Source organism: Cricetulus griseus, chromosome 9 (genome assembly GCF_003668045.3).
Source record: "Cricetulus griseus strain 17A/GY chromosome 9, alternate assembly CriGri-PICRH-1.0, whole genome shotgun sequence".
Taxonomy (NCBI): domain Eukaryota; kingdom Metazoa; phylum Chordata; class Mammalia; order Rodentia; family Cricetidae; genus Cricetulus; species Cricetulus griseus.
The window spans coordinates 28,046,556-28,183,623 of record NC_048602.1 but is presented as its reverse complement, the minus strand read 5'-3'; the positions used below and the strand labels follow the sequence as shown (position 1 = coordinate 28,183,623).

Genomic DNA, 137,068 nt, shown 5'->3' with positions numbered 1-137,068 from the left:
TCAAACAGGAAGGCCTGGAGGGGTGGCGCCAGTCCTGGGAGCCCGACCAGAATTGGGAAACGGAACTAGAACTTAAGAAGCCCTGGATGGTCTACCATGGTTCCGCGGAGGAAGCGAGGGAGGAGCCAGGCTCTTGGGTGTGGCTGCTAAGATAAAAGAAAGTTCCCCTTGATTCTCAGGGTGGAGTCAGAGCTTCTGTAGGGAGTATAGAAAATCAGAGATGGAGGCGTGCGTCAGTGCAGTTAGCAGGGAGGGTCGGAACCTAGAGTTGGGGACAGAAGAGTGGGGGCCTGTCATTTCAGGAACCCCACTCGGGTACAAGACCCTTGGCGTGGGTGGGAGTGGCTTAAGGTTAGGCGGGGCTGTACGTGGGCGTGGTCCAACCTTACAGCGATCACTTGGAGAATGTTGGGAGCGGGTCCTGTGAAACTGGATAGAGTCAGAGTGTCTGATGGGACCCAAGAAAGGGGGCGGGACAGCCGTGGGTTATTTAATGGAGAGGGAAGCCTGGACCGGCCTCGGCCTAAGCCTGTAAATTACAGCAGAAGCTGAGGCAAGGGGATTGCCCGAGCGTTCCAGTCCAGCCTGGGTTTCCAGTGAGACCCTGTCTCGAATTTATAAACAAACAAATAAGTAAATAAATAAGCAAACTGCATGACTCAGATCCCAGGACTTGGCAAGTGGAGACGGGAGGGTTGGGGTTCAGAGTTCATTCTCGGCTACTTTCCAAATTTAAGGCCAGCCTGGGCTACTTGAGACCCTGTCTTAAGAGACAGAGACGACACAGACACGGACAAGGAGATAGAGCCAATCCGGGGCTAAAGTTAGAAAGAGGGGGTGGGGCGCCGGGCGTTGGTGGCATTGCACACCTTTAATCCCAGCACTCGGGAGGCAGAGGCAGGAGGATGTCTGTGAGTTTGAGGCCAGCCTGGTCTCCAGAGCGAGTGCTAGGATAGGCTCCAAAGCTACACAGAGAAACCCTGTCTCGAAAAACCGAAAAGAAAGAAAGAAAGAAAGAAAGAAAGAAAGAAAGAAAGAAAGAAAGAAAGAGGGGGTGGGTGTGAACAGCGGTGGGCTTGGTCAGGTCAGGCTGGGGGAGGAGTCAAGGTGTTGAGGGTGCTTCAAGCAGCAGAGGCCAGGACTTGAGCAGGCAGTGTGGCAAGTCAGAGGTCAAACCCCAGCAGGTTTCAAGTCTCCTGAGATGATAACAAACGCGATCTGGGTCAGAACTTGCCTGCGTTAGCCGCTATCAACCTGGCAGGCACCCCGGGAAGAGTGGCCATTCCATTGCCGTTTTTGAAACTAGTGACAAAAGCACTAGCTGGGCAGCTTGCTCACACCTCTAGAACGGGGTGCAGTGACAAAAGCATTAGCTGGGCAGCTTGCTCACACCTCTAGAAAGGGGTGCAGAGCGGGGGAGGTCTGAGCTCAGGCAAGCACGCTCGCCTCCCTCCGAGTCTGTGTCGTCCACCTCCACCCACCCCACACCGTGTATCCCGAGAGCCCGGTGTCTGGAACCCGAGGACCGGCCGGGCTACGGGACCCGGTGGCACCTGGCGCCTGCAGGGGTCCGCTGCGGGGGGCGTGGCAGGGGCGTGGCAGGGGCGGTGGCGCCAGCGCCTCCCAGGGCCGGAAGCGGCGGGGCCGGTCTCGGCTCCACCCCCGACCCGAAGCTCGGCCGGCCGCCGCCATGAGTAGTTTTGGAGCTGGGTGAGCCCCTCTGGCAGCCCCCCCTTCCTCTTGTCCCCTCTGTCCTCTGGCAGAGGAGAAGGTGGAGACACGCCCCTTCCTCCTTGCCTTCCCGACTGCTTGAACTTTGGGGTGCTGGGGAGGATTTTGCTGCCGAGGAGGGAGGGTCGGTCCCTAGTGACTCCCGTTTTCCAGGATCGCGTGCCTGCCACTCCGTGCTGTGTGACCCTTTGGCGATCTCTGCCTCTCTGGGCCTGTGTCTTAGGCTCTTCAGGCTCTAACGAGCAAAGCACAGGGCCTGCAGAGAGGTAGCGCTCCGCTCCTGACTCGCCTGACTTATTCGTTGAAGACCCGCAGAGCCGGGGGTGGGTGGGTGGGGTGGACTTCCTCTCCTATCTTATCTGCCTGCTAAAACACTCATCCTCCTCCCCCCTTTTTTTCTTCCCTTGCATCTTTTCCTGACAGGAAAACCAAAGAAGTTATCTTCAGCATGGGTGAGTGTGGAGGGTGGGCGCGATTTCACTGAATGTAGCCTGCAGAAGACCTGGGGTTCAAGCTACTGGGCCTTGGCCTATCTGGCTTCATTTTTATCTACCACTTAAGGAGAGAGAGAGAGAGAGAGAGAGAGAGAGAGAGAGAGAGAGAGAGAGAGAGAGAGAGAGAGGTTGGAAGATGGGTCAGAGGGAGAGAGGGAGGTGTTGTCTAAGCCAGTAACCCAGCATTTGGGAGACTGAAGGCTTCTTGGAAGTTGGAGGAAGGCTAGCCTGGGCTACCTAAAGAGATCCTGTCTGTATATAATGAGCTGGCTGTGGCGGCTCACACTTGTCATCCCAGCACTTGGGAGTCAGAAGCAGAAGGATCACCTTGAGTTCCAGGCCAGCCTGGGCTACACAGAGAATTCCAGGCCAGCCTGAGCTGCAGAGACGCTGTCTCAAATACTAATGATCTTAGTAACAGCACTTACTAGTCAGAGGAATGGGAACGGACCTAGGGGCTGATATGGAACCTGACCTCTGAGGGTGTCTCCGCAGAGGAGGGGTCTGTGAAGATGTTTCTGAGAGGACGCCCTGTGCCCATGCTGATCCCGGACGAGCTGGCACCCACCTATAGCCTGGACACCCGCTCTGAGCTGCCCTCCAGCCGGCTAAGGCTAGACTGGGTGTATCCTTTGATTACGCTCCCTCTCTGCCCTCTTGGAAGAGAAGTCCCCGTGAGGGACTTTCTGGAGGCAGGGCCCTGGGGGGAGGCTACAGCTGGGATATCTCAGGCCACTGTTGAGGAAGCGGTGGTGGTCCGCGCAAGTGGGGGTCGGCGCAGCGAGTCCAGAGGGACGCAGAGTAGCCGGAATGACCTGTGAGTTACTCATTCAGGGAGTATTTGGCTGGAGATTTTGAGGCAGATTGTTGAACTTCCTATTAGTCAGTCAAGGGTGATCTTGAGCGCCGGGTTTTCCCTGCCTTCACATTCCAAGGACTGGGATTGCAGGGTAAAAGTGCATCGCCATGCCTGGCTTTCGTGAATATCAATCAGATAGATGTAAGCCGCCGAGGTCTTGTTTACCTGTGGGTGGTCTTCACGGAGCTCAGCTTAAGAGTGGAGAGTTGGGGGGTGAGGCCCTGGCTGTCCTGGAACTTGCTCTTTAGAGACCAGGCTGGCTTCAAACTCACAGCAAATAAGCAAAGACTCTGCCCCCTGCCTCTGCCTCTCCAGTGCTGGGATGAAAGGTGTGCGCCACCACCAACCAGTTACAAAAAATATTTCTATTAGAAATATTTTCAGTGGTGTGTGTGTGTGTGTGGTGGGGGTATCACATCGGGGAGCCACAGTTCCTCCAACGGAGAGTGGGTGTGATGACTCTGTGGCCCCAGTGGGTTTGAACTACTTGGGAAACCGAAAACAGTCGTAGAGGGTGAATTGGAGGCACGAGTTTTAAATCCTGCTTCTGTGACTGTGACCGTGGAGAGGTCACCTTCCTCCCTGTGCCTCAGTTGGTTTTTCCTCTGAAAAATGTATTTCCTGACTGTAGGCTCCCAGGACTGTGGAATGATGGGTAAAGGGGTAAAGGTGTAGGGCTTGGGACTGCATTTTAGATGGCTTCTTGGATAAGGTGCTTGCCCTGTGTGCAAGCATGGAGACTGGAATTTCGATCCTCAGCACGCACGTAAATGTTGGGTGGGCGTGGTGGTAGCCCACCACGTGACCAGGAGGCAGAGACAGTATTCCAGGGGCATGCTTACTAGCTAGACTACTTGGAATTGACTCCCGGTTCAGTGAGAAACCCTGCCGGAATGAAGCCGAGAGCGACAGGGACATGCAGTACACGAAGTCAAGTCAAGTAGTCACACATGGTCACACACACACACATTCATGCACACCTGCACACACTCATCCAAGTACAACACATACATACAGGCAAGAACATTATTTTAAAAACACTGGCTCTATAGTTCAAGTCCCAGGCATAGAGATGGATAGAACACAGGACATTGTGCTAGGTAAGTGCTATACAAGCCACTGAGCCACGCCCCCAGCCCCTCACTGGGGGATTCTAGGCAGGGGCTCTACCACTGAGCCACGCCCCCAGCCCCTCACTGGGGGATTCTAGGCAGGGGCTCTACCACTGAGCCACATCCCCAGCCCCTCACTGGGGGATTCTAGGCAGGGGCTCTACCCCTGAGCCACACCTCCTAGTCTCTCCATTATGGAGTCTAGATAAAGTAGTCTATCTCTAGGTAAGTTGCCTCAGCCTTCCAAATGCTTTAGAATTACAGGTGTGCACCTTACAACCACACTCTCTTGTCTATAAGACACTTGGCATTAGGTTTAGGGTCTATGCATATCGTGTAGGCTGACTTTCATCCTGAGATCCTAATTACACTGTAAAAATCCATATTCCATCCAAGCTCACTGGTGACTTTGGGCTGACATTGCAGCAGTGAGGATTGCTACCAGATGAAGGTCAACCTGGGCTGCGTTGTAGTATAATGTTTACAAACAAACAGGGCTGCGGCAATAGCTCAGTTAGCAAAGTGGTTGGTGTGCAAGCAACAAAGACCCGAGCTCCATCCTCGGTACCCACAGGAAAATGAGCCAAGCTTGTGGCTACAGGCCCAGCACTGGGTGGGGTAGAGACAGGAAGATTCCCTGGGGCTTGCTGACCAGCCAGTCTAGCTGAATCTGTGAGTTCCAGGTCCAATAAGAGACACTTGTGTCAAAACGAAGGTGGGAAAAAAAAAAAAAAAAAAACAAGGTGGGAGAAACTGGGGAACACACCCCATGTTTACCTCTGGCTGCTACAGTTTTGTACATATGTGAGTGCATGCACAATGCTCATACACACAAACCTGAACCTATGTTTTGGTGGCAACATGGTTCAAACCTCCTGCAGAGGCAGGGTGGAGACAGGAAACATTCCAGTGACTGACTCCCTTTCAGTCGAGAGGTACTGAACAGGCTCCTTAACCCACCCCTGGGCGTCTCCAGCTATGGCTATCGAGGCAGGGACTGCCGAGCCAACCTTTACCTCCTACCCACCGGGGAGGTGGTGTACTTTGTGGCCTCCGTGGCCGTACTGTACAGTGTGGAAGAGCAGAGACAACGGCATTACCTGGGGCACAACGATGACATCAAATGGTGAGTCAGAGCAGTTTTGGGGACGAGAGAACCCAGGCTTGGGCACTGATCCAATGGGTACCTTCTGGGCCTCTTTCCACATGACTGCCGAGATGGAGTGTGGACCAGTGCCAAACCTCTGTACAATGAGAGTGCTGGCTACCCCAGGTGGAAGCTGTGAGAAAATAAGCATGTATAGTGTTTATCTACTTTTAAAATGTACATAACGTGCATTGGTGTTTTGCCTGCATGCATGTCTGTGTGAGGGTGTCAGATCCTCTGGAACTGGAGTTCCAGACAGTCGTGAGCTGCCATGTGGGTGCTCCATGAAGGAATTGAACCTTCATCCTCAGGAAGAGTAACCAGTGCTCTTAGCCACTGAGCCTTCTCTCCAGCCCCTATAGTGTTTATCGTTTTTTGGTTTCTTTTTTTCAAGACAGAGTTTCTCTGTGGCTTTGGAGGCTGTCCTGGAACTAGCTCTTGTAGACCAGGCTGGTCTTGAACTCACAGAGATCCGCCTGCCTCTGCCTCTCTATTGCTGGGATTAAAGGCATGTGCCACCAACGCCCAGCTTATCGTTTTTTGTTTCTTAAATATGTGTGCATGTGCACCACCTGTGTGCAATGTCTCCAGATTTATCTGTAGTTACAGCAGGTTATGAGCCACCCAGTAGGGTGCTGGGAACCAAATCTAGGTGCTCTGGAAAAGCAGCAAGTGCTCTTCCACTGAGCCGTCTCTCCAGCACCCTAGCTTTTATTATTTTCCTATTGTGGCAGGGTCTCTACGTAGCCCAGGCTGGCCTGGAACTTCATGTGTAGCCCAGACTGGCCTTGAACTCATGACTCTCCTGCCTCAGCCTACTGAGTCCTGGGATTATAGATTTATACCACTGCATCTGACAATCATCAGTATCACTATGGTGATGCCCTCACCCAGTGTCCCTAGTTTTTGCTTCTTTTCAAGAAAGTGACCTGGCATTTCCGGGTATTTCCATGTTGGGATTTAAAGTTTCCACAGCCACTGTTTTTAGGGCATGCCTGAGCCGGGTGGAGTCGGGAGGTGGGGTCAGGAAAGTCAGAAGTTCAACATAATTCTCAGCCAGGCAGCCTATGAAAGCCTGGGCTTCATCAGACATTGTTTCAATAAACAAATGAAAGAAAGAAATTTTTTCCCTTTTTCCTTTTTTGTTTTTATGTTTTTCGAGACAGAGTTTCTTCATGTAACAGCCCTAGCTGTCCTGGAACTCACTCTGTAGACCAGGCTGGCTTCAAACTCACAGAGATCCACCTGCCTTTGCTTTCTGGGTGCTGGGATTAAAGGTGTGTGCCACCACCACCTGGCTTTTTGTTTTGTTTTGTTTTTCAGACAGGGTTTCTCTGTGTAACCCTGGCTGTCCTTGAACTCACAGAGATCCACCTGCTTTTTGCCTCCCTAGTGCTGGGATCAAAGACCTCTGCCACCATGCCTGGTGTCATGGATATTTTACAATTCATGTTTATTGAGTGAGCAGCTGTGCTCACTAACCTTCTGACGAAGGGTCACCGTCCCTCCCCAAGCTGAATTCTCTTCCTCTGTTCCTTGACCCGCAGTCTGGCTGTCCACCCGGATATGGTCACCATCGCCACGGGACAGGTGGCAGGCACCACAAAGGAAGGCAAGGTATCCGTGGGGAGTGGGCACTACACAGAGGACTGGGACTGGAAACTGGGACTCCCCTCCCCCCCAAAGTAACTGCTTTTCTCTTTTCCACAGCCTCTGCCACCCCATGTCCGTGTCTGGGACTCAGTTTCCCTGTCTACCTTACATGTCCTGGGGCTGGGGGTGTTTGACAGAGCTGTGTGCTGCGTGGCCTTCTCCAAATCCGTAAGTCTTTGGTCCAATCCCTTTCAAAAGCTCCTTCCTATGGGTGAAAAGGCTGTGCCTCGTTATGGCGTCCTGAGGAAGCCATGAACCCTTCCAAATCCTAGGCCCTAAGGTCTCACAGGCTGTGACCCAGAGCCCAGCACATGGCTCAGTACATCTGAAATTGCAACACACGGGACCGCCATACCCTTCCTTCTCCATCGCTTGACTCCCATTGGGTTATTTTTGCCTGAGCAGTCTAGAAGGTTCCTTATCTCTCAAGGCGTTTCAACCCCAGCACTGAGGGCCTTGTGCCATCCAATCCCCCGTCAAAACAGAAGTTAAAATAATCTTACTGGAATTTGTGGAGCAACTTGGTGTTCATAGAATTGTCCTCCCCACCCCCTTGATGGATAGTTCTTTTAATGATAATTTTGTTTGAAAGTGTTGGTCTGCAGTGGATTGAGAAAAAAAAAAAAGTTCTACTCCTCAAAAATAGTTCAAGAAACACTGGCTTGTGTGAGGGCACAGGCCTGTGATCCCCACAGCATAGAAGCCAACGCAGGAGAAGCCGGGGCTATATGAGATTTTATTTCATAACTCAATTGGGTGGAGTGGCGCATGCCTTTAAATATTGGCATTCGTAGGAGGCAGAGGCAGAAGGATCGCTGTGAGTTCAGGGCCAACCTTGATCTATGTATCCAGTTCAGGCTAGCCAGGCTACACGTGAAAGCCTGTCTCAAAACACAACAAAAAACATCAGGCCAACTTTATTTCTTTGTATTATTATTATCATCCTTGTTATTACTATTTTTTTGAATTTTTTTCAAGACAAGATTTCTCTGTGTAACACCCCTTTCTGTCCTGGAACTTACCTGTCTCTGCCTCCTGAGTACTGAGATTAAAGGCATGCACCACCTAGCCCTCATAATAATAATAATAATAATAATAATAATAATAATAATTTATAATTATTATTATTATTTTGAGACAACGTCTTACTATTATAGTCCCAGGTGTCCTAAAACTCATTATGTAGACCAGGCTGGCCTCAAAGTCACAGAGATCTCCCTGCCTCTGCCACTAACTCACAGAGACCCACCTGCCTTTGCTTTCTGAGTGCTGGGATTAAAAGGAGTGCACCACCAATGCCTGGCTCTTTTTATTTTATTTTTTTATATTTATTTATTTATTTATTTTTGGTTTTTTGAGACAGGGTTTCTCTGTATTGCTTTGGAGCCTATCCTGGCACTCTCTCTGGAGACCAGGCTGGCCTCGAACTCATAGAGATCCACCTGCCTCTGCCTCCCGAGTGCTGGGATTAAAGGCGTGCACCATCAACGCCCGGCATTATTTTTTAAAGGATTTATTTTTAGGTGCTATCACTAATGTACCTGCATCCATACCTAGGAAACAGCACTAGATGCCCTGGAGCAGGAGTTTCAGGCAGCTGTGAGCCACCTAACATGGGTACTGGGGACTGAACCCGGGACCTCTGGAAGAGCAGTCAGTGCTCTTAACCTCTGAGGCATCTCTCCAGCCCCTATTTTTTTTTTTATTAAATTTTAAAGTTAGCATATAAAATAATGAGCCTGGTTTTGTATTGTCATTATGAATGTCACTGCACTTAGCTCTGATCGGTTCTTGCCCCGTCCTCCCCCTGTCCCCCAGTTAACTTTATCTTTCTTTAAGCATTTACTTATTTATTGTGAGTGTACATGCACACAAGTACCCCAGCATTCCCGTGGAGGTCAAGGAAAACTGCTGAGAGTTACTGCTTTCTTCCTGCCTAGTGGGTCAGCCCAGGGGTGGGACTCTGGTCAGGCTTGGCGTCGAGCACCCTTACCCACTGAGCCATCTCGCCAGCCCCGCCCCCCCAAGTCCGACGGCCAACTTTGATAATGACTGGATTTCATGTACATAAAAAGCCATTCCAGAGATGGGGGTGTGGTTCCGTGGCAGGGCACTTGCCAAGCCTGCACACTGCCCGGAATTCCATCCCCAGCACCAAATGGGGAAGAAAAAAAAAAAAAAAACCAACAACGAAAAAGAAACAAATGATCACTAAGGAGGCAGAGGCGCTGGCTGGGCTACATAGCAAGTTGGAGAAAGGACCCCGTTTCAGCATCCCTCACTCCATATGATAGTACAGAGTAGATGATGTCAGCAAGAGCCGCCACGTGTGGCAGCTGGAGAGATGGCTCAGAGGTTAAGAGCACTGGCTGCTCTTCCAGAGGTCCTGAGTTCAATTCCCAGCACCCACATGGTGGTTCACAAAGGTCTATAACTCCAGTTCCAGGGAATCCGATGCTCTCTTCTAGCTTCTATGGGCGCTACACACATGGAGTGTACCGACATTCATGCAGGCAAAATGCCCGCACATGTGCTCTTAACTGAAGTAATAAAATAAAATAAAATTAGGGGAAATAAAAGAATTCCCCAACTGTACAGGCTACAAAGTTTCTTAGGGACGAGTCATTGTAAAACCCTTTAAGGGGTATAATGGTAGTATACACCACATTTCCTGGATACTAAGGACGCTAAAGCCAAGATAAGTTCAAGGCCAGCCTGGGCAGTTTAACTAATTTTAAAAAAAATTAATTTATTTACTCATTTTGTGTTTGGTGTGCAAGCATGTGAAAAACGTGTGTAAAAGTCAGAAAACAACTCAAGGAAGTCAATTCTCTCCTTCCACCATATGTGTCCTGGGGATTGAACTCAGATCATTGGGTTTGGTAGCAAACACCCTTACTTACTGAGCCATCTGGCTGGCTCATATGGTGGTCAATCAAGTGAGGTCCTTTCTCAAGCAAAGACAAGGATGGGACTGGGAGCATGACTTAGTGGGGTAGAGCCCCTGCCTAGAATCCCCCAGTGAGGGGCTGGGGGTGTGGCTCAGGGGTAGTGTCCTTGCCTAGTATATGACAGGTTCTATCCCCATTATCACACACAGACACACACACACAAAAGATTTAATTTTTGTTTTGTTTTTTCGAGACATGGTTTATCTGTGAAACAGACCTGGCTGTCCTGGAACTTGCTCTGTAGACCAGGCTGGCCTTGAACTCACAGAGATCCATCTGCCTCTGCTTCCTTGAGTGCCCAGCTAAAAAATGATTTTTTAGGTAGGATAAAACTTTTTTTTTAACCACTGTTGGCTTCCTTTTTATTTCTGGATTCTGTGATTAAAAAAAAAAAAAAAACCTGGGAAATGCAACTTAAAAAAACAAAGGGTAATCAAGGCACTAGGAACTCAAAGCCATGAGCTGAAACGTCACTCAGCTTACTTCTACTTTTCCACAGTTCAGATTCCCCTGCCTAGGGAATGCCACTGCCCACAGTGGGCGGTTCTCCCCATCTCCGGATAATCCAAGTAATCCCCCACAAATATGCCTGGAGGCCATCCTGATCCAGACGGCCCCTCACTGAGACGGCCTTCCCAGGTGACTCTAGCTTGTGTCAAGTTGTCAATCAACCCTGACCGATGCCCCGTGTGCCATGCTTGTGAAGGTCTTTGAACAGGCAGCCGTAGCGAGCCGACCGGAGTGGGCTGTGGGAAAACATATCCGCACCCACCTCTCTGTCTTCCACAGAACGGGGGCAACCTGCTGTGTGCAGTGGATGAATCCAACGATCATGTCCTCTCCGTGTGGGACTGGGCCAAGGAGACCAAGGTGGTGGATAGCAAGGTGAGTGGCCTTGCTGCTCATTGCCCTTCCCTGTGGGTGTCCTCTCACGACGTGCTGGGCCATGCGGTCAGGAGTCTGTAGCCACACTCATTTTAAACAGGGCCCTTGGCATCGTCTTTTGGGAGACTGTGCACAGGGCTTCTCCTCTGTGAGTGCCAGTGGCCTCCTGTGAAAAATCAGGTCAACAGGAGGTGGAAAGACTGGGTATCAGGTCCATGGACCGGGCTCAGCACAAAGTTAGGTGTGGTGTGGCACACCTTGAATCCCAGAATATAGGAGGAAGCTGAGCCGAGAGATCTTGAGTTTGAATCTGGTCTGGGCTGCTTAACAAGACCCTGTTCCAAGAAAAAGAGAAATAGCCAGGCATAGTGGCGCACACCTCTAACCCCAGCACTCAGGCTGGTGAGCTCTGGGTCGCCCAGGGCTGCGTGGTGAGACTCTGGCTCCAGGGGAGGGTTTGGGGTGGGGAGGCGTGATCAGGAGATAAGATATTTGCCCAGGATCACATGCCTGGGCTGAGAGCAGGAAACCTGATTCTAGATCAGGGGCCCCTCTTTAGGAAGGATGAGGGGTAAAGAGAGAAGGCGGCGTCCCGGAAATAGACTTTGCGAACTGGACTCTAGACATGGCTGTGACATATCTGTGTAGCCTTAGGCACTGTTTATGTCCTCCCACCCTCGTCTGTGATGGAAAGCACTAATGGGCCTCATCTCCCAGGGGGCGATGAGGATAAAGTGTGTTTTGTAAGTGCTCACTACAGCGTGTAACTCAGAATAGGGGCTCCCAGAGGGCCCGCTAGTGTACTCACTCTTCCCTAAAGCAGGCTGTATAGTGCAGTCCTGCGGTGTGGGTGTGGCATGGTAGTCCTGGCAACTTTGAGATCCTCATTCAGAATCTGTCCTGACCCCCCCCCCCCAGTGCTCCAACGAGGCCGTGCTGGTGGCCACCTTCCACCCCACTGATCCCAGCCTGCTGATCACCTGTGGGAAATCCCACATCTACTTTTGGAGCCTGGAGGGAGGCAGCCTGAGCAAGCGGCAGGGCCTGTTTGAGGTGAGCGCCAGGGATCTGTGGGTGGCCCGGGGCCAGCCAGGGACACCCAGTGGGGTGGACGGTCTGGAGGGCTCCAGGGGGTGGCAGGATAGAGCTACTGAGCTGTTGCCTGACCGGCCTGAGTTTCCTCGTCCCTATGATGAGGGAAAGTCCTGCTGGAGTCTGATGTGTGAGGGTCCAGAGGGTGAGAGAACACAGGAGCTCCATGAAGGGTGCATGAGGACTGGAGTTCCAGTCCCCAGCCTGAGTGGAGCACGGTGGTGGCACACCTGCAACCCTGGGGAGGGGAGAGAGAGAGCGCCCAGGGCAAGTTCGCCAGCTAGGGTAGCTGGATCTATAAACCGCAGGTTCGGTGAGAGCTCCTGCCTCGGTGCAAATATGTAGAGAGCCATCAAGGAAGACATAAGACATCAACTCCACATGTGTACACACGCTCACACATGTGAACACACTCACACAGCACAGCCACATACATGTGAATGCAATAGCACACACATCCACACATATGAACATCCATCGCATATACACACATGAACACAATAATAGCACACCTACCCACACATGTGAACATACATAGCACACACACACACATGTGAACACATAATGCACTCACACAGCAACATACATGTGAACACAATAGCACGCCTACCCACACATGTTAACACACATAGCACTTCACACAGCACCACAGACACACACACACACACACACACACACACACACACACACACACACTACAAGCCAGGGAAGGTGGCATGTTTTTATAATCCCAGCGCTGGGGAGATGGAGACTGGCAGTTCCTTGGCCCATTGGTCTGCCAACCTAACCTATTTTGCAAACCCCAGATCCCAGTGAGAGACCTTGTCTCAAAAACAAGGTGAGGGACCCCGAGTTAGTGGTGTACACCTTTAATCCCAGCACTCGGGAGGCAGAGGCAGGCAGATCTCTGTGAGTTCGAGGCCAGCCTGGTCTCCAGAGCGAGTGCCAGGATAGGCTCCAAAGCCACACAGAGAAACCCTGTCTCGAAAAACAAACAAACAAACCAAAAAACCAAGGTGAGGGGGGCCAGACATGATCGCTGGGTAGTTAAGGGTGCAAAATGCTCTTGAAGAGGACAAAAGTTAAGTTCCCAGCACCCATATCAGGCAGGCAGCCCCCAGGGATCCAACACCCACTTCTGTCTGGCTTCTGCAGGCACCTGTACTCACAGGCACACCTCCCCACATAACTTCTAAATAATTAAGATTTAAAAACAAACAAACAAACAAACAAACAAAAAACAAAGTTACATGGGCAAAACGGCTCAACATTTGAAAGTGCTAGCCACCAAGCCTGACCACCCAAGTTCAATCCCTGGAACATACATAATGAAAGGAGAGAACTAACTCCCACAGTTGACCTCTGACCTCTACATGGACACCATGACACGTACGTGCCCACACACACATATATACCACAGAATCTTACAGAATAAACAAGAAGTGTAACGAAATAGTTTTTAAAAACCAGATCAACACGCCGGGTATGTTGGCGCACACCTTTAATCCCAGCACTCGGGAGGCAGAGGCAGGCGGGTCTCTGTGAGTTCGAGGCCAGCCTGGTCCACACAGAGAAACCCTGTCTCAAAATACCAAAAGAAAAAGAAAAGAAACAAGCTGAAAGCAAGGTGGATGGCTTCTGAGGGATGACACCGTGGTTGTCCTCTGGTCTCCATGTGAAGGCACATGTGTACACACCCAGACATATGTATACACGAAGGATCAGAACAAGAGAGAAAGGGTCCACGAGGGCAGGCGCTGGGGGCTATGAGGAGGGATCCCCACTCTGCTCAGAGGGAGGCGTGGAGGACGTGAGGCCCAGAGACAGATGCAGGAGAGACACTGGAGCAGGCACCAGAAGGTGGGGGGGGGGCAGAGAGACTGTCAGAGGTTTGTCCCAGGGTGGGCGAGCGTCATCCACGTGACACTTCAGGAGAGGGGAAAGTCAGGTATTCTCTATGGGGCCTCCCACCCCAGACCGCAGGGGTTTCTCGATAACCAAAGCCCTGGATGCCTGTGACCTGCACAAGGCCACCCTGCTTTGTTTGGTGACACTCTGACGCCTTCTCTCCTCGCTCCTTCTGCATCGCAGAAACACGAGAAACCAAAGTATGTGCTGTGTGTGACCTTCTTGGAAGGTGGCGACGTGGTCACTGGAGACTCTGGAGGGAACATCTACATCTGGGGCAAAGGTCAGTGTCAGCACACTGGTTTGGACTCTGACCTCCATCTTTTCAAACACCCTCGGCTGAGTCTCCCTCTCTTTAACCACGCTTGTGTGGGATGAATGTCACTATAGGAGAAAATTTCTCCTCCTTTAACGTGTGTGTGTGTGTGTGTGTGTGTGTGTGTGTGTGTGTGTGTGTGTGCAAATGTGTGTGGAGCCTGGAAGTGATGGTCAAGAGTCACCCTCAGTCACCCCGCTTGCTACGTTATTCATGGAGACAGGTCTCCCAATCAAACCCAGAGCTCATCAATAGTCCCACTAGGAAGCTTGCCCTACAATCTTGTGTCTTGATCCTCCAAGACTGGACATAGATGAGGGTTCTGGGGATCTGGGCTCTGGCTATAATACTTGCCTGGCCAGCACTGTAACCATGGAGCTATTATTCCAGCCCCAATCTAGGGTAAATTCTGTTTTTCTTTATTCTTTCTTAAAATTAATTATTTGGGGGTTAGATGGCTCAGTGATTAGAGCACATACTGGAGAAGGGAGGTGGTGGAACAAGCCTTTCATCCCAGCACTTAGGAGGCTGAGGCAGGTTTATCTCTGTGAGTCCCAGGCCAGCCTGGTCTCCAGAGTGAGTTCTAGGACAGCGAGAGCTGTTACACGGAGAGACCCTGTTTCAGAAAACCGGGAGAGAGGGAGAGCTCACATACTGCTCTTTAACAGGACCTAAGTTACCCAGCAACCATGTCAGTGACTGGCTCCTATTCTGGGGCATCCAAGTTTTCTGGCTTCTGCAGCCACCTGCACTCATGTGCACATACCTAAACACACACACACACACACACACACACACACACACAGAGTTAAAAAAATAAAAATAAATCTAAAAATATTTAATTCTATGTATATGAGTGTTGTGCCTCTGTGTGTGTGTGTGTGTGTGTGTGTGTGTGTGTGTGTGTGTGCATGCAATGCTCACTGAGGCCAGAAGAGGGCATCAGATCCCCTGAAACTGGAGTTATGGGTAGTTGGTGAGCACCATGTTGGTGCTAGGAACAGAACCCAAGTTCTCTGCAAAATCTACAAATGCTCTTAATTACTGAGCCCTTAAGGTAAATTCTTATTTTCCAGTTCCAGAATCTTTGCCGAGGCTCAGCTCAGGTGTCCCCAACTCCGTAAAGTCATTATCAGTTCTATGTTTTCACACAGCCTCGTCGTCCTCTGCTAGTTTCATATTAGCAGCAAAGGCCCAAATACACATGTGTGAGATGGCTCAGCTGTAGCCAGTGTGTGGTGTGAATAACTGGATAGAAGGCTGGGTGGACTGATGTATGTGTGAATGGAAGAGTGGGTAAGAGGATGGATAAGTAGGTGGGTAGACTTGTGAATGAGCGGGTGGGTGGATTGATGGATTGGGGGGTCAGTGGGTATGTGGATGGATGGATGGATGGATGGATGGATGGATGGATGGAAGAGTGACTATATGGATAGATGGACCAATAGATGGGTGGATGATGGATGTATTGGTGGTTGGGATGATGATGGATGGATGGATGATGGATGGATGGATGAGCGATTAGATGGACTGATGAGCCAGTAGATGGATGTATTGGTGGGTGGGTGGATGATGATGGATGGATGGATGATGGATGGATGGATGAGCGATTAGATGGACTGATGAGCCAGTAGATGGATGTACAGAAGAGCAGATGAATGAACGGGAGGTGGGGGAGGGGGGAAGGATTGGCCACTGGACCGTTAAATAGATAAATGTGGGTGAATGTGTGGGAGGCGGATAGAATAGAAGGATGGACTGGTGGGTGGATGGGCGAATGTGTGGACAGATGAGCAGATGAAACTGGCAGGAGAACTGCCGCGTGGTGAATGGGTGGGTGGGTGGACCGTCAGCTAGGGGAGTGGAGGAAGCCATGGAAGGTGTGCGAGTGGAGAAATCAAGGGATGGGTGGGTGGAAGGACCAAAAGGAAGATGGTGGATGTGGGCCTCAAAGCTTTAGGCATGCACAGTGTTCAGTAAAGCAACAGCCTCCCCACGCCGACTCCCACGCCCGATCCCCCCACAGGTGGAAACCGCATCACCCAGGAAGTACTGGGGGCCCACGACGGCGGCGTGTTTGGGCTCTGCGCCCTGCGGGACGGGACGCTGGTGTCAGGAGGGGGCCGCGATCGTCGGGTGGTCCTCTGGGGTTCGGACTACAGCAAAGTGCAGGAGGTGGAGGTGAGCATGTGGGGGCTGAGGGATGGCTTCATAGGACTGTGGCAAGGCCCCTAGCCCACCAGGCTTCCCAGCCGCGAGCTTTCCCTGACCACACACGCCACCCCACCGCACCTCACGTGTGTCCCACGCGCGTCTACCCACTCAGGTCCCCGAGGACTTTGGCCCTGTACGCACTGTAGCAGAGGGCCGGGGAGACACTCTGTACGTGGGGACCACCCGTAACTCCATCCTGCTCGGCTCGGTGCACACGGGCTTCTCGCTGCTTGTCCAGGTGAGTGAGTAGCTCCCCAGTTCTGTTCCGACCCCTAAATGCACCGCCTTCATCCTCACCGCCACCCCGTCATCACCATCGCCCCGTCCGTGTCTCCATTTCTTTTCCTTCCTCTTCATATCCCTGCTCCATCCCTTTCTCCTTGGCCTGGGAAACTCCACACCCCTTCCATTGTCTCACTTCCAGCTGGGACCCCCAACGCTGCCCTGACCCAGAACCCCCCAAAAAGGTTACGTGTTTTCTAAAGTGGGTCCCTAGCACCCCTGCTGACCTGATTGGGGATAGCATCCCCCACTTGGTTGGTAATTGCCCTTGCAAATCGTCATATTATCGTGCTATTCGAGACAGGGTTTCTCTCTGTGTAGCTTTGGAGGCTGTCCTGGCACTCGCTCTGGAAACCAGGCTGGCCTCGAACTCACAGAGATCCGCCTGCCTCTGCCTCCCCAGTGCTGGGATTAAAGGCGTGAGCCACCAACGCCCGGCTTGGTTTTATTTTTAATCTTTGAAATTTGGATTTCATGTAGCCCAGGATGCCCCCCCCCAACTCACAACAGAGCCAAGGCTGCCCTTGAACTCCTTCATTTTCCTACTGCCACTTCCCGAGCTCTTGGATTACAGGTGTACACCACCATAGTGGGCTCTGATTTCTTCTTGTAACTCCTCCCTCACCAGTGAGCCATGCTCACTCAGTTCAAAATCCACCTAGTAGGAGGCAGTGTAGCATAGCAGTTTGGAACTTGGAGTCCGGGACTTACTTGGCTACCTGTATGGAAATCACAACCCTGTCGCTCGCTCGCTCGTCAGCTGTGTGATAGTGGCAAGTGAGTCAGCTTGTGTCTCTGAAACAGGGAGAGTGACCTGGTGAGGTTTCGCCAGGTTCCTTAGTCACCGTCATTGCACACTACTGAGGCTGGTGTCTGAGGCAGAGGAGTTGCACACAGTATCTTGGTCCTAATGGCTTCTTGCTCAGTGGTCCCCTTCCCTTACCCAAACCTTGCCTTTTCACTCTGCAAGCTTAGCTAAAATCTGTGGGGCTGCGTTTAGACACTTGGTTAGTCTCGGGAGGTGGCTCAGCCTGTAAGGCACTTGCATGGCGAGCGTGAAGACCTGACCTTCATCCGTAGAATCCATACTGATAGGTAGATGTGGTGATGCACAATCGTAATCCCAGCATGGAGGAGTGGACAAATTCCCAAGGATTACTACACCCTGCAAAAGATAGCTGGAAAGCAAGGCCAGCAGGATTGCTTTTTATCATTCTTGTTATTATGAATGTGTGTGGGTATTTGCCTGCATGTGTGTTTGTGCACCACGTATGTGCAGTGCCTTCATCAGCCAGAAGAGGGCATCAGATCCCTTGGAGCTGGAGATAGATAGATAGATAGATAGATAGATTATATATATATATATATATATATATATATATATATATATATATTATATGGTTTTGAGCCACCATGTGGGAATTAAACCAGGGTCCTCTGAAAGAGCAGCCAGCGTTTTTTTGTTTTTGTTTTTTGTTTTTTTGTTTTTTGAGACAGGGTTTCTCTGTGTAGTTTTGGAGCCTATCCTGGCACTCACTCTGGAGACCAGGCTGGCCTCAAACTCACAGAGATCCTCCTGCCTCTGCCTCCCGAGTGCTGGGATTAAAGGCGTGCGCCACCATTCTTAACCACTGAGCCCTCCCTCCAGCCCCAGGATTTTTCGGTCATTGATTTGTGGGTTTTGTTTCTTTGAGACAGGGTCTCACATGTATCTGTGGCTAGCCCTGTACTTGCTTTATAGAAAGCGTAGCTTTGAACATATGACATTCTTCCTGCTGGACTTACAGATGTGTGCCACCACATCTGGCTTGAATAGCAGGACTTTGCCTGAGGCAAGAAAGGGCCCTTAATAACCTCTATGAATATTTATTTATATATGTTTGTTGTTTCTGAAACAGGATATTCCTTTCTTTTTTGGGGGGTGGGGGAGTTCAAAACAGGGTTTCACTATGTGGCTCTGACTGTCCTGGCACTCGCTCTGTAGACCAGGCTGGCCTTGAAATCACAGAGATCCTCCTGCCTCTGATACCCGAGTGCTGGGATTAAAGGCACGTGCTGCCAACACTACCTGGCTTTAGACAGGATCTTTCTATATAGCCCAGGCTGACTTCAAACTCACAATCCTACCTCAAGCCTCCTAGTTGCTCAGGTGTACAGGTGTCATTTATTATATGAGTAATATGTGTTAATGTCACATAAATATACTATGGATATCAATCACAGTATCAATTATTGTCTATAGCTATAGTTATGTGATTAACAACATCCTGCCATTTTCAGGGTTAATTATTACTAGTGGCTTTTATTTTCTGAGGAACTTCTTTAAGCTAGCCTGAGCTTTCCACTTTCATTTGTTTCTTGTAGTGCTGGGAATAGAACCCAGGGCCTCAGACATGCTAGGCAAGTGCTTTTCCACTGAGCCACACTCCCAGCCCTTTTTGGTTCTTTTGGGTTTTATTATTATTATTATTATTATTATTATTATTATTTGGCTATTGAGACAAGATCTTGTGTAGCCCAGGCTGGCCCTGAACTAGCTATCTACCTGAAGATAACTTTGAAGTCCTGATCTTCCCTGCCTCCACATCCTGAGTGCCAGGTTTGTGTCACCATGCCTGGCTTGTGTTTAGTCCTTTCTATTCATGTTCTCAGGGAGCACACGATGCTTTGAGGGACATGGGATAACTGGCCCCATTTTACAGAGTATGAAACTGAGGCTCCAAGCTGGGCATGGTGGCATATATCTGTAATTTCAGTAGTCAGGAGACTATGGCGGGAGGATTTCTATGAGTTCCAGCCTAGCCTTGACAAGAAGGGGAAGCCCTGTCTCAAAACCAAATAAGGAGCCGGGCGTTGGTGGCATATGCCTTTAATCCCAGCACTCGGGAGTCAGAGACAGGTGCATCTCTGTGAGTTTGAGACCAGCCTGGTCTAGAAGAGCTAGTTCCAGGACAGACTCCAAAGAGACACAAAGAAACCCTGTCTGGAAAAAACAAAAACAAAATGAATCCCCTCAAAGCCAAATAGGGCTAGATAGATGGCTTGGTTGGTAAAGTTCTTGCTCTATAAACATGAGGACCTGAGTTTGACTTCCCCAGAGCCCATATATAAAGGATAGGCATGGGAACACGCCTGAAATCCGAGAACTAAAGAGGCCGAGACAGACGGATCCTTGGGGCTTGCTAGCATGCCTGTCTCTCCAAGTTGGCATGTTCTAGGTTTAGGGAAAGCCCCTGTATCGAAAATAATAGAGCATAGCCGGGCCGTGGTGGCTCACGCCTTTGATCCCGGCACTCAGGAGGCAGAGGCAGGCGGGTCTCTGTGAGTTCGAGACCAGCCTGGTCTACAAGAGTGAGTGCCAGGACAGCCTCCAAAGCCACAGTGAAACCCTGTCTCGAAAAAAAAAAAAAAAAGAAAAAAAAAGAAAGAAAAAAAAAATGAATCCCCTTCAAAACCAAATAGGTCTAGGTAGATGGCTTGGTTGGTACAACAGATGTTCCAGTGAGGTTAGCTGACCAGGTGGCTGGTTCCCACCATCAATAAGAGAGTTGAGGGGCTTCCATGTGACCTCAGAGGTCTCAGTTCTGTGACTCAAGACAAAGCCCACTAGGCTCTTCCCAGATCCTTAAGGCTGAAGTCTGGGAGGTGTCTAGCCAGGATGGATGGAACCTGCGTGGCCTCTGAGATCAGATTCAGAGCCACCCTTCCCTTCCTTCCAGCAGAGGTTTGGGGGGAAGGGACAGGGTAGCCAGATTTAGCCCATCTTGGGAGAACCGTCCTGTGCAGAAGGGGCTTTCCGGGGCATGGGGGACTGGTCTAGACTTTCTTTCTGGCATCAGGGCCAGGTAAGGAAAACACCAGCTTCGCTTCTCCTTCCCATCATCCTTTTTCTCTCCCTCCTGCAGGGACACGTGGAAGAGTTGTGGGGCCTGGCCACGCATCCTAGCCGGGCACAGTTTGTGACCTGTGGGCAGGATAAACTGGTGCATCTGTGGAATTCAGAGACCCACCAGCCCCTGTGGAGCAGGACCATCGAGGTAATGGGATGGGAATGCAGACATTGGGGACTGAAGAAATTGCTGCTTTTCGCATCTCAGGGCTCAGCGTGTCAGGTGGAAGATACACGTGGTCTCTTTAAGAAGGGTATCTTGCTGGGCAGTGGTGGTGCACGCCTTTAATCCCAGCGCTCAGGAGGCAGAGACAGGTGGATCTCTGAGTTCGAGGCCAGCCTGGTCTACAAAGTGAGTTCCAGGACAGCCAGGGATGCACAGAGAAACTCTGTCTGGAAATAAACAAAACAAAAAAAGGGGCATCTTGTTGGGCAGTATTTGGGAGGCAAAGACAAATGGATCTCTTCGAGTTCAAGGCCAACCCGGTTTACACAGTGAGTCCCTGTCTCAAAAGAAAAAACAGAATAGGTAGAGGGGAGATAGTTTCTCTCTGACTTTTTTTTTTGTTTTTTGTTTTGTTTTTTGTTTTTTGTTTTGTTTTTTGAGACAGGGTTTCTCTGTGGCTTTGGAGGCTGTCCTGGAACTGGCTCTTGTAGACCAAGCTGGTCTCGAACTCACAAAGATCCGACTGCCTCTGCCTTCCGAGTGTTGAGATCAAAGGCGTGCGCCACCGACACCTGGCGAGATTGTTTCTCTTATGTTAGCATGCTCAATGGCTCCTGAAGGTTTCTGGAAGGCATGGGAGAAAGTCCTCAGTCTGTGTTAGGAGCTGGTTCTGAGACTGGGGGGTACCTAGATGGACTTTTTTCTCTTTCTAGGACCCTGCCCGTTCTGCTGGCTTCCACCCCAGTGGCTCTGTCTTGGCAGTAGGCACAGTGACCGGCAGGTACTGCTGAACAGACCAAGTCCTTACCAGGTCCTTTTCCTATTGCTCCAAAGCCCTTTAGTTAGAGCCCCTCACCTTCTAAACCCGCTGCCCCAATCCTAAGGGCCTGCTTCTTGAAGTCAGTGCTCTCTCTGCCCACCTATTTGAAATGGCCTGGGCTTCTAAACTTGAGGAGGAGAGAGATGTGGAGGGAGGTGTTGTACATCTCCGCCCATCCCCACCTGACGCCCCCCCCCAACTCCTCACCGTCTGGCTCCACCACCCATGGTAGCCCGGCCCCGTCCCCTCCATCCTGCATTTGGGGGTCGCTTACCTCTCCTTCAGGCCCTCCCTACACACTGCCCTACCTCGTCTGCAACCCCTCATCCCCCACGGCCCCCCATCATGCCTTCTCCCTCAAGGTGGCTGCTGCTGGATACAGACACCCATGACCTGGTGGCGATCCACACAGATGGCAATGAGCAGATTTCCGTGGTCAGCTTTTCCCCAGGTAGGCTTGGGATCCTGGGGAGGCAGGGTCTTGGGGACCAAGGTTCAGAAGCACAGACTGGGGGTGGGGTGGGGTTTGAGGGGCTCGTCTTGGAGGGAGGCGGAGCCTGGGACTGTGGAGGAGGAGGGGCTGAGAGTCTGGGAGAGAAGGGGGCGGGGTCTGGGTGCCTCCTCATAGCCCCTCCCCTCCCCAGACGGGGCGTACCTGGCTGTGGGCTCCCACGACAACTTGGTGTACGTGTACACGGTGGACCAGGGTGGCCGCAAGGTCAGCCGCCTGGGCAAGTGCTCGGTGAGTGGGCAAGTGGTCCCCAGCCCGCGCCACCACCCCGCCCAGTGGGGTGCAGAATTAACCATTTTTCTACCACAAGGGAGCCACAGCTTCAGAACGCGGCTGATTTTTTTCTCTCTCGCCTTGATTATGTCGAGGCTCCTCAGTTGGCCCGCTCCCCCCCCACGCCCCATCCTCATCCCTTATTGTGTTCTAAGCCGCCCCCCTTCTTCGTGTAGCCCCCACCCTCTCCTCCCAAGCCCCGCCCTCATTTGTAGCCCCGCCCCTGCGTCCTAAACCTACCCCTCCATCCCAAGAGCACCTCTGTGTAGCCCTGCCCCTCCCATTCAAACCCCCGAACCCCTGTGTGGAGCTCTGCCCGCTCGTCCGAAACTGCCCTTGTCTGCTGAGCGCTTTTGTCAGCCCCACCCATCACGGTCTGGCCCCGCCCATGGCAGTCTGGCCCCGCCCCTGCTCTCACAAGGCCTTTGTATCCTCCCCGGTAGCCCAATGTGTTCTCACTCTGTGTATTTTGCCTTCTAATCCTATTTAATCCATACCCTCTCCCTGGCTGGGGCCTCTCCTCTGCTCTGAGTGACCCTTGCGTCCCCCGCAGGGCCATTCCAGTTTTATCACCCACCTGGATTGGGCCCAGGACAGCAGCTGCTTTGTTACCAACTCCGGAGACTACGAGATTCTGTACTGTGAGTCCGCTGACACTGGCCAGGACACTGGCCAGATTTCTTTCTTCTATTGCCTCATTTGCAAATGGTGTGCATAGGGTTCCTGGCTCTGTGCTGAGCTAGTCCGACCTGATCCGATTTGGAAATCAGCAATCTCTAGCTTGTGATTTCTTTCCTGGTGCGCCCTATTTCCCTTCCGCTTTGACAATAGACACCAGGTTTTTATGCAAAAGTACCCAGCTCGGGTTTTGGCGTGTCAGCGTCCAAACTCCGGCCATCAGCTGGTCCATCCAGAGAGACAAAAATAAGTGCAGAGACCTTTGGCCCCTCTGTCTTGGACCTCAGTGCTGGATTGTCTGGGAAATATATTGGCCAATGATAGTTCTTCGGGCCCTAAACATCCCTTCTGATTGTCTACCTCAGGGGACGCCGCCACCTGTAAGCAGATTACCAGTGCAGATACCGTGAGGAATGTGGAATGGGCTACCGCTACTTGTGTGTTGGGGTTTGGGGTGTTCGGTAAGTTCTGGAACGGGGAAGGCCCCACCGAGTACCTGGGAAGCAATCTTTATAACAGCTGCCTGCAGGCTGGGGGAACAGAACCTTCACTGTTTGTATGGAAGGGCAGAGTGCAAAGACCACTAAAGCCCCTCAGAGCTGTAATGAAATGAGGCTCAGGGGCACCGGCTCCCAGGGCTCCACGCTGAAGCTCCTCCAGCCACCTGCTCCGTCAGGTGCCCAAGCCATTATCACTAGTGGCAGGAGCACCGTTGACCTGGCAGGGCTGGGGATAGAGCAGTGACAGCGGTGCTCCCAGCTCTGCTCTTCCGGAGCTCACAGTGCAGTGAGCAAGGCAGCCTCACTTGAGACGGTGTGACCCGGGACTATCGGGAACATTTAGGTGTCACTGGGAAAGGAGCATTGGGGCCAAGTCTTTGAAGAAGGTAGGGAGGGTCTCCTGGAGGGAGAGCCATTTGAGCTGAGACCTGGAGGGTCAAGGCACACCCCAGCCCCTCACTGGGGGATTCTAGGCAGGGGCTCTACCACTGAGCCACACCCCCAGCCCCTCACTGGGGGATTCTAGGCAGGGGCTCTACCACTGAGTCACGCCCCAGCCCCTCACTGGGGGATTCTAGGCAGGGCCTCTACCACTGAGCCACACCCCCAGCCCCTCACGGGGGGATTCTAGGCAGGGGCTCTACCACTGAGCCACACCCCCAGTCCCTCACTGGGGGATTTTAAGCAGGGCCTCCACCACTGAGCCACGCCCCCAGCCCCTCACTGGGGGGTTCTAGGCAGGGGTTCTACCCCTGAGCCACGCCCCTAACCCCTCACTGGGGGATTCTAGGCAGGGGCTCCACCACTGAGCCACGCCCCCAGCCCCTCACTGGGGGTTTCTATAGGCAGGGGCTCTACCACTGAGCCACACCCCAGCCTCTCACTGGGGGATTCTAAGCAAGTGTTCTACCACTGAGTCATGCCCCCAGCTTTCTTCTTTTTTTAACTTTTTGAGACAAGCTTCAATAAGTTATCCAGGGAGATCTTGAACTTTTTCCTTTTGTTTCCAATAGCTGGCTTGACAGGCCTGTGTCATCGTGCCCAGCAGTCAGGCAGATTTCATCACTTCTCTTGTCATGTCTACAGGGATCTGGCCCGAGGGGGCAGACGGCACAGACATCAATGCTGTGGCCCGCTCTCATGATGGGAAGCTGCTGGCTTCTGCAGACGACTTTGGCAAAGTGCATCTGTTCGGCTATCCCTGCTGTCAGCCAAGAGTGAGTGCTCCGGGGCCTCAGGGATTGGAGGCAGTATTCACTCCTTTGTGAGAATGTCTATTTTGTTTTGGGAAGAGGGTCTCAAATAGCTCAGGCTTGAGCTGGGCGTTGGTGGCGCACGCCTTTAATCCCAGCACTCGGGAGGCAGAGGCAGGCTGATCTCTGTGAGTGCAAGGCCAAGCTGGGTGCAAGAATATAGTGCTTGGGTTTGGGTTCCCAGCATCCATGATTCCCCTACAGGCCTAGAACAAGGACCAACAGCTACAGAACCAAATTACTGGTGAGAGCACTTGCCTGCGACTGGAAGAGGCTCCTCCTTACCGGAGCCAACTTTTTTAATGAAGTGGAGTTAAAATTTAATGAAGATATTTTAATGTAATTTAAGCATGAGGGTAAAGAGAGAGACACTCAGAAGAAAGAAAGATACACTGAAGAACATGGGTGTGGCCTTACAGGCTTTTCTTCTTCCTTTCTGCTTATTTATTCACTTGTTCATTTACTTATTTATTTGGTCTTTTGAGACAGGGTTTCTCTGTGTAGCTCTGGCTGTCCTGGAACTCCCTTTGTAGACCAGGCTGGCCTCGAACTCACAGAGATCCGCCTGCCTCTGCCTCACAAGTGCTGGGATCAAAGGCGTGCACCACCAACGCCCGGCCAAACATCATAAACTATATAGTAAAAACTTGTAGCACACACACACACACACACACACACACACACACACACACACAAATGTAATATCTATGAAGAAGAAAATAACCATGCCTTCCAGGTGGCATTTTCCATCTGACCTTTTTCTTTCGTTTCTTCCCTTCTCACAGGCCCTAAGCCACAAATACGGTGGACACAGCAGCCATGTCACAAATGTGGCCTTCTTGTGGGATGACAGCATGGCCCTGACCACTGGAGGCAAAGACACTAGTGTCCTGCAGTGGCGTGTAGTCTGAGACAAGGGTCTGGGGCCGGGGGGAGTCCCGTGGCAGGATTGAGTTCTATTTTTGGGAGATGTCTATTGCGGAGTAGAGTAATATATACCCAGAGTATGTCTATAGAGAGGGGCCTATGGGGGTGGGGGGGGAGGGGTGAGTGGACAGACAGAAGTGTTTATTTATCTGGGTGGGAAGAGTGGGCCACCATGCCTTGGGGAAGCATTGGTATTTCCTTTGGGGTATTTTTTGTTTTTGTTTTTTAAGTTTATTCTTTTATATTATCCAGAAATACAGACTTATCACTGAATTGTCTGGAGTCTGGTCTATGTATTTGGTGTGTGTGTGTGTGTGTGTGTGTGTGTGTGTGTGTGTGTGTGTGTGTTGTGGAGGCCAGAGGTCAAAACCAGGTGTCATCTTCAATTTCTTTCCACTGTATTGTTTTGTTTGATTTGTTTTCCAAGTCAGGGTTTCTCTGTGTAGCCCTGGATGTCCTGAAACTCACTCTAGATTAGGCTAGCCTGGAACTCACAGAGATCCACTGCCTCTAACTTATGAGTGCTGGGAATAAAGGCGTGGGTCACCACTGTCTGGCATGTTTGTTCATTTTTGAAACAGGGTCTCATTGTGGAACTCACTGTGTAGACAAGACTGGTCTTGAACTCACTGAGATCCTTGGTGGGAGGAGAGAACCGACTCCTGAAAGCTGTTCTCCTGGCCTTCACACACACACTCTGACACACATTCATGAGTGTGTTCCACTTTTATACACACCCAAGAAACGAATGAGTAAATTGACATAAGTTAGAATAAGCTATTTAAAAATAAAAGGGCTAGGTATGGTGGTACCTGGCAGTAATCTCGGGCAGAGGCAGGCAGATCTCTGAGTTCAAAGTCAGCCTGGTCTATAGAGTGAGCTCCAGGCCAGCAAGGGCTACACAGTGAGATCCTAACCTCAAAAACGAAAGAAGAGGTTGGAGAGATGGCTCAGAGGTTAAGAGCACTGGCTGCTCTTCCAGAGGTCCTGAGTTCAATTCCCAGCAACCACATGGTGGCCCACAGCCATCTGTAATGACATCTGGTGCCCTCTCTGGCCTGCAAGTGTACATGTAGGCAGAACACTGTATACATAATAAATAAATAAATCTTTAGATAAAAAAAAACGAAAGAAGGAGGAGTCAGAGGAAGGAAGGAAAAGAAGGAACACACAGCCTGTTATAACTTTAACCAGTCTGTATCTCTTTCCACGAGTCAACAGCTGGGTGGTCTCTTGGGAGGGAGGGATGGACACTGGTCTCTTCTTTTACATTTCTTTTCTTCTCTTTCAAGACAGGGTCTCCCTGTGTAGCCTGGCTGGCTTGGAACTTCCTATGTTAACCAGGCTAGCCTCCAAATCACAGACATCTGCCTCTGATTCCCAACTGGTGGGGTTAAAGGTGTGCATGGCTATGTCTGGCAGATAAGCTGAGAGGGTCTGTGGGGTGGCTCAGTAGGTAAAGATGCTTTCAGTACAAGCCTGGTGGCCTGAGTGTGACCCCCAGAACCCACAAAAAGCTAGAAGGATTGAACAAGTCCACCATGTGTCAACCTCCCTGCATATCACACACACACACACACACACACACATACACACACACACACACAGGAGCAGTAGGGAAAGACATCCAGCTAGTCTGAGAGCATCACCCAAAGGCTGGCCGAGAATAAAATGTCCCTTACACTAATCCAGTCAGTAAATGAATTCCACAAGGAGCATTTGTATGGTGTGTGTGTGTGTGTGTGTGTGTGTGTGTGTGTGTGTGTGCATGTTTTGGGGCACAGTGGTAACTAAGACAATCTCAGTGCTACCTCGTGAGAAGGAACACTTGAGTGGGGAGGCATACTTGCCTCAGAAGGCGCTGACTCAGCATGACTAGAGCAAGATGGAGGTGACATCATGGAAGACTCCCTGGAAGGGGCAACAGACAGACCTTAACACAGAAAGACGAAGAAGGAACCGTCCCAGTGGCAGTCTGGACATGTGTTGTCTTCTCCCAATAAACTCAAATAAAGGCTTCTTGGGGCTCCGTCCACCTCCTGGCCCCTGTCATGGGCCTTGATGACTCTGGGGACAGATCTGTGTCCCTTTCACTGACTCTGAACCCTGGATGGGAAGGGCCAGGATTGCTGGCCACTTAAACTGTCTCCTAGCCCAGTGCAGATAAAGAAGCAGGAACTTGGGCACTGGTCATTGGCGATTAGCCTATGTTTGAATAGCGGAGCGTTGTCTATTGAGTGCAAACTCCTCAAAGGGCCTGGGGCAATGTCTCAGTCTTACCATGGTCCCTGGGGGTCATGATGATCATCTGAGCCAAGCAACTGCTGTCTTGGGGAGCTCACTTGTGTCCCCTTGCAAAAGGCCACACTTGCTGGGTTTTTTGGACGGTTTATTCCCTTCATTCAGGGATGGGGGGTCAGATGACCTCCCCTGAGTACCCAGCCACTCCCTATTCGCTGTTAGACGCAACTCTGCCCTAACTGCAGAGGAACTAGAGAGGGAGGGGCTCCATCTATGAATCTCCTGAAGATCCCTGCAGGGTGAAGACTTTCTGGGGTAGCCCATGGAACACCCACACCCCTGTTGTGACCTCTGACCTGTGCTCTGTTGGGATGCCCAAAAAACTCACTGGTTACCCATGTGAACTTTGATGGAACGTGACTCCGTTTGTCTTGGGGCCTTGGGAGGAGGGGTAGGCTTTGCTTAAGTCTTCTCCGGGAAGGAATTTTAGTAACACCATGAAAACATGAGGTCCCAAAGTTCAGATCCCCAACACGGGTGTGAAGGACCGGATGGTAAAGGCCGCAACCCTAGGGTAGCTAGGGTCGAACCTGAACTTTAGTTTTACTATTTGTTTCCTTTTTTTTGTCTTTTTTGGTTTTTCAAGACAGGCTTTCTCTGTTGTAGCCCTGGCTATCCTGGAACTCAGACCACCTGGCCTGTAACTCAGAGATCCACCTGTCTCTGCTTCATGAGTGCCAGGGATTAAACATATGAACCACCACTGCTCGGTAGGTAAGCTTCTAATCTTTTAAAGCCCTGTTTTCTGGGCCGGGCATGGTGGCACACGCCTTTAATCCCAGCACTCAGGAAGCAGAGGCGGGCGGATCTCTGTGAGTTCGAGGCCAGCCTGGTCTACAGAGGTCCAGGACAGCCGAAGATACACAGAGAAATTCTGTCTCAAAAAAAAAAAGAAAGAAACCTATTTTCTGACATTCTTGGGTAAAACCCTTCTTTCCTGTTGTCAGTGTCCCTACCTGTCCCTTGTCCCCCTTCCCCCCCACCTCCCATTGACCCCCACACCCCTAGGTCTCCTAGTGCTAACAGCCACTTTTCCATGAGCGCTCTTGACGCTTCGTTGCCCCCTTGTGGTCATCTTTGGGTCTGCATGGAAAGACATGCCTGGAAAATTGCTGGTGATTCTCCAGGCATCCATCCCTTCAGGGTCCCTCTTGGCGTTTGTCCCCCTGAGCTGGGTCGTGAGAAACTACTTTGTGCATAGCCTCTGCCCAACGACTGTCCCTTGTCCTCTGTCATGCCCCCCAACCCAAGAATAAGGGAAGAGAAAATTTCCATTCTGAGGGCTGCGTTTGCACCCCAAAGGCTTGCATGGTGATGGTATCCTACCCATGTCCACAGGTCCTCTCCAGTTTCAACTGTCTTTCTTTTTTGTTTGCTTGTTTGTTTTTTGAGACAAGGTTCCTCTGTGGCTTTGGAGGCTGTCCTGGAACTCGCTCTTGTAGACCAGGCTGGTCCCAAACTCCCGAGTGCTGGGATCAAAGGCTCGCGCTGCCACCACCCAGCTTCTAGCTGTCTTTCTAAAAATTGTCCTTTTGTAAATGTTCCCAGTGAGCTCAGAGAGGAGTTGTGTTTTGCCTGCCACGAGTTGTACTGAATTGCTGCAAACTTGGGGTGTGCCAGAAGACGAGGGACCCTACCCCAACCGCTGGGCACTCTGAATTGCTCTTTAGAAGCAGGCAGTGGAGGCTCACACTTGTAACTCTGGGGTGGGGAGGCAGGAAGATCAGTAGTTCAAGGCCCTCCTGGGCTGTGGGAAACCGTGTCTCATCTCTTAGGATTTTTACAGGGCGACCGTGACACTTGTGTCGGGCCTGTCCTTTTAAGTCTCCAGTGTTGTGAGCCAGCCTCTCCGCTTTGTGATTAACCCTCTCATCTCCTGTGTTCATTAAGGACCCTGAAAGAACGGAATGATACGGTTCAGAGAGGCGGGGTCACCTGCCCAAGGCCGCACAGCAATGCTACAACAGCCCCCACCCCATCAAATTTGTTTCATTTGAAGTTGTAGAATGGGTGAAAACTCATCTCTGATAACTTCAGGAAGAATGGGGTACCGAGGAGATGGCTCTCAGTAAAGCCCTTGCTGTGTAAGCATGAGGACGTGTGTGTGTGTGTGTGTGTGTGTGTGTGTGTGTGTGTGTGTGTGCGCGCGCGCGCGGGCGCGCAACGGGAGCGATGGATCAGTGGTTAAGAGCACTGGCTGCTCTTCCAGAGGACCCAGGTTCAATTCCCAGCAACCACATGGCGGCTCACAACTGTCTGTCTCCTGTTCCAGGATATCTGATGCCCTCTTCTGGCTTCCACAGGCACTGCAGGTACACAGTGCGCAGACATACAGGAGGACAAAACACCCACATACATAAAAAAAAAAAAAAAAAAAAAAAAAAAAGCATCTGGGCGTTGGTGGCGCACGCCTTTGATCCCAGCACTCAGGAGGCAGAGGCAGGTGGATCTCTGTGAGTTCGAGACCAGCCTGGTCTACAAAGAGAGCTCCGGGACAGACACTGTGGTTACACAGAGAAACCCTGTCTGGCAAAACTAAAACAGCAAAACAAAACAAAAAAGCTAGCTGTGTTATAGCCATTGAGACTATTCATGAGCAAAGTCATTTGCCAAGCCTGACAACCTAAATTTGACCCATCGAATACACATGATGGTGGGAGGAGAGACCCAACTCTGTGAAGTTTTCTTTTGGCCTCCACATGGGCACTGAGACATTTCCCCAACTCTCCACATATCATTACATGGCATAATGATGAACAGGTTTGCAGTAGGTGTGTTGAAGTTCTCCTTTTAACCCGCTCTCAGGAGGCAGAGGCGGGCAGATCTCCAGTCCCCTGCAAGAACTCTTAGCCACTAAGCCATTGTCCCAGCCCCTAAAGTAAATCCAAACAACAACAAAATACACCTTTAATCCCAACACTTTGGAGGCAGAGGCAGGTGGATTTCTGTGAGTTTGAGGCCATTTGGGTCTACAAAGTGCGTCCCAGGACAGCCAGGGCTACACAGAGAAACCCTGTCTCGAAAAACCAAAAGATAAACAAATATCTAATATGATGACTCCTGAAAATAACTAATACCTAAAATAACTAATAACTTCTATGTACACACACACACACACACACACACACACACACACATCCTCACAGATGGATGTGCACCTGTTTACACAAGGGCACATATGTTACACACACACACACACACACAAAGATTGGGTTGGGTATGTGGACACACACCTTTGCTCCAGGCACTATGGAGGCGGAGTAAGGTGAATCTCTCTGAGTCTCAGGCCAGCCAGCATTACATAATGAAATCCTGTCTGGAACAACAAACAAATGTAACCCTGAGTGGTATACTCAGTGTTAGAGCCCCTGCCTAGAATCCCCCAGTGAGGGGCTGGGGGTGTGGCTCAGTTCGGCTATAACGAACTCTCAGGACTGAACTGTGCAAGAAGCGATGGTCGCGATAAAAGGAGACAAGGCAGCTCTTGGGGACACTCGCACGCTCACTTCTAGGCGACAGCCACAGGACAGCAATGCACCCGGACACGCGAATGGCCCTCCTCCTGCCAGGCAGGTTGATAACTAGGAAGAAGATTAAAAGGGGCGATCTGAGCCAAGTGACACGCTGAGCTGGCCTCTGGGGACATGGAGCTTCCGCAGGGGCGGGCTAGGGTACCCCGGCAGCCCTTTTAAATACGGTTTCTCACTATTTGGCCTCAGACTCCTCAGCCATTCTCCTGCCTCAGCCTCCCAAGGGCTGGGGGATTAAAGGTCTGCACCGCTAGCCCAGAATGACACTCTGTGCTCTGTGATGCGGCATGCCCGTGAGCAAAGGACCGTGCCGGACCACCTGGACGGTGGGAGAAACTGAGGCAAGCCTGGCGATCTGACCCCCCTCTCCCATAAGGCTCCTTCCATCCGTCGATCTCATAAATTCAGGATTATGGACGGGGCGGAGGTCAGAGGACAGCTTGCAGGAAGTCGCTCTCTCTTCCCATCCTGCGGGTCCAGGGAGCTCAGAGTCAGCTGCAATCGCCTCTGTCTGCTGAAACATCCCAGTGGCCCCTTAGCAGACCCCGAGGTCCTCAGTCCCTTGGGGGGTGACGGGTGGCACGGGGAAGGAGGGGACTCTCCAAAGAAGGGAATGGCAGGAAGGAGGGTCCCAATGCATGCTTGAACTTTGGAGCCTGTCCTGGCGCTCGCTCTGGAGACCAGGCTGGCCTCGAACGCACAGAGATCCTCTGCCTCCCGGCTAAGTGCTGGGATTAAAGGCGCGCGATGCCACCACCGCCCGGCTGAGAGCTGAAGGGTTAACGGGATGCCAGTCTGAAGCGGCTGCTGAGATTCTCAGGGGTGAGCTCCTTATGTGTGTGTGGGGGGGCTCGGTGGGTGCAGGGGAACGGCAGGGGAGGGGTTAACGGGGGCGGGGTCTGGCTGGGGCGGGGCCTGAGCTCCAGACTCCAGCCCCGGCCCAGGGCTTGTCGCTGTCTCCGGCCCCGCGGGGGCGCCCGCCGGGACCCGCGCTGCGCACAGACCGGAGCAGGTCGCGGACACGGATCGATCGATGGCGCAGGTGGGTGCTCGCCCTCCGTTCTGCTTCTCCCCCTTCGCGGGCCCAAGACTGCTGGGTGGCCGCTCCCGTGCCTCAGTCTCCCCGCCCCGCCCCTCGGGTCCGCAGAGCCTATCCGTCCTTCATCTCCCTCCACTGCTGGGACCTCTCTGTGTCTGTCTGTCTGTCTCTCTCTCCTTCTCTCTCCTCTCTCTCTCTGTCTCTGTCTCTCTCTCTTCTCTCTCTGTCTCTCTCCTCTCTCTGTCTCTCTGTCTCTCTGTCTCTCTCCTCTCTCTGTCTCTCCTCTCTCTGTGTCTGTCTGTCTCTCTCTCATCTCTCTCTGTCTCTGTCTCTGTCTCTCCTCTCTCTGTCTCTCCTCTCTCTGTCTCTCCTCTCTCTCTGTCTGTCTGTCTCTCTCTCATCTCTCTCTGTCTCTGTCTCTCTCTTCTCTCTGTCTCTGTCTGTCTGTCTCTGTCTCTCTCTCCCTCTCTCTGTCTCTCTGTCTCTCTCTGTCTCTGTCTCTCTCTTCTCTCTCTGTCTCTCTCTGTCTCTCTCTCCCTCTCTCTGTCTCTCTCTCTCCTCTCTCTGTCTCTCCTCTCTCTCTTCTCTCTCTGTCTCTCTCTGTCTCTCTCTCTCCCTCTCTCTGTCTCTCTGTCTCTCTCTCTCCTCTCTCTCTTCTCTCTCTGTCTCTGTCTGTCTCTCTCTCCTCTCTGTGTCTCTCCTCTCTCTCTTCTCTCTCTGTCTCTGTCTCTCCTCTCTCTGTCTCTGTCTCTCTGTCTCTGTCTCTCTCTCTGTCTCTCTGTCTCTGTCTCTCTCTCTCTGTCTCTCTCTGTCTCTGTCTCTGTCTCTCTTTGTCTCTCTGTCTCTGTCTCTCCTCTGTCTCTCTCCTGTCTCTGTCTCCGTCTGTCTGTCTGTCTCTGTCTCTCTCTCTCCCTCTCTCTCTGTCTCTGTCTCTCTTTGTCTCTCTGTCTCTGTCTCTCCTCTCTCTGTCTCTCTCCTGTCTCTGTCTCTGTCTGTCTGCCTGTCTGTCTGTTTGTCTCTCTCTCTCTCTCTCCCTCCCTCTGATCTCTCCAAACAACAAATTTAGCTTCGAGCTCACTCTCTTCCCCACACTGGCCTCCAGCTCTCAGCAATCCTCCTGCCTGAGCTTCTCAGAGTTCACACTGACATTCTATGTGCGGCCACCACGCCCGTTCCGCCCCTCTGGCCTTGGTGACACAACCCCTGGCTACACAGCTCAGGTTTTGGTTGAACTGGCCATCCTCCTGCCTCGGTCCTCTAAACGCTGAGGTTATAGGTGTTCTTCAGCAACAGTCAGGGGGCTCTGCTTCTTCAGGGGTCCCCCCCGCCCCGCCCCTGCTCTCCCTGCCTTCCTCTGGGTACCTTCCGCCTCAGCCCCGGCCTTCACACCCCGTTTATGTGGAACCCCCCCTTCCCTTTGGATGTCCCCAGCTCTTTCTCGTCTCTGCGTTTCTATGGAGCCCCTCCCCCGGCCCGGAGGGCTCTCTGATTCTCTTGCTCTCTGTCTCTCTCACTCTCAAACTCCTGTGGCGTCTTCAGCACCCCCCCACACCTCTGTTTCTCCCTAAATCCTAAAACATCGCAGAACTTTTTTCTTCCAGGTTGTGGGGCTGTTGAGGATTGGGATAGGGGCCAGTGGGGTTGCAATCCAAGCAAGGCAAATGGACTCTGGATGACGCCGTGACCCCGGTGCCCACTTTGTAGTCTCCCCAGGACTTCTGAGGTCACACCTACCCCACCCTCCTGTTTCAGGAATTCCTGGCTGGGGGGGGGTGGACTTCCTCCCCCACTTCCTCCCTTCCAGGATTTGGCTAGGTCTCTGTTAACCCCTTCCTGCTTTGCCTCACTCCCCTTTCCTGGGACTGAACTCTGTAGCCCACCCCTCAACCAGGGTAAGGGGAGGCTCCAGTGTGTGTGTGTGTGTGTGTGTGTGTGTGTGTGTGTGTGTGAGAGAGAGAGAGAGAGAGAGAGAGAGAGAGAGAGAGAGAGAGAGAGAAAGCTGGATTGCATTGCATTGGGGCACTGGTGTAAAAGTTGGAGAACACCCCAGCTTTCCTTCTGAGCCCCTAACCAGCTGCACCCCTCCTGGAACCTCCCTACCATCCCTGTCTCTGAAGTCGAACTTGTCCTCAGGTTTAGATACCGGGGATGGAGGAAAGGTTCCCAAACTCAGACCACCCAGGAAGCCTGGAGCCTGTCGCACAGCACCTGCCGGTTATCCTAGCACTTGGAAGATAGAGACAGGAATATTAAGGAGTTTCAGGCTAGCCTGGGCTACATGACACCCTGTCTCAAAAACAAACAAAAACTCTTGCAGTGGCACATGCCTGTAACCCAGGCTAAGATGGGGAAATCTTGGTCCTGTCTGGGCCAAATGAGACCCTGCCTCCCAGTCTTTGAATAGTGGGACCCTGGATGCTGACACCCTCTGAGACAAGCACAGGGACCCAAAGTCCCTTGTGATGATCCAAGCCTTCAACCTGTGCAGATGGTGCTGACACCTTGCTGGTTTGCAGTATTCCCAGCTGTGTGCTACACGGGAACTGTGGGAACCACATAGGCCCCCTTCCCCTTCCATTTTACAATCGGGGAAACTGAGGCCGTAGGGCAGAACCGTTGCCAGCCTCCGGGCTTGGGATTCTTGTCCAGCGGCAACCCGTATCCGGAGACCTGGGCTCCCTTGACCATATCTGGAGAACTGGATTCTGGGGCTACCACTAAAGTCGGATTAATTCCGGCAGTGAGGTCCTCCGTTAAGGGAGCAAGGAGCGAAGCCAGACTTGGGTATGAGTGGCTGGTAGCCAGAGAGCGGATTTGCGGAGTGGAGCAGTAAAGGTATTTCTGAAGGCTTGCTGGTATGGAGGGAAGGTGCCAGAGGGGGCCTGTGCTGGGGAGTTGAGGGGAGGGGTTTCAGAAGAAAAGAGACAAACCGAGGGGATTAACTCCACCCGTCTCCTGACCCCCCCTCCCCCGCCAAAGCCCACTGTTCCCCCAGGACAGGGCCTATAATTTGGTTTGTGTCTAGACAAATAATAAGTCAGCTGGTAAGAAAAGGGAGGGATGAGGCCAGACCGTGAGCAAGGGGTCAGAAGTAGCATGGGCTCCTAGAGTTCCCTTCCCGACGTGGGGGAAATATCATTTTGCGGGGCCCGTTGGAGGTGATGGCCATCCATCCTGACACCCCCAGCACACACACACGCACACACACGCACACACACGCACACACACCTATTCTGTGAACCTTCAGCCCTCTAGAATGCTGCCCCATCTGAGACATCAAGAATTCATGTTTTTCTTTCAAAGTCAGAGCAGAAACGGGGAGAAAAGAGGAAGTGGGGTTCACCTATTTACAACGCGTTCCCATTTCTGCAGAGAGCAAAAAAGGGAAATGTGTATTCATTTGCTGGGGAAAGATAAAAATCACCCAGGGTTTAATAATAGATTATGAAAGTCATAGAGTGTGTTTTATTTTTTTTAATTTTTTTTTGAAATCATAGAGGGTTCTAACAATAGAACTTCAGAATCTTGGGACGGGAGACGCCTGGAATATTGGAGACTGACAAGGGTGCATGCTGGCAAAGGCGAGGATAATAATAACAGAAAGCAAAGAATCAAGGCTCCAGAATGTTAGAACATTCGACCCCAAACAGGGCTGGACACAGAAACCTCGGGACTTGAGAACCGGTGGATTCTAGAATGTCAGCAGGGAAGTTCTAACAATTCCATATTCCTGCTGGGTGGTGTGGGTGTAGCAGACAGGGGAGGGGAGGGGTGGGACAGAGACGCTCCCTAAAAGGAAATGGGGAAACTGAGGCCGAGCCAGGACCCGGCTGCAGCCTGACTTCACCCCCCCTCCTCAACCATTTCCGCTTGCTGCCAAGGCACCAGGTGGGCAGCGAGAAACACTGATCACATTTCAGCTCTAATGAGCAGACCGGAGCTGGCTGGTCCCCTGGGGCCTCCAGAATGGGGGAGACTGGGAGCCCATGGTGGAAGGAAAGAGGGGGAGCCAGCCCAGTGGCCTCGGAAACAAAGGTGGTGAGTGGGCTAAGGGTTGATGATGGGGGCGCTTATCATTTGTTTCCCTTGGCTTTTCAACCCTCCACGACTTTGAGTCTTGCCGAACTGGGGGTGGAGGAGGTCTTGGGGATTTTTTATTTTTCTGGCTTTAGCAGCTGAAGCCTGCAGGGGCTTGGGGTTCAAGCCAGCCTTTCCTACCCCCCCACACACACATATATTGTGTCACACTTGAACTTATATTTTCTGCAAGAGCCTGAGTTGGGAGGAGGCTGTAAAATTTGGGCACTCACCTTTCTAGCAAAGGCTCACTAAGGGTTTAAGATAATATTGACTCCACCTGGGGCTGGCCAAGGGATGGAGGGACTCTCCAGCCATGGTGGGTCAGTGTGTGTGTGTGTGTGTGTGTGTGTGTGTGTGTGTGCAAGGTGACTTTTTTTTTTTTCAAGACAGGGTTTCTCTGCGTGTAGTCCTAGCTGTCCTGGAACTCACTCTGGAGACCAGGCTGGCCTCGAACTCACAGAGATCCTTCTGCCTCTGCCTCCCAAGTGCTGAGACTAAAGGCGTCGTGCGCCACTACTGCCGGCACAAGGTGAATTCTAATTTGGAGACCAGAGGAGGATATTGGTGTCTTCTCCCAAACGCACACTCAGTTTTGAGATCTGAACCTGATGCTCACTATTGCAACCAGACTGTCCAGCCACCCAGCCACCCAGCTCCTGGGACTCATCTGCCACTATTCAACGCTGGGGACACAGGCACACAGGGCAACCTTGGCTTTTAGTGGGTGCTGTGGAGTCCAGCTCAGGTCCTCTTGCTTTCACAATGAGTGGTCCTAGCCACTAGCCATCTCCACATCGTCACGTGTGTGTGTGTGTGTGTGTGTGTGTGTGTGTGTGTGTGTGTGTGTGTTTAAAAAAAGAAAAAGAAAGATCCCTATTAATGGGGTGCGGTGGCTCATATCTTTAATCCCAGCACTCAGGAGGCAGAGGCAGATGGATCTCTGAGTTCAAGGCCAGCCTGGTCTACAGAGCGAGTTCCAGGACAGCCAGGGCTACAGAGAAACCCTGTTTCAAAAGTAAAAGCTAATCAAATAAATAGATAACAACAACAAAACCCCAAGTCCCCATTTTTGACAGATTCCCCCAAGGGTCTGCAGCCCCTAGAAAGACAGGAGAATGGGAACGGGAAGAAAGGAATATCCAGAGAAGGGGATGCTTTTTAGCTCAAAGGAAAAACAGGCTTTCACTCCGGATCTGTTTCCCCGTATGCACCAGGAAGACTGAGCTTCCTGTCCCCACTCACCCGGTGAGCTTGTGCAGTGGAATTCTAAGAACCAGAGGGTTCTGTGATGACTTGGGGGAGGGGGAGTGGTGGTGGCCAGATGTCAGGCAGGAAGAAGAGAGGTCGGTCTGTTAGTCTACCCGTCTGTCTGTCTGTCTGTCTGTGCTTCCCTGCCCCATTCCTAGCATCCCTATGACTCAGGTAGGCTGAGGACAGGGTGGACACCAGACTCTGTTCCCTGGGAGGAAATTGGCAATGGGAAGTTCATTTCCGTTGGCTGCCAGGAATGTCTTTGCTGCCTGTGTACCCGTTCCAGTCTCAGCAGGGACCGGGGGCCATGGGGGGGTGGGAGGGCGGTTCAGGGGACATCCAGCTCTCCCTCAAGGGCTTTTATTTGGGTGCTGAGAGTCTGAATGCAGGTGCTCGCCTGGCACACACCGAGTCTCATCCCCAGGCCATTACTTTCTCTCTGCTCTTTGAGACAGGAGCTCATTTACCCCAGGCTGACCTGTTGGGGTTCCAGGCTAGTCCAAAGGACTGGTTTATGAAGTGCTGGGGATTCGACCCAGGGCTCCCTGCATGCTAGGTGAATACTTCATCAGACAAGCTATATGCCCAGACCTCGTGTGTGTGTGTGTGTGTGTGTGTGTGTGTGTGTGTGTGTGTTCACGGGGATTGAACTCATGCATGTAGAGAATCACTCTACTGTTTAGCCACAGCCCCTGGCACCCATTGTCAGACTCTGGGTAAGCATTCAATCATTAAGCTATATTCCTAGCAGGAATACTGCACAATTGACTGATGATACCTTATTTTTTCAAAGATGTCCATGTATGATGTGATTAGAATAAAGACCGTACCTGTCTTTTGCAGAAATTAGGGCTCTAGAGGAAAAGAATTCCCTTGATGTCACGAGAGGAAGGAGGAGACATGGAGGGGGCCAGAAAGAGAGGACAGAAGGCAAGAGAGATTTTAGGGATAAGACTTGGACTGGGGCCAGGTGTTGGTGGCGCACGCCTTTAATCCCTGGGGAGGCAGAGGCAGGCGGATCTCTGTGAGTTCAAGACCAGCCTGGTGTACAAGAGCTAGTTCCAGGACAGCCTCCAAAAGCCACAGAGAAACCCTGTCTCAACCCCCCCCCAAAAAAACAGACTTGAACTGGGGGTGGGTGGTGGTGGCACACTCTTTAATCCCAGCACTTGGGAGGCAGAGACAGGCAGATCTCTGTGAGTTTGAAGCCAGCCTGATCTACAGAGTGAGTTCCAAGACAGCCAAGGCTACACAGAATAACCCCGTCTTGAAAAAAACCAAAACAGGGCTGGATAAATGGCTCAGAGGTTAAGAGCGCTGGCTGTTCTTCCAGAGGACCTGAGTTCAATTCCCAGCATCCACATGGTGGCTCACAACCATCTATATGAGATGTGGTGCCTGCTTCTGGCATTCATGGAGACATTCAGGCAGAACACACTGTATACATAATAAATAAATAAATCTTTAAAAAAAAAAAGAAAAAGAAAAAAACCAAACCAAACAAACAAACAAAAAGACTTGGTCTAGATGGGAGGTTTTGATTGGTGGTAGGTGTGCCACCATTGGTCCATCCAGAAACAAACCCCTCCCATTCCATCTCCAAGGGACCCCGAAGTTTCCAGCTCTGGGGTGGGGAGGGTAGGTGTGTAAGGACCCCCGCAGGGGGCTGGCCTTAGGGATCAGGACACAGCCTGACCTTTCTAAGTCAGTTAGGGAGCAGATGGCTCCTGCCTTTTAATCTCCTCCCAGCATGCAGCCTCTTGCCCTGGGTCTCCCCAGGGCTTGTTGATGCCTGGGGTACAATGTAGGTGGAAGAGAGGGAGAGCCGTGAGGCGAGAAGGGCTGGCCAGGGTGTCGAGCCTTCTCCCAGCCTCTAGAGACTTCTGGAGCGACTTCTGTACCCCGGCGTTTATTGTGTGTTACTGTGTGCAAGGCCAGTCCTTCACACAGTCCACGAAACGCTCAACGTCCCCGTCCCCCAAGAAGTTCTAGGCAGACACAAGTGAACCGGTTGAAAGTGCTCTGAGGAGATGGTTGTGAGGGTGGTGGAGAATTGCGAAGGAGTGAAGAAGGGAGGGGCGTAGGCAGCGGAGCTGAAGAAGGGTTAGGCTAGTCAGGGAGAGAGTGTGGAGGACTGCAGGAAGCTCATTGGTTTGAATATCACTGAAGAGAGGAGGAGTAGGCAAGGCAGCTGGGCTAGCTGGGAAGAGCCTCATCACCTGTCACCAAGCACCAGGAGTTTCAATTTGTCCTTAAGTCCTTTCATTTATATTGCAGGCACAACCTGGGACTTTACACATACTAGTCACTTAAGTGTTCTACCACTGAGCCACACCCCCAGCCCCTCACTGGGAGATTCTAGGCAGGGGCTCTACCACTGAGCCACGCCCCCAGCCCCTCACTGGGGGATTCTAGGCAGGGGCTCTACCACTGAGCCACACCCCCAGCCCCTCACTGGGGGATTCTAGGCAGGGGCTCTACCACTGAGCCACCCCCCAGCCCCTCACTGGGGGATTCTAGGCAGGGGCTCTACCACTGAGCCACGCCCCCAGCCCCTCACTGGGGGATTCTAGGCAGGGGCTCTACCACTGAGCCACGCCCCCAGCCCCTCACTGGGGGATTCTAGGCAGGGGCTCTACCACTGAGCCACGCCCCCAGCCCCTCACTGGGGGATTCTAGGCAGGGGCTCTACCACTGAGCCACGCCCCCAGCCCCTCACTGGGGGATTCTAGGCAGGGGCTCTACCACTGAGCCACGCCCCCAGCCCCTCACTGGGGGATTCTAGGCAGGGGCTCTACCACTGAGCCACGCCCCCAGCCCCTCACTGGGGGATTCTAGGCAGGGGCTCTACCACTGAGCCACGCCCCCAGCCCCTCACTGGGGGATTCTAGGCAGGGGCTCTACCACTGAGCCACGCCCCCAGCCCCTCACTGGGGGATTCTAGGCAGGGGCTCTACCACTGAGCCACGCCCCCAGCCCCTCACTGGGGGATTCTAGGCAGGGGCTCCACCACTGAGCCACACCCCCAGCCCCTCACTGGGGGATTCTAGGCAGGGGCTCTACCACTGAGCCACGCCCCCAGCCTCTTAGAAGCCTTTGGAGGTTCATGAAGAAAAGAAAAAGAGCTGATTCCCTTAGCAAGGTCTTCCTGGCCACCTTGGGAAGTGAATTGAGGGAGGTAGCGTGGCGGGACAGATGCTACCAGGCTCCTGAGCAGTGAAGGCAGCATAGACTCAGCAAGGGGTTAGAGATCCAGGCCTGGGGTTTAGGGTCCATCTGGAGGTAAAGCAGGAAGGACTTTCCTTGGAAAAAAGAAAGACTTGGGCATCTGGGATGCCCAATTTGCTGTGTGACCCCAGGTTCATTCCTTCCCCTCAGTGGAGTACAATTTCCTCATGTGTCCAGTAGACTTAACCTGTTTCTCTCTTGTCCGTCTCTCTGTGTCCTCCCCTCCCCCTCCCTCCTATGTCTCTCTACCCTGCCACTTTTGTGGATGGGAGGTGGCTGCTGTGTGCCATGGCGCATGTGTAGAGGACAACTTCTGGGACTCCTTTCACAATATGGGTACTGAGGATGAAACTCGGGTTGTCAGGCTTGGCTGCAAGCACCTTTTACTGAAGTCAGCCATCTCACTGGCCCCTCAAATGGTGGTTTTCAAGTGTGTCTTGGGAATTTCCAGCTTCCACATCATTCCATCCAGACAACATAGCACTTGCTTTTTTTTCACCGTCTTTGACTGGATTTCTAAATATGATCTTGTTTGTATGGTTTTCTTTCCTTTTTCTTCAAGAGAGGCTCGGTGTAGCCCTGGCTGTCCTGGAACTCACTCTGTGACCAGATTAGCCTCGAGCTCAGAGATCTGCCTGCCTCTGCCTCCTGAGTTTAAAAATGCTTTTAAAGCTGGGGGGGGGGGCTGGGGCTGGAGAGGTGGCTCAGGGGTTAAGAGCACTGACTGCTCTTCCAGAGGTCCTGATTCAATTCCCAGCAACCACATAGTGGCTCCCAACCATCTGTAATGTAGTCTGGTGCCCTCTTCTGGACTGCAGGCATACATGCAGGCAGAACACTGGATACATAATAAATAAATAAATCTTAAAAAAAAAAAAAAGAAGAAGAAGAAGAAGCTGGGCCTGGTGATGCTCGCCTATAGTCCCAGCACTCAGTAGGCAGGAGCAAGGATGCTCCCAGGTTTCAGGCCAGCCTGGGCTATATACACTATAAGACCCAATCAATCAAACAAGCCAGCCAGCAAATGGGTAGAGGATGCAGGTCGGTCGGTAGAGTGGCTGCCTAGAATTCACGAGGCCCAGGGTAGCAATCCCAGTGCTGTATAAACTGGGCACAGCAGTGCACTCCTGTGGTCCTAATACTCGGGAGCAGGAGGAGGCAAGAGGGTCAAGGAGTTCAAGGTGATCCCCAACTACATAGCAAGTTCAAGGCCAGCCTGAACTACTAGAGACTAAGAGAGAGAGAGAGAGAGAGAGAGAGAGAGAGAGATTGAGAAAACTAAATGCGTACAGACCCTGTGATCATCGGGGGCTTGGTGAGTGAATGTTCTCAGCTCTAAACTTGTACATCTTCCTAGAAAAAAGGAAGTGACGGATCCAGGGACCTCACCAGGAAGGAGAGAGCTAGGCTGTGAGGGCTGTGTCCCTGCTGACACCAACCCCAGGCTTCCCCTGGCTTCCTGACCCTGACCTTTCCAGAGTCTAACAGCCCCTACTCTGTTCCACTGTCAACCCTGGGGGCCCTTTTGTGTCCAAGGGGATCTAGAAACTGAAAGGCAGGCCGGGAAAAGGGCTAAGAGCATAGATTTTCCACCTTGGGCATCAGGACCTTGGACAGGTCTGGGAACTGCATCTTCAGTTTGTCAATTTCTCTCTCTCTCTCTCTCTCTCTCTCTCTCTCTCTCTCTCTCTCTCTCTCTCTCTCTCTGTGTGTGTGTGTGTGTGTGTGTGTGTGTGTGTGTCCCTCTCTTGCTCTCTCTCCCTGTCCCTCCCTCTTCCCAAGTCCCAAGTGTCTGCGTGCTTGCTATGCTACACGCTCGGGCAGGCGTCGGGGGACAACATACAGAATTGCTTCCTTTCTTCCACAGTGTGAGACCCTGGACTCAAACTCAAGTCCCAAGGCTTGGCAGCAAGCTCCTTTGCCCAGTGAGCCATCTCCACCCACCTCAAACCTCCACTGCTCATTTTGAGACAGATTTTCATGGCTTCAAACTCAGTGCGTAGGGGAGGATAACTTTGAACCCCTGATCCTCCTACCTCCAGACTCTGACTTGTGGGATCAAACTCACGAGCCAACCAACACGCTCAGCAATCAGGTCTTTAACATGTATTTGGGAAGCCCCTCTATTGTCAGAACCCCCCCCCCCATCCCATGCTCTTCGGCATCTGTCTGTTCCTTAGGGTGGGACTCAGGCAGTCCTTGTTGAGGTGTTCCTGTTCTCTCCCAGGGGATAGCGGGAAGGTAGAGGGGAGGCCAGTACGGATGACCAGGTTTTCTCTCCCCACAGGCCTAACCCAACTCGGCTCCCCATGCGGTGGTGAATGGGACAGCTTGGTCTTCGCCCCTCGGGTCCCACCAGGATCAACTCTGAGTTTCCCGGCGCCCTGTCAGGAGGGTCTTGCTTCCACCCACAATCTCCCTGTGTCCACTGCTTAACTCACCTTCCTGTCTCCTAGCCACCACCCCCCTTCCCGCAATTCCCGGCCCTAGCAAGCCCTTCTTCCTCTTCCTCCCTCCCCAGAGGACACTTTGGGGACGTCACACCTGCTGGGGTCCTAGCAGATGCCAGCGCTCCGAGTTGCATCTTCCCCGCTCTGCGTCTTCTCCCGGGTGCTCGCCTGTGTTATTTCCCGGGTCTTGCAGAACGTGCCGGCCCACTGGTACTTGACGCCTTTGGTGTCCTCGTCTCCTCCGTGAACACTGCCCTCGCCCAGTTTTCCCTGTGCCCCCATCACACACTCCCGTCAGTCCCAACTCTCACCCTGCCTCTCCTGTCCTTCCTTGACGCTCGCACTTGCGCCTCTCCCGGGGGTCTCCTTTCGCTTAGCCAGCCGCAGAGCAAAAGCGGGACCTCTGTCCTCGTGAACCCCGGGACCTCGTGCCCTGTGATGTCCCCCTGAGCCTCCGAAGAGGGGGGCTCGAGGGAGGGGGGCCCCCGATGGCCTCCCGCCCCCCGTGGCCCTGCAGCCCCGGCGGGCCAGGGGAAGAGCCCGGGGAGCCCCGGCGCCCAGGATGGGCAACCGCACTTGGGAGGGCTGCCACGTGGACTCCCGTGTGGACCACCTCTTCCCGCCGTCCCTCTATATCTTCGTCATCGGGGTGGGGCTGCCCACCAACTGCCTGGCCCTGTGGGCGGCCTACCGCCAGGTGCGCCAGCGCAACGAGCTGGGCGTCTACCTGATGAACCTGAGCATCGCCGACCTGCTCTACATCTGCACGCTGCCGCTCTGGGTCGACTACTTCCTCCACCACGACAACTGGATCCACGGCCCCGGCAGCTGCAAGCTCTTCGGCTTCGTCTTCTACAGCAACATCTACATCAGCATCGCCTTCCTCTGCTGCATCTCCGTGGACCGCTACCTGGCCGTGGCCCACCCGCTGCGCTTCGCGCGCCTGCGCCGCGTCAAGACCGCCGTGGCCGTGAGCTCCGTGGTCTGGGCCACCGAGCTGGGCGCCAACTCGGCGCCGCTCTTCCACGACGAGCTCTTCCGGGACCGCTACAACCACACCTTCTGCTTCGAGAAGTTCCCCATGGAGAGCTGGGTGGCCTGGATGAACCTCTACCGCGTCTTCGTGGGCTTCCTCTTCCCCTGGGCGCTCATGCTGCTCTGCTACCGCGGCATCCTGCGGGCCGTGCAGGGCAGCGTGTCCACCGAGCGCCAGGAGAAGGTCAAGATCAAGCGCCTGGCCCTGAGTCTCATCGCCATCGTGCTGGTGTGCTTCGCGCCCTACCACGCGCTCCTGCTGTCCCGGAGCGCCGTCTACCTGGGCCGGCCCTGGGACTGTGGCTTCGAGGAGCGGGTCTTCACCGCCTACCACAGCTCCCTGGCCTTCACCAGCCTCAACTGCGTGGCCGACCCCATCCTCTACTGCCTGGTCAACGAGGGGGCCCGCGGCGATGTGGCCAAGGCCCTGCACAACCTCCTCCGCTTCCTGGCCAGCGACAAGCCCCAGGAGATGGCCAACGCTTCCCTCACCCTGGAGACGCCCTTGACCTCCAAGAGGAGCACCGCCGCCGCCGGCAAGAGCTCCGGGGCTGGCTGGGCAGTACCTCCCATGGCCCAGGGGGATCAGGTGCGGCTGAGCGTGCTGCTGCCCCCGGCACAGTGAGCCCCACCCCACCCCGTGATCCCTCCTCTCTGCTGTATGCAAATGTGTGTAAATATGGCCTGTGAATATTGGTAAGAATACAAGGTGGGGGGGAGAAGAAAAAAATGAGGGTTTTGTGCCTCTCTCAGCCGTCTTCCGCTATGACCCGCAATGATTCACTTTAACTGGCAGAGCCTGATGGGGGATTGGCAGAGCCAGGAGTCACCAATAGGCTCCCAGTAGGGAATTCAGAGTTTAGCATGAGGTGATAATTAAGTCAACTGTTTCTAATAGATGAAGACCCAAGAGCCTGGCCTTATAATCCCAGATACTAGGGAGGCTGAGGAAGCAGGATTTGGAAACTCAAGACCTACTTGGACCACAAAGTGAGACCCTGTCTCAAAATATTAAGCACAACAAAGCCTAGAAATGTACTCTAGCAGTGTCTGGCTAAAATCCCTGGGGAGGGGCTGGGGGCGTGGCTCAGTGGTAGAGCCCCTGCCTAGAATCCCCCAGTGACGGGCTGGGGGCGTGGCTCAGTGGTAGAGCCCCTACCTAGAATTCATGCTGACCATAATAATTCTTTCTTGTTTGTATTTTGGAAAAAGACTATGGTTATTTATCAGAGTCTGGCTTTGAGCTCATGGTCCTTCCTTCCTCAGCTTCTCCAGTGCTAGTGTGAGCCTGGCTGTGGAGCACAGAGTTTCTGAGATCCCACACGAATAACATTCTCTCAGTCTGGTATGGTGCAGGAAGACAAGAAATGTCAGAAGCAGATGAGGGCCAATACAGGCAGGCTGCCTGGAGGAGGAGGAGCAAGCAAGACTGGCTTAGAGAGGAGGTTCAGGAGGAGACGAGCATCCACCCACCCACATCTGTCTGTCCATCCATTCATTCCTGTCTCAGAAGTTATGCCTGGCCTGTGATGACCAGATCCTGCTCTTGGGTATTACCAAGTGAAGAGTGAACATAGCAGGACAAAAACCTTAATTACATTTTTTTACTCGTTGTTGGGTAGGGGTTCTGCCACGTCTCTTCTGTGGCAGTCGGTTCTCTCCTTCCACCATGTGGGACCCAGGAAATCAAACTCAGCTCACCAGTCCTAGATAACAGCCTTTACCTGCTCAGCCATCTTGCTGGCCCCTCTTTTCCCTCTTATTTATTTTGGTACTAGGACCCTTCCCATTAAGTGCTCCTTGGCGGAGCCACCACCCACCCCTTCATTCCTCTTAGCTGGTTCTGAACTCTCTCTGTAGTCCACACAGTCATCTCATCTTCCTGCCCCAGTTTCTTGGATAGCTGACATATGGGCCTCCACCACCAGGCCCAGGTTGTTTCGTTTTGACTGTTGCTTTTTAGTCAGATCTCAGTGTGACCCTGACTGGCCTGGAACTTGCTATGTAGAACAGATTGGCCTGGAACTCACAGAGATCCCTCTGCTTCTGCCTCCTGAGTTCTGGGATTAAAGATGTGCGCCACCACACCACTGGGACCAGTCTTTAGGATGTACTTTGAAGGAGGCCTTTGTGGAAGAAACACAAGGGTCTAAAGGATTGTGTAACTTGAGCCCCTGGCCCATTCTGGGAAAAGTGTGCCCAAGGGACCTGGGCGGAAAGAACCTCTGGGAACCAGCCCAGGCCCTGGTCCAGGACAGTCACTCAAGAGGCTGCAGGGCAAAGGGTGGAAGCTCTTACGGTGAGTCAGTGCTGGCGCCACCCTGGGCTCCCATATCTGTGTCTATTCCCACGCCCCAGGGTGGCCAGGGCTGCTGGACTTAGCTTATGGTGTCCCTTCCTCTTTGTGACTTAAGGGGTCATCCAGATGGGTGTGGCCTTTCCTTCACCAAGCAGGAGGGGGAAAGGAAGTGCCCAGGTCTGACCAGCATGTCCGGCCCCCAGGAGCTGCCTCTGTCTCCCTATGATGTAGAAACAAGCCCCCTGAGATGAGAAGATCTCTCTCTCTCTCTCTCTCTCTCTCTCTCTCTCTCTCTCTCTCTCTCTCTCTCACACACACACACACATACACACACACCCCAAGGGCACTTAGTGAAGAGGAGTGGAAAGTAGGGTTCAGTAGGCAATCTGGGAAGGAGGTCTCTTTGATGGTGGTGCAGGCCTATATTCCCAGGACTCTGCAGGCCAATGCAAGAAGATTGTAAGTTTAAGGCCAGACTATGCTATGTCACAAAACTGCTTTGTTGTTGTTGGGGGTTTGTTTTTGTTTTGTTTTGTTTTTGGTTGGTTTTTCAAGACAGGGTTTCTCTGTGTTACAGTCCTGGCTGTCCTAGAACTCTGTAGACCAGGCTCACCTTGACCTCACAGAGATCTGCCTGTCTCTGCCTCCAGAGTGCTGGGATTAAAGATGTTTGTCATCACTGCCTGGCTAGAGACTGTCTTCTCAACAAAAGAAGACAAAACAAAGTGTATTGAACACATACTCTGCTGGAAGCTGTTCTAAAAGCTAAGGACATGGCCAGAAAAGAATTACATACACATCTAGAAGTTTTGCTAAAACCTCCTTGGGGGGCCCTAGACCCCCTAGTAGGCCCTTCGGCCACCAAGGATTAGAAGATGGCCCTGAGCCAAGAGGTGGTGATGAATGCCTCTAGTGCTAGCTCTCAGGAGGCACAGGCTGGCGATTCTCTGAGTTTGAGGCCAGCCTGGTTTACAGAGTGAGTTCCAGGTCAGCCAGAACAAACAGAGAAGCCCTGTCTCAAAAAACAAAAACAATACAATACAAAAAGATGACTCTGGGCTGGAACTCAAGAAACCCCAGTGTCATCACCCTGATTACCTATGGAAGCTTGGGCCTCAGTTGGGAAGTCTGTAGAATGGGAAGAGGGGGTTCTGGAAAGATGGCTCAGTGGTTAAAAATACTTAACTGCTCTCCCAGAGGACCCCAATTCCTTTCCCAGCCCCACATCAGGTGGCTCAGACACCTCTAATCTAGCTCCAGGGCCTCCCAATGCCCTCTTCTGGCCTCCATGAGTACCACACACACACACACACACACACACACACACACACACAAATACACATAATTAAAGATGAAAATAATTGGGAAGCAGATGATGGAGCTCATCCAACTGGAAGAGTTGCTTTTCAAGATTCTGGACATTCTTCACAATTTAGACATTGGGGTCAAACATGGGGTCCCCCTGTGAAGACTGTTCTTGGTTGTCAACTATAACTAGGAGGAACTAGAACCCAGAAATGGAGGGCACACTTGTGATCTGGATCTTGAGGCTGGAAGACACAGGCCTTTAATCCGGGCCAGGCCTTCTCCTGGGAGCCTAGAGAAGGACGATGGAAGAAGGAAGGGTTCATTCCTTGCCTTCTTGCCCTCACCTCCTAGCCCATCCACTCTTTCTTTGGGATCCTAGCAGACCCGCTGAGACTCCCAGCCTTGTGAGACTGAGCAGCCACTAGACTCTTGAACTTTGCATTCATAACTAGCCATTGTTGAACTGCAGCCTGTAAGTCATCCCAGACATACTCATCCCAGAGGTTCTGTGACACTAGAGGATCCTGACTGATATACCCACTTATTTCTGCCCAGTAGTGGGCATCACACCCAGGGTCTGGCAAGCACTTTATCCAATACAGGTACACCCCAGCCGCTTTGACGTACATCTTGCTTTGTTTTTATTTTGAGTTGGGACGCCCTGAATTGCCCAGCCTGAACTTGAGTTAAGTATGGAGTCCAGGCTGACCTAGAACATTCCATCCTCCTGCTTTAGCCTCTTGAGTGTTGCGTTGACAGTGTGTGGCACCAGGCCCAGCTACCATCAATACAGATAAAAGTATTGGTCCCCTGGTGTGGGAAGTTGACCAAAAACGCTGAGGGAGAAACCCAGGGTTCCCTGGCTATGTGTCCCCAGGGTTTCCCTCTTGCTAGCCACCACCCCTCGGCTCCCCTGCCTTCCTGTCCCTTCTCATCCCCAAATACCCATCCTCACGCCATCATCCAGGAATTTCTCTCAATCAGTCCTCACTTTGTTTATGTGATTTTGCTCCCTGCTGGTTAAGGGAGTACAGTTTGGGACATGTCCTTAAAGTTCCTTCCTGAGCCAGCTCCCGGGGGACGCTCACCCTCCACGGGAGGAAGTGGGGCTGCCTGAGAACCAATGTCATCAGCCACTATTGCAGGTCCCACGTCACCGGTTCTTATGGGCCTCCATCTTTTGGTTAGTTGCTTGGGAAAAGGATGGATTAGCCCCAGAGCACATTTAGCATGGTAGTGAGGGCTTTTTTATGGGATTTGCACCATTCCATCCAACGTGTCCACACGGGTCACTCAGGACTCATAGCTTACTGTTAGAGCCCTAGCCCACAACCACCCGGTGACAGGTTTGAGGTGTGGCTCAGCCGTAGAGTCCTTGCCTAGACTCCCGTAGTGAGGTGAGGAGCTGGAGTCCTGCTCAGTGTTAGAGACAGTGGCCTAGCATGGGAAATGTCTTGGGGGGGGGTCCATCCTCAATCATGAGAAATAAAATAAATAAAAATCAGAGACAAGCCGGATGTTGGTGGTGAACGACTTTAATCCCAGCACTGGGGAGACAGAGGCAGGCGGATCTCTGTGAGTTTGAGGCCAGACTGGTCTACAGAGCGAGTGTCAGGACAGGCGCTAAAGCTACACAGAGAAACCCTGTCTCGAAAAACAAAACAAACAAAAAATCAGAGACAAGACAAAGGAGGATCTGTAGTTCCAAGGCCAGCATCGGCTACTCGGGGAGTTCGGTGCCAGGCTGGGCTCCCTGAGACCTAGCCTTTTTTTAAAGATTTTATTTACTTATTTATTATGTATACAACATTCTGCTTCCATGTCTATCTGCACACCAGAAGAGGGCGCCAGGTCTCATAACGGATGGTTGTGAGCCACCGTGTGGGTGCTGGGAATTGAACTCAGGACCTCTGGAAGAGCAGCCGGTGCTCTTCACCTCTGAGCCATCTCTCCAGCTCCCCCTTTTTTTAAAAAAAAAAAAAAAACTTATTTTTATTTGCTGTGCATTGCTGTTTTGCCCGCACGTGTGTCTGTGAAAGAGTGTCAGAGCCCTGGAACTGGAGTTGCAGACAGGTGCGAGCTGTCAAGCGGGTGCTGGGGATCGAACCCGGGTCCTCTGCAGGAGCGGACAGTCAGTGCTCATGACCCCTGAGACCCCGGCTTTAGGGAAAACATAACAAAAATAAAAAAAAGCAGAGCGTTTGCCGGGGGGGGGGTTGCGTCACTCCTCCGAGCGGAGGGAGCAAGGCGCACCCGGGACTCTTTAGACTTCAACGGGGCCCGGCAAACCGACTCAGGACGTGACATCACGCCGGAGCGTGGTGACGTCAGCGACGTCGGGACGAGGGCCCGGGCCCCGCTCCCGCGGGCGGCCGTTTAACGGCCCCGCCTCCTGACGGCGCCCCACTTCCGCTTCGCCTCCGCCCACCCAACGGACGCACGTCGAGCCCGTCGACGCGGTGACGTCACGGGGCGCCCCCTGCGGAGAAACGCCCCGTTTCCCTCCCCCCCCGCCCCCGCGGCGAGCGTACGGACGCGCGCCCGTACGTGGGTGCGGAGGCAAGCCCCCCCCCCGCCTCGTGACGCAGGCGACGCACGGCACGCACGGCGAGGTCAGCGGCCGCCCGCCCGCCCCGCGAGCCAGGCTGCGCGCGCGCATGCGTGCGTGAGGGCCGTGCGTGAGGGCCGTGCCGGGGCGTCCGCCGAGATGGTGGTGGGCGCGTTCCCCATGGCGAAGCTGTTCTACCTGGGCATCCGGCAGGTCAGCAAGCCGCTGGCCAACCGCATCAAGGAGGCCGCCCGCCGCAGCGACTTCTTCAAGACCTACATCTGCCTGCCGCCGGCCCAGCGTGAGTCTCCCCGGCGCTTCCATGCGCGACCTCTGGCTCTCCGGTGGTTGCTCGGGGCAGGGGGCGGGGCGGGGGGGCGGGGCGGGGACGAGCCTCTGGACCTGACCAATCCCCGCGCGGACCGGCAAAACCCCAGAACCAATGGGGATGGCTCCTGCTAGAAGGGCGTGCGGCTTGGCCAGTAGCGAAGGCGGAGGGCGTGGCCAGGGGCGCCCCCGCCCGCGTTGGCAAGGCAAGCCAATAGGGAAGACGGCTTTGTGGCGGTTGACGTCTACGCCAGCCAATAGGGGGAGGGAGGAGAGCCACTAGGGTGGGGCTTAGGCGTTCCGTTGCTAGGGGCGGGACTGGTAAGCCCACTAGGGTCCCTTTTTGCCTAGGCGTCCTTCGGAGAGGCTTCACTGCATCCTGTTGCTCAGTTTCCCCGCCGCCCTGTGGGTGCTTGCCTATCACCCCGGGTTTAGATCACCGTGTTTATGGCTCAGTTTTATTTTATTTTATTTTTTTCACTCTGGGCCCGAGTTAGGGACGAGATGGTGGAATCGGGGGTCCTGGGAGCTCTGCAGCCTGGCATTTGAAAGATGAACCCAGAGTGGACATCCTGATCCCCATCCGTTTTTTCGGTAGCTGCGCCGTGCAGGCCTCCTGCGCTGGGCACTGGCAGACACGGTTCTAATTATGGCAGCGTTATCTCAGAAGGGCCAGGGACCGTGGGCAGTCTCCGGGTGAGCCCAGGGAGCCCAAAAGAGACCTCAATGGCATCGCAAACGCACCAGATAGGAGCCCCTGGAAAAGGCTTATCTGTCTCCGTGGAGCAGAGACCAGGGGAAGGTTTTGTAACTTGCCTAGTTCACCCATCGACCCGTGTACCTTGTATACGGGGCCTGAGCCCACCCTGCTATTGAAACAGCAGGGTCTGTATATACCAGCGACCTGTTTGCCAATCGAAGACCCATGCTGTGACAATCTAAATGGGATGGCAAAGCCCACTAGACACCTGACCTGGTATGGAGTAGACCTGGCAGGCGGCTGGGACCTCAGGAGAGAGGAGCATCTCACCAGGCCACTGAGGGACAGGGACAGAGTTGGGTCCAAGGGAAGGAACGTGAACAAAGGCCAGATAGCTAAGGAGAGAGCCTTGTTTTTTTTTTTTTTTTTGGTTTTTTTTTTTCCTCCCCCTATGTGTTGGGCAGTTCTTGGTCCTTTTGGTATTTAATGAAGTCTCCGCCTGGGCTGCAGATCTTTCAATGGAAAAGTGTTGGATTTTGAAGCCAGGCGTGGCGGTGCACACTCGAGTCCCAGTATTTGGAACAGGAGGTCAGGGCCAGCTTCAGATACCTTAGTGAGTTCACTAGAGACCTTGTCTCACAACCACCACCACCAACAACAAAAGAAACAACTGGTATCATATCCTTACAATCTCAGCACTTGGGAGGCAGAGGCAGGAGAGCAAGTTAGGAGCTACCTCACTTACATTATGAGTTCCAAAATCCCCAGGACGCAAACCTGGGGGTGGGGGAGGGGGGGGTGACCGCATGAAGTTTACAGAAGAAGAAAGTGAGGCCTCGGGGACAGGAATGGTGTGCTCTGTCACACTCTGTGGTCACACTCCATTACCTTGGAGGTGCCAGAGCCTAGATGTGGACTCTGGACTCCTGGGCTTGCTCCACTTCCTGCTTCTCTTGGAAGCACTGGGACTGGTCTTAGCTTTGTAATTTAGAGAACAGCCTGGCCCCACCCCTTAAGCAGATCACTTAATCCCTGTGAGCCTCTGTTTCCAATTCCTACAAGGGATGTTCTGAAACAGTAGCTGTCTTAGTGGCTGTCCCTGTGTTCCGGGGGGTATTCTTCCCGCCCTCACAGCACTGAAGCCTCATCAGCTACTGTCTGTAGTGTCTCTTTACCCACTTGAGGTATGCGCTCTGTGCATTTACACCGAGCACGGCCGCAGTGCTATGGAGATGCTTGTGCGCCTCACTGGGCTCAGCCCAGCAGTGGTGGCATTGCACACCTTTAATCCCAACACTCAGGAAGCAGAGGCAGGCCAGCCAGGGCAACACAGAGAGACTGTGTCTTGAAAAATCAAAACAAGGAAAGAAGAAATCCAGGTCTCCGGGATTATACATTCCTCTGTGGGAAGCCAGGCAACAACCAGCATCATGGCCTAAAATAGGAAGTCTAGCCAGGCATGGGGACACTTGGGAGGCTGAGGCGGGAGGAGTTTGAGGCCAACCTGGGCTGTAACATAAACCCCTGTCTCAAAAATCAAAAATAAAATACAGAGTCTGCTGGGTAGCAGTAACTGCTGTGGAAGACAACAAATCAGGTTCAAGACCAGATATATTTGGAAGAAGGCTTTGTCTGATCGTAGTACTCTGGAGGAGAAGGAAGAGCATCTCAGCTTGAAGGCCTGAGGTCTTACTGCCTCAGGCTCATTTGATGGAGGAACCAGTGGCAGTGGGAAAGAGAGAGCTCATGTAGGGCCTGACCACCGAAAACACCTGGCTTTACAATGTGGGCAGAGCTCCTTGAGAGGGACAGGCTCTGAGTGTGTGCTCTGAGAATGTTGTACAAGTGAGTGCGTGCGTGTGTTTGGCATTGAGGATGGAACCCACCATCCTGTGTGAGCCACGTAAGAACTGTACCACTGAGCCACACCTCAGCCTCAAATTATCATTTATTCATTTTTTTGTGACTCAGTCTCTTGCAGCCCAGGCTGGCCCCAAATTTGCTGTGTACTAGAGGGATCTCCACACTTCTGAACTGTCTACTGCTGCCTAGTGCCAGATCTACAGGCATATGCCACACACACACACACACACACACACACACACACACACTTTTGTTTTTTTTTTTTTTTTTTTTTTTTTTTTTTTTTTTTTTTTTTGGTTTTTCAAGACAGGGTTTCTCTGTGGCTTTGGAGGCTGTCCTGGAACTAGCTCTTGTAGACCAGGCTGGTCTCGAACTCACAGAGATCTGCCTGCCTCTGCCTCCCGAGTGCTGGGATTAAAGGCATGTGCCATCAACACCCGGCAGTTTTGGTTTTTCAAGACAGGGTTTCTCTATGTATCAGCCCTGGCTGTCCTGGAATTCACTCTGTAGACCAGGCTGGCCTCAAACTCACAGAAATCTACCTGTCTCTGCCTCCTGAGTGCTGGGATTAAAGGCCTGCGCCACCACTGTCCAGCCAGCCCTAAGTTTTATAAATATGTATTTTAGTGTATGATTTTGATAATTTCATACACATGTATATTTTTGTGTTCACTTGCTGACCTCTCTTGCTCTACTCCCACTGATCCCCACTTCCCAACTGGCCCTCTTTCCAATTTCATGACTTTTCCCCCTTTGAGACAGGGTCTCACAGTGCAGCCCTGGATGGTCTGGAACTGGCTCTGTAGACCATGCTGGCCTCACACTCACACAGTACTACCTGCCTCTGGAGTTGTGGCATTAAGGATGGCTCCTTATTACTATTATTTTAAATCTGTTGCGTTGTTGACTGCGTGGTGAGGGGTTACATTGATGACCGTGGGCACCCTGTAAGGGAAGAGTATGTCTCCTTTCCTCCAGCAGCTGTTGACTGCAGTGGTTCCTTAAAGCAGCCCTGAGTTATGTTTTAATAGATCTTTGGTAATTGTTGGCTGAGGGTAGATACAGGGAGGAGAAGCTTCTCTAGTCCAGTTTGGGGTCCTTTAATCTGCAGTATGAGTTGACACTAAAAAAAGTTTGCTAGCCAAGGCTGTAATAACAGTCAGGAGGCTGACGCAGGAGAATTTAAAGTTCAGGACCGGCCTGGGGAATAGAGTGAGTTCATAGCCAGTGTTTCAAAGGAATGAATGAAAAAAGAAATAGCTAGAGAGGCATCACAGTGGCAGAGCAGATTTTACAGTACGGGGTGGGGGTGGAGCCTGACATCATGAGAAATGCTTTCCATGCCAGCACATAGAAGGCGGAGGGAGAGGGTGAGAGGTTCAGGAGTTCAAGGTCACCTGCAGTTAAATCTCTAGTTTGAGGCCAGCCTGGGCTACTTGAGGGTCTGTTGGCCCTGTTCTCCACCATTATCTCTGCCCAACCTTTGTTTTTCATGATGTTGATATTAGGTCCCAGTGGTCCAGAATGGGGTCGTGCAGTCTGGAGCTTTCCCCAGTTGAATTTGAGTCCTGTGTCTTTGGCAGGGACCCCACAGAAAAAATAAAGAAGGGGGGTAGGGAGGGAAGGAAGGAGGGAGGGAGGAGAGAGGGAGGGAGAGAGAGAGAGGGTAGGACATGACTGCTCCTAGGTGTGTGGTGGAGGAGAAAGTTTAATGTAGATATTGGGGTGAGCGTGGTCAGAGGCGGGGACACCTGGGAGAGTCCAGAGTGGACATGACCTTGAGACATGTGAGGAGAGGGGGCAGGGGTACCAGGTGCATCAGCCAGGAGGCACAAAAGAGTAGATGAAAGGGACCAGGCAACCAAAATGTCTGGGTTATATAGGGAAGGCTAGCTGGGGGAAGGCAGCCAGCCCCTGGGCTGGAGAAGCTTAGGGTTCTGCCAGCTAGAAAGGGCCTTGTAACAAACAGGTAGGGACTGAAGGATCCAGGGAGAATCTGGTAGCCAGCATCCCTTTGATATTTTTTTTTTAAAGTAAGGGTGTGTGAACACATATTTTGTTGTTATTTTTTTTTTTATGTGCATTGGTGTTTTGCCATGGATGTCAGGTCCCCTGGAACTGGAGTTACAGACATTTGTGAGCTGCCACGTGGGTGCTGGGGATTGAACCCGGGTCCTCTAGAAGAGCAGTTAGTGCTCTTAACACCCCCCCCACCCCCATATTGTATAGGCACCTCAGCCATTTGCCCCAGGTTTGAAACCTAACATCACAAAGTATGGTGTGTCCATGTCTACCTGGGCAAGGTATGTGCCCGTGTGGACACTTTCTTTGTTGTTGTTGTTTGTTGTCTGAGACGGGTCTGACAGTGGATCTCCAGCTATCCTGGCACTCGCTCTGGAGACCAGGCTGGCCTCGAACTCACAGAGATCCTCCTGCCTCTGCCTCCGGAGTGCTGGGATTAAAGTCGTGTGCCACCAATGCATGTGGACACGTTCTTGGTGTCTATCTGTCCCTCCACTTGGGATGGTGTCTTGAGTCCTATGGTTATCGTGTCAACTGTGAGAGGAGCCTGTCCTTTCCTCTCAGTGGAGACTGACCTGAAAACTTGTTTGAAGGTAGAGCTGGAGGAGTCAGGTAGGAGAGGGAAGACAGGCAGAGAGGACCTGCCATTCCGTTGATGCTGGTTCTGAGGTTCAAGAGCCCCACCTGCTAGGTTCATGTTTTCTTTCATTCCATCCTTCCTGTCTTCTCACTGCTAAGTGGCTGTGACTCAGAATTCCCAGTCAGTTTTCCAGGTCAGGCCTCTCTCACCACCGCTGTGCCCACCTGAGGGACTACTCGGGTAGGCATGCCCCTTGTATTGTGTTTACATTGTTTTGTTTTAAGATAGGGTTGTAATCATAGATGTGACTCACCATAACTGAAGGAAAACATTGTTTTTGTGTGAACAAAAACACTGGGGGAGTGGGTAGCATGGCTAAAATTTAAGAAATCATTTCTAAAATACAATTAATGAAGCACACGGCTTTAATCCCAGCATCCGGGAGGCACAGGCAGGTGGATCTCTGAGTTTGAGGACAGCCTGGACTACAGATCTAGTTCCAGGACAGCCAGGGCTACATAAAGAAGTCCTGTCTCAAAAAATCAAACAAACATAGGGTCTCACTATGTAGCCCTGAGTGGTATGGAACTATGCAGACTAGGCTAGTCTTGAACTCATAGAAACCTCCCTGCCTCTGCCTCCTCAGTGCTGGGATTGTGTGTGTGTGTCAGTGTTCTCAGTTACTCAGGATAACTTCAGGGTGAAATTAGACCTCTCAGGCAGCTAGGAGAGAGGTCCAGCCTCAATGGACTGAACCTTGAATAGCCTTACAGAAGCATGTTTATTGATTGTTACACAAAAGTTGTTTTGTGGATAAAACAAGTTCCTCATACCAAAACCCCCGATCTAATCTATATGTTTAAAACATCACACCACAGCAACTTTGCTCCTCATTGTTGCACTGTTTGCAGTACTCAGTAATGCAAGACGTTCCAGGGGTGCCAGGGCCGTCATGTGACTAAAGTCATGTAGAGGCTGTGTAGCCTTTTCAGAAAAACAGCTCTGTAGATAACAGAGAACAGTCACTGTTTTCCAGTCTGATTTCAAGGTCTAACAGCTATTGCATTCTGATGAGATACAATGCCTCCGTAGATTCCCTACCTAGTACAGGTGTGTCACGGCACCTGGCTGCCTGCCCCTTCGCGTCCACACAGCTGGGAGGGCCGCTGGGGCTGCTTCAGCTGAGAGTACAAGGGAGAAGTGGAAGCCAGCATGTAGTTCCTGCCTGTCCCCAGTGGGACAAGCACCCAACCACCGGGCCACACCACCACTAGCCTTTCTTCTCTTTTTCTTTCTTTTTTTCATATTTGTTTATTAAGATAGCAAGTAGCCCAGGCTGGCCTTGAACTCATAGAGATCCGCCTGCCTCTGACTCCCGAGTGCTGGGATTAAAGGCGTGTGCCACCAACTCCCGGCCTTCCTTTGGTTTTTGAGATAGTATCTCACTATGTAGCCCAGGATATATGAGGGACTTGGGATCCTCCTGCCTGACTCCCCAGGTGCTGAGATTACAGGCAAATGTTGCCATGCCTGGCTAGCCCTGGCCTTTCAATGGAGGCATGATTTATTGGAGCTGCCATTTCAAGATGTTCTATTTGGTTCCATTTCCCAATTTCCTGGCAATTTTCAATTTTACTTGTATTGATTACCCCTCCCCTTTATCCTTTTAACTCATACACATAGGTATTCTGTTTTTTCAGAATCTCATGTAGCCCAGGCTGGCTTCAAACACATACAGCCAAGGGTGAACTTGAGCTTCTGATTTTCCTGCCTCCACTTGCAGAGTGTTGGGTAAAGCAGTGTGTAACCACACCCTTTATGCAGTGCTAGGCACAGCCAGTCTTGGGGATACCACGATTCAAACCCAAGAGGCCTGCACTGTGGTCAACTACGCGAGTTTTCGTGTTCCAGCCAGCGCAGTCTCTTCCTACGCCTTCTGTAGCCTGCACTCCAGCCAGACTGCTCTGACTGACAGAGCCATGGTGATGACACAATGGACCTGCCCTGTTGAATGGGTTTTGTGTGTCCAAGACAGAGAGCCAGATGGGGAGCCTGTTGGGAGAGAGGAACCAATGCCCCATGGTGGATCCTGCCACCTGTCACTCAACTCCTGTATACCATCAGAGGAACTTCCCTGCAGATCCCAGCCCATAGACAGAAGAAACAAAGGGGTCAGGTATGGTGGTGGAAACCTGTAATCTTAGCATCCGGAGGCTGAGGCATGAAACTCACCTTGGAGGCCAGCCTGACCTGCAGTGTGTGAGTATGTCTCAACCACGCCCCCTCCCTCCCCAAAAAAGCCCTCTAGAGCTGGAGCCAACCCTGAGGTTAGAGCATTTCCTGCTCTTGCAGAGGACCAGTGGGGTTCCCAGCACCCTGTCAGACAGCTCACAACCACCTGTACCTCCAGATTCAGGGGATCCCACTCCCTCTTCCCGTCTCGAGGGAGTCAATAGATTGCAAGTATGAGCCACCCTGCCTGGCCTTCAAGTGTATTTTGTCTCCAGAATTCCAGCAGCAGTTTAATCTCCAGAGTTCTATGTTAGTGGTTAAGAGAGTGGAGACTTAATCAGACAGTGAAGACTTTAGATCCTAAGATCACTGTGATGGAGCCCAAGGGCTGAATCCCAGTGGGTTTTAGACAGAGAAGAACCACAGGGGACTCTACCAGCAAGAATGCCATCAAAAGAGCCAAGCAGATACAGATGCTGCCCAGACTCTCAGCTAAATAAACCTCTTTTTTTGTTTTGTTTTGGTTTTGTTTCTTTGTGGCTTTGGAGCCTATCCTGGAACTCGCTCTGTAGACCAGGCTGGTCTCAAACTCACAGAGATCCGCCTGCCTCTGTCTCCCGAGTGCCACCGCCTGGCATAAACCTCTTTACTTTATATACCCAGTCTGCCTCAACTATTTGGTTACAGTGATAAAAATACAATTAATACAAATGTGGATGTCTTTGAAGGCCTTGTGACCTTGCTTACTGTTGTGTGGCAAACTAGGAAAATGAGCTAGCTGTATACTAGAAAGGAATAAGATAAACGAACTGGAGGTTCCTTCCTGCCCCATCATCCATGGCTTCCCTGGAAGCATCGATAACATACTTTGCCATGGGAGCCAGAGGAAGAGAGCACTTGGAGCCAGGCACTGTGGTGCGTGTCTAAAATCCTAGCACCTGAAAGACCTCTGTCAGCTGGAAGCCAACCTAGTCTACATATCCAGGTCATCCAGGGCTCTATGATGAGACCCAGTCTCAAAGACAGACAGACAGGCAGAGAGGGAGGGACAGGCAAACACCAGATTAAGTACAGCTGCCAGAGTGTTGGCTGAGCAACAGGTTGACAACCTGTAGGTACAATGTGGCTTTGTGGGGTGCTTGCCTGGGGTGCTGCCTATGTGTCCTGGCCTGGCCGACCTGGGGAGGCACTGGCATTTTTATTTTTAATGGTCTCCAGAGAAAGTCACTTCCCCAGGTCTATTTATAGTCTTGAGAGTGGCACATCAGCTCCAGCTTGTGGCAGCCAGGCTGGTGACCTCCAAACATTCAAGATGCTCTCCTGAAAGGAAACAGTGCGAGCATTTTCCTGTGTGTCTGAGAGAGAGAGAGAGACAGAGTGAGAGAGAGAGAGAGAGAGAGAGTGTGCGTGTGCGCATACACACACATTAATCATAATTACTGGTTATGTATTTTGCTAGCATAATATATGGTTATATTGTATTTTAAAAAACCAATTAGAAAGGGTAGCATTAACTTTTTTGTTTTTCCAGACAGGGTTTCTCTGTGTGGCCCTGTCTCCTGGAACTCTGTAGACCAGGCTGGTCTCAAACTCACAGAGATACGCCTGTCTCTGCCTCCCGAGTGCTGGGATTAAAGGTGTGCGCCACCACTGCCCAGCCCAGTGTTTTCTTCTTTCACATAAAAATGTTTCCCTTCAGTTATGGTGACTGACATCTATGATTCCAACCCTCAGAAGGCTTGAGGCAGGAGGATTGCTCATAGTTCAAGGCCAACCTGGGCCAAAAAGTGATACCCTGCCTCAAAAAAACAAAGCAGGCTGTCACTGTGTGTCCCCGAGCAAATATGACCTGGCATTTGGATGCCCCACTCAACTCTGAATGTGTGCCTGGGTGGTCCACTCACTCCTTCAATCCCAGCTACTCAAGAGGTTGGAGCTGGAGGATTGTGAGTTCAGGGCCAAGCTTGGCTAGTGGGCCTGTCTGAAAACAAACAGTTTTTAACCATCCGGGTCTAGGTGCGGTGGCACACCTGACGTCTGAGTAGTGGAGGCAGGAGAATCAAGAGTTTAAGGTCCTCAGCTACTTAACAAGTCTGAGGTCAGCCCGGGCTACAAGAGACTGTCTCAGAACAACAGAGGTGGGACACAGCCGAGAGCCTAACCTGCCCGAATGCCCGGCTCCCACCTCCATTGCTACAAAAATAACCAGCAACCCCTTCTACTGGTTTGTAAGGGCTGCTTGAATCTCCTTGCCCTGGCTGCTAACAGTACTCGGCACGGACAGGAGAGGGCGCCCGAGTCAGTCCCTCGGCTCGGAAGGTGACGGTTCAGCTGACTCACCGGTGTTTTTACCCCAATCAAGTTTTGAAAACCAGCCAGTAAATCTTAACCAAGCCTGGAATCAAACCTCCTGCTGACTAGACAACAAGTCCGTCGGAAAACACCTCTAGGTGGTTTTGTGGCCATGTCTTCCTCTTCATGGTTTTTTTTTTTTTTTTTTTTTTTAATACAGTTCTCCTCCTGACCTCAGTAAGGCTGCTAGAGCTCTGGGCACCATGCTTCTTATTTCTTTTCCTTTCATTGCATCCTGTCTTTTAGATTTGCTTATCTTATGCATGTGAGTGTTTTGTCTGCGTGTGTGTTCGTGCCCCACATGCGTGCCTGCTGCTGGCAGTTCAGAACAGGGTGTTGGATCTCCTGGAACTGGGGTGATACAGTTGTAAGCTGCCTAACAGCTGTGTATGCTGGGAACCGAACCCGGGCCTTCCAGAAGAGCAGCCCACTTAACCATGGCTGCCTCTTAACACCATGCTCATGCCGTTCACGTGTCAGGAGAGACCCACGCGTGCAATTTAGTGACACTGTGTGCTTTAGGCCCTAGGTTCAATGCCCAGTCCCGGGGGAAGGAAAGTGACCTTCCAGCAGTTGGCCAGGTGTGGAGGCACACGAGTCCAGCACTTGGGAGGTGGAGGCAGCAGGATTCAAGGTCCTCAGCTACCAGCAAGTTCCAGGCCAGCCTAAGCTATGTGAGAACTTGGGCGCCGGGCGTTGGTGGTGCACGCCTTTAATCCCAGCACTCGGGAGACAGAGGCAGGTGGATCTCTGTGAGTTTGAGACCAGCCTGGTCTACAGAGGGAGTTCCAGGACAGGTTCCAAAGCCACAGAGAAACCCTGTCTCAAAACAAAACAAAACAAAAAGGAGAGGGCTTGTTGTGAGGGAGGTAGAAGACACTTCTGAAGGTGGAAAGTATTCTTTCGGAGCCCCTCAGAGGCGACTATCCTGGTCGTGTGCCATCCCCACTGTGGGAAAGAGAGGCCTGGCCCTTTGTTTTGAGAGGGGTGTGTGTGTGTGTGTGTGTGTGTGTGTGTGTGTGTGTGTGTGTGTGTGTTACTAGCTCGAGGCAGTCTTCTTCCTCAGCCTCCCAAGTGCTGGAATTACAGACACAAGCCAGCGTGCCCTCTACTGTGGCCATTTTTAAGCCCCACAGATGAAGAAACTGCCGCCTGGGGCAAGAGGTGGTGTGTGGCTCAGCTGGGGCTCCAAGCCAGATAGATGACTCCTTGGCCTTGACCACAGTGCTCTAGGGCCCAGCTCCTGCTCCCTTCCTGCCTGCAGCTGTGCTATCTCCAATCAGATTGCTTGCTTACTCCTGGGATGAGCCAACACCCCTGTGAGCCAGGCCTGGAACAACTCCACCCCTGCCTGCTGCTCCCATTTGCAAAGTGGGGAGCAGACAGTGCTGTTTGGAGTCCTGACCAGTCATAGCAAGTAAGCATCAGGTGCTGGACTAGAACCCAGGACCACCCAGCTCCAAGCACACTGAGCCCTTGGCCTCTCTGGGCTCCAGAACTCCCAGGCATTGGCTCTGCTACACCCAGCTGGCCTGTGCAGTCTGGGTGGGGAGTATAGGCGGAGGTCATTAGGAGTAGTCACTCACAGGCAGAGGTCATTAGGAGTAGTCACTCACAGGCAGAGGTCATTAGGAGTAGTCACTCACTCCTGTATTCAGTGTCTGTGTGCCGGGAACTGTTCTAGGAGGAAGGACCGCAGGCCAGTGGGACAGGAAGGCCATGGATGAGCTGTGCATACCTGTGCTCTCAGCCTTCAGAGGTGGAAGCAGGAAGTCAGGACCAGCCTTGGCTACATAGGGCGTTTGTCCACATGTCTGTCTGTGTGCCTGTGTACCGGATGGCTGTGAAGGACAGAAGGTGGCTTGGGAACCTCTGGGCACTGGGAATCAAGCCCAGGTCCTCTGGAAAAGCAGTCAGTGCTCTTAACCACTGAGCCATCTCTGCAGCCTGTCTCACTGTGTACCCAAAACTGAACTCATATTTGTGATCCTCCTGCCTCAGCCCCCCATGCTGTGCCACCATGCTAGGCTTGAGCTGACTGGGACACATCTAGGGAGGGACAGCCAAGGCAGGGAGTCACACGATAGTTTACCACCCAGTAGTCACAGTGGTCACCTAGTTATGCTGAACATATCTTGACAATGATACTCGGTCTTTATTGCCATCCTGACTTGTGAGTGAGGATTATTCCACAGAGAATTGAGTCCCCAGGGCAGCCTAGGCTGAAAAATAGGTCCTTCTGGGCTCCAAGCTGCTTCACTGGAGCTTAGCTAGTAATATTTGATTTTTTGTATGTACATTCTATTTTTTTATACTTTATTTTTAGGGCTGGAGAGGTGGCTCAGAGATGGCTGGAGAACTGGCTACTCTTCAAGTGGTCCTGAGTTTTAATTCCCAGCAGCCACACGGTGACTCACAGTCATCCATAGTGGGATCTGGTGCCTCCTTCTGACATGCAGACAGACATGCAGACAAAACATACATAAAAATATACATAAATACATTTTTTTTTTTTTTTTGGTTTTTTCGAGACAGGGTTTCTCTGTGTAGCTTTGGAGCCTGTCCTGGCACTCTCTCTGGAGACCAGGCTGGCCAAATAAAACTTTTAAAACAGAATAAAAAGCAAAGATTTGTTTTTATATCCTTACCTGGCAGGGGAGACACCACAATCACGGAGGTGGTTTTCCCGGGGAGGCTCACCAGTTGCACTCCGCATGTGCTGACCCTGCGATTTCCCCAAATGTGGGAAACTCGACTGCATAATTTGTGGTAGTGGGGGACTTATCTTTATTACCTTAAGTGTGTGGTGCTTTGTCTGTGCACATGCTTGCAGTAGATCCTGTGGGACTGGAGTTACAGACAGTTGTGTGCTGCCTGGTGAGGGCAGGGAATTGAGCCTGGATTTTCTGGAAGAGAAGTAAGTACTGTTAGCCACTGAGCCATCTTTCCAGTCCCTGTCTGTATATTCTTTAAAGTGTGTTTGGTTTTGGTTTATGTTTTTCAAGATAGGGTTTCTCTGTGTAACAGCACTGGCTGGGGCCTGGAACTCACTCTGTAGACCAGGCTGGTCTCGAACTCACAGAACTCTTCCTCTGTGTGTGTGTGTGTGTGTGTGTGTGTGTGTGTGTGTGTGTGTGTGTGTGTGTGTGTGTCCACATGCCATAGGTATGCACATGGAGGTTAGTGAGCACGGGAGTTGGTTTTCTTACCATGTGGGTCTCAGGGATTGACCTTGGGTATTCAGGCTGGTTGGCAGTCACCTTTACATACTGTGCCATCTTGCTGACGCTGACTGTGTATTGTTACTGAGATATTAAATGCCTGTAATACTAAGGGCAGGTCCAAAGTGTTCAGAGAACTGGTCATGAAGGCATAGTCCTGTAATTGCAGCTCTCAGGAGGATTTCTGCCCCAGGTTCAGTCCCAGCCTGGATTATACAGTGAGCCCCTGTCTGAAAACACAATAAATAGGGGCTGGAGAGATGGCTCGGTGCTTAAGAGCATTGACTGCTCATCTAGAGGACCTAGGTTTGTTGTTTGTTTGTTTCAAAGCATTAGGCTTGATTTTTTTTTTTAAGATTTATTTATTTATTATGTATTCAGTGTTCTGTCTACATGTACCCAGGCCAGAAGAGGGCACCAGATCCCATTACAGATGGTTGTGAGCCACCATATGGTTGCTGGGAATTGAACTCAGGACCTCTGGAAGAACAACCAGTGCTCTTCACCTCTGAGCCATCTCTCCAGCCCCGATTTTTTTGTTTTTTTAAACAATCTTTTTTTATTTTATATACCAATCCCAGTTCCCTCCCTTCCTCACGTTCCTCTCACCCCTCCCCTACCTCCCCGTCCCCATCTACTCCTCAGAGGGGGTGTGGCCTCCCATGGGGAGGCAACAAAGTCTGTCAGATTTCTTTGAGGCAGGACCAAGGCTGAGCAGGGTAACCCTCCATGGGGAATGGGCTCCAAAATGCCAGTTCACGCACCAGGGATAAATCCTGGTGCCACTGCCAATGGCCCAATAAACTACCCAAGCCCCACAACTGTCACCCACACTCAGGGCCTAGTTAGGTCCCATGCGGGTTCTCCAGCTGTCAGTCTGGAGTGAGTGAGCTCCCACTGCCTCAGATCAGCTGTTTCTGTGGGTTTCCCCATCATGGTCTTGACCCCTTTGCTCATATTAACACTCAAGAGGACCCAGGTTTAATTCCCAGCATCCACATGGCAGCTCACAGCTGTTTGTTACTCCAGTTCCAGGAGAGCTGACACCCTCACACAGACATTCACGAAGGCAAAACACCAATGAACATAAAATGAAGATAAATCAATAAATTCAGAGAGGAAAATGGAAAACAAGAAAGTAAAAGGGCATGTCTCAAAAAAAGGAAAAAGAAAAACAGCCTAATAAACAACAATAAAAACTAAAATGAGCCGGGCGTTGGTGGTGCACGCCTTTAATCCCAGCACTCGGGAGGCAGAGGCAGGCGGATCTCTGTGAGTTCGAGACCAGCCTGGTCTCCAGAGAGAGTGCCAGGATAGGCTCCAAAGCTACACAGAAACCCTGTCTCGAAAAACCAAAAAAAGGAAAAATTAAAATAAAGTCAGGCATGGTGTTGCATGCCTATGATCCCCACAGCTTGAGGGGCTGAGGCAGGAGGATTGTTGCAAGTTCAAGACCAGCAGAGCTCTACATGGTGAGTTCCAGATGAGTCAGGCATAGTGAGACCATCTCAGAAAGCAAAGGCTCTGTGGGAAGTGCATTCATAGAGGAGCTAGCCTGGGCTCACCTCCACCTCCTCCCACCTGATGGCACCCATGGTGCTGGGGCCAGTGAAGGCGGCTCCTGATCTCCCATGCAACTCAAGGCTGCCTCAGGGCTGAGGAGAAGCAGGGCCAGTGAGGAGAGAGCTCTGCCCCAGGGGCACTGAGAACCTGGGATTGGAGCCTCCAGACCCTCAAAAGGTACTTAGTGTCTCAGCTGGGCTTTCTGTGGGGTCTCCCCAGCCCAGCTGCCACCCTCCTCACAGGGGAAGTGGGTGAGGGTGCCAGGGAGGAAGACAGCCAGCCTCTCTGTGTGGTGACCTAAAGATGGCAGAGGGAGCTAGGTGTAGCTTCTGGAGCTTTCTTTACACCTGTGTGTTCTGACATGCGGAGCAGCTGCTTGTGGCCGGCCAGGGGACCTCTGCTGTCAGCAGGTTTCTGTTCATGCTTCTCTCTGGAATCTTCCTGCAGCAAGGCCTGATCCTAGTGGAGCAGAACTACTCAGGAGGCAGAGGCAGGAGGGTCAGGAATTCAGGGCTAGCCTGGGCTACATCTGTCACCCAGCGCTTGGGAGGTGGAAGCACAATGATCAGAACTTGGTCATCCTTGGCTACATAGGGAGCTACGTAAGACCATGTGTCCAATATACACAGACAACAGGAAGACGGCTCCTCCGTGGCCCTGGGTGCACCTGGCATGCATGAGACAGCCCCTGGGCTCTGATCTCAGTGCTGGGGAAGGAAAGCCGCAGGTGGGGGAGGACCTTGCTTAAGGCAACCTCCTGCTCCCTCCTTGGCCTCGGACTCCAGCCGGGACAAGGCAGTGTGGGGTTGGGGTGGGGTGGGGTGGCTCGGGAGCGCGCCTGACCCCTGTCTCCCCGCAGTGTGGGGGTGGGGTGGGGGGGTGGGGTGGGGTGGGGTGGAGTGGAGCGCGCCTGACCCCTGTCGTCTCCCCGCAGTGTACCACTGGGTGGAGATGCGGACCAAGATGCGTATCATGGGTTTCCGGGGCACAGCCATCAGGCCGCTGAACGAGGAGGCAGCGGCAGAGCTGGGCGCTGAGCTGCTGGGCGAGGCCACTATCTTCATTGTGGGCGGAGGCTGCCTGGTCCTGGAGTACTGGCGCCACCAGACTCAGCAGCGCAACAAGGAGGAGGAACAGAAGGCAGCCTGGAACGCGCTGCAGGACGAGGTGGGCCGCCTGGCGCTGGCGCTGGAGACGCTACAGGCTCAGACACAGGCCACGCCCCCTTTGAGCGCCCTGGAGGAGCTGCGTGCTGAGCTGCAGGAGGTGCGTGCCCAAGTCTGCAACGCGCACTCGACGCCCAAGTGCCAAGCAGCGTCCTCCAAGAAATAGCCAGCTGCTGGGGCCTGGACTTGTACGTGGCCATGAGCCCCCAGCAGGGCCTTCTCCCCACACCACCTGGCCTGGCATGCCCTGGCCCAGCAGAAGCCACCGGGACCTTGAGGCAACTGTGACAGAATCCGGGCATTTCCCCCAGGGAGATTCGCAGCAAAAGTGTTCAGAGTCTGCCCAGCTGCTGACTTGGAGTGCTCAGCCCCAACCAGGATCTTCGCTGGACTTTGAAGGTTTTGCCAGCCCTTCTCCCCACTGCTCTGGCAAAGGCAAAAATGGAAGCAGGGCTCAAGCCTGATGCGGAGCTGCTTAGACAAGGTCACCTGCCCGTCTGTGAATCCCCCTCTTCCTTTGGTGGGTACAGGTCTCAGGTCAGCGAAGCCTCTGCTCTTGTGGAGGTCCCTTCACACACAGGCACACACGCACACGCACACGCGCACGCACACCCCCAGCCTGTGTTATTCCCTGGTCCCTCCCTTGGTGCGACTGTCCCTGGCTGGCTCTCATCTAGCCTGTCTCACTTCCCTGTCCTCTGCGTCCTTGGACCTTGTTTCCAGTGACACCGCATTTCCTCCTGTCTTTCTTAAGTGGCATTTCTCAGGCCCACCCACACACATCTGTCTGCACCCTCCCCACTCCTGCTGTTGGCCCCGCCTTCTCTGCCCACTCTCAGACGTGACATGTTACTAAGGAGTGTGATGCAGGACAGTCACCTGTTTCCCACAGCTCTGAGAGCCAGCAGTGGAGGTCAGGGTGTTGGGGACCTCACTCCCCCTTCTGGCCTCAGAGCCTCCAAGTCTTCTGGATTCGGTCTTGCCTTCATGTGGCCTTCTCTCCCTCTTCTGTCTCTTGGACACCTGCCCTGAACACCAGGCCCACCCTAAATCCGGGTAACCACGTTGAAAGATCCCTTATTACAGGTACAAACACCCTGTCTCAATGGGGACACACTGAGGGGTCCCAGGGTTAGGGCATGGGTTCATCATCTTTCGCAGGCCCTCTATTCAGAGTGTTACCCTCTGCCGTCCTAAGAGTGTGCAAGGCCCCACTGTGCCCCTTGGCCATTTGGCAGCCTCCACTTGGGCCCACAAGAATTGTGGCTGCAGCAGTCACTGTCCTGATGCTAGGAGCCCCCAAATAAGGAGGTGTCCCAAGGACATATAAGTGACATAATAAATATGGACCTCCAAACTGGGCCAGTATTCATTAATAATAGAGAAAACTGGGCATGGTGGCTCACGTCTGGAACCCCAGCACCCAGAGGCTGAGGCAGGAGAGAGCCCCAGTCTCATTGTGAGTTCCAAGACCGCCTGCTGGGCCACAGAGTGAAACCCTGTCTCAAAAGAAAAAAAGAAGACAAAAACCTTGAAGAAAAGCCAGAACAGATTTTGGCTCTGGTGGGAAAGGGGCCAAGACTAATCCTATGAGCTCTTTCCCATATTGGGAAACTGAGGCCCGGGAGAAGGGAATTTAAGGGATGTGGCCAGGATCCCGCAGCTCAGGAGGGAGGAGCTCCATAGGGAGGAGAGGGCCTGACCTCTTTCCAGAGACCAGAGGCACCGCGTTTCTGTCCCTTATCAGGAGAGCCCCAGGCCACACCTGTGATCTCTGAGTACAAGGAACAGATTCATTCACCTGGCCCTTGTCCCTAGAGGTGGCCCTGGGAGGGGCTCTTCCCCAGAGAAGTAAAATAGGTGAAAATGACCCATTCCCAGAATTCACCGGGTGGAAACCCAAGATTTGCTTCAAAGACTATCAGTTCCTAGAATAGGGAGAAGTTGGTGTCTTTAAATGTGGGAGTGGTTGAGTTTGGTTAGGTCCTGGCTGAGAGAAAAAGGCAAAGGACAGACATGGCTGCCTGAGGAAGGAGGGCAGAGGATGGAGCCAGGGAGGCAGCGCAGAGCCTGGTTGCCATGGTTACCCTGAGCGGCCAGTCTAGCACTCACAGCTCTGACCACCCTGCCCTGGGTCAGTCCGCAGCAGTCACAGCAAAGCCAAGGCGGGCTCGGTCAGGACAGTCATGCTCCAGGAGAACAACTTCACTGTCTGAGTTCCCTGAAAAACCCACAAGAATGTTTTCTCTGACATGAATGTCACCTTCAGGCCACCCAAGCATGAAAGGAGGAGGCCTGTGGGTCTCTCCTGACCTGGTGGAGCCCCACGATCCTGATGCATCTGGACATGTTGGGGCCAGTGGGCGGCCTCACCCATGGTGGCAGTGCGGGAAGCAAGTGTGATGGGGTGTGTGGTTCCAGAAGCTTCCACAAGACAGGAGGTCAGAGCAGCTTTCCTGGCTCTGCCGTCCTACTGGCTGCTGTGTTACGTATTTCCTGAGTGGGGGGAGGGTGAGAATAAATTTATTAATGAGGCTGGTTGTCTTCAGGCTTATTTGTGTGTGTGTGTTTAATTGAGCAAATATTCAGTTGACTTAACGGATGGAAGTCATTTGCCACCAAGCCTGAGGACCTGAGTTGATTCCCCAGGATTTGCATGGTAGGAGAGGAGAGAACTGACTCCCTCAGGGTATCCTCTGACCTCCATGTTCACCTTGTAACATACATAGAACTATAAACACACACAATAAATAAATACATACTCATTTAAGGTCCAGGTTGGGGGTGGCATATGCCTGTAATTCCATCCCTTTTCGGTTCTGCTAAACAAGAAAGACTTCATGTTCAAAGGGGCTACATAGAAAGATCCTGTCTAAACCAACCCAGGATTGCAGCTGGCATGGTGGCACATACCTGACTCAACACTTGGAAAGTAGAGGCAGAGGAGTTAAGAATTCAAGGCCATTGTCCTCCACAAGTGAGCCTGGGGCAGCCTGGGCTCTGTGAGACTTTGTCTCAAAAACAAACCAAAAATTAATTTTAAAATCCATGTGAGCTGGGCAGTGGTTGCTCACACCTTTAATCCCAGCACTTGGGAATCAGAGGCAGGCAGATCTCCGAATTCAAGGCCAGCCCAGTCTACAGAGTGAGTGCCAGGACAGCCAGGGCTACCCAGAGAAACCCTATCTCAAAAAAAAAAAAAAAAAAAAAAAATCCAACTAACAGAAAAGCTGCCCTTTTGAGGAAGATTCACGGGGTTGCCCACTGTGTGCCCAGCCCTGTTTTTGTCATGCTGGCTTCCCAGCAGAGCCCTGGTCAACTGCAGCCCCAGCCTCATGGATTTACAGCCCAGGAGAAATAGCTACACATGCTTTGTTCTCCGTGTTGTCCTCTCTATCCTTGGTTGTATGGGTAGATGGGGCTGGACTGGACCCAGACCCCTCCCCTCCTGAATGACTCTGGGCTTCAGGAAATAGCAGACAGAGCCCTATTCACACCCCTCACACAGCCTGGACCCATGTCAAGGGCACTGCCTGCCCCTCCCTGGCAGGTCCTGCTGTCCCTATGTTGGTTTCATTGATGGACAAGCTCTTGCTTGCAGGGACCCAGATGTTGGAGAGCCACCCCAGAGGAGAATGGATCTCATACAAGCTCCAGCTGGTTCCCCTGGCCCCAAGGCCATCCGTTGGCTGCCCTCAGAGCACTGTGGGCAGACTGACAGGAGAAGCCTGCCTAGCAGCTGGGGTGCCATCGCCTACCAATTGGACACATGTGCACTGAGCAGCTGCTGTATCCAGATGAGCCAGAAACAAGACAAAGGCCAGCATCACCACCATGGAGCTGGCTCTCCAGGGCAGAAAGAAGCAAAGGTCTGATGCTGGGGAGATGGCGTCGTTCACATGCCTGAAGCTCTGGATTCAGTCCCCAGCACTGCATGAACTAACTGTATATGCCTGTCGTCCTGACACTCTGCTTGTACATCAAGTTCAAGGTCGAGACCTCCATAAGGAGACTCGGGTAAGAACAAACTGCAATCTTGACTGCAAGGCTTAGCAGACTAGGCCCCTGAGTCAATAAAGGTTTATTGAAACAGCTGTGCTCATTCACTTTCACGTTAACTGCTGGCCACTTGACAGAAGAGGTTGGCTGACTCCATTCAGCAAGGGCACACAAAGGCCACCCCCTCATCTCAGCAGAGCCAAATGTGGTAGCACGCTCAGCACTGGGGAGGCAGAGGCTGTCAGATCTCTGTGAGTTCTAGGACAGCCAGGGCTATGTAGAGAAACCCTATCTCAAAACAAGAGAGAGAGAGAGAGAGAGAGAGAGAGAGAGAGAGAGAGAGAGAGAGGAGCCCGCTGGAGCAGAAGGTCATACATAGGGTCTCTGAAGCCTACCTCCCCAGTCACACAGCCCCTCCCCCTTCTGTCTGTGTTTCCCCCTCAGTCCCCACAGAAGCCACTACCAGCAACAGAGGAAGGAACTGAGCTTCCATCGAAATCCTTGAGGAGGAAGAGTTTATGTAATCCATCAAGAACACGTTGTGTAATGATTTGATTCTCCCTGTATGCAGATCACAGTGTGGTGTAATTTGGGGCACGTGTATGCATTGTGTGTGCTGTTATATGTGTGTCTTTGGAATGACAGGTTGGTGAAGTCATCACCCGGCAGGACTTCCTACTATGCCCCGTTTCGTGATAACCCAGTTCATAAAGAACTATATTGGGCTGGAGAGATGGCTCAGCAGTGAAGAGCTCTTGTTGCTCTTTCTGAGAAACAAAGTTGGATTCCCAACACCACACAGTGGTTCACGGCCATTCCTAACTCCAGTTCCAGGAGACTCCGAGGAAGTCTTGAGTCTCTGTCCCACCAGCCAGCTCCCAAATCACCACGTAGAGACTTACTATCAATCAGGAAAGCTTAGCTGATAGCTTAGTCTTGGGTTTTTTTTGTTTTGTTTTGTTTTTTGAGACAGGGTTTCTCTGTGTAGCTTTGGAGCCTATCCTGGCACTCACTCTGGAGACCAGGCTGGCCTCGAACTCACAGAGATCCCCCTGCCTCTGCCTCCCGAGTGCTGAGATTAAAGGCGTGCGCCACCAACGCCCCGGCTTAGTCTTGTTTTTAATTAGCTCTTATAACCTAACCCATTTCTGTAATCTATGTTCTTTTACATGGCTTTGTTACCTTGACTTTGTAATGTCTGTGCTGCTTGCTCTTCGTCCTGGTGTCTCTGCTCTTCTTCCCAGCATGCTCTATGCCTGGAAATATTGCCAAGCTATTGGCCATTCAGCTTTTTATTAAACCAATCAGAGTGACACATCTTCACAAGTGTAAAGGAATATTCCACAACAAATCAATTTAAAAAATAGAACTGGACAGAGCAAGTTCCAGAACACCCAGGGATCTGTTACACAGAGAAACCCTGTCTCAAAAAAACAAAAAAACCAAAAAAAACAAAAAAAAAAAACAAGCAAGACACTATATTAATGTGTGTGTGTGTGTGTGTGTGTGTGTGTGTGTGTGTGTGAGTGAGTGAGTGTATTTGTACACGTGCATGTACGTGTTCTGTGCAACTAGTAAGTATTCTAAACATTAAACTGCCCAGATGGAACAGCACTTACCTTAATCTCAGCCCTGGCTGAGATAGGAAGATTGTCACAAGTTTGAGCAGCCTGGGTGTGGTGGCTCACACTTGTAACCGAAACACTGGGGAAGTGGAGGCAGGAGGATCTGGAGCTTTAAGGTCATCACCAGTTACATAGCAAGTTTAAGGCCAGCCTGGGCTATACGAGAGACTGTACCAACGCCTCCCCCCCACCACACACACCAAAAATATTCTTAGTGGTGCACACCTGGTATCCCAGCACTTGGGAAGTACAGAGAGAGGATCAGGGAATCAAGACTAGCCTGGGCTAAGTTGCCCTTGAACTCACTGAGTAATGAGTTAAGTGCCAACGTGGGTTATATGAGGCCCTGCCTCAAAACACAGAAACAATGCGATGACACAGCCATTAAAAACTAGAAGCTTGGGTGGGTGTGCCTGCACACTCGGTTACTCGGGAACAGACAGTAAGAGTCACCCGAGCCTGGGAGCTCCAAGCAGCCTGGGGGGCACAGCAAGAGCAGGACTCTTGTAAAGCGAGGAGAGCATGAGACCCTTACGTCTGTACCACATCTGAGCTCTGCACAGGAGGTGCGGGCAGCCAGCGGGAAGAGTAGATTCCAGGTTAATGTCGTGAAGGCGTGCCATCGGTCTAATGAGAAGTGCCCACACCGCTTTCCGCCTGACTGCTTTCATAACGGGAAGCCTATATAGCCAGGTGTCTCGGCAGGTTCCGGTAATTCCAGGATAACTCCAGCAGGAGGCCCAGGAGGCAGTGGGATGCCAAGTCAAAGCCAGCCAGGGCTACCTGGTGAGAGCCTGTCTCAAAAAGAAAACAGAGCCGCCCATTTGGTGACAGAATCAGGTTACAGAATCAAGCTCCACCTCCCTGTTGCACCTGTCCAGGTGGGCCCCCATGGCTGATGAGCCAGATGGGTTCGCTGAGGGCCACTGAACCCAGAAAAACACTTCTGCTTACAGGCTGCTGCTGAGACCTCTGACTAGGCCGTGGATGAGGTGACTCTAGAGGGAGGCCAGGGCCACCTGTGGGAGGTAAAGCTCTTGAACACATCTGCTCATCCGGAGTTTGCAAGCCAGCTGAGGAAAGCCGGTAGGGCCTGTTTTCCTCAGATTCTTCTGGATCTCTGCAACGCCCCTCCCTCCAGGGCAAGGAGCGGACCCCTCAGGAGTGGAGTCCTGGGACCTGCTGTTCCACAAGGAAAGAAAAGCCCAGCCAGAGTCCCCAGAACACTGGAGTTTCTGTGGTCAGCATGTGGAGGTCAGTTATAATTAGGAACTATGGTTGAAAACTAGCTGGGCTGGGCATTGGTGGCGCACGCCTTTAATCCCAGCACTAGGGAGGCAGAGGCAGGTGGATCTCTGTGAGTTCGATGCCAGCCTGGTCTCCAGAGCGAGTGCCAGGATAGGCTCCAAAGCTACACAGAGAAACCCTGTCTCGAAAAACCAAAGGAAAAAAAAAAAATAATACAACAACAACAAGAAAAAAGAGCTAGTTCCAGGGCAGCCAGGGCTACACAGAGAAACCCTGTCTCAGAAAAACTAAGAAGGAAAGGAAGGAACAAAAGTAGGAAGGAAGGAAGAAAAAGAAAGAAACTCCAGCTGGCTGCAATAGTGCATTCCTGGAATTCCGGGGCTTGTGAAACTGAGGTAGAATGATAGCCTGGGCTACCTAGTTGCAAGATTCTGTCTTAAAACAATGAAGGAGGCCCCACATGCCTTTAATCCCAGCACTTGGGAGGCAGAGGCAGGAGGATCTCTGTGAGTTTGAGACCAGCCTGGTCTAGTTCCAGCACAGCTTCCAAAGCTACACAGAGAAACCCTGTCTCAAAAACCAATGAAGGAGAACAAAATGACTCCAAGGATAAAGGTGGGTGTTGCCAACCCTGAAGACCTGAGTTCAGTCCCTGGATGGAACAGGGCTGAAGGAGAGAACAGACTCCCCTAGCACATAAGCTAGGCACATACAAAAATCAAATGGCAAAGATAAATAAATATAAGAGCAAGTGAAGGCTGCTCTTCCACATAGTGGAAGACGAGAACAAACTCTGATTTCCACATTCTGGAAGTGGCACATTTGACACACACACTGGCAATGAATTTGGTGTAAAGACAAGTGAAATGAAGGTGAAGTAAGAGAAGCCAGGCATGATTGTGCATGCCTGCAGTTACACGCATGCATAAGCACACGCTCGCCCGCACACTTCTGTCATAGCAGACACTACTAGTGCGTGTGGCCAGTGCCTCAGGACAGTTCAATGGGCTGGACATTCCAGGGATTTTAAAGATTATCTCCTAGGATCCCAGGGCAGAGGCCAGGCCTCCGAGTTACTAGGATAATCCTTGACTGTACATCAAAGAAAAGTTCCCAGGGTGGAAGAGGGAAAGAACATTCAGACAGAAGATAGAAGGGTAGAGGTAGGGAGATGACAGAAGTCACTCAGTTACCCTGCGGAGCACAGACCAGCATGGGATCAGTCAGCCCTTAAACCCTGAGGAAGGAGCCGGACTTACTGCGTCTGTTCCGTCTGTTCCGTCTGTTCCGTCACGGAGCAAGTAAAGCTATTTCAGCTCTGCAAGGATAGCACCAAAGTCATTATCAGCCACAGAGTGAGCTCCAGTCTAGCCTGGGCTACATGAGAGGCTGTCGAAAATGGCAGTAAAGATCTGGGCATGCTGGCTCATTCATAGTTGTAACCCCTGCCCTTAAGAGGCTGGGACAAGAGCCGTGCCACCAGTCTGGGGCCCACCTGGGCTACAGAGTAAAATCCTGCCTTAGAAAAAGGGAGGTTCTGTGAGTTCGAGGTCAGCCTGGTCTCCAGAGCGAGTGCCAGGACAGCCTCCAAAGCCACAGAGAAACCCTGTCTCGAAAACCCCCCCCCAAAAAAAAAAAAAAAAAGCTGTAACTCCTGTTCCAGGGGACCTGACACCGATGGCAAAACACCAGCGCACATTAATCAATTAATTGAATGATTATTTTTTTAAAGAAGGAAGGCTGGGAAGATGGCTCACTGGGTGTGCTGTAAACATGGGGACCTGAATTCAAGTTCCCAGCAGCAACATCAAAAGTCGGACTTGTGGCTAACAAGGTGGCCCTGTGGCCCGAGTTTTAGTCAGTGGGACCCCCATAACTGAAGGAGAGATTCAACTTCCATCAATTGTCCTCTGACACCCACAAGTGCACATTGGCTAGTATCCACTTAATCACACAAATACAATAAATAAATAAGAATATAATTTAAAAACTAAAATGAAAGCCAGGTGGTAGTGTACACCTTTAATCCCAGCACTGGTCTACTGAGTGAGTTCTAGGACAGCCAGAGAAACTCTGCCTCAAGAAACCAAACAAACAAAATTAAAATGAATTGGACGTGGTGGTGTAAGCCTTTGGTCTGCAATCAGGAAGCAGAGGTCCAAAGGTCTCTGAATTTGAGGCAAGCCTGGTCTACACTATAAGATCCAGGCCAGCCAGGGCTACATAAGCTACATAAGAAGACTCTGTCTAAAAAACAAAAACCCAAGATAAAACAAAACAAAAAAACCAAAACCCTGAAACCCCAAGAAAGAAGCATTCAAAACCCTTACCACACACCCTCTTGGAGATAGGTACTCAGGGATATAGTCCAGCACATCTAAATCCAAATTGCCCAAAGACGGACTCTAGGCCAGACATTCCAAAGCCCTAAAGCTCCAGGGACCTCAGAGCAAACGCCAAGCCTCTGTACCAGTAGGTTCATCTTTTCATTTGATTTTCTTTCAGTTTTTTGAGACAGGGTTTTTCTCTGTGTTGCCCTGGCTGTCCTGGAACTCACTGTATAGACCAGCCTGGCTGTCCTGGAACTCACTGTATAGACCAGCCTGGCCTTGAACTCCTAGAGATCCTCCTGCCTCTCCTCGGGAGTACTGGGATTCAAGGCGAGCATCACCATGGCCAGTGTGTATTTTTTTCATTCTTGACTACACATGAAAGAGACATTTCCAGGTCCAAAGAGAGAAACAAGTTTCAAATAGAGGATAGAATCCAGCCAGGGGTGGTAGAGAATGTCTTCAAAAACAGCACTGGGGAGGTGGAGGCAGGAGGATCTCTTATCTGCATAGCAAGACCCTACCTAGCCCAAAGGGGATGGGGGTGGGGGTAATTGAGAAAAGAGGAGAGGTGATCTGTAGACGAGGCAGGGGAGACATCTCTGCAGCCTTGGGGATAGCAGGTGTGCCCATGACTGACTGAAAATAACATTTGAGAGAAAAACCACATGAGGACCCAGGTAGCAGCTCCAGGGGGTGGTGAGCTTGCCTCCTGCTCATGAAGCCCTGGGCGGGTTTGATCCTTAGTCCTCCAGGCAGCTTTTGGGAGGCAGAGGCAGGTGAATGTGATTTCCTGGCCAGGGCTACAAGGCGAGAGACACACAACGAGAGCTCGCGAGCGCACACACACAGAATTAACAATAAGGCTTAAGTGGGTTTGTGAAAGCAACCTAACTTATGCAGCAGAGCAGGGTTGGGAGGACCACTCTGTCAAGATCGGAAGCTGCCTCAGGAGGGGGAGCACTCAGGGGACTCAGTGTCCGTCCTGTCGGCAGCTCTCTTACTCTGGTTGGTCGATTAGGTCAATAAGCAGTTTTCTATTAAGCATGCCCTGCCCCATAATGTATAATTTATTTTTTTTTGTTTTGTTTTTCGAGATAGGGTTTCTCTGTGTAGCTTTGGAGCCTGGAACTCACTCTGTAGACCAGGCTGGCCTTGAATTCACAGAGATCCGCCTGACTCTGCCTCCAGAGTGCTGGGACTAAAGGTGTGTGCCACCAACACCGGCCATAATTTAATTTAAAAACATTTTATTTATTTGTGTTCATGTGCATGTGTCTGTGTGTGCCATGTGTGTTGAGATGCCATGGAGGTCAGAGGAGAAATTTACTTGAGGACAGTTTATTTTGTTGTTATTTTTTCAAGACAGGGTTTCTCTGTGTAGCCCTGACTGTCCTGGAACTCACTCTGTAGATCAGGCTGGCTTCGAACTCAGAGATCCACTTTCCTCTGCCTCCAGAGTGCTGGGATTAAAGGCGAGGTGAATAATTTATTTTTATTTGATGTGTATGAATGTTTTGGGGGGTCTTGTACATGGGACCTCCTTGCCATCCTACCCCTGCAGTGGTTCCCAGACTGAAAGTTTCTCTGTATAACAGTCCTGGCTGTCCTGGAACTCACTCTGTAGACCACACTGGCCTTGAATTCACTGAGATCCGCCTGCCTCTGCCTCCCAAGTGCTAGGATTAAAGGTGCCAGCCACCACCACCGGGCATTTTTCCTCTCTCTCTCTCTCTCTCTCTCTCTCTCTCTCTCTCTCTCTCTCTGTGTGTGTGTGTGTGTGTGTGTGTGTGTGTGTTTCAGGGGACAACTCCGGGTGGGCTTCATCAGGTTCTGGGGATAGAACTCAGGTCATTGGGCTTGCATGGTATGCGCCCTGACCCACTACCAAACCATTGCTGACTTTGGATGTTATTTTATTATGTTATGATATGTGTGTATGTATGTATGCATGCATGTTTCGAGACCCTGGTCTACCTCTAGCCCAGAATGACCTCTTGCTTCATTCCCGAGTGCTGAGATTATGGCTTCCTGAAGCATCGTGACCTGCCTACTGGAGGGTTCGAATGTGGTCCATGCCAGTCTCCAAAGATGAGCTTGAACTTTCTGTTTGTTTGGTTGTTTGATTGGTGGGTTTTTTTGACTCGGGGTTTTTCTGTGTAACATTCCTTGCTGTCCTGAAACTGCCTCTGTAGACCTGGGTGGCCTCCAGCTCACAAAGATCCACCTGTGTCTGCCTCCGGAGTGCTAGGATTAAAGGCGTGCACCAACGAGACCTTGAACTTTTGATTCTCCTGCCCCATCTCCTGAGTGCTGCGATTATAGGCCTGTGCCGGGGATTGTACCCATGCGACACTAGCCACACCCCCAGCCCCTGGACCATTTTAGAACCACATCCTCAGGTGCTCACAGGCCAGATAAGTCCTTATTGTAAGTGTGCCGACTGGGTGACTGTCCCCTGGGTCAGAGCCAGAGCTGTTCTGCCTCTGATCTCCAAGACACGGATCAGGGGGTGGTGCTTACAGGGGGCAAGAACCCAGGCCAAAGCAAACCCTGACTGACCCCTGTCTCCCCTGCAGTGTACCACTGGGCAGAAATGCGGACAAAGATGCGTATCATGGGCTTTCATGCTGAGGCCATCAAGCCGCTGAACGAGGAGGCAGCGGCCGAGCTGGGCTCGAACCTGCTGGGCGAGGCCATCATCTTCGCCTGTGCGGGCAGCTGCCTGCTGCTGGAGTTCTGGCGCCAGAAGAACCAGAAGCACCGCAAGGAAGTGAAGCACCTGGCCACGCTGCAGTCGCTGAGGGAAGACGTGGACCAGCTGGAGCAGGCGCTGGACGAGCTGCAGGTGCAGCTGCAGGCGGCAGCGCCAAGGAAGGAGCTGCAGGAGCTGCGGGCGGAGCTGCGGGCAGAGCTGCGGGCGGAGCTGCAGGCGTTCAGAACCAGTGTTTGTGACGAGCGCCAGTTACCTGAGACTGAGCCTGCGCCTCGGCCTGAGCCTGCGCCTCGGCCTGAGCCTGCGCCTCGGCCTGAGCCTGTGCCTGAGCCTGAGCCTTGGCCTGAGTCTGAGCCTTGGCCTGAGCCTGAGCCTTGGCCTGAGTCTGAGCCTGAGCCTGAGCCAGGGCCTGAGTCTGAGCCTGAGCCTTGGCCTGAGTCTGAGCCTGAGCCTTGGCCTGAGTGTGAGCCTGAGCCTGAGCCTGAGCCGGAGCCTTGGCCTGAGCCTGAGCCTCGGCCTGTGCCTGTGCCTGTGCCTGTGCCTGAGCCTGAGCCTTGGCCTGAGCCTGAGCCTGAGCCTTGGCCTGAGCCTCGGCCTGTGCCTGTGCCTGTGCCTGTGCCTGTGCCTGAGCCTGAGCCTTGGCCTGAGCCTGAGTCTTGGCCTGAGCCTGAGCCTTGGCCTGAGTGTGAGCCTCGGCCAGGGCCTGGGCGTGGGCCTGGGCCTCAGTCTGTGCCTGAGTCCCCCGAGCCCCCCGAGTAGAGGCCCCCAGACTCTGACCTTGGACACCCACTGGTGTCTGGAGTTGTTGCCTGCCTGGCCACTTGGCAGGGGCCCATTGGGAACTGAGCCAGCTGACATGCCCTGGGCTCTGGGGACCAAGGGATCCTAGGCCGGGAGTGTTGTGAATGTTCCTTTCCACGGGGTCTCTCACCCACGTGCCAGGGACGCTCCCCGACCCCCAACCCCAGGCCGCCAGTACTTGGATGGATGCTGTACTTGGGAAGGGAGGGCACAGCGTGTTGGGGCACTGACCCATCACTCTGGAACACCCCCCGCCCTAGTGTCCCGTCTTCCATCTACCTCACCTTTAAGGGAGAGAGGCCCGGGGCCTGCCCTGAGCGGCATCACTCTGGGCCTCTGAGTTCCCGCTGCCTAGTCTTCTCTCCCCCGTGGACCCTCATACTTTACTTCGGGCCACTACCCACTAGCTGGCTGGGAGCATCTCCCGCATCATGGCTTAGGAGAGGGGAAGTTGGCTCGACCGAAGAGCGAGCGAGCCATTCTGCTCTGCGTGTCTCAGTCACATTTACCCTTCACTTCCTAGTCCCCCGTCCCCCCCCCCCACATACAGCCTATTTGCTGGCATTCTGTAAGGAACCACCAGTACCCTTAACACTGGGCCAGTACCACACCTGCTGCCACCACCCACGTTTCACAGCATCTCAGGGACCGCCTCCCTTTCTGCTTTTGGTCTTGCAGGCAGAGCCTCGCCTCAGGCCAAATGGGACATTCCAGAAGACCATTAACTTCCCCACTCTTACTAACGCACTGGGCCACAAAGGGGCGGCCTATGGGCTCTGATTTTTCTTTTTTTCAAGTTTTTAAATGTTTTACAATTAAAGGAACCCCAGGTTAAGGAGTGTGTCTCAAACACCGTGTGCAGAGTGGGCAGAAATGTCATTCATTCCACTTGGCAGAGAACTTGGGGTGGGGTCTGGAGTGGCAAGGGGAACCGTCATCTCCTGAGACCTTCCTTTCCCAGGCAGATCGAGCAGCCCAGAGTTAAGCTGCAAGACTGAAGGGACACAGGGCTCCAGCACTGTGGGACGGGGAAGCGTGCTGGGGAGGGCCGCGGCAGAGTGCTGGCCAGAACCAGGAGTGTGGATGCTGGACCGGGTTCCCACAGCTGGCAGCAACCCCCCTCCCAAGTCACTCCAGAGACGGTCATTTATAAAAACGGAAGATTTATTCAGCGAAGGCCCAAGTCTAAGAAGCTGAGGCGTGGGAGCTGGAGGACCTGTTCCTCTTCTCTTCCCCTCACGTCATCTTCCCAGAGGGCAAAAATGGTCTGGACCCTGAAATCCTAACCCAAATAAAAAACCACAAAACTGAGGTTCCAAAAAAGTTAGAGAATCTGAGTTCCTCATAGAAAAGAGGGAGGAGCCGAGGAAAAGGGGGAGGTGTTCCCGGGGTGGCAGAAACCGCCCCCACCTGCTGGGATACCTCCCTCTTTTATAGCTGCCTCCAATGGGACAGGCCTGGAGTCATAGCATTTAAAAACTCCCACACCCCAGTTTATCAAAACCAAAGAGAAAAAAAAATTTCCCTTCCCCCCAAACCCAAATATATATATATATGTATATATATACTTTTTCTTTAAAAACAAAACAAAAAAATCCAAGGCATTAAAGCGTTAAAGTGAATCGAGAAGAAGGGAAGGCGAGGTTCCCTCCTTCCTTCCCTTACTGTGGGGTTACTGGGTACATCCCCAGCAGAGGAACCAGCCCCAAGGGGACGGCAGAGGGGAAGGACCAAAGGGAACAAAGGGGTGGGACCTCAGCCAATCAGCAGCCAGTGGAGTGTGGTCATGGCGCCAGGAAGCCACACCCTCTGGAATCTTCCAAGTGGAGACAGTCGGGGAGTATGCCTTCTGGTGTACTCTTGGTCAAGTTGAGGCAGGGAAAGCAGGCGCCAGGCGGGAAGTGCAGAGAGGAGGGATGGCTCTAGTGGCCCCTGTGGTCAAGGAGAACCCCGCTTCCTCAGCTCCTGGACAAAGGCTGGAAAGGAAGAGGAAGACCAAGAATTCAGGCCAGTCTGTCCCCATCTTCCAAGGCAGGCCCCGCCCACAGACACAAGGCGCTGGCAAAGGCTGCACTGGAACGCAAGCGGAGGTGAGAGCCTCACCTTCAATTATGTCTTCTTTCATTTTCTGTAGCTCCTTCCGCACCTCTTCCACAAGCTCCTGAAAAGAAACCGTCAAGAGGAGACCCGGACAGGCACAACAGTGACCCCTCTCTTATTCTGACTTTCTCCTAAAGTTCTTGAAAAGCTCCTTATTTGTGCGCTTGTACACGTATGTGCATGCGTACACACCACACAACGCGAGTGTCAAGGTCAGGGAACGGCTTGGGGTAGTTCACTCCTTCTACCATGTGGGTTCGGTGAAGAGAACTTAGGGACAAGGACCTTCACCCGCTGTGCCACCGTGACAGTCCGTTTTATTCCAGGGACAGGGATAGAACCTAGGGCATCTTGAATGACACCTAAGCACACTACTGCTGATTCCAGGCAGGGGCTCTACCACTGAGCCACGCCCCCAGCCCCTCACTGGGGGATCCTAGGCAGGGGCTCTACCACTGAGCCACGCCCCCAGCCCCTCACTGGGGGATTCTAGGCAGGGGCTCTACCACTGAGCCACGCCCCCAGCCCCTCACTGGGGGATTCTAGGCAGGGGCTCTACCACTGAGCCACACCCCATGCCCCTCACTGGGGAGATTGCAGGCATGCTTCTGTTGAGCAAGGTTCCCCTTCTTGTCTGAAAAGACAGGAAGCTGGTTCAACAACCCTTCCTTTGACACAGTAGCCAAGGTCACTAAATGATGGTGATGTTGTATAGATTCCAGATCTCTGGTCCCAGCAGGCGAGTACTGGAGAACATCCAGTAAGAAGCTTGCCAAATGTGCGTAGTCTCCTGCCAGCTCTGACTGGAGAGGAATAGCTGGAGCCACTGAGCTGAGGGTTCTGGGTACTCAGCAGGAACAAGGGATAAAGACTGGACCACACCCACCATCTCCCCTCCTCAGACTCGAAGACTGAGGCTTTAAGCCTCCCCTAGAACCATTCTGCAGGTCTGTCTCTCTGGGCGTCATGAGCTGTTTCCCAAAGCTACCTGCTTCACCCTCTCCAAGTCAGAGTCATCGCTGGAACTGTGAGCAGAGGGGTGGGCCTCGGAGGTCGTCACAGCAGAGGAGGACTTCATCCTGGAAGAGTTGGCGTGTGACAGGGATGAGGTTAGAGAGGGGCACTGCCTGCGCCTCTTTCTAGTCCACGGCTTACAGTATGTTCCCCCTGGCACAAGAAAAAAGTTCAGCTCTTTCAATGGCCTACCTTGGCAACGTTGTGCTGTTCTTCTCCCAGGGTCTCCGTACAGGTTCTGGGTGGATGTGGGGAGCAACAAATCAGAAAGGTCAGACACAAGCATTGCCCCCCACAAAAATATATCACCACCCAACCCACCAGGTTTTATAAAATTACAATCCCCCACTATTATTTTCATAGGTTTCCCATGCAGGTGCTTTCAGAGCAAGAACAATGCATCCTGGGATTTGTAGTTTCTAGGGCTTGACAGGGCTGTCACTCACCACTCTGGGCGGGGACTCGGACCTCTGGCTCCTCCTGCTGGCGGTAAATAAGAGAGTCATAAACCACCCTTTCCACGCCAATGTTTCTCTTCCAGGTCCAAAACCAGATGAACCCCGCCACACCTCCTCCCTGCCGTGGGGTACACCCTAAGGAATATAGAGCAGGAAAGGGCCCCCGACTTACACTGGCCGACTCATCTTTGGGGGGCTTCTCCCCAACCTGTGTGGCTTTCCTTCTGCAGAGGGGCAAGCAAGAACAAGCTACAGTCCACACTCCGCCCGCCACTCAAAAGCACCCCTTCCCACGCCTAGATTCCAGGATGATCCCGAGTTAAAGAAGGGGGCCTGCAAGACGGCTTGCAAGGGACCCGCGTAAAGTTCAAAGTAGAGAACCAAACCCTGCCGAGTGTCCTCTAACTCCGAATGTGTGTCCACACACACACCACACTCACACTGAACATTGAGAGGCAGCGGCAGGAGGTTTTAAGTTCCAGCCCAGTCAGGGCTGAGAACAGCAGCAACAACAATCCAGTTAAAGGCCAGCGAGAGTGTTCAGTGAGTGAGGGTGCTTGCTGCCAAGCCCGACAACCGGAGTTCGACTCCCAGAAGCCACATGGCAAAATGAGAGAGAAAAGACTCCTCCCAGGTGCCAAGGGCACACTCGCTCATACAACGAATAAAAACAAACCACTTAAATTTCCTACAAAAACATCCAGCTCAGAAACTGCTCCTGTAGAATCTGGAGTACCCCCCCCCGCCCCCGCCCCCAATAATCCCCACAACTCGGCAAACAGAACCGTTAAGGGTGAGAAGGTTTTTCCATCAGCAAGCTGAGATTCTTAAAAACTGAAGCTTCCAGAACATTCTGGAACCACCCAGGGCTGTAGCCCTTGAGTGTCAGGGGCATATGACAGTCTGTGAGCCGCCCCAGAGGACAGTCTCCAGCACTGTGTCCCAGACATGGCTGTCATCATCAGTCAGGAGGACTGCCACCCAGAGAAACACAGAAGCTGGGTGCAACTGTGTCTTCCCAGCACACAGGAGGCTGAGAGGTAGGAAGACGGGGAGTTCAGCCCGGGATAGGCATGAGAGGGAGAAAATGAGTACCACCAGCACCCCAAAAGCCTAACCCCCAAGCTGCCACGTGTGGCTGACTTCCCAGGCTCACCTCCGGGCAAGCATGGCGTTCATCTCTTCCATAAGCCCCCCACCAGTGCTTCGACTGCCCTCAGCTTTGGGGGCCAAGGGCCCCCCAGAGGCCTCCTCCTGCTGAAGGAATGAAGAAGGGGAGAGGGCTTCAAAGGCAGGCCAGGTCACCTCCTAGCCCTCTTGTGACACCTCTGGGGCACTCTGACCACCTCCCATTGTCCCCTCAGGGCTTTATCTCCCAGGAACTCCCAGATACTCACCTTGCTCACTTTCCTGAGTTTGGCTCCAGCAATGGCAGCAGCCAGGCCTGGGGCCCCAGAACCCCCACCAACGGGGCCCTGTGCTGTAGGCAGTGGGGGCGCAGGGGGCGGGGCTCCCCCTGCTCCATGACCTGCAGCAGATCCCCCTGAAGGGGGCGGACCCGGGGCTGGAGGGGGGCCCGGGGGAGGCGGAGGTCCTGGAGGGGGAGGCGGGCCCCCAGACAGGGAAGCAGGTGGGCCTCCTGCAATAAACAGGGAGAACAGTATTGCTGAGGAACCCTATTCTTTGTCCAGCCCGCCCAAAACGGTCCTCCAGGGAGGACTCCATGACCCAGCAATTGAGTCATTACCTGCATTGGAGACGCGGCGTTCCAGGTGCTCAGGAGGCCTGTGCAGGGGAAAGGAAGCTGCCTTCAGTGTCCAGACCAAGCTAGCCACAGGGCCAGCAGCATCTGGTTCCTCTCAGAGGTCACCAGCAAGGCCAGTACCTCCTACACCTGCCTAGCTGTCACGAACAGCTGATGACAAAGTGGCCAAGGGTCTCAGAAAGATGTGGAACCCAGGTGTGGAGTCGGGGACACGAGAATGGTGTATTCGCTTATCAGATTCTTGGGGGTGGGGGTTGATAGCTTTTCTTTTATTCTCTATTGAAGACAGGGTCTCACTGTGTAGCCTTGGCTAGCCCGGAATGTACTATGTAGATCAGAGTGGATTCGTTTCATTTGTTTTTCGAGACAGTTTCTCTGTAGCCTGTCCTGGAATTCACTCCGTAGACCAGGCTGGCCTCGAACTCATAAAGAAAAAAATCTGCCAGCCGGCGTTGGTGGTGCCCGCCTATAATCCCAGCACTCAGGAGGCAGAGGCAGGCGGATCTCTGTGAGTTCGAGACCAGCCTGGTCTCCAGAGCGAGTGCCAGGATAGGCTCCAAAGCTACACAGAGAAACCCTGTCTCAGAAAACCAAAAAAAAAAAGTGAAATCCGGCAGGGTTCTAAACCTGGGAAGCCAAAAGGGAGTAAGGGTCCTCACCTTTTCTGTTGTTCCAGCTCCTCTGGGGAGGGGCCGTTCTGTGCAGACCAGGCAGGGGGTGCAGGAGCCACGGGAGGCCCACCTCCTGGAAGGTGAATGGGAAAGCACGGTGGGAATGCAGGAGCTCCACCCTCTCTCATGAGGATGCCATCCCACTGAACCAGAGCCCTGACATCCCTCCATAGGGAGCAGCCTCCCCGGGTCTGAGCTGCTGCCTGGCAGGCGCTGTCGGGACACCCAAAGGACACAGATGTGCCACTAGTCACTTTACTAGTCCCAAGGGACTGAACACAGGCCTGCACTACAGATGGCATTTCTCCACACACAACGGGCAAGCTCTTCCATCAGTATTGACAAGGCCCAGGGATGCCAACGCCTCAGCCACTGGGCAGATTTCACTCTACAGAAAGCAGAGCAGCTACCTAGGACATAACCTATCTGAGGGTAGGAGGAATGGGGGCGTGGCTCAGTGGTGGAGCTACTGCCTAGAATCCCCCAGTGAGGGGCTGGGGGGCGTGGCTCAGTGGTGGAGCCCCTGCCTAGAATCCCCCAGTGAGGGGCTGGGGGGTGTGGCTCAGTGGTGGAGCCCCTGCCTAGAATCCCCCAGTGAGGGGCTGGGGGCGTGGCTCAGTGGTGGAGCCCCTGCCTAGAATCCCCCAGTGAGGGGCTGCGTGGCTCAGTGGTGGAGCCCCTGCCTAGAATCCCCCAGTGAGGGGCTGGGGGCGTGGCTCAGTGGTGGAGCCCCTGCCTAGAATCCCCCAGTGAGGGGCTGGGGGCGTGGCTCAGTGGTAGAGCCCCTGCCTAGAATCCCCCAGTGAGGGGCTGGGGGCGTGGCTCAGTGGTGGAGCCCCTGCCTAGAATCCCCCAGTGAGGGGCTGGGGGTGTGGCTCAGTGGTAGAGCCCCTGCCTAGAATTCCCCAGTGAGGGGCTGGGCGTGTGGCTCAGTGGTAGAGCCCCTGCTTAGTGTATCCAAGGACTGTTCAATCACCAACACCTCTGGAAAAAATCTTGGCATCATTAGGGAGCGTTAAGAAAAGAGTCCTATTCCCTGCTCTAGACCCAGACACAACCCTAACCCACCACACATCCTACCCCGACCCCATTGAGTTGAATGATTTTGAAAACATAAATACTATGTGGCCCAGCGTAGTGGCACACATTTTTAATCCCAGCAGGAGGCAGAGGCAGAGACAGGTAGATCTCTGTGAGTTCCAAGCCAGCTAGGCTATGTAGAGAAGCCCGGTCTCAAAACAAACAAACAAACAAACAAACAAAAAGAGTCGGGCGTTGATGGCTCATGCCTTTAATCCAGCAGAGGCGGGCGGATCTCTGTGAGTTCCAGACCAGCCTGGTCTACAGAGAGAGTTCCGGGACAGCCTCCAAAGCTACAGAGAAACCCTGTCTCAAAAACAAAACAACCCAAAAAACCAAAACAAACAAACAATCATTTTAAGAAATAGCACACAGAGAGTTTATTTCGACCTGGGATGGTACCCAGGGCCAGGCACACACTGGGCAAGCCTGTACCACCAAGCCTTTGCCATCATATGCCACCTGTGGACTTTGTTTTACATCACATCTGGCTGTGTAGCCCAGGCTGGCCCAGAACCCTCCGTCCTCCCAGGCCTCACCTTCTCCAAGGCTCATATAACAAGCCTGTGCCATCTCTCCAGCCCCACAAGACATGCATGTACCCATGTGCGCACACACACACGTTTTTTAGAGTCTTATGTAGCTCAGGCTAGTCTTAGCCTGCTGTGTAGCTAAGGATGGCCTTAATCTCAAGATTCTCCCTCTCCACTTGCTGAGCGCTGAGTGACAAGCTTGCGCCACCAGGCCTACTTCACACCGCACGGGGGACTGAACGCCTGGCTTCAGGCACACTAGGTGAGCTCTCTACCTACTGCCCGACGTTCCCAGTTTGATTCCATTTCTTGTCTGTGGCAGGGTCTTGCTATGTCATCCAGGCTGTCCTGGGACTTGTTATAATCCCCCTGCCTCAGTCTCCCAAGCGCAGGGACTTAAAAGTGTGAGCCCAACGTCATCCCACCTGCCCAGCTAACCTTCCAAGGCCTCTAGAGCACTGGCCATGCCGGCTGCAAACTGTGAGGCTTCCTCCTTGCTGCCGAAGTTGAGGCCCCAGACCTGGCGGGCATCGCGCCACTGATGGAAGATGGGAGTGGCCTGATTATACTTGATACCCCGGATGATGGCACAGTTGATAACCACCTACAAGAGGCAACAGGTGAGTGGGGGGGGGTGATGAGTGCTCGGTGGCAGACAGACAGAGGGACAGAGGGAGGGAGCCTGCACCTCCTGGTCCGGCATCTTGCGGCCAACAACTCGGAAGGAGTTGGCCGTGGGGTTGTGGTAGATCTGGACGCGGCTGAAGGCCTGAGGACCGGTGCCAACAGAGAGCCATCGCTTATTGGTGTCATCGTAAAGCATCACAGTGGCCCGGCTGGAGCAGATGACCGTTTCACTGCCAGGGAAGAAAGCAGAGGGGCCAGTCAGTCACATTCTCCAACTGGGTGTCTCTGTCACATGACAAGCATGGGAGTAAGAGCTTACAGAGGGAGATGGAGACAGTGGATCCAGACATCCTCCCAGAGACCCAGACAGAGCACGACACCAGGACAGGGTGACACACAGTCAAAAGGTATAAAGTGGAGAAAAGTCAGAAGAACAAGGCAGGGCCCAGAGAAATGGCTCAGCTGATTAAACGGTGCCAGACTCCAAACTGATGACCCAAGGTCAACCTCCTAGACCCATATAGTAGAAACAGAAAACTGATTGCACATATAAAGTGATGGTAGAGCCCCTGCCTAGAATCCCCCAGTGAGGGGCTGGGGGCGTGGCTCAGTGGTAGAGCCCCTGCCTAGAATCCCCCAGTGAGGGGCTGGGGGCGTGGCTCAGTGGTAGAGCCCCTGCCTAGAATCCCCCAGTGAGGGGCTGGGGGCGTGGCTCAGTGGTAGAGCCCCTGCCTAGAATCCCCCAGTGAGGGGCTGGGGGCGTGGCTCAGTGGTAGAGCCCCTGCCTAGAATCCCCCAGTGAGGGGCTGGGGGCGTGGCTCAGTGGTAGAGCCCCTGCCTAGAATCCCCCAGTGAGGGGCTGGGGGCGTGGCTCAGTGGTAGAGCCCCTGCCTAGAATCCCCCAGTGAGGGGCTGGGGGTGTGGCTCAGTGGTGGAGCCCCTGCCTAGAATTCCCCAGTGAGGGGCTGGGGGCGTGGCTCAGTGCTAGAATGTTCAAGCTTGCCCAGCATGCTCAAGGTCCTTGGTTGAATCCACAGTACTACTAAAAAAAAAAAAAAAAAAAAAAAAAAAAAGACACAGGCTAACATGAGCACACTGTGGGGAAGAGATGGACAGGTACACAGGAAGAGTCAAAAAGAGATAAAGTAAAGTAGGGCCTGGAAGGCTTGAGCTGGGGACCAGGCAGCTTGCTCAGGGTCATAGTCTCAGCCTCTAGTCTCAATCAAAAGTGAATACAGGATGACTAGAAACAGCAGAGATGCCAGGAATAGCAGACAGCCAAGAAGTGAGGTAAGAACAGCCCCAGCCCGGCCTCAGTTTCCCCATCTGTACCACCCCTCCACCCCCACCTTTGCTCTCAGCCACGGCTGAAGTGCAGGAATGTGGAGAAAGATCCCAGGACCCTGGCTGGCTTCCTCGGAGGCTGCTTTTCCCAGCTACCTGGTCCATCTGGTTCCCCAGGGCACAAACAGCCATCTGGCTTACATTCCTGGCTGCACAGTCACACCCTGTGGCTGGGGATGGAGACACAGCGGTGGCCCAGACAGACCGCCCTGCCACCAGTGTGTTCCAGTGCTGGGGGACAGACCTGTGCTGGCACAGCAGAGCCGCAGAGTTAAGGAACTCTCTGTGGAACACGCCCATGGGGCAGCTGGCCCAGCCTGAGAGCTGAGGAGGCCCAGGGGCCGATATGCCGCCTGACACTGCAGACCCCTGCGAACCCTTCTTCCACACGCCCCAGAAAGCTCATCGCCCTCAACTGTCACTTAGGGAAGACATGATGGGCCCTACCTCTTGACAGCTGTGAGGAGGAGAAAGGAGTGTACTTACTTAAAGTCACAGTACCTAATATACACCGAGTACTGTCACTTAGCACCCGGGTACTGAGTGCTTGGTCACTGTCAGCACTCGGGCACTGTGCACTGGACCAGTCAGTACCCAGTGCTCAGTTCTGTCAGTTCCCCAAACATCTCCATCAGACAAGACATCGCCCCCCCACCCCCAACACCTGTCCCCCTGGAAGGTTCAGTTCTCCTCCAGGGCAGGCACTAAGGCTCCAGACAGGAAGTAACTTGGCCAAGGTCACACACAGACAGGGGAAGTCAGGGGGGAGCTTAGGCCCCACCTACCCCCACCAGACAGGGGAAGTGGGGGGGAGCCCACCCCACCCCCACCAGGCTTTTTCCTAAAAAGAAGAAGTTTGTGGTTTCCAGGGGAGAGAAACTATACCCCCACAATGGCAGGGCTGGGGTCTGACGCCATGCGGTCAGAATTCAGCAGGGAAAGCCCCTTGGTAGGCTCCCCACCCCACCCCCACAATGCAGGCTGAGCCTAGCACCCCAACTTTGCATGTATCCTGCTCCTCCTCACCAGCCCGTTAGCTGGGCCCATGACTCGAGCCTTCCCGAGCCACGCACCCTGTTCCCACTGCAACCCTTCAGGGTGCATCGGGAGAGGGCCCAGAGAGGCCGAGTATCCCTCCCACAGTCACACAGCTCCTCAGTGGCAGAGGGCGGCTCTGAAACCAGATGGCTCCTGGGTCCCAGTCTTAACCACAGAGCTGTGGGTCCTACCCACATCATATCAAGCGTCATGTGAAACAAGCATAGCTTCAGGGACTGTTTCTGGCTCAGGCACCCTTGGCAGGGCAGGGTTAAAGCCTCACCCACACCTGCCGCCCACACCCAGGGCAGACTCTGGCCAGATTCCCAGGGTGCCACCGCCCCACCCAGGTGCACTTTGGCCTCCCAGGTGGTCCTGCCCTGTCTGCCACGGCTTAGGTCCTCTGGTCCAGAAAGAACACCGTTGGCTGGGTGGCCCTGGGCTGGGTCCCACTCTGAACCAGGCCTTAAGGATGACCTTACAGAAGGACCAGGGTGAGACCCAATCTCACTCAGAGAGTCCCCATCCTCCAAAGCCCTGTCCACTGTGGCTCGGGGGCTTGTGCTGTAACCTTCCATTTTACACCACACCCATCTCCTCTCCCCGGGGGCCACATCTGGGCTCGGCTTAGGTGTCGTCTCTTCCCAGAAGCCCTCCACCTCATCCGCATACCTCAGCAACCCTTCCCGCTTGGCAGTCTTTTGAGACACCCTCGTAACCCAAGCCCACCATAAAACACACACCAGAACCAGCCTCAGCCGGACGGGGCCGGAGCCCCTTGTCATCCCAGCACAAAGGAGGCAGAGGCGAGGAAGAAACTCAAGTTTGAGGCCAGGCTGTCCCACACAGTGCGACCCTGTCTCAAGTAAAATAAACACCAAACGCGGGCTGGCTGTGCAAGGGCTCAGCCAGTGAAGGTGTTTGCCCTCAAGCCCCAGGACTTGAGTTCGGTTCCAGAATCGCACACTGGTGCAATGGACTCCGGCAAGTTGTCTTCTGACCACTACACACCCGAAATCAAAACAAGGTTTAAAAAAAAATCATTGCAACAGAAAAGGTTAAGAAACAGTGAATTGGGTGAAAAGCATGAAAACTTGGAAGTGTTTTTCCCCTTCAGGCCCTTGTCACCTGAGAAACTGCCATCATGTCAGCTGCCACCTCTTTTCTGTTTTTTTTTTTTTTTTAAAAAGCAAGACCCCTTTGAGCCACACTCCTTCATACTCAGTTGATATTTTTAAAAATATCAACCCCACAGTTTTCTCATCTTTCAAAGAGGTTAGGAGTTGGGGAGCACACAGTTCAAATGGGAGACTCGCGCTGGCGCGCTCTCTCTCTCCCTTGCTGTGTGATCTTTGCCTGGTGTCTTCACCTCTCTGTGCCCGCATTTCATCATCAAAGGCTAGGCCTCCATCTAGCTCATCACTTTGCTGAGTGCTGTGGGTGGAAACTGGAGCCCAAAGCTTGGAACAGCATGGCTGCTGACCTTCAGATGTCAGCGGCTACTGTTGAGTCTGCTCTTTGCAATGTAAGCGCCAAGCACCATTCTAGGTTCTTGGGATGCAGAGGGGAGCCAAAGGGATCCCTGGGGACCCAATGTTTCAGCAGAGGAAATAAAAGAAGGGTAACTATTCGGGACTAAGCACGCCTGTGATCTTGTACCTGGGAGGCAGAGGCAGGAGGATCTCGGTACGCTCGAGGCCAGCCCCGAGTGCGTGAGTGGTGAGGCCTGTGTCAACTGTCCCAACAGAGCTGAAATGGAAAACCCCCACAGGAGGGACACACCTGTGACCCCTGTTCTTGGGAGGTGGAGGGCTGGCAATAGGGCTCAGTGGTAAAGGTGATTGCTGCCAACCCTGACGACCCGAGTTCGATCCCCAGAACCCTCACGGTGGACGGGAGGAGAGACCAGACTCCCATAGTTGTCAGGTCTGAATCACACATTCTTCACACACACACCCACCTTAACCAAAATAAATAAATAAATGTAAAAAACAATTTTTTTTCCTAAAAAAAGAAAAATGAGAACAGAAAATTCTACAGCAGGGAAGGAAGGTGGCAAGGTGAGCGACTCCGGTTCCTTTTGGGGTCTCTTTTCTCCCTAGGCAGTCGGTTCCAGACCTGCTCTCCGTGTAGCTTTACTTAGGGAGCCTCAGTTTCCAGCCCAGGGATTCCCAACTGACTAAGTCTGTTACAAGGATAAAAGAACCCACAAACCTGCAACTGACGCCCCCACTCCGGCAGCTGGGCGTCCTAAGAAGGAAGGGATGGAGGTGACCAAGTGTAGGCACCTTCCTCATTCGAGCCCGGCCCTTCCCTTTGTCCTCACAGCCCACAAGCCTTGCCTCACCAGCTTCTTGCACCATGAAACACCCCCCTCTCTCACACACTCACTCACACACACACACACACACACACACACACACACACACACACACACACACACACACACGCGCACACACACGCAGTCGCATGCCATCTTGACAGGTCAAGTTCCGTCTATGGGGCTCCGGGGACTCATTTCACTCCCTCCATCCAGTGGGCCTCAGTTTCCCCTAAGTGAAAAAGAAGGCAAAGGTGTTTGCTTGTTTGCTTGGGAGGTTGGCGTATTGAAACAGGCTCAGCGTAGTCCAGGCTGACCTAGAACTTAACTCTATAGCCCATGCTGGCCTCAAGCTCACAATGGAGCAGAGGGTGACTTTGCAGGGGGGAAAAATGTTTTTTAATAGTAAAAGTGAGTTATCTGTACAAAAACAAAACCAAAAAGTCACAAATGACTCTATTTTCCTTTTTCTATAATACCAGTACTTAGACAGTCCTGGGTACAAACAAGTTGGGTTGTTACCACCTCCAAAGTGTTTGATTTTATATGTTTATTTTTGAGACAGGGACTCAGTAGCCCAAGTTGGCCTTCCAAGTGCTACCGTTACAAGCATGAGTCACCACCCCGTGCTCCCAAACTGTTAAACTTTAATAGGCCATTTCCTTAATGTCTCTGTGCCTCCATATTACTACCTGTAAAATGGGGTCAAGACCAGGGCACAAAACTTGTCCTAGCATCACACTTTATCTGTGGTGGGGGTTTAAATGGAATCAGACCCGTATTTACAGTGCCTGGCACGAAGACGTGTGAGCGAACCCGCCTGTCATTTCAAAATAAAATAACAGTCGCCGCTTCTGTTATTACTGCAAGAGGAAAGGAATGAACCCAGGCGCTTTCTTTCAGAACCCGCTCTGCCCAAGAGCCTTCAGACAGACCTCTGACCCCTTCCCCGCCTTCCCAGCTCCCGGATGCAGCAGACACTCAACAAATATTTGTCAAACTGGGAGAAAAGGAACCATTTCTTGTAACTTTCCACCTCGGCTACCCCCGGTCAAACCTGCCCACCCCCTTCCCCAACACTGCACAAGAACCCCTGAAGGCCCTGGACCCAGGCTTCTCAGTCTTGGGCCTCAGTTTACCCAGCTGGGAACAGGGGGACGGGTCTCTGTCTGTCTGCCTCTCTCTTTTAGTCCTAGCTGTCCCAGGATTACAGGGACACAGCTCACCAAGTGACCAAGGGAGACCCTCTCTGAAGGGGGTGGGGGACCCACCCGTCCCCCTTGCGCCCTCCCTCAGGGGAGGGAGGTTTGTCCCGGGTCAGTCAGAGGGAGGAGGGCTGCGGGAGGACCGCGGCTGGGGGTGGGGGTTTAGGGGGCCGGCCCAGACGTTGCTCCTGCCCTTTTACGGTCTCAGCGAGTGAGGCGGCACTAACTCGGACATCCGCCATCCGCCTTCCACTGGGCCTGGGACCGGAAACGGGTGGGGGAGGGGCAGGGCTGGGGGCAGCAGGAGGTGGGGGGGCGAGTGGAGTGAGGAACTGACCCCCTCGAGGGGGGACAGCGCTCCCATGGGGGAGGGAAGGACAGGCAGGCAGGAAGTCTCCAGGGTGTCTCGAGGTCCCCTTCCAGATCCCAACACTCCCACAGGCCAAGGGACAGACCAGAGGGAGGGAGGGAGGCAGGGGTCCTCGCGCGGGGTCCTAGAGAGGAATGTCACCCTGACGTCCCGGGCCAAGAGTGGAGCATGTGCGCACCGGGGGACACCCCCAAAGTGTCCCCAGGAGACTCCTCCCCTAGCCAGGGGCTCTGGGGCAGGAAGTCCCAGCCAAAGTGGAGGAAGGGAGATAGCATTGTCAAGATGTAACCCCAAGGGGGAGATGATGGGGGGCCCGGGCCCCGCCCTCAGGTGAGCCCAGGAGTTCAGGGCAGGCGCGTCCAGGGAAGACATTAATTTAAAAAAAGAAGAAAAAGAAATTCCTGGGTTCCCCTCACCCCCCGCCCCCAGGATTAAATTTCCAAGAAGAGAGCTGCAAGAAGCCCGGGAAGCCTGGGTCCCTGAGGGAGAAGGCTGTGACCTTGACGCTTTCCAGCGCCCCCTCCTCCAATCCCACGGCTTGGGGAAGGGGGAGTGACACCGGGCGACACTGGGAGCCCAGGGGGAGGGGCCGGGATGTGGGGAAAGCAGCTGGCCCACAGTGCTCACTCGGGGGCCCGCCCCCCACGCCAGCTGTCTCGACAGGTGAGTCAGGAAGACAAAGGCCCCCCTCCCCCAGCTGCCGCGCCCCCTCCCTCCTGAGCCACCAGGTGGGTGGGGGGGGTGGGACAGAGCCACCCTGGGCCTGGGGTGAGTGCTCCCGGGCACCCAGGGGGGAGGGAGTCCCAGGCAGACCCTCCAGGGGACCCCTCTGCAGGAGGAGCCCCCCACATCTAGAGGCGACGAGAAGTAACCCCGAAGTTAAGAACCGCGGTGGGACCCTCACCCCGCGCCCCTGACGCAGGGGTGCGGAGACCCCCGCCCTCCCCCCGCCCCCCCAGGAGGGCTCAGAGTTCCAGGGCTCGCACCGGCTCGCACGGGCTCTCCAGCCAGCCTCCCACCACCTCCCCAAGACGGCACGGGAGTTGGGGCACGGACTCCTCCGAGCAGCCCGGCTTCCACGGGACGGCCCCACCTCTCCGCCAACTCGGAGGTGCTCCCCAAAGTCCTGCAATCCCGAGTCCCGACAGCGAGCGCCCCCCAAGCCTGACCCCCCCGGAGCCCCGGAGACCCCCCCCTCCAGCCGGCGCCGCCCCAAGCCTGCGGGGAGCAGCGCGGAGGAAAAGGGGGGAGTGCAGAGCGCCCCGGGAGGCGATCGGCTCCGAGTTGGGGCGCCCGGCGCGTCCCCTGATCGCAGCCTGGGGCGAGCCGGGGGGGAGGGGGACAAAGGCGGGGCGCGGACCCGGCTGGCACGGGCGCGCGGTGGGGTTCGGGGCTCACCTCATGGCTGCGCGCTGGGCGGGCGAGCGGCTCGCCCGCGGGGAGGGCTCCCGCGGCGGCCCCGATGGGAAGTGCAGGGGTGCGGGGCCGGCTCCAGGTTCTTGTGCTCAGGCTCTCCCGGGGTCCCGCCCCGTAGAGTCCGGCTTCCTGAGGAGCGGAGCGAACGTGGACCGGGCCGGGGCGGGTCCTCCCTCGGGCGCCTCCTCCCTGCGGGGCTCCGATGCACCGAGCCCCCCCCCCTGCGCTGGAGAGCGGGGTGCGGCGAGCGGACCTCCCCCGCGCACCCCGTCGGCCAGCTGCACCTCGGCGGCTACTCTTTACTACTGTACTCTCTTTGCTACATTTCGTTCCAAAATTCCACTCCCCGCGCCCACAATGCCCCGCGCCTTAAAGGCGCCGCGGACAGCTCAGGGCGAGCGCAGGGGAGGGGGGGGCGGAGAGCGCTTATAAGGCAACGCGGAACCTCCCTCCGGCTTCCGCAATCGCTCGCCTCCCCGAGCCCGGCGGCGTGGGGGTGCAGCACCCCCGGGCCGGGCCGGGCTGGGCTGGGGGGGGGAGCGCGGGGAAGGAGAGGCGGCCTTTCTTTGATCCCCAGGTGCCCCCACTATTGAATCCTTAAAGGTAGCGATCTGGGGGGTGCAGGATCTGGCGCGCTCCGTGCGTGCACTTCTTGTGCTCAGTTCTTTTTTTTGGGGGGTGGGGTGGGGCGGGGCGGGACCCTGTGGTTAAGCAAGGGGACCTCATCGATTTCCACCTTTAAGTAACACTCCCGCAGGTTCCGTGTTCCCCAGATCTGGCTTCTCAGGCCGGGCCCCGCCCCTCGCCGCCCCCCCACCCTCCCGGGGAAGGTGTGGAGGAAGTGGGCGAGCGGGCGAGCGAGGGGGCGCGGCGGGGCCGCTGACTCACCGTCGCTGGGTCGTGGCTGGGGGATGGGGTTGGGGGTGGGGGGGCGGGGGTGAAGGTGGGGACCGACCCGGAGCGCAGGGGAAGGGGTGGGACCCCCTAATCCGCCCCCCTCCATGCCCAGCTACGACTCAGTTTCGCCCACGGCACACAGTAGGACCGCCCCAGCCACCCCGTAGGCTCAGAGGCCCAGGGACCCTCCTTGGGGACCCCCCCTCCCCCCCGCGCACCCGGGAGGAGTCGAGCCCAGACACCCTCCGAGGCTTCCGCAGTTGAGCCCCGCGCAGGCCCCGCCCAGAGTTACATCATCACCATATGGACACGCCCCCTCCCGTAGAGCTCCACCTGGCAGGGTGAAAGGCGTTAACCCCGGGCAAGCGCCGGTTCCTGCTTTACAGGTCGGGAAACTGAGGCACGCAGGTAGGGGATGGGGTTAGCCTATGATCGTCTTGGTTGAGCCCTCCCAAGACTCACGGAGGATCAACCCGCTCGGCCTTTATTTAGCCAGTCCGTTTCCTGGATGCTCGCTCCCTGCTGGCCTTTCACCTTGAGAACCTCTTGGTTCGCACCTAACTCTGCGCTGAAAAAAATCTAGTAAGCTCGCTGTGGCTCCACAAATCAGGAGCCTGAGGCAGGAGAATCGCGAGTTTGAGGCCAGCCTGGGTTACAGGGTGACTCCAGAGTCATAGGTGGTTACACATTTAACAACACAAAAGGGGTGTGGGGGCGCCTCAGCAGTCAACCATACTTGACACTCTTCCAGAGGACCCGGGTTCAATCCTCAGCACTCACAAACAAGACTCACAGCGGCCTGTAATTCCAGTTCCAGGGCATCCTATTAGGCCTCTGGCCTTCCAGGGCACTGAAGTCATTGCGCTTATCCTACACAGTCAAACGCACGCGCTCACACACACGTGTACCTAACTGAAAATAGCTGAACAAGTCAGTCTTTTGAAAATAAAAAACACAAACAGGCCAGGCTCTCACCGTTAACCCCAGCGCTCAGGAGGCAGAGGCAAGCAGAGCTCAATGAACTGGACACCAGCCTGGCCTACATAGTGAGTTCCCAGTCAGCCAGGGCTACTCAGTGGGACCCTGTGTGAAAGACAACAATAATAGCAAAACAAGAACTTGAGAAATCTGTGACCCCCCCCCATGTCCTCCTAGAGAAGTGGTTCTCAGCCTTCCTAATGTTTTGACCCTTTAAACACAGTTCCTCGCGTTGTGGTGACCCCCCAGCCATAAAATCATTTTTTTGCTACTTCATAATAACTGTAATCTTCCTATTGTTGTGAACTGTAATGTGTGTATCTGTGTTTTCCAACGGTTTTAGGCGAACATTGGAAGGGTCTTGTGACCCCCCAACCTGCTGGTTGAAAACCACTGATCTCAGTCATAATTCTGTGACTCTCCCAGTCTCTGGGTAAACTGGGAAAACCACTGATCTCAGTCATAATTCTGTGACTCTCCCAGTCTCTGGGTAAACTGGGACAAGCACAGATTTTATGCTCTTCGGTGTTCTCAAGGAGGCCAGGCTGGAGCAACAGTTACAACTGAAGGAGAACCCGATGTTTGTGAGCTGGGTGCCCATCTGTGAAATGGGAAGGGCAAAGCTCTATAACACCGGGAAGAATAGAGGAGAGAGAGCAGGATGAGAGATACCATATCAGAGGGAGCCACTATAGGACCAAGAAGAGATCTGGAACCAGGGAGATCTCCAGAGACCTACAAGGATGACACGATCTGACAATCCAGGCAATGGTGGAGAGGATAACCTAAAAGCCCTCCCCCTAAAATGAGATTGATGACTTCTCTTTATGCCATCCTAGAGCCCTCATCCAGTGGCTGACGGAAGCAGAGACAGACATCCACAGATATACACTGAGCTGAAATCGGGAATTTAGTTGAAGAGAGGGAGGAATGAAGAACGAAGGGTCTGTACCAGGTTGGAGAAACCCACAGGAACAGTTGGCCTGAACAAGGGAGAGCACATCGACCCCAGATGCTGTCCGGGAGGCCAGTACAAGACTGATCCAGACCCCTGAACATGGATGTCAATAAGGAGGCCTCTGCACTCCAGGGAGCCTCTGGTGGTGGATTAGTATTTTTCCCTGATGCAAGAAGGAACTTTGAGAGCCCATCCCACGTGAAGGGTTACTCTCTGGCCCTGGACACATGGGGAAGGGCCCAGGACCAGCACAGAAAGATTTGGTGGACTTTGCAGAGCCCCCGTTGAGGGCCCTACCCTGCCTGGGGAGTGGAGGGTGGATGGGGTGGGGGGTAGGCTGGGGGTGGGGGAGGAGGGATGGGGGTGAGGGAGGGAGAGGGAGGAGGGACTTACATGTGAAACAAGCTTGTTCCCTAACTAGAACTAATAAATAAATTTAAAAAAAAAATAAATAAATAAATAAATTTAAAAAAAAAAAACCTCTGTAACACATGCACTGTCCCAAGAGCTAGCAAACTTTTCATATATAAGTCTCAATAACAGGGCTGGAGAGACTGCAGAGTGCGAAGTGCCTGTTCTTCCATCACGAGGACTGGGTTGGGGTCCCCTGCACCCATGCTAAAGTAGGTCTCTTAACTCCCCAGACCTGGGGCAGCAGGACATGGAAGATTCCCGAGCTCCCCTGGCCAACTGAATCAATGGGCTCCAGGTTTGGAGAGATGCTATTTCTGAAATAAGGCAAAGAATAACGGATGAAGCAGTTGCATCTCTGACCACATACATGAACACGTGGACAGCTGCACCCACAGAGACAAAAAGTCCCAAGTCCCAGTGGAAATACTTTAAGCATAGTACACACAGTCTTGGTTCGTGTGTGTGTGTGTGTGTGTGTGTGTGTGTATCGCACTCGTGGGAAATACAGCACAAGCCTTTTGCAACCAAATAAGACTCTACCACATAGATAGATGCTCAGCCCCCTAGCATCTTTTTTTTGTTTTGGTGTTTTTCTTTTGTTAGTAATTCGTTTATTTTTATTTTATGTGCACTGGTGTTTTGCCTGCGTGTATGTTTGTGTGAGGGTGTCAGATCTTGAAGTTACAGTCGTGGGCTGCCACATGGGTGAATCTGGGTCCTCTGGGAACAGCCAGAGCTCTTAACTGCTGAACCGTCTCTCCAGTGCCATTTTTTGTTTTTCGAGACAGGGTTTTTCTGTGTAATTGCCCTGTCCTGGAACTTACTCTGTAGATCAGGCTGAGGTCAAACTCACAGAGATCCACCTGCCTCTGTCTCCCAAATGCTGGGATTAAAGGGGTGCGCCACCAACGCCCAGCTCACATCTTTTTCTTGCAACACTTTTAAAATATAAAATATAAAAAGGTCCAGGTTCGGGGCTGGAGAGATGGCTCAGACAACTCATGAGGGTTAAAAACACAGGCACAGGCTGCTGAGTTGTATCTAATGGTTCTCATTCCTATTCATAGTGGTGAAGAACGCTGGCCCCAGAGGTCTTCTGCCTTTCCCTACTTACGCACACATGATATAAAAGTGCTTATTGAGGGCTGGAGAGATGGCTCAGAGGTTAAGAGCACTGACTGCTCTTCCAGAGGTCCTGAGTTCAATTCCCAGCAACCACATGGTGGCTCACAACCATCTGTAATGAGATCTGGCGCCCTCTTCTGGTGTGCAGATGTACATGGAGGCAGAATGTTGTATACACAATAAATAAAATCTTTAAAAAAAAAAAAAAAAAGGACCCAGGTTCAATTCCCAGCACCCACATGGCAGTTCACAACTGTCTGTAACTCCAGTTCCAGGGGATCTGACACTCCTATACAGACACACATGCAGGCAAAACCCCAGCGTATGTTAAATAAATAGATCTTTTAAAAAACATATAAAAGTGGGACCACAGAGATGGCTCAATTGGTAAAACACCAGTCCAATTCCTAGGACCAGCATGGCAGAAGGAGAGAGAATCAACTCCCACCTGATGCCCTCTGATCTCCACTATATGGGTTCCAGGTTATCGGACTCAGGTTGTCAGTCTTGGTGGCACCTGCTGAGCCATCTACCTACCCAGCCCAAGATTTTGGGGGAAAGAGTAAAGTCAAGTGAACCTCCTTGGTCATTTTCTTCCCCTTATTCCCTGTATTGTTTCCTTATGGCTTTACTTTTTAGTCCCCTTGTTTGCTGTGTCCCCAAACAGGGCAGTCGGCTGCACTGGGCCTCTTGATCTCAGTGGACTGGGCCGGCTCCCAGCTCTGAACAGGGCCTGATGATACAGCACTTGCTTGGTGCACATTTGCTGACCAGAGAATAGGCAAATCACTTTTTTGTTTTGTTCTGTTTCTAAAAGAGGCTCTGTCTATGTAGCCCTGGCTGTCCTGGAGCTTTCTTTTTTTTTCCTTAGATAGGGTCTCATGCAGTCCAAACTCCTTATGTGGCCAGGGTCTTGAGCTGACTGGATCATCTTTGCCTCAATCCTGGCAGTGCTGGAATCACGAGCTGGTGCCATCATACCTGGCAACAGGCCACTCTTTATAAGAAAATGTGGAGCTGGATGAAGCCGCACCTGCCTGTGATCTCAGCACCTGAGAGGCCAAGGCAGGAGGGCTTCTGGTTCAAGGCCCTCCTGGGCTACATGCTCAGAACAAAAAAACTAAAGGGCCGCTGGGGAGATGGCTCAGTGATGAAGAGAACTTACTGCTCTTGCCAGCGAGATTCAGTTTGGTTCCTAGCATCCTGGAACCAGTTCACAGCGCATCTGTAAATCCAGTTGGAGGGGCTCTGATGCCCTCTTCTGGCCTCTGCCGGCACAAGGCACACATGCAATACATGCCGATAAACGCAGACAAAACATTCATATACAGAAAAATAAATAAATAAATGCAAGAAAGGGAAACGCAGGGGGGTAAAAAAAAATAAACGAAGAAAGGGCCCAACGAGATGGCTCAGCAGGCTGTCCTCTAATTCCCACGGCATGCCACGGCATGTGCTCACACACACACACACACACACACACACACACACACATACACACACACACACACACACGTAAACACAAAATAAATAGTAACAATTTAAAAAAACAAAAAAAGGAATACATTTAGAATTGCTTTATTGATTCAAATATAATATCCAGATCTCTTACCACCTCCTCGTAGAGAAGATTAAAAAAAAAATACATAGAAAGGCTGATACACACTGATCACTTAAGATCTGTTTGGCTTTAAATATTAAGGAGGAGAAAAAGAACCATGCTGGGCTTTTTTGTTAGTTTGTTTGTTTTTTCTGTTGAGTGACGGTGGAGTTCCCCCCTCATAACATTCTTGCGTGGGGGAAGTAGGAGAAGGGGAAATGAAGATTCTAGGTTCCTCCACGGCTGGCCTTCCTTCCTCAGCCTGCCATGGTAAGGAAGCACAGATTTCCCCTGAGCTCCGCAGATGGTCCCCGGGGGACAGCCGCCATCCGGCCCGAGTTCAAGTCAAGCGTTGAGTGGGTGCTGGTAGGTTCCTTGCTATCTCACTTCTTCTGTGAGACAAAGCATGTGAGGTAGTGAAGCCACCTGTCCTCACCCTCTCAGTTTTCTAGAAGCTCCCCCACCCCCCGTTTTGTTTTTCTTTTTAAAAATAAAAAAAATTAAGTATATAGGTGTTTTTTCTTTTTTTGGAGACAGGGTTTCCTGGAAATCTTTGTAGACCAGGCTGGCCTCGAACTGAGCTCTGTCTGCCTCTGCCTCCCGAGTGCTGTAACTAATGAATGAGCCACCACTACCTAGACTCTTTCTTTTCTTTTTTTATTTTATTTGGTTTTTCAAGACAGGGTTTCTCTGAATTGCTCTGGGGGTTGTCCTGGAACTCGCTCTGAAGACGAGGCTGGCCTGGAACTCACAGAGATCTGCCTGCCTCTGCCTCCCGAGTTCTGGGATTAAAGGTGTGCACCACCAATGCTCGGCCTTTTCTTTCTTTCTTTCTTTCTTTCTTTCTTTCTTTCTTTCTTTCTTTTTTTTAAACAGGGTCACATGTCATCCATGGTGACTTCAACTACCTCCTCTGAGTTTCTCACTCCGGAGTGCTGGAATTTGCAGCTGTGGTCCTAAGTGCTCTTAATCGCTGAGTCATCTTGCCATCCCCTTATTTGCTGTTTTTGAAGGGAACTAGGGCCTTGCACATACTAGAAAGTGTTCTGCCACTGACCCACATATACCTATGTATGGCCCTGTATTTTATTAATTGATTGGTTATTTTTGGACTTTCTTTTTTTGAGACAAGGTCTTACTATGTGGCCCCTGACTGTCCTGGAACTGTTTTTATAGACCAGGCTGGCATTGAACTCCCAGAGATCTGCTTGCCTCTGCCTTGTAAGTGTTGTGATTAAAAGCATGCACCACCATGCCTGTCTTAAATTTAAAAAAATAAACGCAAAAAGATTTAAAGGGGCTGTGAGACTACTTATCACACAAACACACTTGCCTCCAGGCTTAATGGTCTAAATTAAATTCCTGGGACCCACATGGTGGAAGGTGCGAGTTGACTCCAGTGGGTAGACCTTTGACCTCCCTAACAGCCACATGGCACACAGGCCTATCTGTGTGTTCATGTGCGCACACGTGTGTGTTCGTGCGTGCGTGAGTGAGTGTGCACTCACCCCCTTCCTCCATCTGTCTCTCACACAGGCATAAATTAAAAGGGTAAAACTTATAAAAATTAAAAAACAACAACACAGGGGTCTGGGCTGGGGCTAGGGCCTGAGCTCAGTGGTGGTGTCCTTGCCAGAGGGGCAGGACTGTGGCAGGCAGGCAGGAGGGTAGGGTAAGGTTGGGGGTAGACCCTAAGAGAGGGTGCTTACCTCTTGACACTCCTCTGGAGTCTGACAGAGTTTAGAGTAAGCTTCGGCAATGACAGTGGCCCTGGAGAGCAAAGGCAAGCCCTTAAGAGAAGACCTAGTCCTGCTACCTGCCCCTTCCGGCCTCACCCCAACTTACTTGCTATGCAGCCCTCCTCCGGGAGGCAGGCCTGGGATGTCCTCTGACTCCAGGGTCCTGAAGACCGTGTTTAGGCATGGGGGTTCCTGGGCAGACAAATACAGCTCTGAGGAGGAGGTGAGTGGAGAGCCCATACTGGCCACTGCCCCTACCCCACCGGCCGTTTGATCACTGCTCACCAGCAACTTTGCGGCTCAGGACTTCGTCCAATGCCATCTCCCTCCTGATTGCCTCCTCACAAGGCCCGGGGGCCCCTGGGAAGCAGACCACCATGCAAGTCATGTTATCCAGACTTCCCTGGATACGGTGAAGAAAAAAAAGAGCCCGGTGCCAGAGTCAAAATCCTTCCCAGGACTTTGAGAGCATGGTTTTCCTGGTGTCAGGAGTCCCCACCTGACTATCTCATTCAAGCTCTCTGTCCCATTTGGACCCATCTCTCGGACAATGCCCTTTGGGGGCCCAGCCACCAAACTGTACTAAAGAAACCAGCCACAGGCCAGCAAGATGGCTCAGCGGGCAAAGACGCTTGCCACCAAGCCTGACAACCTGAGTTTGATCCCTGGGATCCCTATGACGGAAGGAAGAGCATTCTGCTCTAAGATGTTCTCTGGCCTACACACACGAGATGTGGTATGAACACGCGCACAAAATGCATTAAAATGTAATGCAATTAAATAAATTTTTTTTAAAAAGCCAGGCCAAAGCCTTTTCAACTCTTCCTATTTAAGGGGCTCTTCCTGTTTAGGATACATCTCAGAACTGGCCTGAAAGCCTAGCTGGGACTCCATTCCTAGAGGACACGCCCCTTCTCCCAAATCCCTCCATTGACCTCTATCTGCCCCTACTATGCTCCTCCAGGTTCAAAGCATCCTTGCTCCGGACTTCAGGCCACTCTCACCCTCTAGCTCGGTCCCAAGCCCCTTTTCATCCAAGCCCCTCCTCCCCCACATGCAGTGGTCCCAGGACCTTGCACAGGCACGTGTCCAACAGCTGGGCACAGAGCTGCTCCGGGGCCACGCCCAGACGGAGGCGCGACGCCACCAGCCCGGCCAGGTCCGCACCAGACAGAGCGTCCCACACGCCGTCGGAGGCCAGCAGCACGAACTCGTCTTCGGCCTGGCGTGCCAGCGCAGCCACCTCGGGTTCAGCGGACACGAGCTGCAGCTCCGGAGGCCTCCCGGGTGCCTGCTTGTAAGCGAAGTCGCCCAGGGCTCGGGACACGGCCAGGGAGCCCTCCACGCGCCGGCGACGGACGGTGCCACCTGCGTCGTGGATGCGCTCGCGTTCCCGAGGCCGGTGGGGACGGTGGTCCTCGGTGCAGAAAGCCACGGATCCCGAGCGACTCAGCAGCGCGCGCGAGTCCCCGCAGTGCGCCAGGTAGAGAAAGCTCGGGGACACGAGCAGCGCCACCGCCGTCGAGCCGCCGGGGTCGCTGCGGGGCCAGAGCGCGCGCAGATGCGCGTCTGCACGGAGGAATGCGCCACGCAGAGCCCGGCGCACGTCCCCCGGCTCCCGGGGCGCGGGACCCAGCTCCCCCAGCACGTGACCTGGGAGGTGGCGCGCCCCGAAGCGCGCAGCCCGCGCCCCGCCGTGGCCATCCAGGACTGCGAAGAAAGCCCAGCCCGACGGCAGCCCGGGCAAAGTCAGCCGAGCGCAGTGCGCGTCCTCCATGCGCGCGCGCCAGCCCTGCACCGCGCTCGCCCCGAAACGGAGGCCGGGTGCGGTCGCCGCACCCGCGTGCAGCCTCTGCGAGCATCGGGGCGCAGCCAGGAGACCCCCCGGCTCGCCGGGGACCCTGCGCTCCGCCTCTGCCTCCTGTTCCGCTGCTTCTTGAGCTCTACCAGACCACCCGAGACGCTCCAGCAGGCGGGCAAAGGCAGCCATCCTCCTGCCGCGGGGTCAGGAAGGTTCCATCCTCTCACCGCTTTCGTTCCGTCCCTCCCCCACCCCTTCCCTGCCCCACACCTCCCCTAATCTCTCTTCAGTGAGACTTTAAACCAAGTAAATCTCTTTGCTATCCCTTGACCTGGCCTGAAGTTGGGTCACTAAGAGGTGCATTCATGGGTTTCTTCTTTCCACACTTTTAAAAAAAACAAGCTTAGTGCCTGGGTCAGATGCTGGGTGCGGGTGGGAGTGGGATGATGAGCAAATTATTTGTATTCTGCTTCCAGGTGTAACACATCATTAAAAATCTATCACACTCATTTAGTGTGTGTGGAGGTCAGAGGACAACCTGTGAGAGTCCAGTTCTCTTCTTCCACCTTGTGGATCGTGGAGATCCAAGTCAGGTCATCAGACTTGGCAGCAATCACCTTTACCCCCTGAGCCCTGTGACAAGCCACACACACACACACACACACACACACACACACACACACACACACACTATTCTACTCGACAGGGTCTCGCTATGTAGCCAAGGCTGGCCTGGAAATCACTTTGTAAACCAGACTCTCAAAGCAGTTCTGCCCGCCTCTGCCTCTGGAATGCTGAGATAAAAGGCATGCCCACCACACCTGGCTTTTTTTTTCTTGTAATTTATTTTTAGATTCATTTCCTTTATGTGTATGGGTGTCTTGCCTACATCTGTGCACATTATGTCTGCTTGGTATCCTTGGAGGTCAGAAAAGGGCGTCTGATCCTCCAGGTCGTGAGTTTCGTAATAGTTATGTGGGTCCTGGGAATTGAACTTGGATTCTCTGTAAGAACAAGTGTTCTTAACCACCAAGCTAACTTTTGACCCTCCATGCCTGGCTTTCATGTGACCAATTTAGAAAACAGGAAACTCAATTACAGAAAAAAAAAAAAAAGAAGCTATGTGCAGAGAAATGAACTCTAGAACCCTTGTCCTCAAAATAAAGATCTCATTCAGGCAGGGTGTTGGTGGCGCGGGCCTTTAATCCCAGCACTTGGGAGGCAGAGGCAGGCGGATCTCTGTGAGTTCGAGGCCAGCCTGGTCTCCAGAGTGAGTACCAGGATAGACTCCAAAGCTACACTGAGAAACTCTGTCTCGAAAAACCAAAAAAAAAAAAAAAAAAAAATCTCCTTCAGATTGTAGATCGTCTAAACTCAAGCTCCAACCACTTCAGTGGGCCAAGTGCCAGCTCCCAAACCATCTGTTTTGTTATTGAGACTTAAATTCCGTATTGTAGCTGAGGCTGGTCTTGAACTCCTGATCTTCCTGCTTCTGCCTTCAGGCTAGTCAAAGGTGGCCTCCAAGCCAGACAAGGTATTACAGTATTGTAATCCCAGCACTTGGGAGGTAGAGGCAGGAGGATCAGGGGTTCAAGGCCACTTTAGGCGGCATAAGGCCTTGTCTCAAACAAACAAATAAAATCTAGCTATAGTAATAATGCCAGGTGGTGGTGGCGCACACCCTTAATCCCATCGCTCAGGAGGCAGAGGCAGGTGGATCTCTGTGCGTTTGAGGCCAGCCTGGTCTACAGAGTGAGTGCCAGGACAGCCAGGGCTACACAGACCCACCCTATCTGTTAAGCCATTCTAGGCCTCACCTGCACCCATGTCTAGGCTCCTCTCCGTGCCTCCGAAGTTTTGAGTGCTTTGGGGTGGGCAAGAATCCTCAGTAGACTAACAGTCCCTTGCTTGATGACCTGAGTTTGATCCCTAAAACCCACGTGGTAAAGGGAAGGAACCCCGAGGACGTGGTGCCGGCCGAGGCTGCCCAAAGGAGGGGTTGACTAAGTGACACCGAGTCACAATAGAATTGGAGTTTTATCTAATTCGTTTATAGCGTATGCCTCTGGGGCCTAGAACAGTGCCTGCCTCACAGCACGTGCTCGGTAGATGATCATTGAAAGAAGGGATGAACGGAAACTTCCCCAGGCTCCTACTGTGAGGATAAGCTTCCTGGGTATGTAAGTGTGAGTGGAGGAGACTGACCTGCATACACGCTCCAGGGCACTCACCCACACTCACCCACAATTATTTACATGAGTGTGAAAAGTGTTCCTTCTGAGGGCTAGGGAGATGGCTCAGAGGTGAAGAGCACCGGCTGCTCCTCCAGAGGTCCTGAGTTCAGTTCCCAGCAACCACACGGTGGCTCACAACCATCCGTTATGAGATCTGGCGCCCTCTTCTGGTGTGCAGATAGACATGGAAGCAGAATGTTGTATACATAATAAATACATAAAACCTTAAAAAGAAAAAGAACTCCCAGTTTCATTTAAAAAAAAACAAAAAACAAAAAAAGTGTTCCCTCTGAGTACTTTTCCCCCCCGCCCCCCTTTCCCACGCTACCTTCAAGCCTAGGCTCGGACTCTACCCCAGAACCGCACACCCCACCCTCTCCGGATGCCGTCATTTGCCCCCAACCCACTCAGACCCGCGCGCATCTTCATCTTCTTCTGGATGCTCTCTTCTCTGCGGCCCCAGGGTCCACTCAAGCCCCGCCCCTTCCTCCAGAGGCCGCGCCCTCCAGCTCGAAACCCCGCCCTGTAGAGCGGTGGCCCCGCCCCGGAGGCGCTCAGGCCCCGCCCCCGCCCAGGCCCCGCGCTGCGCTGCAGTGCCTGCTCCTCCGCGGCCCCGCCCTCCCGCGCCGTGCGAGCAGGGCGGCGGCGGCGGCCGGCGGCGGCGGCGGCGGCGGCGGCGGCTGCTGGTGCAGCCGGGGAGGATGGCGGCGGCGTCGGGACGCGGCGGAGATGAGCGCCCGTGGCCGCAGGCCCAGGGCGGCGCGGCCGGAGTGGGCGGGGGTCCCGATGCAGGCCGGAGGGGGGCCATGGGGCAGGTCCTGCCGGTCTTCGCCCACTGCAGTGAGTATGGGGGGGCGTCGGCCTGGTGCGGGGCGCGGGATCCCGCGTGGGGTCCCTCTCGGGTCTCCGTCCTTGGCGCGCACCGCGGGCGCCAGGTAGAGCCGCGCCGAGGGGGGGAAGGAGCGGAAGGAGACAAAGGAAGCCCTCCTCTCCCCTCCCCCCTACCCCACCCCCCACCCCCACCCCGCGCTTTGGCTGCACCCGGAGGGGCATCCTGACCCGGAGGACCCGGTGCGATGGGGCGGAGGTGAGGGGTTCACGGAGGAGATCGCCGTGTTGCGGGTCCGGGATGGGGGGGGGGGTCGGGGTCGCCCCGCCCAGTCTGAGAGGGAGCAGGCGCGTGGGGAGCTGTCCCCGACCCTGGTGCTGGCCGCCGCTGGCGGGTGGAGTGAGTCAGAAGGGAAAAGAAAGATCGACTCCCCCCTCATCATCCGTGCTCGCATCTCACCCTCATGATCGGCGCATAGGGCACTCCTGATGTCACCCTGGATGTCAGACCCCCTGCCATCCCCCCCCCAAAAAAAACACCATCCTTGGGTTGCTGCCAAGACTACTGAGCCTCTAGCGGGCCTTTCAGTAGTAACTCACCCTGCTGACGACCCCATTCCTCTGCAGGCCTCCGGTTTGCCCTGCCAGGTCGGGGCAGGGGGGGTCCGGTTTCTATTTTCGAAGGCTTCGAGGCTCTCCTGTGTGCAGAGCTCCCAAGCTAGCCCTGAGGGGCTGGCTTCCTGATGGTGCTCAGTTCAGAGCCATCAGCCCTAGCTCTCTCTCTTTACCACACAGGGTGGTTCTCACATCTGGGAGTGCCGACGACGACGACGCTAGCAGATCTAGCCACTTGCAGGTCTTGGGTATCCAGATGCCCAAGTACTGAGAATGTGTGGTTGGGACATTTTTAGTCTTGCTCCCCTCCTCCCCAGCGTCCAAAGATCTTGTCTTTAGCCGAAATCACAAGGGGAGAGAGATGCGGCAGGCCAGCCCCCAGCTCTACTCTCCTGCACCCAAACCTTTACACCCCTATTCCTCCTCTTCTAACCACAGTGCCTACCCCAGGGGCTTTGCAGACTTCTCCCCAGGCATCTTCATGACCTCACTTCCTTCGGGTCTGAGGTCTGATGCCATCAGAAAGGCCTTGAAGACGCTCGTGTATCAAGCTTGCCCTGCCTTGTCTGACTCCACGTTTTACCAACTCTTCCACTATGGACTCTTGCACAGAGTGTAACTTTATGAAGTCAGGAGTTTTGTCGAATTTGTTCATAACATGCTCCGGGGCCCAGAACAGTGCCTGCCACATAACATGTGCTTGGTGAATGGTTGTTGAATGAACTGAAATTTCCCAAGGCCCCTACTCTGAAAACTGTGATATCAAGCTTCCTGTAGCCCAGGCTGAACTGGGACTGTATATGTTGTATATGTAGGTTAATCTTGAGCTTCTGATCCTACTTCCTTCACTTCTTCTCAGGCGTAGACTATCACCCCCTGTCTGTTTGATGCTGGGGATGGAACCTGGGGCTTTTTGCACTGCGGGTGCACACTCAGCCTGCTGGGCTACATCCTTGGCCGTATATCAGAACCTCTAAAATTCCTTGGCCTCAGTGGTCCTCCCATCATCCCTTTCCTCCTCTGTGTCTTTGTTTTTATTTATTTCACTTTTTAAGACTTACTTATTTTATGTATACAGTGTTCTATCTGTATGTACACCTGCAGGCCAGAAGAGGGCATCAGATCCCACTATAGAGGGCTGTGAGCCACCACGTGGTTACTGGGAATTGAACTCAGGACCTCTGGAAGAGCAGCCAGTGATCTTAACCACTGAGCTATCTCTCCAAGTCGCTAATTTTTATTCTTCTATGTTTTTTTTTTTTTTTGAGACTATTTTTCTGTGTAACAGCCCTGACTGACCTGGAACTCACTCTGTAGACCAGGCTAACCTTGAACTCACAGAGATCCTTCTGCCTCTGCCTCCCACATATGTAAAGGCATATTTTTTTTATTTTATATATGTAGGATGTTTGCCTTCATGTCTGTCTGTGCGCCACGGGCAGGCAGTGCCCTCTATCTAGAAGAGGCCCTCTGACTCTTTGGGATGAGCTCTGCAGATGGTTGTGAGCCGCCATGTGTGTGTGTGTGCTGGGATTGAAATCGGGTTCTCCGCAAGAGCAGCAAGTGAGACAGGCATCTCTCCCTTCTTCTTTTCCTTTTTCCCCTTTCTCCCTCTTCTTCCTCTTCCTTCCCCTCTTTCCTCCCGTCCCCTCTTCTCACACCCCCCTCCCAGGTGTATATGGATTGACTGAATCTAGGGCTTCCTGTATGCTGGTAAATGGTTTACTTCTGAGTATTCCCAGTCTATCTATCTATCATTTGTTTGCTTTTGGATTTTCTAGACAGGGTTTCTCTGTGTAGCCCTGGCTGTCCTGGCACTCGTTCTGTAGACCAGGCTGGTCTTGAACTCGGAAATCCACCTGCCTCTGCCTCCCGAGTGCTAGGATTAAAGGTGTGCGCCACCATGCAGGGGCTGGCTGTTGCATTTTATTTTGAAACAATCTTGCTAACTTGCCCAGGCAGGCCTTGAGCTGGTGGTCGTCCTCCTTCAGTCTCCAATAGTTGGGAGCACAAGCCTGTGTCCATCAGGCCTGCAGCTCTGAGATTCTAATATCAATGCCCTACAGGTTTATGGTCTGTACAGAGAATGCAAAATGACCCATGGTTCAAATATTCTAAGATTATTTTAGTTCCAGCAGCTGTCCAGGCCTCCTGCATTGGTGCACTTCCATGCTTATATTGTTATTTATTTTTAAACATTTTTTTTGTTTTTTTTTTGTTTTGTTTTTTTTTGTTTTTGTTTTGTTTTGTTTTGTTTTTTTTGGAGACAGGATTTCTCTGTGTAGCCCTGGCTGTCCTGGAACTTGCTTTGTAGACCAGGCTGGTCTGGAACTCACAGCCTCTGCCTCCCAAATGCTGGGATTAAAGGCATATGCCACTTTTGTGTGCATCTGTGTGTGTGTGGGGGGGTGCTCCACTGGTCCTGGGTTCTGAGTGTGGAGGTCCGAGGTCAACTTTCGTGAGTCGGGTTGGCAGCATGCACCTGCACGACTGTGACAGCTCATGTCTGTGGTTTAGACGGTCTGAGCCGCTAGACTCTCTTTCTTTCTCGTTGCAGAAGAAGCTCCGTCTACAGCCTCTTCTACCCCCGATTCCACAGAAGGTAAGTGGGGTTGGAGGACGTGGAGGGGTCTGACGACGGGGTGGTTTGGAGAGGCTGAGAGCCCCTCTCCCACTGCAGGAGGGAATGACGACTCGGATTTCCGAGAGCTACACACAGCCCGGGAATTCTCAGAGGACGACGAGGAGGAGACCACGTCGCAGGACTGGGGTACCCCAAGGGAGTTGACCTTTTCCTACATCGCCTTCGACGGCGTGGTGGGCTCTGGGGGCCGTCGGGACTCGGTTGCTCGTCGCCCCCGGCCCCAGGGACGTTCAGTCTCAGAACCGCGAGACCCACCCCCACAGCCCGGCCTGGGTGACAGCTTGGAGAGCATCCCTAGCCTGAGTCAGTCCCCAGAGCCAGGGCGCCGAGGTGACCCGGACACCGTGCTTCCAGCTGAGCGCCCGCTGGAGGACCTGAGGCTGCAGCTGGACCAGCTGGGCTGGGCTGCCCGGGGTGCGGGATCAGGGGAGGATTCGGCCACCAGCAGCTCCACCCCACTGGAGAACGAGGAGCCTGATGGATTGGAGGCCATCGAGGCTAACAAAGGTGAGATCTCAGAGGTGCTCGGAGGCTGTGTGGCTCGAGAAGGCGGAAGCTCACGGCCTTCTCTCTCTGTGACACCAGACACGAACCTGCAACTCCGACTTGCTCAGGCTCTACGTTCGCACCTTGAGGTCCTGACTCCTCAGCCTAGCCCCAGCTCCGGGACCCCCCGGGCTCATACCCCATCCCCACCAAGATCGCAAGATTCGAACTCAAACTCCGGTCCTGATGAGCCTCTGCTGAACGAGGAAGGAGAGCGTTGGCGGCCTCTGGAGCAGGACGACCCAATCACGGCACAGTGCGGCGATAGCACAGACCAATCAGAATTCGCATTGGAGCCGCTCCTTCTAGGTAAGCATGTTTGTGATCACCTGGGGATGGGGAGATTGACAGGCTTGACACAGGACCCAAGAACAAGGGAGAAGCGAGTCCCCCCAAGTCCCCTTTACCAAAGGGTGTGTGGTTTGGGGGTTCTCCCCCACAATGCACATTCACAGTGGTAACTAACTCCAGGGCCTTCTCCACACTGGCTTTGAACGCCACCCACCGGCCTGAGCCTCAGCTGGGATCACAGGCCTGCAGCCACCAGACGCTGTTTCTTCCACTGGGCTGTTTTTTCTCTCTCTCCCTCTCTCCCGCTCTCTCTTTCCCTCTCTCCCCCTCTCTCTGTGTTTCTCTCTTTCTCCCTCCCTCTCTCTGTCTCTCCCTGTATTTTTTTTCTTTTCTTTTTTGATTTTTCCAGACAGGGTGGGTTTCCCTGTGTGTAGCCCTGGCTGTCCTGGCACTCGCTCTGTAGACCAGGCTGGCCTCAAACTCACAGATTCACCTGCCTCTGCCTCCCTAGTGCTGGGATTAAAGGTGTGCCCCACCACCACCGTCTGGCCCCATTGGCTCTTTCTGTACACAAAATCAATGCTACGTGGAACACTGGGGTTGGGAGATGTGAAAAAAAAATTAATCCTCCCTTTTTCAGAGTGCACTGTCTAGAAGCTGAGTGTGCCCATGGGACTTTAAATTTTTTTTTTTTTAATTAATCAGGCCTGGCCTGGCAGCGTATACCTTAAATCTCAGCCCCTGGGAGGCAGAGGCAGGTGTATCTTTTTTTTTTTTTTTTTTTTTTTTTTGTATAAGAAAGGACTTTATTAGTCGGGGTATCTTGGTTATTTTTAAGGCTGGCCTAGTCTGCATAGTAAGCTCTAGTCTAGTTCAGGCTGCATAGTTCAGACCGTGTCTCAAGGTTGACCCTGAACTCATAGAGATCCACCTGTCTCGGCCTCTTGAGTGCTGGAATTAAAGGGTCGGGGTTAAACTGCCTGGTGCTGTTTATTTTAGTTTAGGTGTGTATGGTTTTGCCTGCATGTATATCTATGCACTGTGCACATACTTGGTGCCTCTGGAGGTCAGAAGAGGAGACACATCCCCTATAACTGGAGCTAGGATACTTGTGAGCTAACGGGTGGGAGCTGGGGACTGAACCCAGGACTTCAGCAAGAGCCCTGAGTGCTCCCCACTGAGTCGCTCTGCAGTCCCTCTCAGGACAACTTTTAGGAGTCCATCTTCCATCTTCACCTTTCACCTTGTAGAGGCAGAGTCTGTGTGGAGCGTGAGGGTGGGGGTGTAGAGCGTAGGGTAGGGGTTAGAACCCACGGCATAGCCGAACTCACAGAGATCCGAGGCAGAGACTCTCATTTCTGTTGCTACATTGCCTACTCCAGGCTAGGCGGCTGAGAGCTTCCAGGCAATTCTGCTGTTGCAGCCTCTCATCTCATAGAAGTGGTTGGGATTGCCGAGGCTCAACACCCAATCCAGCTCTTTCCCTGGGTTCTGGGATCAGACGCAGGACGTCGGGCTTGCACTGCAAATTCTTTTATGCGCCGAACCACCTCCACCCCCGACCCCGAGCCTTTACAAAACCTTACTTTTGGGCTAAAGAGATGGATTAGCTGTTATAAGCAGTTACTTTACTTTCGGAGAGCAGGAGTGTGGCCCAGCTGCTGCTCTAGCTTCTGAGATCTGATGCCCTTGTGGCGTCTTTTGTCACCTGCACTCATGTGGGCATACTCACACAAAGATCCACAACACACGAAACAGATTTCCTCTTGCCAAGTATGGTGGCGGACGCCTGTACTCCCAGCACTTGGGAGGCGGAGATGGGAAGATTGGGAGTTCAAGGCCAGCCTGGGCTACATGAGACACTGTGTTAAAAAACAAAACCAATAACAAACAAACAAAAAAACAAGGGGGCTGGAGAGACGGCTCAGCGGTTAAGAGCAAGGATCGATCTTCCGAAGGACCCAGGTTCAATTCCCAACGCACACACATGGCAGCTCACACCTGTCGGTAACTCCAGTTCTAGGATCTCTGACGTCCTCACACAGGGATGCATGCAGGCAAAACACCAATGCACATATAAGATGAAAAAAATTAAACAAAACAAAACAAAAACCCCCCAGACTAAACTTTTACCCAGGCTAGGCATGATGGGGAATGCACACCTTTAATCCCAGCACTCTGGAGGATTAGACAAGTGCATCTTGGTGGATTCCAGGTCAGCCGGGGCTTCACAGCAAGACCTTGTCTCAAAAACAAAACAAAACGTTCCGCTTTTCCCACCGAACTGGATCCATTCGTTGGTCTTTGGCACCCTCCGCTTTAGTTTAAAAAGCCTGGGCCTCCAGGAACCGCAGGCAGTTGGTTCAAGAGGACTCCTTGTCTATTTACAAAGTTCCAATTTGGGAACTGTCCCCACCTCTCTGGACAGCCATTGGTCGGGTAGGAAGGGGCCCTTCCCCTCTGCTCTTCCCCTCGGGTCCCACTCAAGTGGGCAAAACCCCCAGAAGCCGGGCGTCTGCAGCCGCTCTCTCGGAGCCGAGATGGGGAGCAAAGGTGGGGCTCGCGGGGCGGCCTGGAACCGGGGTCCCGGAACGGAAAGGGGGTTCGGATTCGTCCTTTCCTCCTGGCGATCTGGGGCCTGGTTTCCACCTGGGTGTTTGGACTTGTCAGATCTGCATGCTGGGACTGGGGAGGAGGGGGTCGGGGGGCGTCCTGGGAGGACGTTGAGGGAACTCGGGGTCCCTTCTTTAAACCAGAGCTTTGGGGCCCCGGGAGCAGGGAGGTTCCCCTCCCCCAGCCTGGAGTCCTGGCCGCCGCGCTGAGTGTCACTCAGGGGCTGGATGTGCCAGCACAGCTGCAGGAGGCCCCCTCCCGCCTGCGAGCCTAAACTTAGCCCCGCCTCAGGCGACCCGGCCCCTCCCCCACCCCGGTATCTGACTTTGGGGAGACAGCCAGGGAGGGGCCCCCTGCTTTAGGGAGAGGGGACTCCTCTGTAGTGGGACCAGACTCTGAGAGCCAGCAGCCCAGGCCCCTGGCAGGTGGAATGGGTTGTTTTGACAGCACTAAAGGTGGGCTCGGGTGAATCAGCTGGGAGGAAATGGAAGAAGAGCACTGAAATCAAAAGTTTGGAGCTCACATGGGTGTGGCTTCATGGGAGGGCTGGAGAGCTGTGGGTGAGCCCTTGGAGGCTGCAGGTCCCCAACCAAGGGCTCTCCGGCCTAGCTTGATGAGTGAGCTCACCGCCTCTGGGAGGGGGTCAGTAGTTTGTGTTTAAGGTTCAAAATGTCAGGTGGTGTAACCATACACTTGGGAGTTTAAAAAATGTTTTGGTAACTAGGGCATGGCGGCACAGCCCTGTCACCCCAGCACTTGGGAGACAGAGGCAGGAGGATGGCTCTAGGTTCCAGGGCAGCCAAGGCCGTAGAAAACAAACTCACCGCCAGCCACACGTAAATTGTTAGTCTTCCTTGTGTGAGCGGTTTGACAAAGTTTATACCGTTAAAGAATAGGGAGCATGATGGGCGTTGGTGGCTCATGCCTTTAACCCCAGCACTCAGGAGGCAGAGACAGGCGGATCTCTGTGAGTTCGAGGCCAGCCTGGTCTCCAGAGAGAGTGCCAGGACAGGTTCCAAAACAATACAGAGAAATGCTGTCTGTAAAAACCAAAGGAATAAAAAAAGAATAGGAAACAGGCCCACCCAAGTGGTTTCCAACCTTGGGAGTGTATCTCAGAAACAGAGAAATACTGAGGTGAGGACATCACAAGAAGGGGGCCTCTAGCCACACTGCTGTGGCAAGGGGAGGGAGCCCAAAACAAAGCGAGTGACGCCCCACATTGAGTTCAGAGTTGAGAAAGATGAAGAATGTCACAGCCACAGTATTTCGGGGCCCTTTAATCCAGAGCCAGGCATGGTGGCACACGCTTTCACCCCAGCACTTCAGAGGCAGAGGCAAGTGAATCTCTGTGAGTTCAAGACCACCCTGGACTATATAGTAAATTCCAGGATAGCCAGAGCTACATAGCGAGCCCCTGTCTCCAATAAATAAGTAAACAAACAAATAAATAAGACCGGTCAGTGCATGTAGCTCAATTGGTAGAGTTCTTGTCTAACATGCATGAAGCCCTAAGGTTTTTTGTTGTTGTTTTTTCGAGACAGGGTTTCTCTGTGTAGCTCTGGAGCCTATCCTGGCACTCACTCTTGTAGACCAGGCTGGTCTCGAACTCACAGAGATACGCCTGCCTCTGCCTCCCGAGTGCTGGGGTCAAAGGTGTGTGTCACCAACTCCTGGCTGTAGTTGTTGTTTTTAAGATTTATTTATTTATTTATTTATTTATTTATTACATGCGCAGTGTTCTGCCTGTATGTAAGCCTGCAGGCCACAAGAGGGCACCAGATCTCATTATAGATGATTGTGAGCCACCGTGTGGTTGATGGGAATTGAACTCAGGACCTCTGGAAGAACAGCCATCTCTGAGCCATCTCTCCAGCCACCCATGAAGCCCTAGGTTTGATTCTCAGCTCTCAGGCGGTGGAGGCAGAAGGATTGCCTTGAGTTTGAGGCCAGCCTGGGCTAAGAGTAAGACCCAGTCTAAGAAAAAGAAAGAAAGAATTAGACTAATCATGAGTTTAAGACCCTCCAGGGCAGCAGAGTTTGAAGTCAGCTTTTGCTTCACAATGAAACCTGGTCTCCTAAAAACAAAGTGAAGTTAGCCAGGTGAGGTCCGAGCCCCAACTTTTCTTCTCCACAGTGGCAGACCTGCTGTACTGGAAGGACACCAGGACGTCTGGAGCCGTCTTCACGGGCCTCATGGCCTCTCTCCTCTGCCTCCTGCACTTTAGCGTGGTGTCTGTGGCTGCGTACCTGGCCCTGCTGGGTCTCTGCGCCACCATCTCTCTCAGGGTTTACCGCAAAGTGCTGCAGGCCGTGCACCGGGGTGATGGCACCAACCCTTTCCAGTGAGAACTCCCAGCCAGCCTCAGCTGACCATCCGCTGTGACCCTTGACCTCAGCTCATGCATTGACCACTCTCATCCTTTTCCATCCTGGTCATGAGCCCTGGTCCCCAGTCCTGGTCCCCTCCTTTTCCTTGACTCTCTTTCCTAACCCAAAACTCGACCCTAGCCCTTTCTTTATTTTTTGTTTGCTTGTTTTTTTTGAGACAGGGTTTCTCTGTGTAGCATTGGAGCTTGTCCTGGAACTCGCTCTGTAGACCAGGCTGGCCTCAAATTCATCCACCTGTCTCTGCCTCCCGAAGGCTGGGATCAAAGGCATGTGCCACCACTACCTGGTGACTCTAGCCCTTTCTACAAAGATCCTCGACCCTAACTCTGGTCGTCTACCAAACGTCCCATCCTGACCCTTGTTTTAAAGCCACTTGCCCAAGTCTGAGTCCCTCAGTCACACACACACACACACACACACACACACACACACGCACACGCACACGCACACAGGCTCACACCACCTCCTTGATCCCATCAGGGCCTACCTGGACATGGACCTGACCCTGACTCGGGAGCAGACAGAACGTTTGTCCCAGCTGATTGCTTCACACGTGGTCTCCACAGTCACACAGCTGCGGCATTTCTTCCTGGTAGAAGACCTGGTGGATTCTCTCAAGGTACCCCCACCGCACCATGGCTCCTGGACTCTCAACTCTGCCCTCTGTGCCCACGGTGGGGGGGGGCGGGGTTCACGGCCTGTCACTGTTTCTGACACGGACTCTCACCCCGCAGCTGGCCCTTCTCTTCTATATCTTGACCTTCGTGGGAGCCGTCTTCAACGGCTTGACCCTTGTCATCCTGGGTGAGCTGGGAAGGCAGTGGGATTGGAGGCTCGGGGGAGTGGTTTGTTGAGGTCTAATGAGGGGTAGGGTCCCACATGGAGCTGTCCCTCTCTGCTAGGAGAACCTGACCCCTCTCCCTTTTCTGTATCTTCTAGGAGTGGTTGCTTTGTTCACCGTCCCCCTCCTGTACAGACAACACCAGGTGAGTATGGCAAAACTCTCCGTTGTCAACATGGAAGCCAGAAATGGCTGGTGTGGGGACTGACTGGAGAGATGGCTCAGCAGTTAATAACACTGCCATCACCGGGCGTTGGTGGCGCACGCCTTTAATCCCAGCACTCGGGAGGCAGAGGCAGTGGGATCTCTGTGAGTTCGAGACCAGCCTGGTCTCCAGAGCGAGTGCCAGGACAGCCTCCAGAGCTACACAGAGAAACCCTGTCTCGAGAAAACAAAACAAAACAAAACAAAAGAACGGCTGGTGTGGCTGCCTCCTTTCTATAACCAGGGTCCCACAGATGTGTCCCAGGCAGACTCAGGAGCCCTGCTGCCACCCAGCACTCAGGAGAGTGAGGAAGGAAGATGGTATGGCTTAAAGATCAGTTGCTTAGACTCCAACAGTGAGGGGCTGGGGGCATGTCTCACGGAAGGGAGACAGGACACTTTGAATGTGGAAGGGTCTAGACCAGTGGTCCTCACACGTAGGTCAAAACGCTTTGGGAACTTTAATGCCCTTATACAGTGGTTTTATGGTTTAGGGGGTTTTGACACACGAGGAACTGGGTTGCAGCAGTAGGAAGGCTGAGAACCGCAGGTCTGGACAGCGGAAATCCTTGGGTTTAATGCCTGTGCCATCAAAAAAATTGTACAATTTGAGAACCCAAGAGGCTGAGACAGGAGGATCTCTGTATGTTCAAGGCTAGTTAGGGCTATGTAACAAAGCCCTGTCTGAAAAACTAAAACATGGGCTGAGTGAATAGAGTCCTGGCCTAGCACGCGCGAAGCTTCGGGGTTTTTTGTTCCTGAGTGTATAAAACCAGCGTGTGGTGACGCAAACCTGTAACCCCAGCACTTGGGAGCTGGAAACAGAAAGAGCAGAAATGCAAGGCCAGCCTCAGCTACGTTGCAAGTCTGAGGCCAGCCGGGGCTGCATGAGACCTTGTTTCAAAACAGCAGAAGCAGAGGGGCGGTTATGATTCTCCCGGTTGAAACGGGAGCTGTAGACCCTGCCTCTTGTGGTTGGGAGCCGTGAGAGCTGGAGGCAGCATCCCACACCAGTCACCCGGAACCTCTTGCCTCTTTGGTCTCCCCAGGCCCAGATCGACCAGTATGTGGGGTTGGTGACCAATCAGCTGAGCCACCTCAAAGCTAAGTAAGTTCCAGAGGTGATGACAGGGAGGGGGACGGAGCCTGGGGTATCTGTCGATGTTTGTGGGGTTTGTTTTGTTTTTCCATTATTCTTTCATTATTCTATCCCCAAATCTCCCAGGGCATATTGTCTCTTTCTCAGAGCAGGTCCTCAGGCGGAGGGCAGGGGCCAGCTTCGAGCACTCAGTAACCTTCCACACCTCCTCCATCTATCTCCCTAATTTTGCTCCCTCAGGATCCGAGCTAAAATCCCGGGGACCGGATCCAAAGCCAAAGCCGAATGAGAGAGGTGTCTCTGCCCGAGGGACTCCTGCCCACACCCCAGCAGTCCTGTTTCCCTTCTCTTCCCGAGCATCCACAGCCTCTCCCACTCGGCCGAGCCATTTCCCGGTGGGAAGTGCCTAAGCGACCCGGACTACATTTCCTAAGAGGCTCTGCTCTAAGAGTCCAGGAAAGGCCCCCGCTCCTTGGCCGCGGAGCCTGCTGGGACTTGTAGTTGAGTAGTCAGACGCTGTCCTGCACTTCCGTGACCCGCCGCTGGAGGCGCCGTGAGAGGTTGGTGTCTCTGAAGCCACCAACCCCTATGCTGGGGCTTTGCATGGGGTCCAGTCGAGCCCTGAGCTTGGATTTACACTGTAATAAAGACTCCTGTGGAAAATCCACGGCCTTCTGTGCTTTCAGGCCCCTCCACTTACACCTTCCTACACCGAAAAGTTGTTTTTTTGGTTTTTGTTTGTTTTTCGAGACAGGGTTTCTCTGTGTAGCTTTATACACACAGGCTGGCCTCAAACTCAGAGAGATCTGCCTGCCTCTGCCTCCCGAGTGCTGGGACTAAAAGGCGTGTGCCACCAACGCCCGGCTACTGAAAAGTATTTTTAAAAAATACACCGCTAGTGGTAGTGCAATCCTTAAATCCCAGCACTCAGGAGTCAGAGGCAGGTGGATATTGGAGTCTGAGACCAGCCTGGTCTGCACAGTGAGTTTCGGGACAGCCAGAGCTATGTGCAGAGACCCTGTCTCAAAAAAAAAAAAAAAAAAAAAGGAAGGAAGGAAGGAAGGAAGAAATGATTGGGGGCTGCAAGATGGCCCATCTGGTACAAACCGGAATGGTCTGAATGAGATCTTCTAAATCTACCATGTTAGAAAGAGAGAATTGACCCCGTAGTCTGCAATCTTCCATCTGTGCTCCATCACATGCCTGCACTCACCTACAATACACAGAAAAGTGTCATTTTAATGATTTCCAAATAAAAGTTAGAAAATTAATTACTGGGGCTGATGAAAAGCACCTACCTCCAAGCTGATCCCACGAGTTCCGTTTCTGGGAACTACATTGTGAAAGATCAGAAATGGCCCCTTTAAGTTGTTCTTGTGGACCCTCACACATGCCTTCAAATAGATAAATGTTAAAAAGAAAGAAAGAAAGCCAGACATGACAGAGATAGGTGGATCTCCGTGAGTTCGAGGCCAGCCTGGTCTACAGAGTGACTTCCAGGACAGCCAGGGCTGTTACGCAGAGAAACCATGACCTGAAAAAAAAAACAAATAAATAAATATGAAAATATATCATCTACAATTAGACCCGTCTCACAAAAAAGGGGGGGGGAAGATTTAAAATCTGTGATTGAGTTCAGTCGTTAAAGGCACTTTCTACAGAGGTGTGGTATGAGCTGAATTCGGGGAATGTACATAAAGGTATAGAAATTCGGGGCTGGAGAGGTGGCTCAGCAGTTAAGAGCACCAGTTGCTCTTCCAGAGGCCCAGGGTTTCCCAGCTCCCTTCCAGGGTTCACAGCCTCCTTTAACTCCAGTCTCAGGGGATCCGATGCCCTCTTCTGGCCTCTGTGTGTGCTGTGGGGCACAGACACACATACAGGTGAAACACAGCAGTAAAGACCAGAAGACAACTGTCTCCATGACGTCAGAGGGCATCAGTCTATGTCCTGTGTACACACATATACATAATTATATTTTCCAAGTGTGACCTAGCAGAGATGCTCAATCCTAGAAACTTCTATGGTTAGTTAGTAGGTTAGTTACGATAATGGTACTGTTTTCCAAATGTCAATCACCCCCTTGTGAGAACCTTATACTAATGGCTCGTTCTAGGGATGTGGTTTAGTGAACGAGCACTTGCCAGCCAGGCATTGGTGTCGAATGGCCTTTAATCCCAGCTCTCGGGAGGCAGAGGCAGGCGGATCTCTGTGAGTTGGAGGCCAGCCTGGTCTCCAGAGCAAAGCTACACAGAGAAACCCTGTCTTGAAAAGCAAAAAACAAAATGAGAGAGAGAGAGAGAGAGAGAGAGAGAGAGAGAGAGAGAGAGAGAGAGCACTTGCCTAGCAAGTATAAGGTCCTGTGTTTAATACCCAGCACTTGCTGGGTCCTTTAGCTATGACACTGTCGACTGGTTCAATTCTGGGTCCTTTAGAGACACCGTGGTTCAATTCCCAGCATCCACATGGTGACTCACAACTATCTGTAACTCCAGTTCCAGAGGACTTGACACCCTCACACAGACAGGCATGCAGGCAAAAACACCAATGCACATAAAGTAAAAATAAAAAGTCTTTTGGTCAAAGGGGCCGGGTGTTGGTGGTGCATGCCTTTAATCCCAGCACTCGGGAGGCAGAGACAGGCCGATCTCTGTGAGTTCCAGACCAGCCTGGTCTACAAGAGGACAGGCTACAAAACCACAGAGAAACCCTGTCTCGAAAAACAAAAACAAAAACAAAAAAAGGTCAAAGGGAATGCAGCGCAGCGGTAGAATCCTCCAGCAAGGGCAGGGGACATGGCTCAGTGGTACAGAGGTACCCTAGCATGCAAAGGGCCCCAAGTTCCAACCTCAGCACCACAAGCAAGCAGAATAAAATAGAACAAATACCATTTGTAAAGAAAATGTTACTTGCTGCCTTGGAAGCGAGCCAGCATTGCTTGTCAGAAATAGATTACAGCAAAGACAAACACAAAAATGTTAAGGATTGTTTGTTCATCACTGTATAACTTTGCTCTTGCTGTGCATGTCATTGCAGGAGACAGACACAGAGGTGCTGAGAAGGAGTTACACACACAGAGTTTGCATATAATAGGGATGCCATGCGGTGTGGCAGCTTGCTAATAAAACAGAGGGGCTGCAAGATGGCTCAGAGGTTAAGAGCACCGACTACTCTTCCAGAGGTCCTGAGTTCAGTTCCCAGCAACTACACGGTGGCTCACAACCATCTGTAATGCGATCTGGTGCCCTCTTCTGGTGTGCAGATAGACATGGAAGCAGAATGTTGAATATAATAAATAAATAAAATCTTAAAAAATAAATAAATAAAACAGAGAGGGGCTGCAAGATGGCTCAGGGCGTAGAGGCACTTGCAGCCAAGCCTGACGCCCTGCCTTCAATCCCTGGAACCCACAAAATGGAAGGAGGGAACTAACCCCACAAAATTCCCTCTGCACCCAGGAGGCAAAAGTAGGCAAATCTCTGTGAGTCAGAGACCGGTCTGATCTAGGTAGTGAGTTCTAGGCCGGCCAGGGCTATGCCAAAAAAGCAAACCAAAACCAAAAAACAAACAAGCAAACAAGCAACAACCCCCCCCCAAAAAAAAAAAACAGCCTGGTCTACAGAGCGAGTTCCAGGACAGCCTCCAAAGCCACAGAGAAACCCTGTCTCGAAAAAAACCAAAATAAATAAATAAATAAATAAATAAACAAAACCAAACAAACAAACAAACAAAAAACCCACCAAAACAGCAATATCTGACTCTCCAGCTAAGTTGTGCTACTTTTCAATTTAGTTTACTGTTGTTGCTATTGGGTTTTTTGTTTCTTTGTTTTGTTTTGACGAGCACTGTTGTTTTGCCTGCATGTAAGTCTGTGTGACGGTGTCAGGTTCCCTAGAACTGAAGTCACAGACAGTTGTGAGCTGTCACGTGGGTGCTGGGAACTGAACCCAGTCCTCCGGAAGAGCAGCCAGGGCTCTGAACCACTGAGCTTTTTTTTTTTTTTTTTTTGTCTTAGGGCCCTTGCATAGCAGAGGCCATAGGTCACAGCCCCCAGTACTACATACGTGTACATGCACACGAAACGTAAAGGTGGCCCAGTGAGTAAAGGTGACCTCTGCGACCCACAGGGTGGAAGGAGGGAGCCGACTCTGCAAGTCGTCCTTGGGCGCGCACCCACAAGAATAAGTAAATAAATAAATAAATAAAGGTGCTGACACACGCCTTAAATCCCAGCACTAGGAGGCAGAGGCAGGGGGATGTCTGAGTTCAAGGGAGATAAACAAAAATAAATATATAAATACCTTATATTACATATTTACATATATATTACACAGTTTTTTCTTTTTTTTTTTTTATTTAGTTTCGCAAGTCAGGGTCTCTCCGGGTAACCACCGGGGCTGTCCTGGTACTCGCTTTGGAGACCAGGCTGGCCTCGAACTCACAGAGATCCGCCTGCCTCTGCCTCCCGCGGGCTGGGATTAAAGGCGTGCGCCACCGACGCCCGGCAAGTTGTGGGCTTCAACAAACCTTTATAAAGAAGCCTTGGTCCACCTCTTTGCTCAGCCGTAGGAGTGTTCCTATCAGCGTGCGGGGAGACCGCAGAATCCCGGCGAATGATAATAGACCCGGGAAGGCCGAGGCCCTCAGGCCCATGCCTGCACCCCGACCTCTCCCTGCACCCCGACCTCTCCCTGAACCCCGACTCAGGGCTCAGAACAAAACCGTTTCAGGACGGCGGCAGCCGGCAGCGCGCCCCCTAGCGGCCGTTTCCACAGGCGGCCCCGGGAAACACATCGCGATTCACAGCGGCGGCCACCGTGCAACTGCGAAGCAGCGCGGAAAATAACCTCAGGGTCCAGGCGTCTCCGCAGCAGCATCGGGTTAGCTGCGCGAGAGAGAATTAGCAAGGATGAGGACCACGGCTCTCGGGAACCGGGGACCCCAAACACGCCGTGCGCATGGGGAAACCGAGGCTGGGGAGGAAGGTCTGTGTGTGCTGGAGTGGGAGACCCCGTGCGAAGCCGGCCCGGACCCCACGGAGGAGGGGGACACCACACAGGCCCGGACCCCACGGAGGAGGGGGACACCCCGGAGACCCTGAGCCCACGGAGGAGGGGGACACCCCACAGGCCCGGACCCCACGGAGGAGGGGGACACCCCGGAGACCCTGACCCCACGGACCCCACGGAGGAGGGGGACACCCCGGAGACCCTGACCCCACGGAGGAGGGGGACACCCGAGAGACCCTGACCCCACGGAGGAGGGGGACACCCCAGAGACCCTGACCCCACGGAGGAGGGGGGACACCCCAGAGACCCTGACCCCACGGAGGAGGGGGGACACCCCAGAGACCCTGACCCCACGGAGGAGGGGGGACACCCCAGAGACCCTGACCCCACGGAGGAGGGGGGACACCCCAGAGACCCTGACCCCACGGAGGAGGGGGACACCCCAGAGACCCTGACCCCACGGAGGAGGGGGGACACCCCAGAGACCCTGACCCCACGGAGGAGGGGGGACACCCCAGAGACCCTGACCCCACGGAGGAGGGGGACACCCCAGAGACCCTGACCCCACGGAGGAGGGGGGACACCCCAGAGACCCTGACCCCACGGAGGAGGGGGGACACCCCAGAGACCCTGACCCCACGGAGGAGGGGGACACCCCAGAGACCCTGACCCCACGGAGGAGGGGGGACACCCCAGAGACCCTGACCCCACGGAGGAGGGGGGACACCCCAGAGTCCCTGACCCCACGGAGGAGGGGGACACCCCAGAGACCCTGACCCCACGGAGGAGGGGGGACACCCCAGAGACCCTGACCCCACGGAGGAGGGGGGACACCCCAGAGACCCTGACCCCACGGAGGAGGGGGGACACCCCAGAGACCCTGACCCCACGGAGGAGGGGGGACACCCCAGAGACCCTGACCCCACGGAGGAGGGGGGACACCCCAGAGACCCTGACCCCACGGAGGAGGGGGGACACCCCAGAGACCCTGACCCCACGGAGGAGGGGGACACCCCAGAGACCCTGACCCCACGGAGGAGGGGGGACACCCCAGAGACCCTGACCCCACGGAGGAGGGGGGACACCCCAGAGACCCTGACCCCACGGAGGAGGGGGGACACCCCAGAGACCCTGACCCCACGGAGGAGGGGGGACACCCCAGAGACCCTGACCCCACGGAGGAGGGGGGACACCCCAGAGACCCTGACCCCACGGAGGAGGGGGGACACCCCAGAGACCCTGACCCCACGGAGGAGGGGGACACCCCAGAGACCCTGACCCCACGGAGGAGGGGGGACACCCCAGAGACCCTGACCCCACGGAGGAGGGGGGACACCCCCCTGACCCCACGGAGGAGGGGGACACCCCGGAGTCCCTGGCCCCAGCAGGGAGGTGCAGCATCCTCCAGCCGCTTCCCGCAGGGCGGGCCCGGCAGGGCGATGGGAGGAAACGGGTTGGGATGATGGGATGATGGGATCCCGGCCCTGGGTGGGATGGAAGCCGTGCTGAGCTTTGAACCCCGTGTGTGCCTCATGCCCGGGACCATCCCCGCGCTTGGGGGCTGAGGCAGGAGGATGGCTTCAAAGTTCAGGCCAGCCTGGGCTACACGGTGCACTGTAGGCCAGCCAGGGCCACAGAGTGAGAGCCTGTCCAAGACAGACAGACAGACAGACAGACAGACAGACACTGTCTCAAGGAAACAGAAAAAAACAGTGTTAGTAAGGGTATCATGCACAAAAAGAAACCCGGTCTCAAAAAACCCGTGTGTGTGTGTGTGTGTGTGTGTGTGTGTGTGTGTGTGTGTGTGTGATGTGTGTGTGTGTGTGTGTGTGTGTGTGATGTGTGTGTGTGTGATGTGTGTGTGATGTGTGTGTGTGTGTGTGATGTGTGTGTGTGTGTGTGATGTGTGTGATTATGATGTGTGTGTGATGTGCGGGTTTCGCTTCCCCTGTGGAGGGAGTTGGCGGCAGAAGTGGGCTATGACACCTCCCATGCCTTTGCCTCAGTTTCCCTGGCGGAAGCGCGCCGCGGGGAAGGGCGCCGTGGGGAAGGGCGCCGTGGGGAAGCGCGCCGTGGGGAAGCGCGCCGTGGGGAAGGGCGCCGTGGGGAAGCGCGCCGTGGGGAAGGGCGCCGTGGGGAAGGGCCGCGCGTGGGGAAGAGGCGCGCCGGGGAAGGGCGCCGTGGGGAAGGGCGCCGTGGGGAAGCGCGCCGCGGGGAAGGGCGGCCTCCGGCGGCGTCACCCGCACGCCCCGGGGACGCGGTGCCTGGGCCCGGCTCGCTCGGCGCCCGATTAACCGGGCTGCGCACAAAGCCTGCAGTTCCACGGGGGAACAGCAGGTGTCGCCCGCGGCCGCCCGCGCTCCATCAGCCCCTACGGGAGCCTCCCGCGTCCCTCGCAGAAAAACTCGAATTCCGCCACGAAGGGGCTTCCGAGTGTCGCACGAGGAGTTTTTCTTTCTCAAAACGAAATCAAACAAACAAACAAACAAATAAAAACGGACTTCTCACTTTGCCAAAAGTACCGTTTCTGTACAGCCGGGGAGGTAGGCACGGTAGGCGCCGCTTCCCAGCATGCAAGGCGCTATGCAAATGAGGCTACTTATTGTAATCTAGTGGGATAATTCGCGGCATATTTGTAAAGAAAAGCATGTTTTCGCTAAAACATGTGAGAAGAATGTTGAAAATACTAGAATTGGTCGTGTGTTATTAAAAAAAGTAGTCACCACAAGTGTAAAAATTTCTGTTTTTTGACCTTTATATATGTGTCCGAAAATACATACTTCTGCCCGGATGATCTCCAGTGGTCTGGGGTGCAGGCTTCAAACCTGTAGCTGTTTAGCGACAGAGTGGTTCAATTCCACCTTTCGGGCGGGAGTATCTATCCCATTTTGCTTCCTGCAACCGGTACTATGTGACAAACTCCTCTAAATCCCCCTCTATTCGTATTTATTCCTCTTCGTAATTACTTTTTTCCGGTCCCGGAAGGATCCAACACATCTCAGAAGTGTATTTAAATTTGTCTTCTACAGTTCTAGCGTATTCCTGTCTGTCTCTGATGTCTCTCCCTCAACGATTTATTTATTATTCATCCAGTCATTTGCTCGATTATGTATTTAATCATGCGTGCAGCTCTTAGTCATATATTTGTTCATTTGTTCACTCTGGCTCAGTCCTGTCTCTCTATTTGAGCTGTATGGATGGGGACACAGTTGTGATCACACCCTTAGCCCTGGTCTCATGAGGTTAACCAGGCCAGTGGAGAAGACAGCACTCAAGCCATATGGCCAGGAGGCCTGACCAGGGTGACCTTGAGACATACTGGATGGATGACAAGGCCTGACAATGGGGACACTGAGGCTCGAGCAAATGTCTTCTCTTTTTCAAGGTCACCAGAAGTCCCCGGCCACCAGACTGGTGGTGCACCCCCCCTCCCTCCAGTGATTTCTCCTTCCCAGACTTTCTGTTAACGAAGTGACATGTACTCTGCCTCCTCCATGTGTCTTGGATCCTTTCTTTCCCATTCTGGGTCCCCCTCAGCCTCACAATGTCTCTTCTAGCTACTCTCAGTCTGGGGAATAGAAAACACCACCTAACACTAACTTTCCCCTGCTTCTCGTCTTCCCAAACCTGCTATGGACATCCAGTGTTCTGAATATATTCTTTCCCCGCCGTAAAGTCTCCCAGACCCTTCAACATCAGCATCTCACAGCTGACAACCTGCCCCTTTTCCAGCAGGCGACACAGCCTGGAGACAGGGGAAGTCCTCCCGAGTGTCAGCTTTCCTTTTATCCAGCTATAGGCTGATTTGTTAGGTGCCTAGCAAGTGCCTGTGACGGCTTCCTGGCAGTACAAATCCATTCTGTCTTGTTGAAAGCCATGTAATAGGTGCCCAGGGAAAATACACACTTTGACCTGATGGATACATTTTTTTTAAGCTTTTTTATTGGCGACAGTGCAGAACCAAGGGGGGAGGGGAGCTGCCCAGTGCTAGACTGCCCCAGCACCCCCGGGGTCAGGTGCAAAATACAAAAACCAACAACAACAACAAAATCACAAATACAACATGAGTGGGGAGCTATGGAAGGCCCTTCTCCTGATCATACACGTCCATCCAGAATTCTCCACGATACAAATTGTAAAAATCTACGACCCGTTCACACTTATTCAAAAAGTAAAATTTCATGTCCCCAACACACCCGGAGGGGACAGACAGAAGGACGATCAGGGCCAGTGAGAGAGGAGACATGTTGGAAGTGGTCAGAGCGAAACAGATGGAGAAAGGACTTGTCTCCAACAGCCAGAGGGGCTGGGACAACAAAAAAACAGTGACAGTTATGGAAGGGGCAGCCGGAGAGTCTGACTCGAGTTCCCAGAAGCGATTTCGAACTCCACAGCACACTTGCAGACGAGGAAACGCGTACGCACGCACACACGCGCACAGACACACACGCACACAGACACTCATATATAATATATTTATCTATACATAATAGATATAAGTGCTTTTCGGGAACCAGGGAAGGGATAAATAGCTTGGCTGGGGTTAGGGTTGGAACCGAGGACCCAGGACGGGGTGTGGAATGTGTTCCATGCAGAACATGGGGAGTGGGGGGGCTGTAGGGCCCTTCTCCCCAATATTAAAAAATAGAAATCTGACTCGTGGAATTCTCACGAGGTGAAAGCTGGAGGGAGGAGCCAGAACCCATATTTGGGGCTGGAGGAGGTGGATGGGGTGGGACAGCGGGAACTCAGTCCCCTCTTTATGCCAGTCCAAAAAATATTTGGGGGTTCAAATATCAAGGGTAGGGGGAGCCAAAGCCTCAGCCCTGAAAACTTCTCTGGAAATTGCCTCGACCTCTGTGAGAGGATGTGGGGCTCCCAGGGTGGGGAGAAGTTGGCGTCCTAGGCTGGGGAAGGCGCGAGGCCTTGGAGAAAAAGGCCTGGGGCCTGAGCAAGAAGCCCACCGGGGTGCATCCCCGTCACTCCTGTAAGTCTAACTCCCTGTCGAGGGGAGGAAGGAGGCAGTTGGAAGAAGAAGAAGAAGAAGAAGAAGAAGAAGAAGAAGAAGAAGAAGAAGAAGAAGAAGAAGAAGAAGAAGAAGAAGAAGAAGAAGAAGGGGAGGCCCAAGGAAGGCTTTGAAGGGTTGGGGGGGGTTCAATCCCACCCGGCGCACCCCACAATCCGGCCGCTCATTCACAGTATAAAGCGCTCCAGCAAGACGGGCGTCGCAGCGCCCCCTGCTGCCCGAAACCAGAAAGGCCCAACGAGGACGGCCAAGGCGGCTGGGGGGTCGGGGGGGGGGGTGAGGGGGACTCGGCCTAATACTGCACAGGGGTGTGCTGGGGCCTGAGATGGGAGGGGCTTTGCAGCAGATGAGAAAAAAAATAATAATAAACATCCAACCCGAGCCAGTTTTTCCAGGAGGGAAAGCCTGGACAGGACAGTCAGATAGGGGGGTTCACATTTTGGAGTCATGGGGAAGTGGGGTTAGCAGACTCCCAAAGCGGGCACCGACTTCCCTCGGGGCAGGGGGTGGGGGGTGGGGGCTCAACTTGTCCCGGAGGAGGTGAGGTCGTGACCTCTTGGAAATGTTGGGTTAATCAGCTAAGGCCCGGAGGGAGCCTAAGAGAGCTACCTTGGTCACCCACCCTGCGCCCTAGAGGGTGGGTGGGGGGAATGAGAGGGGCAGGGCTGTCATTTCCTCGTTGGGCCTCTCTGGGGGTGCATGCCAGCTCATACACAAGCCCACCCTGCACCCCGCACCCAGCACCCTTTCCCCTGCAGCCTCACGCAAGACGCCAAAAGTGGGCGTCACATCCCACCCACCCATCCATCCATCCATCCACCCATCCATGCCCACAAGTTGGGTTGAAGTGACAAGACCATTAGACATCTGAAAGAGGGGTGTCCATGCCCGCCCCACCCCCTGTCCCCAAAGTCACCAGCTCTCCGGCCTCTCGCCGGGGCACAGAAACCAGAGGCGGAGGACGGAGCGGAAAACACAAAGGAGGTCCTTGCATCCTTCCATCAAGTCCGATGGCAGAGGCTGAGCAGGCAGCAGGCAGCAGGCAGGCAGGAGAGCCGAGGGGTGCTCACACACCCCCGATTGCTCCTTCCCCTCCTCTCCTCCTCCTCTTCCTCCCTCACCTCCTCCTCCTCCTCCTCCTCCTCCTCCTCGTTCCTTGCGGGTTTGTTTGTTTTGTTTGTCTAAAGAGTTCACAGAGCGAGAAGGGAGGGCGAGTTCAGGGGGTCGGACGGCTGCTCGCTGCCGCTGCTGGTGCGTTGGGCGCCGGCGGCGAATGCGGAGACTTCCGGGCAGGTGAGGACAAACGAGGAAGTGTACGAAGGGCTAACAACGGGGAAGGGGTCGCCGAGGACTTGGACTTCACTGTGTGTAAAGAGAGAAGCCGTCAGGTTGGGGGGTGCGTCTCGGCTGGTCTGGAAGGGCAGGGGCGGTGGTGGAGGGGGCGGCAGCAGCCAGCCGAAGCCGTCTTCCTTAGCGGATGTTGACCCTGGCAAATCTCTCACCTCGGCCAGCGGGCCTGGCCCCGGCCCCTCTTCATAGGGGATCTTGCAGCCCGGTTTGTGGGCCACCAGGACAAACTCCAGACGTTCCTTCTCTTTTTGCAGCTCGGCGATCTCCGACTCCAGCTCGGCCTTTTCCTCTTCCAGCTGATCCGTTTCCTGATGGAGCCCAAGCAGGGCCAGGTCATAGGAGACAGAGAGGAAGGGACACGGTCAGCGACCACACAAGCTGCCTCACCCACCCCGCACACACATCCTAGATGCTGGCCTTCTCAATCGAGGGGACCCCCCACCCCAGAGGGACTCCTGGTGGACGGTGCTATTTGGAGCCTCAGTTTCTCCCATCTGAGCAAGAGACGGTTGGGGGAAAGCCAGGCTGGGATGGAAGTCCCTGATGGGCAAGAACTCCAAGCCTAGTGTAGTGGTGAACACCGGTAAAATCCCAACACTCAGAGGCTGAGGCTGCCGGAGGACGGCTTTGTTTGAGGTCATCCCGAACTAAGCAGTAATCTACCTTGAAACGGGAGCCAGCGGGCAATACGGTTCAGTGAGTAAAGGCGATTGCCAGCAAGCCTGACAAACTGAGCTCCGTTTCTGGGACCCGCAAGATGGAAGGGAAGAACCGACCACTCTGAGAGGTGTCCTCTGACCTCCCCCTAGGTGTGCTGTAGCACACCTGCACACACTTGAACGTAAGGAAGTAAAAAAAAAAAAAATGGAATTTTTTTTTTAAAGAGAGAAAAAGAAAAACACCGCAATTTTCTGAGTGTATAAACAATGGCTATGTGTTGTTTTTAGTGTGGTTCTGTTATCCCCAGTAGGAAGGCAGAGATGCGCCCTGGTTTCAAGGGGCAAGAGGATACTCTGCATGCAAAAAGGAAAGGGGACCTTTACACTGAGGTGGAAGGAAGAAAAGAGAGGGTTCGGTGGGTGCCACCAGCTCAAGTTCTGGAGAACTGTAGGTGGCTGGGGCAGGAGGTAAGGGACTGACGCAGCATCAAATAATTTAGTTTCCAGCCAGCCAAGATGATGGTCTGTGTGTCATCTCAGCACTCACAGGGACCGAGACTGAAGTCTATCAAGTTGTGGGGGAGGGGGGCACGAAGGGCTTCACCAGGAGACCCCGTCTCAGAAAAAAAAAAAAAAACTGGAGGTACTTCAGCAAAATGGATTATTCCTTAACCAGGACTAAGAGGACCTCCTCCAGGTCGTCCTCTTATGAGCTGAGAGAGAGAGACATGTGGGGGGTCTATCCAGGGAAAGTGGGGAACAGCTGGAAGTAAGGGGTCTGAGCATTCGTAAACAGCGTAAACAGCGACTCCATCAGGCCAGCACTGACCCTTGCTCTGTTAAGTGGGGATCCTTGTTCAGGACACAGGCACAGTGAGAAGTCAGGGGCAGAGCAAGGCAGAGAGCCCCCCAGAACAGCCTGGAGACACCCCAGAACTCCTCCTTACCGCCTGGAGTCGGTCCGTCAGCTCCCTCCGACGGTTTCTGCATTTAGCTGCCGCCAGCTTGTTTCGCTCTCTTCGAACCCTTCGCTTCTCTTCTTCTTCTGGGGTAAGCTGAGTCAAAGAGATGAGGAGGGACTATGAGATTTGGGGATACCTCTACCATCCCTGACAAAACTCCTTTCCCTCCACAACCCCAAACAACAACCACTACTCCTCAGGGGCAGGAGTGAAGGCATGATACAGATCCCTCCATCTTGAGGCCTCAAAAGACCCCCAACTCAATAGTGACAGAATTACCGTCACTCTTCTTAATTCCCTCACCCCCAGACCAACTTTTTATTTTTTTTAAATAATAATCTCTTGCAGTCCAGGCTGGTCTCAAACTCAGTGAGTAGCACAGGCTGGCCTTGAACTCCTGATCCTCCTGCCTCCACCTACGGAGAGCTAGGGTTGCCAGCCTGCACAACCGCTCCTGGTTCATGCTCTGCTGGAGATCTACCAGGGCTTGAGGTATGCTAGCAAGCCCTCTACCAACTGAGCCCACATCCCCAGGCTCCTCCAGATCAACCCCTGCAGCCTTAAACTTACCGTCTCTTCTCGGGGTCTTCTAGGCCTGGCTCTGGCTGGGCGGGAAGGCCCGGGACCGCTGGTGGTTGTACTGGTCGAAGGCCCACCGCTTCCACTTGCTCCACCAGGGCTGTAGGCACTCAGGCCTGGGGTTGAGTAGCTGGTTCCTGGCATGTCATAAGGGTCAACAGCTGGAGGCTGGGAGGCCAATGGCTGCCCCTGGGACTGGGCCATGGAAGAGATGAGGGTGGGTTGCACGAGCCACTGGAGGTCCTGGCTGGTTGTGATTGCAGTGACCGTTGGCACGAAGGAGCCGGGCATTTCCCCGAGACCGGCGCACTCCTACGGGGTGAGACATACACACACAGGCGTAGACACACAAACAAAGCCACCGACACACACACGCCCAACACACATAACACACACCGACCCCTGTGAGTGAGCACAGGGTGAGCGGGTGTGGATGTGTGTGTCACAGGCAAAAAGCCACAACACCCACCCTCACTACACCGTGACGCAGTGGTTAATGAGAGGATTCTGTTCAACTGTCTTCTGCCTCCTCCTTCTTCCTCGGGGAAAGGTTGCACGGTTCCAGCGGGTGGTGAATCACACCCCGGGTTGGTGACTCTTAGGTGTGTGGGGGGGTGGAGAGGAGGCTGGACAGAGCCCGGTGGCAGAACCTCCCGGGATGGAGACACACACACACACACACACACACACACAGAGTCACAACACCCCACCCCCACCCCAGAGGGAGGGAGAGGGAGAGGCCTTAACCCAAGCCTTCGTCTCCACTCACACACAAACACACCCCCACTGTATGAGGGCTCCGGTAGGGGCGGAGATCCCAGCTCCAACCGTGTTGGGGGGACTGGCCTAAGAGTTGAGAGCATCCCTTCCGAATTTTTGACTCTTCCCCAGTTAGACTGACAAGTGACAGCTTGGAGTGGACGGAGAAGTAGAGAAAAGTGACCGTGAGCATCCCTCAGACTATCTTGCAGGGGGTGGGGGGCCATATGGGATCCGGGTCCCCAACCCCAAGAAGCGTCCATCACCACCCCCCTCCCGCAAGTGGAATCCTAGAGGCTTAACTACTCTGGGGGGCGTGGCGAGGGAAGGGCTGAAGCCCTGGCCAATCAGGGTCCTGGGAACCCAGGGAAGGCGGACCTTTTAGAGACCACCTGGCTGCAACCCCTCCGGGTAGCTCATCTAGGGTTTGGACATCTCGAAAGGACCGAGTGTTCAGCGCGCAGGGAGCGCGCATTAAGTGTGCCTGGAGAGGGGGGTGGCAGCCCCCAGTTGCCCCCGAGAGGCGCCAGCACTCGGTCACAAGCCTCCTGCTTCTGACAGCGGAGGGGACCAGGTCCCCACAAGGTCTTCGCAGACCCAGGAGTGGACAGAGTCGCTCCGATCACGACAAGAATCCCCTAGCCCTGCCTCTCTTGGAGGACCCCCCCACCCCCTCCAGCACGGAAGAACCACAAAAAGCAGGGGACCGGAGCTACGCTCTACAAATAGGAAGGAGACGTTGATTGGCTACATCCCGCTCCGCGACAGCCAATCAGGAAGCCGCGCTGCCCCCTCCCTTAGCAACGTGGCCTCGGCGTTCCAAAATAGAACGTGCCCGGGACGTCAGGGGCGGGGCGGGCCGAGGGGGCGCTGCGCGCCGTGCGTGCCTCGCGTCAGACGGAGGATTCCAGCGCGTCAGCCTTTACGCACGGGTCCCCCGTTACGTCTCCGCGCAGGAGGCGGAGGCAGCGTGATCGGGGTTCGAGGCTCGAACCCCCGCCGGGTGGCGGGCGAGCGCGGCCCTGCAGTCCGCGCTTGGAAGGAGGAGAAAGCTACTGGAAGCTTCTCTGTGGGTTTTTTTTTTTTTTTTTTTTTTTTTTTTTGCTTTGTTTTGTGTTTTTCTCACCCAACTTGTCTAGCTCTGGGTTGGGGAGCCGGAGCTCAGCTGAAAGTTCTCAGCTTCTGCTAGCCACCGCGTATGCCTTGCACCGGGCATCGCCAACGCTCGCCTGACTGCATTCCTTTCCCGCGCTCTGCGCACACAACCCGTGGCAGACATCCCCCCCATCCCTTACAGTTTGCAGAAACAACAACAACGAAAACCAAAGTGCAACCCGAGCCTCCTGCTTTCCCAGATCCCGGATTTCCGCGCGTCCCAATTGAGAGGATGCTTAATTCACACTTTTACACTTAAAGAAATATTTTTTTTTTCTCCACGACCACCAAAGCAGCGTCTTTCCGATCTTAGAACTTACCTGGGAGGCGGCGGCGGTGGGCGGACTGCCGAAGGAGTCCACCGAAGACAGGTACTGAGACTCGGCGGAGGGCGACGAGCTACACCGGGAGCCGGAGTCGTAGTCTCCGGGGAAAGCTTGAAACATTTCCCTGGGCACAGGGGGACCCCTGTGACCACGCTGAGGTCGCCGGGAAGCCAAGGCTATGGCCGAGTGGGATGAGATGCGAGTCCGGAGTGGACCGGACACGTCCCCAAAGTGCGCTGCTTCGGGGAGCCCCGCGTCCGGCTCGGAGAACGGCCCAAGTTCCGATGCAAGTCCCCTGTGCAGGCGCCCCGGTCCCCTCCAAGTCGCCGCTGTACCTCCCGAGAAAGTCCAGGCTCCGCGGGTTTCACGGAGCGGCCACGCGGGGAGCGCTCCCCGCCCAGAGACCCTCGGCGCACGGCCGTCCCGCGTGCTGCGCTGCGCTGCGCCTCCGGACGCTGCTCCCCTTCCTCTCCGGGAGTTCCGCGGAACCGGAAGGGCGCGGAGGGGCGCGATCCAGGAGCCCACAGAAAGTAAGTCTATCCCCGGGGCGAAACGGAAGGACGATCTAGAAGGAGTCTTGCAAAAAAAAAAAGAAACCCACAAAACTTTCTCTCCAGTTAAAAAATAATATATATAATATATAAAAATATAAATTTTTCACGCTCGCCGAGGAGGAGGAGGAGAAGAAGAAGAGTCGCCAAGAGTCGAGTCCCGCAAGCCCCGGCTCCGCGTGTCCCCGGCGTAGCCGCTCCAGTCTTATGAATGAAGCCTGAAGGTGCCGGGCTGAATTTATGCGGTCGGGACCCGCCCCCCCGCTGACGTCACCCGCGGCTCGGCGCACAAACCTCCCCGACTCCCCCTCCCCGGCGCCCGAGCCCCTGGCGGCGCCCCCCGGGGGCCTCACGCATCCTCCACCCGGCCCTAGGGTGACCCCGGTGGTCTCGGGGGTCCCCAGATCTCCGTTCCGAGGGTCTCTGCGGCAGGGGATCCCGCCCCGCCCTCCCCGGAGTTCCTGTGACGCAATTAGCCATATAAGGAGCTCGGCCGGCGCGGCCGAGTGTTTGTTTGGTATCCTAGCAATGACGTCAGAGGGAATCCCTCGCTCCCGCGCGCGCTCGCCCGCCCGCCCGCGCCCGCCGCTGCTGCGCCGTGCGGAACCCGCCCGCGCCTGCGCACTGCCGCGCCGCCCCGGGGGCTGTGATTGACAGGCGAGCCGCCTGGACCGCCCGCCAAGGCCCCTGCTGACCCCGGCTGGAGAGGGTGCAATCCCAGATGCCCAGACCTGGGACCCCCCAAGTGCCCCCAGACCCAACCCCCCCAGCGCATCGTCCCCAAGCCGGTGCAGCGCCCCCGGCTGGTGGAAGCGAGCAAGTCCCCAGTGCAGATCCTAGTGCGAGGGGTGTAGTCAATCGAGGCGGGGAAACTGAGGCTCAGGAGGGGTGGCAGGGGCTGTGATGTCCCCAGGGGTAGGGATAGAGTCCCCTCCCCACTAGCTTAGCCACGGGTAATGCGTGACTCGCTGACCTTGGAAACTGTGCTTCCTCCCTGAGCCAAAACTTCAGTGCTCACAGCTAAGCAAAGGATGGTGAGGAAACTGAGGCTCAGGAGGGGTGGCAGGGGCTGTGATGTCCCCAGGGGTAAGGATGGAGTCCCCTCCCCACTACCTTAGCCACGGGTAATGCGTGACTCGCTGACCTTGGAAACTGTGCTTCCTCCCCGAGCCAAAACTTCAGTGCTCACAGCTAAGCAAAGGATGGTGGCTTTCGGGGGGTGTTGGTGGCGCTCGCCTTTAATGCCAGCACTCCAGAGGCAGAGGCAGGAGGATCTCTGTGAGCTCCAGGCCAGCCTGGTCTCCAGAGCGAGTTCCGGGATAGCCCTGGCTACACAGAGAAATCATGTTCGAAAAGAATTTATTATTATTATAAATTAATACTTAACGATAAATATTATTATAATAAATGGTAAATATTATCATTACTAGTGGCATGTATTTAGCAGTCAGGAGTGTCAGT

At 53.4% G+C, this 137,068-nt stretch overlaps 8 protein-coding genes and 1 non-coding gene across 24 annotated transcripts in view; 6 read left to right on the top strand and 3 right to left on the bottom strand.

The window, feature by feature from the left end:
* The window catches only part of Eml2 (EMAP like 2), a 27,629-nt gene extending 1,695 nt beyond the window's left edge, over nt 1-25,934 (top strand). Inside the window, exons 1-19 of one of the 3 annotated variants that reach the window (XM_035449377.1) lie at nt 1,605-1,710; nt 2,155-2,183; nt 2,721-2,850; nt 5,173-5,322; nt 6,891-6,960; nt 7,054-7,164; nt 10,737-10,832; nt 11,751-11,885; nt 14,016-14,115; nt 16,175-16,329; nt 16,475-16,600; nt 20,550-20,681; nt 21,413-21,480; nt 21,882-21,970; nt 22,164-22,261; nt 22,857-22,944; nt 23,347-23,442; nt 24,568-24,698; nt 25,520-25,934. In XM_035449377.1, the coding sequence (XP_035305268.1) occupies nt 1,691-1,710; nt 2,155-2,183; nt 2,721-2,850; nt 5,173-5,322; nt 6,891-6,960; nt 7,054-7,164; nt 10,737-10,832; nt 11,751-11,885; nt 14,016-14,115; nt 16,175-16,329; nt 16,475-16,600; nt 20,550-20,681; nt 21,413-21,480; nt 21,882-21,970; nt 22,164-22,261; nt 22,857-22,944; nt 23,347-23,442; nt 24,568-24,698; nt 25,520-25,645 (1,950 nt within the window). In that variant the 5' untranslated portion in view covers nt 1,605-1,690 and the 3' untranslated portion in view covers nt 25,646-25,934. The other 2 variants (XM_035449378.1, XM_035449376.1) reach the window with 2 other exon arrangements.
* An 18,168-nt stretch (nt 25,935-44,102) lies between these two features.
* Nucleotides 44,103-45,283, top strand: LOC113837292 (G-protein coupled receptor 4). The gene has a single exon (XM_027430935.2). The coding sequence runs from the start codon at nt 44,103-44,105 to the stop codon at nt 45,198-45,200; it is 1,098 nt and encodes a 365-aa protein (XP_027286736.1). The 3' UTR covers nt 45,201-45,283.
* A 5,505-nt stretch (nt 45,284-50,788) lies between these two features.
* LOC113837291 (optic atrophy 3 protein homolog) lies at nt 50,789-69,310 on the top strand. Its single transcript, XM_027430933.2, has 2 exons — nt 50,789-51,031; nt 66,525-69,310. The coding sequence occupies exons 1-2, from the start codon at nt 50,890-50,892 to the stop codon at nt 66,920-66,922; spliced, it is 540 nt and encodes a 179-aa protein (XP_027286734.1). The 5' UTR covers nt 50,789-50,889; the 3' UTR covers nt 66,923-69,310.
* Nucleotides 63,447-63,605, top strand: LOC113837308. The gene has a single exon (XR_003487939.1). It is a non-coding gene; the product is annotated as a U1 spliceosomal RNA (small nuclear RNA).
* A 9,233-nt stretch (nt 69,311-78,543) lies between the features above and the next one.
* Nucleotides 78,544-80,255, top strand: LOC113837304 (optic atrophy 3 protein homolog). Its single transcript, XM_027430976.2, has 2 exons — nt 78,544-79,211; nt 80,154-80,255. Exons 1-2 carry the CDS (start codon nt 78,555-78,557, stop codon nt 80,253-80,255), a joined length of 759 nt encoding a protein of 252 aa, XP_027286777.2. The 5' UTR covers nt 78,544-78,554.
* Nucleotides 80,256-80,621: 366 nt separating this feature from the next.
* Vasp (vasodilator stimulated phosphoprotein) lies at nt 80,622-95,540 on the bottom strand. 5 transcript variants are annotated; one of them, XR_004771218.1, is made up of 14 exons: nt 95,399-95,540; nt 87,785-87,953; nt 87,535-87,700; nt 85,472-85,556; nt 84,795-84,832; nt 84,445-84,686; nt 84,204-84,304; nt 83,220-83,271; nt 83,036-83,072; nt 82,782-82,827; nt 82,564-82,654; nt 81,579-81,636; nt 81,230-81,451; nt 80,622-80,757 (listed from the first exon to the last, which is right to left on the bottom strand). XR_004771218.1 is itself a non-coding variant. In XM_027430931.2 (13 exons), exons 1-13 carry the CDS (start codon nt 95,401-95,403, stop codon nt 81,414-81,416), a joined length of 1,128 nt encoding a protein of 375 aa, XP_027286732.1. In that variant the 5' UTR covers nt 95,404-95,540; the 3' UTR covers nt 80,622-81,413. The 5 variants fall into 5 exon arrangements, 4 of the variants coding, with proteins under 4 accessions (XP_027286732.1, XP_027286733.1, XP_035305244.1 ...); XM_027430931.2 differs by having other exon boundaries at nt 80,622-81,451; XM_027430932.2 differs by having other exon boundaries at nt 80,622-81,451; nt 83,036-83,069.
* A 5,810-nt stretch (nt 95,541-101,350) lies between these two features.
* Ppm1n (protein phosphatase, Mg2+/Mn2+ dependent 1N (putative)) lies at nt 101,351-105,558 on the bottom strand. Of its 8 annotated transcripts, none has more exons than XR_003487932.2 (5): nt 104,200-105,558; nt 103,413-103,530; nt 103,234-103,319; nt 103,098-103,158; nt 101,351-101,780 (listed from the first exon to the last, which is right to left on the bottom strand). XR_003487932.2 is itself a non-coding variant. In XM_027430926.2 (5 exons), the coding sequence occupies exons 1-5, from the start codon at nt 105,115-105,117 to the stop codon at nt 101,729-101,731; spliced, it is 1,275 nt and encodes a 424-aa protein (XP_027286727.1). In that variant the 5' UTR covers nt 105,118-105,558; the 3' UTR covers nt 101,351-101,728. The 8 variants fall into 8 exon arrangements, 4 of the variants coding, with proteins under 4 accessions (XP_027286727.1, XP_027286728.1, XP_027286729.1 ...); XM_027430926.2 differs by having other exon boundaries at nt 103,098-103,178; nt 103,234-103,339; XM_027430927.2 differs by having other exon boundaries at nt 101,351-101,777; nt 103,098-103,178; nt 103,234-103,339.
* A 2,296-nt stretch (nt 105,559-107,854) lies between these two features.
* On the top strand, nt 107,855-119,899 carry Rtn2 (reticulon 2). Its single transcript, XM_027430923.2, has 10 exons — nt 107,855-108,002; nt 111,163-111,207; nt 111,286-111,756; nt 111,835-112,104; nt 116,837-117,044; nt 117,571-117,709; nt 117,825-117,894; nt 118,030-118,076; nt 119,185-119,243; nt 119,475-119,899. The coding sequence occupies exons 1-10, from the start codon at nt 107,864-107,866 to the stop codon at nt 119,521-119,523; spliced, it is 1,497 nt and encodes a 498-aa protein (XP_027286724.1). The 5' UTR covers nt 107,855-107,863; the 3' UTR covers nt 119,524-119,899.
* Nucleotides 119,900-129,312: 9,413 nt separating this feature from the next.
* On the bottom strand, nt 129,313-135,206 carry Fosb (FosB proto-oncogene, AP-1 transcription factor subunit). 3 transcript variants are annotated; one of them, XM_027430922.2, is made up of 5 exons: nt 135,051-135,206; nt 132,808-133,128; nt 132,223-132,330; nt 130,769-130,924; nt 130,489-130,628 (listed from the first exon to the last, which is right to left on the bottom strand). In XM_027430922.2, exons 1-5 carry the CDS (start codon nt 135,174-135,176, stop codon nt 130,626-130,628), a joined length of 714 nt encoding a protein of 237 aa, XP_027286723.1. In that variant the 5' UTR covers nt 135,177-135,206; the 3' UTR covers nt 130,489-130,625. The 3 variants fall into 3 exon arrangements, with proteins under 3 accessions (XP_027286722.1, XP_035304984.1, XP_027286723.1); XM_027430921.2 differs by having other exon boundaries at nt 129,313-130,924; XM_035449093.1 differs by lacking the exon at nt 135,051-135,206 and adding an exon at nt 133,286-134,707 and having other exon boundaries at nt 129,313-130,924.
* Between the last annotated feature and the right edge of the window lie 1,862 nt (nt 135,207-137,068).

Coding starts and splice junctions, on each gene's coding strand:
- LOC113837292 (XM_027430935.2), top strand. CDS start 44,103: ATGGGCAACCGCACTTGGGAGGGCTGCCACGTGGACTCCCGTGTGGAC.
- LOC113837304 (XM_027430976.2), top strand. CDS start 78,555: ATGCGGACAAAGATGCGTATCATGGGCTTTCATGCTGAGGCCATCAAG. Junction 79,212..80,153: donor CTGTGCCTGTGCCTGTGCCT/GTGCCTGAGCCT, acceptor TTGGTCTTGCAG/GCAGAGCCTCGCCTCAGGCC.
- Vasp (XM_027430931.2), bottom strand. Junction 87,701..87,784: donor GCAAGATGCCGGACCAGGAG/GTGCAGGCTCCC, acceptor TGCCTCTTGTAG/GTGGTTATCAACTGTGCCAT. Junction 85,557..87,534: donor TGCTCTAGAGGCCTTGGAAG/GTTAGCTGGGCA, acceptor TTCACCTTCCAG/GAGGTGGGCCTCCCGTGGCT.
- LOC113837291 (XM_027430933.2), top strand. CDS start 50,890: ATGGTGGTGGGCGCGTTCCCCATGGCGAAGCTGTTCTACCTGGGCATC. Junction 51,032..66,524: donor CTGCCTGCCGCCGGCCCAGC/GTGAGTCTCCCC, acceptor GTCTCCCCGCAG/TGTACCACTGGGTGGAGATG.
- Rtn2 (XM_027430923.2), top strand. CDS start 107,864: ATGGCGGCGGCGTCGGGACGCGGCGGAGATGAGCGCCCGTGGCCGCAG. Junction 111,757..111,834: donor GGCCATCGAGGCTAACAAAG/GTGAGATCTCAG, acceptor CTGTGACACCAG/ACACGAACCTGCAACTCCGA. Junction 118,077..119,184: donor TCCTGTACAGACAACACCAG/GTGAGTATGGCA, acceptor TGGTCTCCCCAG/GCCCAGATCGACCAGTATGT.
- Ppm1n (XM_027430926.2), bottom strand. CDS start 105,117: ATGGCTGCCTTTGCCCGCCTGCTGGAGCGTCTCGGGTGGTCTGGTAGA. Junction 103,179..103,233: donor GGAGGAGGGCTGCATAGCAA/GTAAGTTGGGGT, acceptor TCTTCTCTTAAG/GGCTTGCCTTTGCTCTCCAG. Junction 101,781..103,097: donor CTCCAGAGGAGTGTCAAGAG/GTAAGCACCCTC, acceptor TTTGTCTCACAG/AAGAAGTGAGATAGCAAGGA.
- Fosb (XM_027430921.2), bottom strand. CDS start 135,176: ATGTTTCAAGCTTTCCCCGGAGACTACGACTCCGGCTCCCGGTGTAGC. Junction 132,331..132,807: donor GAAGACCCCGAGAAGAGACG/GTAAGTTTAAGG, acceptor TCTTTGACTCAG/CTTACCCCAGAAGAAGAAGA. Junction 130,925..132,222: donor TGACGGACCGACTCCAGGCG/GTAAGGAGGAGT, acceptor GGGCTCCATCAG/GAAACGGATCAGCTGGAAGA.